This window comes from Plecotus auritus (assembly GCF_963455305.1).
Source record: "Plecotus auritus genome assembly, chromosome: 1".
NCBI classification, from domain to species: Eukaryota; Metazoa; Chordata; class Mammalia; order Chiroptera; family Vespertilionidae; genus Plecotus; species Plecotus auritus.
The window spans coordinates 54,715,883-54,842,444 of record NC_137770.1 but is presented as its reverse complement, the minus strand read 5'-3'; the positions used below and the strand labels follow the sequence as shown (position 1 = coordinate 54,842,444).

Sequence of the window (126,562 nt, the reverse complement as noted above, 5' to 3'; positions counted from 1 at the left end):
GGCAGCCAGCTCCCCGATACCGTCTACAAACATGTTAGCTTAACCTCTGGCCAGCAGTTCCTGGGAGGAGCGCGGGGAGGGCGATCCTTCGGCTCCCGCCCTGCCAAGACTCCGGGCACGCAGGGAGGCCAGAGCCGGGATTTGGGGGCGTGGGAGGGGGGGTGCAGAAGCCGGGAGCCAAGATCCCATGCCCCTCCACCCCCGGGAGGTGACTTTTCCCTAGGAGAGCTCTGCTCTGCTCTCCCAGCCTGTGGGGCCCCCGACTCAGCCCCCCGCGCATCGGGCAGCTCCGCGTCCTCCTGGCAGGCCTTCCGGGCTGGGTGGGGCCAGGGCTTTGGACCTGGATTTCCAACAAAGAAGGTTCCTCCGCTCCTTTCACAATTGTCTTTTTTTCACAGCCACTAATGCAGCTCCCTCACTTGGTGTTGCTCAGTTTCCCTCACTTGTCTTCTCTGCTGCTTTGCTTCCACAGGCCACAGGGGCAACACGTAAGCAAACATGGTTTTGTGTGACTGCGCAAATACTGGAGTCGAACAAGCAGAAACGTCTTGCTAAGAATTCCTGCGTCTTTGGATTCCCTCCTTTCACACTCACTTCATGCAGCTTTCTCCTAGTCTTAATACTTTTGTGTTTTAATCTCCTACCTACCTTTTAAAAAATACTTCTATTGATATTAGAGAGAGGAAGGGAGAGGGGGAGATAGAAACATCAATGATAAAGAATCATGGATTGGCTGCCTCTTGCAGGCCCCCTATTGGGGATAGAGCCCACAACCCAGCACAAGCCCTAATTGGGAATCAAACAGCGACCTCCTAGTTCATGGGTCAATGCCCAGCCACTGAGCCACACCAGCCGGGCTCTCCCATCTATCTTAACATTCATTTTTACTTTCCAGTTGAGCATCATTTCACTCCTGGGAATCAAAAGTGATAGCAAGGCCAAAAGACATGTATTGCCATGCCACTTAGCTGCCAAGTCCAGACTGCAAATGGGGTCTCAGGACACTTAGCCCAGAGCTCATTGCAACCCTGTTCTTTCACTTGGAATGATCCATGATAAACCCTATCAGAAGGACAAATAGAAAGTAATTTTGATACAATTTCTGATTTACATTTATAGCTCTTCAATTTAGGCCAAAGCCTTCCAGGGCAGAAACTGCCTACTTCTATAAACATTCTGGGACAGACAGTCATGGTTGGACAGGATTCCACCACCTTTCTCTACTCCTCAAGGCAGATTCCACAGCCTCTTACTCCAAATTTTGCCATGTGTGATAGGTCCTCTACAGAAGATAAGATCTAAGTCAAATCATGTAGAATACATGAAAGCCACCAAGTACACACAAAAATGTTTCTGTTTATCTTAGGCACCCAGCAAATCCAAACAGATCTTTGCAGTAGCCAGACTTTGCTTCATGCTACAGAACATACACTGATGTTATTATAAAAATGAAGCAATTAGAAGTCATGGTTTAGAAATAACTGAGGCATGTGGGGCCAATTATGCTAATGTAAAAGAATTGGCCTGGCCAGTTTGGCTAAGTAGATAGAGCACAGGCCCCTGGACTGAAGGGTCACAGGGTTTGATTCTGGTCAAGGGCATGTACCTTGGTTGCAGGATCCATCCCCAACCTGAGGGTGCATGTGGGAGGCAATCAGTCCAGTGGATGTGATGTGTCTCTCACATCCAGGTTTCTCTCTCTGTCTCTCCCCCTCCCTTCCTCTCTCTCTAAAATTCAGTAGAAAAAATATCCTTGGGTGAGGATTAACAAAAAAAAAAAAAAAAAAAAAAAAAAAAAAAAACTTACAAATTTCTTAGTGCAAAGTCTCTTTTCTTTCTTTCTTCCTTTCTTTTCCTTCCTTCCTTCTTTCCTTCCTTCCTTCCTTCCTTCCTTCCTTCCTTCCTTCCTTCCTTCCTTCTTTCCTTCCTTCCTTCCTTCCTTCCTTCCTTTTCCCCTATGGTGTGGGAGAGTGTTTACTACAACAGATGTCAGAGTACATCTGCTGTCATGCATGCATGCTGTCCTCAAAGGCCAGAGTTGTTCTGTTCACACTTCCATCCCCTGCACCTCAGCTCCTCTAATAGTGCCTCGCTAGCACTGACAGGCACTCTCTAAAGTTATAGGCTATAATTATTCACCCAGTAATAGAATGTCAGAGCAGAATGGGCTTTAAGAGATTAATTTGCCCAATTCAAATTTTTATAGATGAAGAAACTGGAGCCCAAAAAAGGTCTCCTGCCCAGTCCAGAGATTAAATAATGCACAAGTTACTTGTGGCAATGTAACAAATTGCCACCAAAACTTAGTGGTTAAAACATAACCATACATTTGCTCTTGATTTTACAGTTTGAACAGGACTGGGTGGGGATCCTTGGCTCTGTGCCTCATGATGCTGCGCGGGGCAGCTCAACTGGGTCTGGAGGATGGAAAGTAGCTTCGCTCATTTGTCTGGTGCCTCAGCTGGGGTTCTTAGAATGTCTGAGAGCCAGCTGGATCTTTTTCTTCCCTGACCTCTCATCCTCTAGGTCCTCATCTCTCTCTGTACCAGGGTAGTTAGTAATGGCAGCTGGCTTTCCAGAAGCAAAAGCTATCAGTGCTCTTCGCTTGGAGATCATATAAGTATAGCCAACAGGCTGGTTGGCGTTGTGGGCTCCAGTTTGCTGATCTTTGCTTTAATTCATTGTCTGATCAGTTTCTGGCTTTGCCCTCTGGAGTCTTGGCTCCACTCTCTGAGATAGTCTTTCCTTTTCCTTACAACTGGCCCAGATTTGTAGCTGGGTAGCTCTCTGCTTCATGCCAGTAGAAACTCAAAGATCCAGAAACCTTTTTAAATTTTGAACTTCTGTGTCCAAGATAGCAGATCCTTAATACAATTTTCTTTAAAACGAGGTGGACTTTCTATAAATCTTATTAAGCTTCACTCCATGCTCTAAAATTCATATCCAATACAATTTTCTGAAAAAATAATGGATCTTCCGTAAATCTTATTGAGGTTTACTCTATGCTCAAAAGTCCACATTCCTTAATCTTTCTGAAAGCAGACCTCTCTACTTTGTACGTATTAGGCTGTAGTTGAACAATGCATGTAAGATTCATAGAAGCCCTGAAATCATCTTCAAAGTAATATTAAATCTTTCTTAAATCTCAATAAAAAAAGTTTTGTGGCCACACAGGATCTGATCTTTACCCTGAGGCTATATGTACTTTGTAAATTTCCACTTATTTTGTAAATCTTCCTCTGGGTAGAATTCTGCTTGAAAACCAAGCATATCTTTGGTGCCTTTTTTTCTTGTTGTATTTTATCATAAGCAGCTAAAAGAAGACCATTGGCACTTTCAACTTTCTGAAAATCCCCTTGGCTAGCAGTTCATTGGGCATATTTTCTATTATTCATGTTACCATAGGCAGCAATATTGTTAAACACTCTGCCAATACATAACCTAGGTTGCCTTTTACCCAACCTCCCATAGCAATTTCCTCATCACTCTTCCAACCTCCACCAACAGTCTTCTCTCTGTTATGACTGCCTGGCAGTAAAGTCAATGTCACATATTTTGGGTTTTTGTTACAGCAACACTCACTCCACATACTAATTTCTATTTCAGTTAGCTATTCCCATAAACAAACCAGCTCCAAATCTTAAAGGCTTAGAATAGTGGTCGGCAAACTCATTAGTCAACAGAGCCAAATATCAACAGTACGATTGAAATTTCTTTTGAGAGCCAAATTTTTTAAACTTAAACTTCTTCTAACGCCACTTCTTCAAAATAGATTTGCCCAGGCCATGGTATTTTGTGGAAGAGCCACACTCAAGGGGCCAAAGAGCTGCATGTGGCTTGTGAGCCGCAGTTTGCCGACCACGGGCTTGGAACAACCATCAATTATTTGTTCATGACTTTACAAGAAGCAGAGTTCACTGGGTCAGCTCTTCTCTGGTCTAGTTAGTGTTGGCCAGGAAGACCCATATGAGGCTGGAAGACCCCAAAGGGCCTCTCTCCAGCTGCCAGTTGCTGGTTTTCAAGAGTGAAAGTAGAAGCTGCAGACACAGAACTGGAACAGTGTCACTTCCACTGAAATTCATTGGTCACAGCAAGTCATATAACCCAGACTCCAGGGAAGGGGAAATAGATCCCACCTCTTCATACAGGGAGTGACATGTGTGCATACTAGTAGATGGAAGGTATTGTCGGCAACCACCTTTGTAGATAATCTACCACAATCCTTAAACTAGTATAGTAAGTGGTAGAGCTAAGGCTGGAGTATATTTTTCTGCCTTTCAATACACTGCTTTTTCCATTATACCATATTTCTCACATGTCACCATTGCTTCAGTGAGTCACAGTTGCCTCCAAGTCTTCTACCTTCTGTGCTTTAGATTCTCACTAACCACCAAGCTGTTATTTCCTTGAGCCTTGTTATATGCAATCAGTATATAATAATGTCTGGTACTTGAAATTGTGGCCAGAAGAGGAACAAAAAAAAATCTATCTGGATAATCCAACAGCCAAATAATAAGCATTCTAGGAAAAAATAGGCAAAATGGAGGGGGAGAAAATCATCATGAAATAATTAAAGATAATTTTCTAGAACTCAAGGCCATGAGTTTTTAGATTGAAAAAAGCCACAATAAATGGAAAACAGACAGTCCCAAGGCAGATTATCATGAAAGTTTAGAATACTGGGTGAGGGCAGGGGCAAGGTCCTGAAAGATTCCAGAGAGATGAAAAAATGGTCTTATGTGAAGGGTAAGAAATAGGAATGATATTATACTCAATATTCAGATCCTGGTTTCTAAATACTATTCCCCAGTAAATGAGTCAGTTCTCTTTAGAGAAGCAGCTGGCTTCAGAGATCAGACAGAGAAAAGACATGGCGAGCTTTGTGCTAAACAACTGATGGGAACATGTGGAAAAGGCACAAAAGCCAATTTGAAGGGGCTCTCACTGGTTAAAATTTGGAATAATTTAGCATTGTATTGGATAATAATAGGAATTGATTATATCATACTGACTAGTCTAAACTGACAGTAAAAAAATACACAAAAAGATGAGATAGGGAAAGCTCGTATTCACAAAATAATGCTAACGTATACCTGTATCTGAAAAGATAATCATCACTTTGCAAGTAGATTCCATACCCAGCCAAACTATAAACCAAGAATGCATACATAAGAAACATGTCTCAAAGATGCTGTTTATGCCAGGGTGCCCTGTATTCATTTCCTGGAGCTGCCATAACAAATGACAAAAAAACAGGTGATTATAAACGACAGAAATTCATTTTCTCAGAGTCTGGAGGCTAGAAGTCTGAAATCAAGGTATCAACAGTGCCACACCCCTCTGGAGGCTCTAAGGGAGATTCATTCCTTGTCTCTTCCAGCTTCTCATGGCTGCTCCTTCACATCACTCCAGTCTCTGCCTCCATCTTCACATGGCCTTCTTCTCAGCTTCGGTGTCTTCCCACTTCTGTCTCTTATAAGAATACTTGTCACTGGATTTAGGAACAAACTGGATAATCAAGGATGATCTCATCTTGAGACCTGTAACTTCATTATATGTGCAAAGACCCTTTTTCCAAATACGGATATAGTCACAGATTCTGAAGTTTAGGATGTGGTCACATGTTTGGGGGCCACCATTCATTCTAGTACACAACTTTTCCAAGAAGCACTGGATCCAGAAAATTGGATTACTGCAAAAATAAGTGAGTAGGGGGGAAGGGGAGGCCGGGGGAAGGTCAATGGGGAAGGAAAAAAAAAAAAAGGAGACATATGTACTACTATTTGTAATACTTCAAACAATTAAAAAAATAAAAAAATAAAAATAAAAAAATAAAAGAGATACATCTCTGGGAAAAAAAATAAATAAATAAGTGAGTAGAGCCAGGCCAGTGTGGCTCAGTGGCTGAGCATCAACCTATGAACCAGGAGCTCACAGTTCGATTTCCAGCCAGGGCACATGTCCAGGTTGCAGGCTTGATCCCCAGTAGGGGGCATGCAGGAAGCAGTCCAGTAATGATTCTCTCTCTCTCCCTTCTATCTCTCTCCCTTCCTTTCTGCAATCAATAACAATGTATTTTATAAAAAAATAAATTAGAATTCCCAGAATGATGGGGAGGAGAGAACTTGGACCCACAGCTGTTCAGGAGGTACACAGAGTGACCAGTCTAGATTGGAGAAGAGAACTGAGGCTCTAACAAGGATACCCAAAGAAGAGTAGGAGGAAGCAATTACTCAATGAGTTTGAAGGTACTGAGAAAAAATAAACAGCTTTATTGGATGATTTTGGAATGAATAAGTAAGAGTGACAAGAAAAGTATCATATGAAAAGCTCAAGGAAAACAAAAAATTATTGCAGAGTGCTCCACATTGAATGTGTGTGTCCTCCCAAAATTCATACATGGAAACCTACTCCTAATGGGAGGATATTTGAAAGTGGGGCCTTTGGGAGGTGATTAGGCCTCCCGTGGGATTAGTACCCTTAGAAGAGGCCCCAGAGTATGCCCTCACCCCAGTCCATGTGAAGTTACAGAGAGAAAACGGCTGTCCATGGACCAGGAAGTGGGTCTTCATCAGACCTTGATCTTGAAATTTCCATGAACTGTGAGAAATAAATGTATGTTGTTTAGAAGCCATGCAATCTATGGAGGTTTATTGTAGCAGCCTGAACAGATTTAGACACAACGTATTACAGTCTCCAAAGATGACCATGATAATATTTTCCATCTTGTATGCTCTTCTAGAATTTCCTCACTTCCCAGCAGAAGGAGTGTATGCCCACTCCCCTTGAACTTCATGACCCGTTGTGAATTATTTGACCAACAGAATACAGCAGAAGTGACGCTGTGACTTCTGAGGCTAGATCATGGATGCATTTCTATCTTGTTTACTTGGGAGATGTGCCTTGGAATCCAGCCACCATGCCATGAGGAAGCCCAAGCAGCCTGTGGAGAGGAACCAAGGTCCTCAGCTGACAGCCAGGACCAACTTGCCAGCTATGTGAGCCACCTTGAAAGTGGATCGTCCAGCCTCCTCTTGAGCTGCCCCAGCCAAAGCTGCATGGAGCAGAGAAAAGCATCCCCCCACTAAGCTCTAGCCAAACTGCACACTAGGAAGCAAAACACATTCTTATTGTTATAAGAAACTGAATTCGGAGTTGGTTAGTTATGCAGCAATATATAACTGAAACAGTTACTATGAGAGGGAAATATAAACATAGTACATTAAAAGGCTCAGGTTATGTTTCTACAATCAAAATTCTGCAAAAATATTTAGACAAAAATGATGCAACTATTTTTAGAGTATGTGGGTCTGTACATAAAAATATGTATTTTTCATAGTAGACAATAGATACTATTTAAAACTGAAAAATCGGAAAACACTGGCATGTTATTTAGAAATATATTGGTGAATCTCCATAAGAAATAGCTACAAGTGTTGAAAATGTTTGGCTTTGGAGAGGAGAAATTGTGGGTATTGTGGATCAAGGTGACTGCTATCTGGGAGTGTGTGTGTGTGTGTGTGTGTGTGTGTGTGTGTGTAAGCTATGAAAGAAAGTATGAATTCCCCACTCAATATATATTTTTATTTTTTTTCCTTAGCAACAAACACAATGTTGTTTTCCCCCCAGTAGCCAGCATGTACTAAGCTAAAGATTACAGTCTTCAGCTTCTTTTGGAATTAGATGTGTTGATTTAACTAAATTCTGGCCAAGAAGAAGCCAATGAAATTTATAAGGTACGGTTTCAATAAAACCACTTTAAAGAGAAAACAGTTGACATGGCTTCCCCGCCCCCACCCCCCGTTATTTCCTCCTATTTCCTTGCCTACTACTTGATGTGATGGCTGGAGCTCTCTCCATTACCGTGGACCTTGAGAAAAACTGGAAGATGAGAAGTAGGCACAAAGGATGAAAAACCAAAAACTTGAGGATAAAAACAAAAGCACAGGAGGAAAGTTAGGAGGAGACCATTTCCCTGATGACTGTGAAATCATCAATTCAACCCTGGACTGCTCTCCTCCAGATATCCTATATAATAAAAGCGTAATATGCAAATCGACCGAACAGCGGAACGACTGGTCGCTATGATGCACACTGACCACCAGGGGGCAAACACTCAACGCAGGAGCTGCCCCCTGGTGGTCAGTGCACTCCTACAGGGGGAGCACTGCTCAGCCATAAGTCTCTCCTGCCTCCGCTGCAAGCAGGTGGTAAGGAGCAAGGGTCCTGGACTGCGAGAGCCCTGGACTGCAAGAGGGATGTCTGACTGCTGGCTTAGGTGGACATCCCCTGAGGGGTCCTGGACTGCGAGAGGGCACAGGATGGGCTGAGGGACAACCCCTGCCCTGCCCAGTGCACGAATCCTGTGCACCAGGCCTCTAGTATTTTATATAAAAGAAAAACACATTTCTACCTCATTTAAATTACTTATTTCCAGTCTCTGTTACTAACAAATTTAACTCTAACTGATATACAACTATATAGACTTCTTGGGTAAATATGTGGCTTTTAGAAATATTCACACATATAACTTGGCTAAAGATAAAAATTAGAAGAGGAAGGAAAGAAAGAAGAAAAGGAGGTGGGGCGGGGGAAAGATAATCAGAGACTGAGTGAACACACATGGGATTTGGACTGAGCTGGTCCCAGGTTCTCATTGTTTCTGCTTCTTCCTGGCCAGGTGGAGTTTTGAAAACCTGTTTTCTAATTTGTGGTATGGCAGGACCATTGTAAAGATTAGACAACGTATAAAAAGTGCCTGGCAGGTGTTGAAGAAACAGTAGTTATTTCACTAGTTTTTGGGTGTTTTCAGCATCTAGCCCTGCTGAACTCATGGTAAACTATTCAATAAATTATTGTTGAATTAAGGTATCATGACCCAAATCACACAAGGTGCTCTTGGTGTGGACAAACCACAATGTCTATTTTCATGGAAACAAGTACAGCAGCTCCAACCTCTCTTTCCCAGCAGTAACTGATACTTTTGTTTCAATTCTAGATCTACAAGGCATCCAGAGTTATCTTTCTTAAAAAATAGTTCTGATTATATGACTCCTCCCTGAAATCCTTTCTATGGGGTCTGACCTACCTGGTGGTCTTATTTCCCACATATTTCCCCCTCACTCCCATCATGCACCACTGCCAAGCACATTCACACTTCATGCCTTTCTCCATGCTGTTCCCTTGTCTGGAATGCCTTTCCCGTTTTCCTAAATGGTGAACCTTGCCTCATCTTCAGCTTTAGAGCAAATATTATTTTCTCATGAAGGAAAGCCATTCCCAACCTCTTCAGGCAGATGTGGCTCTAATCTGCTTCTCTTTGCAATTTTCATAAACCTCTCCTCTCTCAGTGGTCAGCTTGCATCGTTGTATTTTATTTATTGGTCTCTGTAACCAGGCAGGAGCTCCCTAAGGAGAGGCACTTGCTTGTTTCCTATTGTGCTGACATTGTCTTACCAGTACCTGTTACTATTGGACTTCTCGCCACAAATGCACTACATTGCTCTCATTCCTCCTTACGCTCACCTGCCCAAAATTAAAAAGTTGATAGTATCCAGTGCCATTGGAAATGGGTGAGTTGGGAATTCTCATATGCTATGGTGGGAAGGCAATGCAGTAGTATCTATCAATGTTTAAGATGTCCATGTCCTTGAAATCAGTGATTTTGCTTCTAGAAAGCTATCCTGAAGAGGTCAGACATGACCACAACAGTATGTGTATAAGGATTTTTACTGTAGCATTTTAAAGTTTAAAGACCCTTAGCACTCATGAGTGAGGCCAAATTAAAATTAAGCTGCTGAAGAGAATGTAATAGATCAATATGTTCCGACATGGACGGATTTAAAAAATACAGTGTTAAGTGGAAGGACAAGCAGAATGTGGGCTAGACGGTGTCTTGCTGGCATCGTGCATGACAATGCTGATATAAAAACATTACGAAAATAAATTTGGCTAAAAATGCCCACTGCATCATGATCATTCTCATATTCACTCGCTGGGATACTGGGATGCTTCCTGAGCCTTCAGCATCCGAGTTCTTACCTCAGCACATTGGATGCATTTTTGTGGTTTGGCAAGGCACAGGATGAACATTTCAAACTCTACCAGCCTCTCTCATGTCTTTAAGCAGCATTTTCTACATAATGTTGCACACAAAAATGTACAAATACTTAAGTGCTCAGTGTCTGCTATCAGTGGAAAAATCCGAATTCTGTAATAAAAGATACATCTCCTAGTTATAAGCATTTTCTCAAAAGAGGACAGTATTTTTCATAAAATAAAATATGTAGCATGAGTATGAAAATGCCCACACAAAGGTAGCTACACTTTGAATGTTTTCATCTTTATTAAGTAACCACTAGATATACATGTGGAGCATTTTGGATATTTTAAAACTCTGAAGGCCTTTTGTTGGCTGAGTTAATAAAAAATCAATTAGACTAATAGGACTATTTTGACTCTATATTAATATTTATGTTATGTACATTTATATGTGTGTTGGTGTATACATGTATATACACATATATGTAAATATTTGGAAGGATATACACCAAACTGATATTGGTTACTTTGGGGAAAGAAGAAAATGATATATTTGTGTAAAGGAGAATTTTCACCTTTTATTATATACACTTTTAGACATATTATTTGAGCTTTGTTAACAATGAATACATATTAACTTATATAATTTTAAACAGTTGAAAAAAGATATATAGCTAGTAAAAGAAAGACTTCCTTCTTACAAATTAAGATTTGACAGTCCATGCCAGGCTTTAGGGAAAACTTTAATTTTCTTGATGACATTTTTCATATATATCCTATAATACACAGTTTAAAAACTATAGAGGACAAGTTGTATATCATAGCACCCTCTGCCAACAAAGAAAACACTAAATATAGGAACATTTCATTTGGTTTTGACTCCTCTAACAATAATCTATGACAGTGCAACCTAAGTGGGGCCAAATCTTACATAGTTCACATAATGCTTGAAAGGAAAGGTTTGATAAGCAAATTAATAAATATGATGAGTTGTTGCATGAGGTGTATGGGAAGGGTAGAAGAGGCTTCTTTGTTATTCATATAACTTTGTCTTACCTGTAGTTCATGGCACTATGACTGTGACTGTCAGGCTGCACCCTCAGATTGGGAGCTCCTGTTCATCTGGGCAACCCCAGCTCCTCACTCAGTATGAAGCCATAACAGGCTCTTCATCTTTAGAGACCTGACTGTTGGGTTGTGCTCTATTCCTGAGTCCTGTGCTAATCATCACAGATCTCAGGAGGCAGGGCTTCTGGTCCTATCCTAATTGGGTGTACTTGGACCTATCACCTAGGCCAGTGGTTGGCAAACTCATTAGTCAACAGAGCCAAATATCAACAGTACGATTGAAATTTCTTTTGAGAGCCAAATTTTTTAAACTTAAACTTCTTCTAACGCCACTTCTTCAAAATAGACTCACCCAGGCTGTGGTATTTTGTGGAAGAGCCACACTCAAGGGGCCAAAGAGCCGCATGTGGCTCGCGAGCCGCAGTTTGCCGACCACAGACCTAGGCCAAGCATGTCAAACTCAAAGGCTAACACAGGCCAAATAAACAAGGTTTAAGTTTATGTGGGCCACAAAAAGACAAAAGCTTCAATTTTCATAGAAATGTAGGTTTATTTTGATAGAGACATTCTGAATACAAAGGGATGAAATAAATGAGTAATTGTTAACATAAAATAGAACATTTTAATAAAAAATAATATTTTTCTTGAACATTAACTTACCAGATACTGAATAACTGCACAAATTAATAAGCGTAACGCAAATAAACCTATTTTTCTTGTTCTCGAAAGCGAAATATTTACTGTTTCGCACACCAAACAAGTCAGTCTAAGACTAATGATGTGGCAATCGGCTGCTAAAATAGTCACTGCTAGTATTAGTGAAGAGAAATGGTGCACCTGTGTGTAAGGTGCGTAAGGGAAATGAATGCAACAGGATTATAGTAATCAGTCATTAGCGAACATTGTAGTTCATTATTAATAATTATGTATAACAGGATATTGTAAAAATTAGGTTACAAAATTTTTATTAAAACATTTTTTACATACCGTTATATTGGCTGGGCTGCAAAAATATTGGTTGTGGGCTGCATACAGCCTGTGGGCCGTGAGTTTGACATGCTTGACCTAGGGCCTAGGCTCTCTGGTTAGGCTTCTTACCTGGAAAATGAGGGTGATATATATATTTTATTGATTTTGGAGAGGAGGAGAGACGGAGAGAGAGATGGAAACATCAATGATGAGAGAGAATCATTGATTGGTTGCCTCCTGCACACCCCCTAGTGGGGATCGAGCCCACAACCTTGGCATGTGCCCAGACTGGGAATGGAGCTGTGACCTCCTGGTTTATAGGTCGATACTCAACTACTGAGCCACACGGGTGGGGCAAAAATGAGGGGTTTTGACTAGAAAATCTTAAGTTCCATTTTAGCTGTAATACTCAGTCCTTAATATGCAAATGTAGGTACATTAATGTAGGTACATTTAGGTACATTAATCATATACATGCACATGGATGTTACCAAACATAAACATGTTTTATCTATTCATTAGAAAAGGCCCAATAGAATTTCTAAATGGAAGTACTTTGAATTACTAAATTATATCTCTATACAAGTAGATCAAGAAATAATTTTTATCAAATATGATTGACCTTATGTCTCTGTGTTCCATTTTTTTTTTTTTGTCCAAAATGGGATGAATAGCCCTTGTAAAACTGAAAATATCCACATAAAATTGTTACTTTAATTTAGACTCTTTGGATCATGGGACCTTAGTATGGTTTTAGTTCCTACATTATTCAGATATAGAGCTGCGATCAAGAAATAACACTTTAAAGTAAAATGAGGCTGTCCTGAATATTATACAAATAAACCACAGGCAACTATTAAATATCTCTAATGTTGCAAAGGAACTTAGACTTCTAATAATGTGAACCTGTGATAACACTCAGGTAACTAGATACGAGGATTGCTCTGGGGACACAAGAATATAGATGCTATCACCATCCATGTAGCACAAACATCCCTCCTCACTGTAAGGGGGCACTGGCAAAAAGCAGGCAGCATGGTGCCGGTTTGACAACCTGAGAGGCTGGAGTTGGGGCAGGGATGCTATGAGGGGACACTGGAAGCTGGGGTAGAGCTAAGCTAAGTACCAAGGGAGGAGCTAAGGACACTGTGATTTGTTAAAAAGTCCAAAAAACAGGAGCAGAGTTTGAACAGGAGATGAAGCCATGGTTCTGCAGCAGGAACAACACAGAAGCAAGGAAAATGGTGGAGGGCTGCAAGTGGGGCTAAAGTGTCCTTATCTCTGTGGCTCAAGGACAAGTGATGCCTGGGGGTCAGGCTTGATTGACATGAAGGGAATATGGATGCTAAATCAGCTTTGCTATTTCTTGAAAGAACAACGTAATAGAGAACATGGAGGAGGAGGATACAGTAAACCCTCCATTTTGTGGACCTCGATTTAATGGACTTCAGATTTAACAGAAAAAATTTCCGATCCATATGTCATATGTGAAAATTAACACCCTGTTAACTTTAAAATGCTTTCAATCAAGATTTGCTTATAATTAAATTAATAGGTCATTTTTTGTTATTAATTCAATGTTATTTTTAACAAATTTTAGTGAATAGGCTATTATTTTGGAAAAATACTGCAGTAATTTTGCTGACATAAATAAATATTACATATCTACAACTATAGTCTACATATCTAAGAGTCACCACTCTTAAACAATGTTGGGCGAATAATTAGCTCGTGATCACACTGCATTGGACACAGTAACTGGTTCCGTTTTCACATGGCGTGACTTTTGGTAGCAGTTTGAATGCCTACAAGCAGATGTCCCCACATGTGCTAAGCCACACCCAGCCGTGTGCTTTTGTTTACTCTCAGTGACTGGTGAATGTATGCATTTATTAGATCTATTCAGGATAAATTTAAAATTAAAGTAATAAATGTAGAAAAACTTTCTGTGAAATTAAAGTTTTCATACATAATTTTAATTACACAAACATGTCTACACAAGTAAAAACAGGTAAACTAACTAATTTGTCAATTTTTTTAACATACGCATTCAGAAACCAACTTGATCATATAATGGCTGTTCGCCGGAATTAGTCCGTTATATCGAAGTTTTACTGTACTGTGTGCTTGTAACAGAGAGAGACGGATCGACAGGTGCTCCTGGCCTAGGCACACCTATAATCTCTTGACATCTCTCTCCTAGTTTCTGCATCTGGGAACGGGACAGTTTAGCCCAGGTCATCTGTAAAGTCCTTGCTAGCTCTTAAATGTGTAATCTTCCTAAAACAGTCTCAGATTCTATAAGACTTGGTTAACACAACCACTAAAAGGTTCATAATTCAACTTCATTACTCAGGGAGTAGACATTGAGCTCTACTTCTTTAACATTTTGGTTTTCCTGGGGCCCTTGATCGGAATTCCTGATTACTTTCAATAGGGTAGTTCTCAGGGTTATTCTAGAAGCAAAAGACAAACAGATGGGTGAGCTGCTCTAATCAGCTCTGGCTGCAGTTTTTTTTTTTTTTTTTTTTTTTTCTTTTCTCTTTTTAAATGAGAGGTTAGTCTTCTCCAAATCCCATGGTACACTCCCTAATTTGGCGATAAGCCAAATGATTTCACTGGTCTTTCCGTCTCTGGTTACTATGATTCATCAGCTATAGCAACTAGGGTGGGGTGGAAAAAACACACAACTCTAGTATGCAGGTTATGTTGGAGCTCAAAAGAAGAAATTTAAGGAAAACTGTTAAGATTGTAAAAAAATGTAACTCAGAATATGCCTAACTTGGAAATATTTTCTGAAAGGTCTCTCTGTATCCAGCACCTCCTATTTTTTCTCTTCAGTTATCAATTATGGGAACTTTTGTATTTAGCAAGTGCTTTACAAATATTTTTCTATGAAATTGGTAAAATGCTTATTCTAGTACAGATGGAAGCCTCGGTGGTTTTGATCACCCCTGTTCCTGAAAAAGCTGCCAGTGTCTGACCATTAAAATCAAGGAATTCTGAAGACAACTTTTGATTTAACAAACATTGAGCACCCACTATTTGCTAGGCCCCTAGGGCAGGACTGTATAGCAGAAGCAAACTAGCAAGAAGCAAGGTAACTCCAACCTTACGGTCTAGTGGAGGTAAGTAAGTAATCATAATTTGACAAATACATCAGAAATGAAATCAAAGGGCTAGAGGAGCCCAACCGATGAATGACAAATCTGTAAGGAGCAGTTCCCCAACCAGCGAAAGGAAGTCACACATTCCATCTGGGCCAGTGCATTCAGTTACTCATAGCTGTATAAGTCATTGTTTAAGCATAAAAGAGGAAATGTCACATATACCAGTGTATTCAATATCCAAAGGGAGTGTCAATGCGGAGAGGTGAGGCTGTTAATTTTTAAACGAACATTCCAGTATAAAAACAGGCAGAGAGAATAAGCCTCTAGAGAAGGCATGTATTACTTAATGCCACCATTGTGTAGTATTTTTGGAACTTCTCTACTAAAGTATTACCCTAGAGCCTAAGGCAAATTCTGGTCACTTGAGAGGAGTTTGGGGGAACATTTAAAGGACATTCTTGAGCCGGGGCTCATGACTCAGAGGACAAAGGACAGTAGGAGGAAAGGATATTGCTCACTGGGGTTAAAAATACATGAAGCCATGATCAGACCCTTATATGATTACATTGCTCCATGGACTCAGCAGTATCTATTCTCTAGTTTTAAGAAAATGTGATCATTCTGACAGGCCTGAAGTGGCTATCCATCAGTCCAATATTAATTCCAGAGTTCCTAAGATACCAAATATTCAAAATCACGTAATACTATTTAAAAGTATTTGTTGGTTTTGTGTGTGACAATATCCAAAAATAGTGTGGGTTGAAATGAAATCTTTAGTAATAACATATCTCTGGGTGAGGTACTTACATACCAAAAAGAGCCTCAAAAGCCAACACTCCCATGGCCAAGCTGGTTGAAGTTTCCAATGAATGACATCAGTCTCCTGTAGATCACCATCAAGATGGATTCAGTTACCACCAACAGCCCCTCCCTTTTCCAGAGCCAGTGGCATTCTTGTGGGCAGTCTAGAGAGCTAGAACAAACTTAGACACGGCCCCAGACAGCTGCAGAGGAAAGGAGCTCAGAGTTAGTGGACGCAGAGTCGGCCAAAGACCCTGCCAGTCAGTCCCTTTCCTGGATCTGCAGTGTTACTCTTCCTTCAAAATCTGAAATCATTCTCAGAGTTACTAACTACCATTGCTTCTATTAGTCTTTTCACAAATGTGTCTGCTAATACATTATGCACTTAATAACATGATCTGCCTTGTATTGTTAAAAAGTGTTCAGACATATGACACCAAACTGAAGAGCAATGGCTGAGACCCACAGGGCTGGCAGGGCTGGTAGTGCTGGTCTCATATTACTACGTAGTCTCAACCAAGCAAATTTTCTCTTTTAAGGCTGTAATACTCATTTGAAACATTAACATATATATCACACAAATATCCAAGCATTCTTGGGAGGAGCTCATGGCATGACTTACTTTGACCCTCAAGCTCCTCAATGAAGGGGAACTTGGGTTTCAGTTTGGGCATCTGGGCTCAGCTGCTAGGCTCACTTCCTTTTTATTGTACACTTCAGAGTCCAAGTTTTAAAAGGTTAGGAGAGAGACCAACTAGGTAAAAGTAATATTTATAGTAACTTTTTTAAAAAATTTATTTTTAGAGCCCAGCCGGGTGTAGCTTAGCGGTTGAGCGTAGACCCAGGAACTAAGAGGTTACCGGTTCGATTCCCAGTCAGGGCATATGCCCAGGTTGCAGGCTCGATCCCCAGTTGGGGGCGTGCAGGAGGCAGCCAATGATTCTCTTTCATCATTGATATTTCTATCTCTCTCTCCCTCTCCCTTCCTCTCTGAAATCAATAAAAATATATTTTAAAAAATTGATTTTAGAGAGAGGAAGGGAAGTGGAGGGAGGGAGGAAAAGAGGGAAGGAAGGAGAGAGAGAAACATCGATTTATTGTTCCATTTATTTATGCATCCATTGGTTTATTCTTGTATGTGTCCTGGCCAGGGATCAAACCCACAATCTTGGGGTATTGGGACGATGCTCTAACCAAAAGAGCTACCTGGCCAGGGCTAAAGAGAGTGAAGGAATTGTGAAATCACAGTGCATTAGGCTTGAATGTCTCTGTATATGTGTGCATGTTGGGAGCTAACAAAGTGGTAGGGTCAGTCCCTAATTCAGTTTGGCTTTTTATTTTGTTATTTTTAAAATATATTTTTATTTATTTCAGAGAGGAAGGGAGAAGGAGAGAGCGATAGGAACATCAATGATGAGAGAGAATTATTGATGGGCTGCTTCCTACACACCCCACACTGGGGATTGAGCCTGCAACCCAGGCACATGCCCTTGATCTGAATTGAACCCTGGACCTTTCAGTCAGAAGGCCAACGCTCTATCTACTGAGCCAAGTCAGCTAGGACTGTTTGGCTTTTTTTTTAATCCTTCCTCTTAGAAGGATACCAACCTTCCCCCACCCCGAGATTTAGAGTCCACTTCAAAATAATATAAATGGAGGTTAATCCCCCAAATAATTATTTTTGCAAAGATAATCTTACCCTCTAGCTTTGGGCTGTAGATGGAAAGGCATCTAACCCAAGGGGTGTGAGAGTCTGCAGTACTTATCACCCTATATCTGACGTCCAACTCCAGTAGATTTAAGATCTCATTGTCTTGGGCACATTCTCACCCAATATGGCAGGTATATTTGATAATGAAGAAACAAAGATGACAGATTGCCAAGTAAGATTGATCTCTAGAGGCTTTTGTTTAGATTTAAAAAAAAAAAATAGCATCCCCTGATCTTCCTGCCTTCAGACTTCCCTAGTTTCCCTTGTGCCCCCAAATCTATCCTACATATTATAGCCACACTTCCCATTATGGAAGTTTAACCGTGCTGCCTGCCTCTATTGCCACCCCCATTAAAAGCCTTCTGATGACTCCCTATCTCAAGACAACACCTGCAGTCTCTAATAAGGCACCCAGGGCTTCATACTGAGAAGTTCTCCCCAGAACGCTTCTAGCAGTTCCTTTTGGTCCCTTCACCATGGGCACCTGGCCAGGTCTGAGCCACCCTGGAAGACCTGCTATTCCAACATGCTATGCATGTCTGTACCTCTGCAACATTGATCATACTTTGTCTCTCAGCTTGAAATTTCCCTTCCAGTCTGGCAAACTCCTTTCCAGTTTTAGCTCAAATGACATGGCTCATTGATTTGACAATACTTCACACTTAAACAGTGCGTTAGTGGCAGGTTAAAAAGAACTTTTATATCCATTATTTATTGAAGGCCACTAGAGCCTGTAGGATATGCTGGGAAGGCATAAATATCTGGATTTTACGGATGAAAAGACTTGACTCAAAGAGAGGAGAGGTACTGCCTGAGCAAATGATGGAGTGGAGACTCTAAGGAAGTGCTCACCTCCAAACCCCACCCCCGATGCCTCATCCAACAAATTCCAGCTCTGGGCTGGCTCCTTCTAAGGCCCGACCTCTCATACTTCTCTTCAAGTTGCAGCTGACAGTCTTAACATTCTGAGGACTTCCCCAAATGCTGGATATGAATTAACTCTAGCGTGGGCTCCTGGGAGGCAGAAGGCCTGGCTGACAGCAAACTCAGCACTTCCTTGTATGCAAAATGACATTTTGGCCTTAGGCTCTTACTAAGTTACACAGTCCTTCCTCCTTAGGAGTAAAAGTTTTCAGGCAATAGAGTGTAGCATTAAAAAAAAGCCAAACTGAATTAGGGACTGACCTACCACTTTATTAGCCTCCCAACATGCACACATATACAGAGACATTCAAGCCTAATGCACTGCGATTTCACCACCTTTCTGAACTCAAAGAAGTCATTGTGCAATTCCATGAGACTGCATGTTGGAATTGAACAGAGGCTATTTCCAGCTGCCCAGTGTGGCACTTGGGAAACTAAAATTTGCATCACTTTTGATGGGGCAGAGGGCAGACATTATACTTGCAAAATGTGTTCAATCCTTTATTTTTCACATTAGCCTATTGTTGGGACCCACAACCAAATAGATAAATAAAACACAAACTCCATAAAATACATACTATTTCTTAGTTGTATAGATATGTTAACTTTTTCATTCAATTAAACACAGATTGTAATCACTTGATTTTTTTTTTTTTTTGGACTCATTTCTCATTTTCAGTTGAAAACTTTAGGTGTAAATTTTAATACTGCCTCAGGGAGGTTTATGCCATCAGTAAGACTGCTCCTGGACACAATATCCTCATTTATTTGGAGTCCCATGTAACAGCTAAATCCAGAAGACCTCATAGTTGAGGAGCCTAAGTTGGGTAGAGGTTTGTTGAAAGCCCAGCTTGCTAAGCTGTGGAAGGCATGGGTGTACGTGGCCTTGGAGAACATCAGCTGTAGAGGTGTGTAAAACAACAGGCAGCTTTTCAGCATGCCAGTGATTGGACACCTGTCTCTCCCTTTGATAAGGAGTTTGTTTTGCTTGTTTCTGGTCCAGGTAAACTCACAGACTTGTCCAGACAAAGTTTTGGCTGCCAGGTAGAATGTTTTTAAGCGGTTTTGAAATATGGTATCTTCCAAATGGTTAAACCTAACCTGAATTTGTATTTTTTTGTTACTCTTAAATGACTTGGTATTGTAAAATGTATCCAAAATGTAGAGTTTTATTCTTTTTAGAGGGGTGACTGGTGTTGCCTTTAACAAACACAAGTTTTAAATATTTATTTTATTGTGCGGGGCTCATAGGTGTCCATAGACCTGCCCTTGTGGCAGGGAGATCTGAGACTGAGGTGGAGACAACCTAGCTACATGCTGGTCTATGGGGAGCTCTCGGTATCAGCTCAAGTTAGTACGTGTTGAAAGAACATCTGGAGGCTGCCTGGCCCTGGCACTGGTTTTGGGGTAAACATAGTCTGTATAAAGACACAACCATTGCCCATGAGAAGATTACCATCTGTTTGGGGGTGTATACAAAAATCCCCAAAGAAGAATATAGGATAACATCTGAGATTTAGAATTTGTGGTATTATAGTAACTACTGTAGGAATTTAGAGAAAAGCTTTTAGTGATTTGAGTTATAAGTTTCATGTCCTAGACCCCCAAAACAGGAATCCCTGATTTTCTCATTTCATCCTCATTTCAACACTTTTGTGTTTATGCCTGATTGATTTTTGAACCCAACAGTCTTTCCCCTCCCGCATCCCCCACCCCAATTATTATCCGTCCTCTGTGACCTCCAGGTAGTACCTGATACTGTGAATTATACCCTTCTTACACAGTTTTTAGTCTGAAACAATCTCAAACATATAAAAATTACGGGGATAGTACACATAGCTCGTGTGATCCTTTCAAGACTCCCTGTTAACATATCTCTGCCTGAGTCCTCCCATTTCAGAGTAAGTTGCAGACACCATTACTAATTTATACCTCAGTGTTTAAGTACAGGGCAGTCTGACATAACCACACCGAAATCAGGAAATTCATATCCATACCTTACTAGCACATAATCCACTCCATTCAAATTTTCCAAATGTTCCAATAATGTCCTTTATTGGACTAGGATCCAAACCAGGAGCCTGGGTCCATTCGGTTAATCTTTATGTGACACATTCCGTTTCTTATGACCCTGATATATAAAGATATTTTGATTTTTAGAGAGGGAGGGAGAGAAACATTGATGTGAAACACAGATCAGCTGCCCAAACTGGAATTGAATAGGTAATCTTTCGGTGCACAGGATGCCCAACCGAGCCACACCTGTCAGGGCGACCTTGCTATTTTGAAGATTGCTTACCAATTATTAGAGAGATTAATGCCTCAATTTCAATTTCCCTGGTGTTTCCTCGTGGCTTATGCATATTTGGCAGGAATACATCACAAAAGTGATGTTGTGCTCTTCCTGGACATACCTTTCCCATTATTCTCAATATATTTATTTGCTCAATTAATTGGGTATGTAACCAAACTCCCAGCTTCTTGGCCCAAACAGAGGGCCAGAGGAAGAACAGGGGGAAAAAAAAAAAGCCCCTCTTGGTCCCAGACATGCTCACCATAATTTTCTGGTATATGGGCTCCCAACCTTCCAATCTATTTCTCTCTCCTTTGTTCTAGACCTGCATTTTCAGTCTATAGGTTCTATAGGATCTCACCTTTATTGTACTGCTGATATTTGGTTGAACACATAACTGTTGTCTTTTCACCCCATCCATACTCTTCCTCTAATATTTTAAGTCTTTGAAACCTCTCACTTCATAATTCCACATAGTTTCATGTGCCATGACCTTCAATTCACCTTTGTATTCCCAACACCTATTGTCTGTTACTGAGTTGTGACTCAATGTTATTTGAGGTAGACATTCATTTTGGTGACAGGGCTAACTCTGACGGCTAACTTTCAAATGACTTTCCAATTTACATCTTTACTGTCTGCCTGCTATTTGTATAGTTAAACCTTGTCATAAGTCTTCCTTTCTAAATAATCCTTTAATATTTAAATTTCCTAAAATTGATGTCATCTTGCTCAAAAAGCCTTCAATGTCCCGATTACTTTCAAAATCTGGAATATAGTTAATACCTTCCACTATCAAGCTCTAACTTACCTCTCCATCTCCCATTTATTATCCTTTACTCCCATGCTTGTTACATGAACACATTTGCTATTTCCTAAACCTGCACTTTTCATACGATTTCCCCTCATGCTCTGCTTCCTTTTTGCCCATATTAATATTTTACTTGTTTTCAAACATATAGCTCAAAGGCCATTTTAACCACGAGTTTCTCTTATGCACAAGCATCCCATTTTCTTACTCCTATGCACTATTGTGCCATTTGACTATTCTGCCTCGTATTATAGCTAAGTGTGTGTGTGTGTGTGTGTGTGTGTGTGTGTGTGTGTGTGTATCCCTAACTAGATTAGGAAATACCCTTAAGTTAGAAATCAATCTTATTTATCTATAAATCCCAAGAGATTGGCATAATGTATTAGACCTTACTGATGCTCAAAAATGCATTATTAGTTCCAGAGAGGACAGGCACAGTTTTGATAGGTGGTAATAAATCCAACCAGATGTAGCTTTATGTGCCAAGGCATGCATGCAGGGACAAGAGTGGCTAATTCGTGTGATGGCAAAGTCTGGCTGGAGCAGACGTGCATTAATGTGATGCTTGGAAGAGACCCAAAATTCACGTCATCCGTGTGGCACTGCCTTACTGCAGTGAGCCTCAGGATTAAGATGCACATACTCTCCTGTTCTGTATATAGTTTTTGGTAAGCAAAACCCAGATAGGAAGTATAGAAAATATTTTTTTCCCCTTCAAGAAATGCATTTTCTCAAGAAAAGGGAAGGAGGAATTCAACCCGCTAACCACAGAATCTTTGTTTCTTGACTTTTAAAGCAGCATTTAATTTACACTGTTCCCCTCTCCCCGCCCATTCCTTAGAGAATTAACCAGATTATACCATGTGTGTACAGCTATAGAAAACAACCCTCTTGTAGCCCCTGGCTTGATCATTAATAGTAGCTCATATATTGAAAGAAAACACACATGCCAAGGTAAACTCTTGAGAGAGCCTTCCTATTTGATGAGGCAATCTAGAGACCCATCCTAGAAATATGCACCTGGGTCTCAACTCTTTCAGTAAACTTTGCTCAGCAGATCAGACCCAAACCCCAGATAGAGGCCTGTGAACCTGCCCTTACATACCTTGATAAGAAGTTTGGACATTAGCCAAAGGAACATGGCAAGACTGTAAGGTTCAATTAAATGTATCCCCTTTATTTCAACATCTCAAGGAGAAACTCAACAAATCTTGATATAAATATTCTAAAGCTTGCTTAAAAAGTACCATATACCTATAACACACATCAAGCCTCATAGTATCTTTATTTGTATGTCCATCAGAAACTTCAGATTTATCATGTTAATAAAATATTAGAAAGGAAAAGTGTTCTTTCTCCTCTACCCTAAACTCCTTTTACCTCTAAAATATTTGAGGTGTCCACACCCGGAATCTAAGTGGAACTGGAAATGAACAAACAGGTCAATTCCCTTTGCAACTGCAAAAGAAAATCCAAATAGTGAAATTATTTCCAAGTTTTGCTGACCCATTGGCAATGAAGACTTTCATTGTTTCCACATCACATTGTACTTATTTCCTAAGGTTTATCAATCTGACTTCCACACTTGCCATTTTAATAAACTTCTTTTACTGAAGTTTGTGATTTTCCTTGGGGCTCCATCATGGCTATTTCTTCATTCTATTAATTTCCATGTCATTTTATTATTTTTTTCTGATTTCAAATATCAAAGACACACTGATTCCCAAATCTGTATTGGTGTGATCAGTCTTGAGTTCAAAATTTAAATTACCAACTATGTTTGACATCGACTATCTCTAGCTCAGATTTAGCATGTTGATAATAAGATGTTTTGTGTTTCCCTTTCTCTTCTTTCCACCCTAAACCTAGTTCTTCTATATCCCTAAAATGTTCATGGCATTTGTGGCGGCTTAACTATATGCTCACAAATTCTTTTTATTTTCCTCCCTTCAAGAGGTGAAACTAAGTTATTTCTAACATGGAGAATGTGGCAGAAGACAGTGCTTTACTTCCAAGATTCAGATATAAGATATTGTGGCTTCCTCCTTGCTCACTCTAGGGTAAGCCAGCTGCTATGCCAAGACATTCAAGCAGACCTATGGAGAGGTGCATGTAGTGAGGAGAGGCTTCCTGGCAATACCCAGTGAGAGACTGACATCCCACCCCCACCAACAGTGAGCCTTCTTGGAAGCAGATGCTCCAGCCCCAGAAAACCCTTCAAGTGACTGCAGCCTCAGCCAACCACTTGACTGTAACTTTATTAGAGGCAGTGAGCCACAGGCACCCAGCTGAGTGGCATCCAGACTCCTGACACACACAAGCTCTGAGATAATACATGTTTGTTATTTTAACCAGTTACATTTTGGGGTAATTTATTATGTAGCAATACATAGCAAATATAATATTCAAACCTGAAACCCAAGGAATAGAAAGGGTGAAAGACAATGAACATTTTTATTGAATTTCTTCCCATTTTCTTACTTTCTCAGTGCATAAAACCATCACTTACCCAGCACTCCAAATGAGAAACATGAGGCCAAACTTGACTCTCCCTACCAACCATATCACTGAGTTACCATTTTTCTATTATCACTTAAGTCCATCCCTATACTTACAGCTTTAACTCGGGGCCTTTCCCATTTTTTAATTAAAGCACAGATTTCCAATTTTTCTTTCTTCCTACAGTCTTTCCCAGCTCCATTCCATTCCTTAGACTAATGGCAACAAGAGGTTTCCCAAGCACATATCTCATCATGTTATTTGTTTGTTTTTAAGTTTTATTGATTTTTAGAGAGAGGAGAAACACTGATTTGTTGTTTCACTTATTCATGCATTCATTGGTTGATTCTTGTATCTATCCAGACTGGGGACTGAACCCAAAACCTTGGCATATTGGGATGATGCTCTAACCAACTGAGCTACCCAGCCAGGGCCTAACTCCTACTCATTTTTAAAAGACTCACCTCAAGCTTTATCTCAGAAAATCTGCCTTAATTATCAGGTCTAGGTTAGATGACTTTCTCATATAACTTAACCAGAGCACTTACTTACATAGATCAGTATCATGTCCTTCATTGGAATGTGAGCTTCTGTGGAAAAGAATCTGTCCCTGACATCTACACATTCATTTATTCATACAGCCAACCTATATTTACTAAATAACTACAGGACAGATACTTATGTTAGGTGTGGTTACATAATGGTGAACAAAACAAATATGCCCCTGTCCTGGCAGAGCATGGAGTCTATTGAAGAAGAAAGACAGTAAGTCAAATAAACAAATAAATACTGTGATATATGTATACATACACACTATGAGAGTGGGGCTACTTTAGATCAAATTTTACTGAATTAAATATTTTCCAAGAGGTATGTATAAATAATACCTTCACCATGGATGTATAAGCGGGCTAGGTCCATCACATCCTTGCTAACACTGAGTGTTTTGTTCCTAGAAAAAAATATTTTTGCTCATACTGTAAATGTCATTTTGTTACTTACACATTCTCAGCACTAAGAATCACGAACAAGAACACAAGACTTGATCAAATATATGCTTTATAAAAGGCTTAATTAAGCACAAATAGAAAATTAAGGCTAGCTTTACATACATTATCACAGTTACTTAAATGTATGGCTAAGATAATTTCAAAATAATCACTTGCAAGATCATTTTACTAAGTAAAAAGTAAATTAAAAAAGAAAGAAAGCCAAGACTTTCTGGTATTCAGAAGTCTGAAGAAATCATTGTCTGGTTTTTTTAAAAGAGAAAATTCCAAGGAAATCCCTGACTTTCCCTAGGTTAATTGCCAAATGAGTCACAACTAAAGTATTTCTGGGACATGGGAGTCTGTGACAAAGCTAAAAAACAAACAAACAACAACAAAAAAGTCCATTAAAAAAGAGGCTCCATGTTTTAAAAAGGAAATGGAAGGAGGAGGAAATCATATGTTAAAATACATAAAACAATTTTACAGATAATTACTCATTAAATAAAAATATTTTATAACTGACCAAAAGTCTAAACAAAACAAAACTTGGTAATTGAAGATGAAAATGCTCAATTCTTATCACAGTTGGGAAGATTTCTAGGAATCTAGAAATTTCTAGATTTTTTATATTATTATAAATTTCTAATATTAATATAAAACACGTAAAAATTACAAAAACAAAGCTCATATTGCCTTGGATTACAAAACCTGCTTTATAAATGATGCATATATCTCTGAAAACTTTAGTGGACATTAAAGCACAAGAATACAAAAATTAAATAAGTCCATCCCTTCTTAAGACCAAATTAGCTACATTAATATCAGCTGATCATGTCTTTTTCCAAATTCACTGATATGGTTATAGAAAATTTAAATTAATCAGTATAGATAAGGGAAAAATAGCTTATGTTTTACCACACATTAGCCTTATCGGTTGAAATAATGAGATGTTTCTGGAAAACATGCTCATCTCTTTGTTTTCAGTATATTTCAACACTCAGCTGGGATTTGTGCCAAGAGATAGAGGTATTGATCATCAAACCTGTAACACAATAAAAGTTGTTTAACAAACTGATGGTTGCCCAACAAAAATTGTTAGCTTTTCAGAGGCAGGGAACTTTTTATTTTAAAATTTGGCTTCTGCAATGGAATTTTGCTAAGTTTTTAAAGGTATTCTCTTTATTAACCCGCAACAATCATCATTTCAAAATCGTATATAAAAACTGTCACAACTGGTCAGAAACAAGGTTTCATGTTGCTCAAAATTATCTCTGACAGTGGCAAGACTTAACCTTTTGAGCCACTCTCAGCAGGCTGGTGATATAGCTCAATTAATATAACACACAATGATAGGTATTGCTCTTGAAAAAAAGCAAATTATTTTCCTATTTACAATTTTTGAAAAAGGTCTATTACAAAAATAATTTTCTTTTCTGTATATTTCCCTGCCATGGTAATGTTAAAACATATCTAGGTTCTCCTCAAACATCAAGCGTTAAGAGTATAGCATTACATTTTAAAGCATTCCCACACAGACAACATATTTTTTCAAGGCACTCTAAGAACTCTCAAGGACACTAAAAGAAAAATGTTCATCTTGTCTACTGATCTTTTAGGCATGTGTCCCCTCAAACTTTTCTAAATTGAACTGTTATAACTGTTTTTTCTTCATTTTCCATGGTAGAGTCCTTATGTTATTTTTCTTTTATTTGGAGCCACTCCTTCATTTTCAACTTGCTGAGCAGGCAGGCTTTTGGTTTCCGTGGAAACTGGATTCCTGCGGCTGTGTGTAGGCATTCTTGTTCCACTAATCTAAGAGTTGAAGCAAAGAACAGAAAATAGTTTAACAGGTTTACAACATATTTATATACTAGTACAGTCTACTCTGTATTATTACCACATGTATTACTTTCTTTGTGAGTGGTCCTTTATATATTTTTTAATCCCTAACCACCTGGCTGCTTCTAAATAAGCTTTAATCTCACAAAGTTTTAAAGTACTAAATTTTCAAGATCAGAGTAGATGAAGAGAAGTGGAGGGGAAACCACGTTCTGTGTTAAATTTGGAAGAGGTTGAAATGTTAAATTAGAAAATGAGGGAATTACAGGCGTTTTTAGCAACATGTCTGCCATAACAAAGATGAAGGGCAGGCAAGAGAAATGAAAACTATGAAGGGAGGGGAAGGAAATACAAGGTTAGAGCTGGTAAAGGAGAAATTCCAAAATGTAAGGATATTACAGAGGACTGAAAAAGAGAAAGAAGGGAAGTGGGGGAAGAAACTTTTTGGGGTGCTAGTTCTGCCTTAATGTCTACTCTTCAGGGCAAGTTGCTGCTCATCCTCACTTTCTAGCAGTAATTCACTGTCTAGGGAAGAGAGAGATATATTCTTAAGATACAATCCCTTGCTAATTATAGTCATTCTGAAGATGAGATCTGGAAATGCTGTCATCTCCTTGGCCACTGAGAGAGCATAAAGTTTTAAAATAGGTTAATGGAGAGCCATGCCTCACAGAGAAGGACCAAAGCTGCAAAAGCTGAGACCTTTCCCCCAGAACCTGTCCATATCTGCCTCTATTTTTCTTTTTTAAAATATGTTTTTATTGATTTTCAGAGAGAGAGGGATAGAGAGATAGAAACATCAATGAGAGAGAAACATCATCGCCTGGCTTCCTTCTGCAGGCCATGTGTCCTGCAGGACATGTGTCCTGACCAGGAACCAAACCAAGGACCTCTGGGTTCCTGGGCTGATGCTCAACCACTGAACCACACTGGCTGGGCTCTGACTCTATTTTCCCTAACCACTTTGTACCCTTCACATCTTGTCCAGTGAAGTATAGACTTTGGAGTGATGGGTGATATTGGAACTCCCAACACTCTCTTATTCCTAATCCAACAGACATATTACTAGCATTGTTCCAAAGGGTTACTGGCTCACTAAGAATGAAGCAGACCCCAGCTTCTCTCACCGAATATCTTGTCCCTTTTGGGGCATTTTTGGGTTTATAATTAGATGACTAAAAGGATAAACTTGAGTTGGGATTTGAGTCTGCCAGTCTGTCTGTTTGAATCTGATGAACTTCTGTAACATACTGATTAGGAAAGTGCTATGGCTTTTAGGTTATCTAGACTACTCCCCACTGCATATCCTATATAATAAAAGCCCAGCGACCAAAATGGCAGAACAACCAGAGACCAGAAAATCCATGGCCCAATGCCCTGGCTGGCCCCGCCCCCCAGCCGGGAACCGCACCCTGTTCCGGAGCCCCCATCAGGGAAGGTTGGCTGGCACCAATGGAGGAAAACAAACGAATGGATATAGAATTCAAAACCACGGTTATAAGGCTTTACAAGAATATCCTAGAAAAGGCCGATAAATATAACGAGACCCTTGAAGATATGAAAAAGGACCAACTAGAAATTAAACATACACTGACTGAAATAAAAAATATTATACAGAGACCCAACAGCAGACTAGAGGAACACAAGAATCAAGTCAAAGATTTGAAATACAAAGAAGCAAAAAACACTCAACCGGAAAAGCAAAAAAAAGAAAAAAGAATCCCAAAAGTTGAAGATAGTGTAAGAAGCCTCTGGGACAACTTCAAGCGTACCAACATCAGAATTATGGGGGTGCCAGAAGAAGAGAGAAAGCAAGATACTGAAAACCTATTTGAAGAAATAATGACCGAAAACTTCCCCCACCTGGTGAAAGAAATAGACTTACAAGTCCAGGAAGCGCACAGAACCCCAAACAAAAGGAATCCAAAGAGGACCACACCAAGAAACATCATAATTGAAATGCCAACAGCAAAAGACAAAGAGAGAATATTAAAAGCAGCAAGAGAAAAACATTTAATTACCTACAAGGGGGCACCCATATGATTGTCAGCTGATTTCTCAACAGAAACTATGCAGGCCAGACGGGAGTGGCAAAAAATATTCAAAGTGATAAATAGCAAGAACCTACAACCAAGACTACTTTACCCAGCAAAGCTATTATTCAGAATGGAAGGTCAGATAAAGAGCTTCACAGATAAGAAAAAGCTAAAGGAGTTCATCAACACAAAACCAGTATTATATGAAATGCTGAAAGGTATTCTTTAAGAAGAGGAAGAAGAAAAAAGTAAAGATAAAAATTATGAACAACAAATACATATCTATCAAGAAGTGAACCTAAAAATCAAGTGAATTAAAAATCTGAGGAACAGAATAAACTGGTGAATATAATAGAATCAGGGGCATAGAAAGGGAGTGGACTGATAATTCTCAGGGGGAAAAGGGTATGGGGGGTGCAGGAAGAGACTGGACAAAAATCGTACACCTATGGATGAGGACAGTGTGGGGGGAGGTAAGCGCAAAGGGTGGGGTGGGAACCGGTGGAGGGGAGCTATGGGGGGAAAAAGGAGAAACAATTGTAATAATCTGAACAATAAAGATTTATTAAATTTAAAAAAAGGGTAATATATAAATTGACCCTAATGGCGAATGACCAGAATGACCTCTTGACCAGTCACTATGAGGCGTACTGACCACCTCTTGGTCTTTTTCCCCAGCCAGCAGGCTCCAATTGCCCGATGATGAACAGGGAACCAGGGGTGCATGGCAGGGGATGCAGGCAGCGCCAGGCCAAGGCCCCTACCCCACCGGTCACCCCATACACAGAGGGCAACCCGTGGCGGATGCAGGGCCGGCGAGTGGGCGGGAATGGCCGACACCTCAGTCCCTTCCCATGGCTGTCAGGCTTCGATCACTCGATGGTGAATGGGGAACCAGGGGTGGGTGGCAGTGGGAGGGCAGGGCTGCCTGCAAGCAGCTGGGGAAGATGGCCCTGATTGTAGGCCAGGCCTAGGGACCATATCTGTACACAAATTTTGTGCGCTGGGCCTCTAGTTTACTATAAAAGCATACTGACCATACTAACTGTTATCTACTATATCACTGAGGAAAGCAAGCATTCTGAAATTTCCATTGTAAGACTGCGTGTGTGTGTATAATGAACGTTTATGACAGGGATTGTTGAAGGGAAAAGGGAGAGGCATAGACCCATTGCAAAACGACTGGAAACAGAAGTCAGGAGTAGCACAAAAAGCAAATGGGAGCCTCCTATTAAGCTTTGCTCTGTGCAGAGGGAGGCTCTACTGGGGTACTCTGAGGGTTTTAGTGCCTAAGGCACTACATGAAGATGAGATCTCAATTCAAGTAGACTAGAGACTAGGGGATCACATCAGAGGCAGAAACATTTGTTATATGAGTTTTTACACCATGAAATAGATGATTTCTGTTTCATATAGTCTTATTTCCCCAAGTTTCCTGAAGCTTTGATCTTTTCCTATTGCTATTAAGGCTGGTATCCCTATCTGTGCCTACATTGGTTAGACTAGAATGTCCCATTTCTATGGCCTAATTAGCAGGAAGTAGGGAGGAAAGTGGGGTAACTCCCACCCAATGTAGGGCTAGATTAGGGAGGTGTGTCAGAGGTTACCAAAAACTTTCCATGGGCTTGGAGAAAAAAATCAAACCAAGCATTAGTTACCTAATTTCTAGTGTACCTAATGCTAGGCTATACAACTGGGGCCTGGATAACCTCATTAAGTATTTGTTCTTGGATTGAATGCATGAAGCAGCTTTTTTTTAAAAAAAAAATATATATATATATTTTTATTGATTTCAGAGAGGGAGAGAGAGAAAGAAACATAATGCTGAGAATCATTGATTGGCTGCTTCCTGCATGTCCCACACTAGGGACTGAGCCCACAACCCAGGCATATGCCCTGACTGGTTATCAAACCATGACTTCCTGGTTCATAGTTTGACACTCAACCACTGAACCACACCAGCCAGGCTGCATGAACCATCCTAAAAAATACAAATGAACAAAGTGTTCTGTAGTATATATATTACTGAATTGTTTAACTTGGTATTTATGTGGCCAAATCCTGGACATATAGAATTGTGTCAAGGTATTGAAAGGAATAAGCCACTCCACAGAGAATTGTTGAGAAACTAACATCAGACTTTCTAAATCAAAAGGAAATCATTATTCTAGAAATAACATAAATCCATCTAAAATAGTTTTCAATTACTATTGTTAAGAAAATTCTGCTTTAGGAGGTTATAAAAATCACTAGAGGCCCGGTGCACAAAATTTGTGCACAGGGGAGGGGGTGTCCCTCAGCCCAGCCTGCACCCTCTCCAATCTGGGACCGTGAGAGGGATGTCCGACTGCCCGTTTAGGCCCGATCCCGGGATCGGGCCTAAACGGGCAGTCGGACATCCCTCTCACAATCCAGGACTGCTGGCTCCCAACTGCTCGCCTGCTTGCCTTCCTGATTGCCCCTAACCGCTTCTACCTGCCAGCCTGATCACCCCCTAACCACTCCCCTGCCAGCCTGATTGATGCCTAACTGCTCCCCTGCCAGCCCGATTGCCCCTAACTGCCCTCCCCTGCAGGCCTGGTCACCCCTAACTGCCCTCCCCTGCAGGCCTGGTCACCCCTAACTGCCCTCCCCTGCAGCAGGCCTGGTTCCCCCAAACTGCTCTCCCCTGAAGGCCTGGGTCCCTCCCAACTGCCTTTCCCTGCAGACCTGGTCGCCCCCAACTTCCCTCCTCTGCCGGCTTGGTCACCCCTTCCTGCCCTCCCCTGCAGGCTTGATCGCCCCCAACTGCCCTCCCTTGCAGGCCTGGTCCCTCCCAACTACCCTCCCTTGCTGGCCATCTTGTGGCGGCCATCTTGTGTCCACATGGGGGCAGGATCTTTGACCACATGGGGGCAGCCATCTTGTGTGTTGGAGTGATGGTCAATTTGCATATTACTCTTTTATTAGATAGGATAGAGGCCTGGTGCACAGATGGTGGCCAGCTGGTTTGCCCTGAAGGGTGTCCCAGATCAAGGTGGGGGTTCCCTTGGGGCGTGGGGTGGCCTGGGCGAGGGGCCTGTGGTGGTTTGCAGGCCAGCCATGCCCCCTGGCGACCCAAGCAGAGGCCATGGTATCTGGGGTTTATTTATCTTCTACAATTGAAACTTTGTAGCCTGGAGCGGAGCCAAGCCTTCTGCTTGTTCCGATGCAGCCCCCATTTCTGTTGGGATTTATATATCTTCTATAATTGAAACTTTGTAGCCTTAAGCAGAGGCCTGGGCCGGCCAGGGCTGCAGAAGCTTGGCTTCCTCCATAGCCGCGGGCAACCCTAGCCTCCTCTCTTTCCAGCTCCGTGGCTGCCACCATTTCTGTTTGGGTTTATGTATCTCTCGTCATTGAAACTTTGTAGCCTTGAGTAGAGGCCTAGGCCAGCAAGGGCAGGCAGAAAGCTTGGCGTCCTCCATTGCCGGGGAAACCCAAGCCTCCCTCCTGCTCTCTGTGGCCGTAGCCATCTTGGTTGGGTTTATTTGCATATTCGCTGATTGGCTTGTGGGTGTGGCTTGGGGGCGTGGCTTGTGGGTGTAGCAGAGGTACAGTCAATTTGCACATTACTCTTTTATTAGATAGGATTACTTGTATTAAATGTAAACTAGAAATAGCCAACCAAAACTTTAGGTAAAATGATTTAAAATGCTAACAACTAACTTTCTCCATTCTTTCACTAGTAGCAACTAATTAACATTTATAAATCTTCCTGGACAAAGTTAACTAAAAATGTGTAAGGAGTCCTCATTTCTAAAAAGATGTTCTCAAACAGTAACATTAAAAAACTGAAAAACATATAAACACCCCACTCACTAACTTATGGAAAAAACTTCAGCATTTGCATTTCAGCTATTTTTCAAATGACTTGGGTATATTTACTCAAAAAGAAAGAAAAATACAAGAATGGAAAACATCTACAGGATAGACAAGTGATATATGTTCTGGGACACACATGCTAAAGAGATTGCAGAACTCAGACAATGATTTGGACTGAAAGATTTTTGGCAGCAGGGAAGGAAAATACACTGGGTTTTTGTTTTCTGAACATTCATATTTATATTTGTAGGGGACAAAACTTTTACTAAAACTAAACTCAAATTGGAATTTCTTCCATGATATAAAGAATGAGTGCCGTGGTAAAGAGTATTTCTAGCCATGGCTTTACAGAAGTTTCAGATAGAGAAAAATCATTCAACTGGTATTTCTGGGAAGGAATCTATAAAGAGAGTAACATTAATTATAATTCAATAAATACCGAGTTATACAATACTTAGCAAAACACAAAGTCTTTAACATTTTATTGTATTTTTTTTTGTGTGTGTGTGGTGGGGAGGAGGCTTAGAAAACATTTATTTCTCACAGTTCTAGAGGCAGAAAAGTATAAGATCAAGGTGCCGGCAAATTCTGTTCTGATGAGGATTTGTGTCCTGGTTTGTAGATGGCTGTCTTGTTGTATCCTCACATGGCAGGGCGTGTTTTATTGTACTTTTAATAAGGCACACTGCATTCTCTAATTACTAATACTTTTTTTATATGTTTCTATATCATGCTTATCAATTTTAATTGCATCATCATAATTTTATTGTATGTATTCTTCTGTAAATTGTCTCAAATATTTAATGAAGTGAAGCAGTATCATAAACAAAAACTACCAAAAACTTAACTTTGCTTTTCATAGGAACACAGGGATTTAACTATGTGGATGCCTTACTTATGCCATCCCCCCAACCCCCGACCCGGGCAAGCTAGTGTAATTTCCTTTAGTTGACTTATAAAGCTTACAAAAAAAGAGAAAGTTTCCTGACATAACAATTGAACTCAGTAGAGCATACAACTTTATCTATCCTTCCTATGGATGAAGTTTTTACAATGGTATTATGATTAATATGGCAAATGTGGACATCACTATATAGTCAGTGAAATAGATTTTTTTTTTTTTCTTTTTTTGAATCAAGAGGTCCCTGGTTCAAAAACGCCTTTGGCATCATCTATTATACCAAAATAAATGATGCATTGCATTGTCTACTTGGGAAAAAGTGTAAGCATTGACCACCAAGTTAGTTGAAAAAAAAAATTAATCATATTTGTATATCTAAAGCAGGGATGGGTAGCATCAGGCCTACAGGCTGTATAAGGCCTGCGAAGTGAAATAGATTAATAATAAACAACCAATGGGACATTTATTTTTTTTTAAAAAGATCTTACCTTTTGTTGTGTTGTGGGACCCAGTGACTTAGGTGGAAAAGTACAAGGTATTCTTCCATGATGGATATGATATGGTAACAACAGACTGGGATCTAATGGAACCCAGGGAACTGAGAGACTGGAAGGTACAGCAGGAAGGCTGCAATGTGTTTTATGCAAATTGTATGCTGTCCTAGTAAGCTTTCCGTCAGAGGTCTTATAGATCAGGAGTGAAGAATCTTCTGCTGCATGGGACAACAAGTAGGAACCCTCCTGCAAGCTAAATGCACACAATGAAACTCAACTCAGTGTGTCAATTTCAACAGCATTTTCTTAATCATGGTCTATGAGTAAATAAAAAATATGGGAATGGAATACCACCTCTAAAAATACTTTTATGACCAAATAAGATTTAAGAAGTCTTTTAAACTATTTTCACATCTTTTAGGCAACTAATTTTAATTCTTATTCCAAAGTTCAGGATATATAATTATTTTCATTTTACTGTCCTATCAGCCACTTTGTAAGTTTTCAATAATTTAATGGGAAACAAATAGTTTGCCTAATTCTCTAATCCATGGACAACACATTTATATAGAAAAACATTTCATGAATGTACATTTTTATAATTCTTATACAGAACATTTTAATTCATTCAACCAACATTGCACCTACTTTGTATCTAGTAATAGGTGAAGAGAGATACAAAAGTGAATATGACACATTCACCACACTGAGCAGCTTAAAAGAAAGTAGCAGAAACAGTCAACATAACAATCGCAATACAATATGAGGTGCTACGAAAATAAAAGTAACGATAACAGTTGATACATATTGAATGTTTACCATGAGTTAACTCTTGTACTGCTTATATCCATTTTATTATTAAATACTCCACAACAAACCTTCAAGGCATAATATTAATTATTAACCCTATCCTATGTAATAAAGAGGGAATATGCTAATTGACCCTCACGCCATCCGGCTTGCTACGTGCGCCTGCCTCCGGAGTCCCCCAGTTCCCTCAGCCCCCCAGCCGCCCAGGGCTGCCCGAGGCTCAGGTAACCAAGGCCGGCCGAGGCTTGCGCTGTCGGCAGTGGCAGCAGCAGAGGTGTGTTGGGGCATTGCCTTCCCCTGATCGCCAGGTCACCTCCTGCCCCTGCAGGCTCCCGGACTGTGAGAGGGGCCAGGCAGGGCTGAGGGACCCCCCCCCCCCCCCTCCAGTGCATGAATTTTCATGCAACAGGCCTCTAGTCTATGTATATAAAAGCCATATATGCATATTGTCCCTTTGGGAGTTTGACTGGGAGTTAGATCGCTCACTATGATGTGTGCTGACCACCAGGGGGCAGCGTGGAACAAAGGAAGGCCCTGGCCGGCAGTCAGGGAAGGGAGGCCTGGGCTGGCAGCCGAAAGGCCCTGATTGGTCCTGATCACCGGCCAGGCCTAGGTACCCTACCCATGCATGAATTTCATGCACTGAGCCTCTAGTACTAGACATAAACAGGAATTAGAGATGGTAAGAAATATCTCCAATGTTCTGAGTACAAGGCTTGGATAAAAATCAGACAGTCGAACTCCACAGGCCATAACCTTAGTCATAATTCCCACTGTCATGGTAATCAGTTCCGTTAAATATCTATACTAATAAAAGGGTAATATGCTAATTAGACTGGACGTCTTCCAGACATCCTTCCTGACAAAGGTGGGGCCTGGGCAAAGCCGCCCACAGTCCTGGGCGCCTGTAGCCAGCCTGGGCGAAGCTGTTGGGGCTCTTGTGGGCCTGCGGCCAGCCCTGGCGAAGCTTACTGTTCCTGTTTCTATTACTATTTACCCTTTAGGAATGTTTCCAGGGCTCGGTGGCGTTGGCCTTGGCGGCGGCAGTGGCAGCAGCACAGTGAGGGGCATGTTTCGCTTCAAGGAAATTCCTAAATTGCCCTGTATTCACTCGCAGATGAAATATCAAAGTTTAACTGACAGCGGGTGGCTGGCCTGGGGGTTCTGGGGGCCTGTGGCTGGCCAGAGGGAGGGAAGTCTGGGTCCTGGGTGCAGGGGCCGAGGCAGAGGAGGTTAGGGGTGATCAGGCAGGCAGGCAGGTGAGCAGTTAGGAGCCAGAGGTGATCGGGCCTAAACCGGCAGTCAGACATCCCCCGAGGGGTCCCAAATTGGAGAGGGTGCAGGCCGGGCTGAGGGACCATCCCCCCCAGGCACAAATTTCATGCACTGGGCCTCTAGTCAAATATATATTTTCCCTTAGAAAGCTTTAAGGAATTCAGTGTATCAACATAAAGAGCTAAAAGAATACGATTAATACACTGTGCTTTCTTAGGATTTTACACTCTTCTAGCTCAAAAGTGCTAAGGAGAACATCAGTTTTCCCCCATAATATGTCATTAAAAATAAGAATTAATCATACTTTAGTGTTAAGGATCTGCCTACAAACCTGATAAGTTATGTTTTCATTAAATCTTTAAACAGAAAAGTAATAGATATAGATCAAGGCAGCACAGAAAATTATTCTTACCCTCTGGAGAATTTCTTTCCCAAACCATCACTTTCATTTTTCCATATAAGGAAATGAATAATAATTGATTTGGTAATAGGAATAAATGACATTTTAAAGATTGACATTTCATCAATGAAAATCATAGTTTAACTAACTTCACTAAAAATAAGGGTGCCTTTTGGTTTACAGAAAGAATTTATAAAAATAAGATAGGTGCTCCATAGAAGAGTATCTTAAAAGTGCCACAAAAGTACAATGTACACAATGAATAAATGGCCTCCCAAAAATGCCTATGTCCTAAACCCTAGAATCTGTGAATATGTTACATTACATGGCAAAGGGGAATTAAGATGGAATTCAGGTTCCTAATCAGTTGATTTTTAAACAGTAAGATTTTCCTGGTTTATCTTAGTGGGCCCATCCTAATATATAAAAAGCCAGGGGCCGTCACGACCGAAATAACCGGACAGATGACCGAACAGCAGGCTGTGTGGGGCAACAAGGCTGGCAGGGGTGTTAATGAGGGATGACCAAACAACTGTACAACAGGCTGCATGGGGCGATCAGGTCGGCAGAGGGGGCAGTTGGGGGCGACCAAGCTGGAGGGGGGAGCAGTTGGGGGCAACCAGGCTGGCAGGGGAGGGCAGTTGGGGGCAACCAGGGGGGCAGTTGGGGCAACCAGGCCTGCAGGGGGGGCAGTTAGGGGTGACCAGGCCAGCAGAGGGGGGCAACTGGGGGCAACCAGGCCAGCAGGGGTGTTAGTGAGGGATGACCAAATGACTAAACAGCAAGCTGCATGGGGCGACCAGGCCGGCAGAGGGGTTAGTGAGGAATGACCAGACAACTGAACAGCAAGCTGTGTGGGGCGACCAGGCCGGCAGGGGGGTGAGTGACGACCAGACGACTGAACAGCAGGCTGCCTGGGGCAACTAGGCCAGCAGCGGGGGGGGGGGGGGGGGGGCACATGGGAGTGACCAGGCTGGCAGGGGGAGTAGTTGGTGGCAATCAGGCTGGCAAGGGGGGGGGGGCAGTTGGTGGCAACCAGGCCGGCAGGGGGCATCAGTGAGGGATGACCAAATGACTGAAGAGCAGGCTGCGTAGGGCGACCAGGCCAGCAGCGGCGGGGGCGGGGTGGGGGGGGCAGTAAAGGGCGACCAGGCTGGCAGGGGGAGGCAGTTAGGTGCGACCAGGTCAGCAGGCAGAGGCAGTTAGGGGTGACCAGGCTTGCAGGAGGGGCAGTTAGGGGCGATCAAGCAGTCAGGCAGGTGGGCAGTTAGGAGCCAGCAGTCCCGGATTGTGAGAGGGATGCCCGAGTGCCAGTTTAGGCCCGATCCCGGGGAATGGGCCTAAACCGACAGTCGAACATTCCCTGAGGGGTCCCAGATTGGAGAGGGTGCAGACTGGGCTGAGGGGTGCAGACTGGGCTGATGAATTTCATGCATTGGGCCTCTAGTTATAATCGTAAGAGTCTTTATATGTAGAAAAGGGAGGCAGAAGACACTCAGAGGGAGATGTGACTGTGGAAGAGGTCAGAGTGATGTGATGTGAGAAGGACTCAATTTGGCTTTGAAATTTTGAAGATGAAGGAAAAGGGGCATGAGCCAAGGAAGCAGGTGGCCTCTAGAATACACAAACATCAAGGAAACAGAACACACCAGAGCCTTACAGAAAAGAAGCTGCCCTGTAATGCCTTGATTTTAGCCTAGGAAGACCTGTTATACTTCTGACTTATAGAACTGCAAGATAATAACTTTGTGTTGTTCTATAACACTAATTTTGTGGTAATTTTTTTTTCATCTGCAGTAGAACACTAATACACAAACTAAGATAGTGATAATAAAATGTCATAAAGACTCTACCAAAAAACTACTAGATTTAACAAGTGAATTAAAGAAAGTAGCAGGATACAAAATTAACATCCAGAAATTGATGGCATTTTTGTTTTGTTAATCTCACTTGAGTATATTTTTTTCAATTGATTTTAAATAGAGTGGGAGGGAGGGAGAGGGAGAGAGGGAGAGAGGGAGAGGGAGAGAGGGGGAGAGAGAGAGAGAGAGAGAGAGAGAGAGAGAGAGAGAGAGAGAGACAGAGACAGACAGACAGACAGACATTGATGTGAGAGAGACATCTACTAGGTGCCTCCCACATGTGCCCTGAAAACTACAGGACATTGAAAAAAGAAATAGAGGAAGATACAAACAAGTATATGGAAGCATATACTGTGTTCATGGATTGAAAGAATAACATCATTAAAATGTCCCTACTACCCAAAGCAATCAGCAGACACAACGCAATTCCTATTAAAATACCAATGGCATATTTCAAAGATCTAGAACAAATATTCCAAAAATTTATATGGAATCAAAAAAACCTCAAATAGCCTCAGCAACCTTGAGAAAGAAGAACAAAGTTGGAGGGATCAGTAGGGTCCTCAGGTTACGTCAGAGATCCGTTCCTATGGTGCAATGTAAGGCTATTTTCACTGTAAGCTGGAACCCACCTACATAAGCACCTATGTCACTCACATGGAGCACATACACAGCAGTAATGAAGTGAAACAGTAAAAAAAATTTAAAAGGAAGATAACAATTCCTGACCTTTACTTGTGGTAAATAAATAATAAAAAACATAATGCACATATGTACATGTCGAAATGAGGCAACTTTTTTTTTTAATAAGTAAATGGGAGATGGCGACATAACCACAAAACGAGTCCCACGTAATCCTAACCCGAGGACTGTCTGTACCAGATATCAAACTATACAACCAAAGCCACTGTAATCAAAACAGCCTGGTACTAACACAAGAACAGGCATATAGAACAATGGAATAAAGTATAGACCCCAGAAATCAACACACACCATATGGTCAAGTAATATTTGACAAAGGAGACAAGAGCATACAATGGAGTAAAGACAGTCTTTTCAATAAATGGTGTTGAGAAAATTGGACAGGTACATGCAAAAAAACCCCAACAAAAAAACAAAAAAGGAACTAAACCACCAACTTACACTATACACAAGAATAAACTCAAAATAGATAAAAGACTTAAATGTAAGCCATGAAGCCATAAAAATCCTAGGAGAAAACAGAGGAAGTAAAGCCTCAGACATGTCATGTAGCAGTATTTTTGCAAATACATCTCCTAGGGCAAGAGAAACAAAGGAAAAAATAAACAAAATGGGACAACACCAAACTAAAAGCTTCTGTACAGCAAAAGAAACCATCAACGAAATGAAAATGGAACCCACTGTATGGGAGAATATATTTGCGAATGACATATCTGATAAGGGGTTATTTTCCAAAACATATAAAGAACTCATACAACTCAACACCAGGAAGACTAACAATCCAATTTAAAAATGAGAAAAGTGAACAGACATTTCTCCAAAGAGGACAAACATATGGCCAAGAGACATATGAAAAAAATTCTCAAGGTCATTAATAATTAGAGAGATGAAAATAAAAACTATAATGAGATATCACTACACACCTATCAGAATGCTACCATCAATAAATCAACAAATAACAGAGCTGGAGAGAATGTGGAGAAAAAAGAACCCTAGTACACTGCTGGTGGGAATGCAGACACTGTGGAAAACAGTATGGAGTTTCCTCAAAAAATTGAAAATGGAACTGCCCTTTGATCCAGCGATCCGACTTCTGGGAATTTATCCTAAGAGTCCCGATACACCAATCAGAAAGAATATATGCTCCTCTATATTTATTTACAATAGCTAAGATCTGGAAACAGCCTAAGTGCCCATCAGTAGATGAGTTATTCGCTCATCTGTGGTACATTTACACCATGGAATGTAGCTAAACCTTGCTATAAGGAACTAATTCAGGTGAGGAGGTGTCTGTTAAAGCCAAAGTCTGTTATATTATAAAGTAAGTTTTCCAAATACGTATGTTAAAAAATTGACTAATTAGTTTACCTGTTTTTACTTCTGTAGACATGATTGTATAATTAAAATCAAATATGTATGAAAAGTTTAGTTTCACTAAAAAGTTGTCTATATGTATTACTGTAATTTTAAATTTATATTGAATAGGTCTAGTAAATGTGTGCATTCACCAGTCACCTCTAGTAACAAAACAAATGCATACAGCGAGGGCATGGCATAGCGCATATGGGAACATCTGCTGGCAGGCATTCAATTGCTGCAGAAAGTCACGCCATGCCACAACAGAATCAATTACCTCCCGTGCTAATTGATCACATGCTAATCATTTGCTGAACATTGTTCTTGCAGAAGATAGCTGTCAATATGTAATATGTATTTACATTGGTGAAATTAATACAGTATTTTTCCCAATATATGGCTTATATGCAAAAATTTATTAAAAATAACAATGAGAGCTTATCGGAAGCCTGAGAATCCACAACTGCGGCACCCAAGGAACGACTGCGAGCCCCAGAACAACGCTCCCCAATTGGCGCAAACACATGGGTTCAGAGGAGCTCTACACTCCACCACGGAAAGGTCAGATTTCGCCTGGGATAAGGTGAGGTCTCTGGTCCCGGCGGGAGAGAGGAACGCGCGTTTTGCGGGAGCTGGAGGACCAGGGAAGTCTGTGCCTAGAAAAATCCGTGGCTGTAGGGGCTGGTGTGATCTGTGATTGTGGAAAGGGGTCCTCAGAGCTGCTAAGAGAAAGGCACTCTAAAAAGCAACCCATTTTGATCTGACGTGCAGGGACACCCTAAGAATTTCAGGCAGTCCAGACTTACGCGCAGCCCCTGCGTTCCCTGGGTGCCTGGGCTTACGCGCAGTCCCGGAGTTCGCACAACTGGGCTTTTTCCTCTTGAAATTCTTGCTTCTGATTACTAAGCCCAATACATAGGATCACCCAGTTGGGGACACCCTGGGAGACTGCAGGGGAAAGTTGTTTTTCTGGAACCTGGGGATCGGAGCAGGGAGTGACCATCGGAGAGTCAGCTCTGAGGCAGCCCACTCCCACAAACTGGTAGTGAGTGCCACAGGGAAAGAAGGCTCTAACACTCCCTAGAGAGGCCATAGATAGACCCGGAAGTCAATCCAGAAACACTGCCACCCAGGGGATGAATCACAAATTGACTCTTGTGTAATCAAAAATAAAGGAATACGAGAAATTAAGACACACCGCCTGCTTAAAATCAGGACTGGCTTACAACACTGAAGAGCAGTGGATCACAGGGAACTGCAATACTGTCTGGACTGAGAAACAGGCGTGCCAAACAGAAAAACAGAGGAAGTGAATGACCTTCACTACTTCACATCTTATTTTTACCTTTTATTTTTTTATTTTTTTTTATTTTCATTTTTTGCATCTTTTAATCAAGAAACTTTTTTTCCTTTTTTCATCACTTGATTTTACCTTTTTAATTATTACATTTTTATTTTCAATCCGTATTATTACTACTGCTATTTTATCTTTTTTTTTTTTTTAAAGTGTCATTTTATTTTCTCTTCATTTTATTTTGGGATTAGGGTTCTACATTCTATTTTTATCTTTCCTTTAGCATCGTTTTACTCTATCTCAACTCTACCTTTAGGCCATCACTCTCTTCCTAACCTCCCCCTTTTCAGTGTCCTGTTTATCTTACCCTTTTACAGCTTTAGATTTTCCCTATTCTTTCTGTTTACCCCTTGTTAAAATTTCACCCTACTTACATATCTAATCTCCAATCCCCTGCTCCAAGTCCACATACACCTCTCCCTTCGCTGTCTGAGCTATCCATAAACTTGTCCTTCTCTCTGTCCTTTTGTTGTTGTTTGCTTGAATGTAGATTATATCGAATTTTTATGCTTTTTTGTGAGATTGTTCTGCTTATTCTTCTTTTGTTTATTTTTTTCTTTGTTTTGTGCTTTAGCTTTCCCTTGCCTCACTCCATATTAGTTGGTGTTGTAGTTTGTACTAATCCCCAGGCACTTGTTGCTGGCATTTGCTGGGATTAGTGATTGTTCTATTGGAGTTTTATCCCCAATATATATAGTCTGTTCCCCTTTCTCTCTTAGTCACTTTCTTGTCTCTCTTATTTTTTTTTCTTTACTTTCCCTTTTCCCAATTTCATTTTCACTCTCTCTTTCTTTCTCTCTTTCTTTCTTTCTTTCTTTCTTTCTTTCTTTCTTTCTTTCTTTCTTTCTTTCTTTCTTTCTTTCTTTCTTTCTTTCTTTCTTTCTTTTTTCCTCTTCTTCTTTCTCTCCTATCACCTAATTTGCCTTTCTCTGGTGGTCACCTATATTGGAGGTTATTAATATCGTGAATACATTTCTGTTCAGTGCCTTGTGAGTTGTACCTGGTAGTGCTGTAGTTTGTGCCTTTAAATCAACCCAGGAGAGAGAGAACTACATAACCAGACACCCAGAGAAGAGAGACCATGGGGAGACAAAGAAGCAGCCCGCATATGAAAGAAAAGCAGGCATCACCAGAAAAGGAAGTAAACGAAATGGAGGCAAGCAACCTTCCAGAAAAAGAATTCAGAGAAATGGTCATAAGGTGGCTGAAAAGAATGGAAGACAAATTCGACAATATGAGCAAGAACCAAGAGGAAATGAAGAAGAACCAAGAAGAAATGAAAAATGACATTGCTGCTGTAAAGAACTCAATAGAAAGCATCAAGAGTAGACTAGAAGAAGCAGAGGACCGCATCAGTGAGCTAGAAGACAAGATGGAAAAAAATACCCAAGTAGAGCAACTTCTAGAAAAAAAAATTAAAAGGCAGGAGGAGAGTCTAAGGAAACTTTGGGACAACACGAAACAAAACAACATCCGCATAACAGGGGTTCCAGAAGGAAAGGAAGCTGAGCAAGGAATAGAAAACCTCTTTGAAGAAATAATGACAGAAAATTTCCCTGATATAGGGAAGAAAAAACCCACACAAATCCAAGAAGCTCACAGAGTCCCAAGCAAAATGAACCCCAAAAGACCGACGCCAAGGCACATTATAATTAAATTGGCAAACACCAACGACAAAGTAAGAATCTTAAAAGCAGCAAGAGAGAGACAGAAAGTTACATACAAAAAAACCCCCATCAGACTAGCAACTGATTTCTCAACAGAAACTCATCAGGCCAGAAGGGAATGGAATGAAATATACAAAGTCATGCAAAGGAAGGGTCTGAATCCAAGAATACTGTACCCAGCAAGGCTGTCAATCAAAATTGAAGGTGAAATCAGGAGCTTCACAGACAAAAAAGGACTAAGGGAATTTATTACCACCAAACCAGCAATGCAAGAAATGCTAAAGGGTCTGCTGTAAAAAAAAAAAAAAAGAAAGAAAGAAACAGGAAGCGAAGAAGTAACACAGGGGTAAAGAATAGGAATGGCGACAAATAAGTACCTATCAATAATAACTTTAAATGTAAATGGATTAAATGCCCCAATCAAAAGACATAGGGTAACGGATTGGATAAGAAAACACGACCCATATATCTGCTGTCTACAAGAAACCCACCTCAGAAAAAAAGACGCACACAGACTGAGGGTGAAGGGATGGAAAAAGGTTTTCCAGGCAAATGGAACTGAAAAAAAAGCTGGGGTAGCAATACTTATTTCTGACAAATTAGATCTCAAACTGAAGGACATAACAAGAGATAAGGAAGGCCATTTCATAATACTAAAGGGAGCAATCCAACAAGAAGAAATAACTCTGGTAAACATATATGCACCCAATACAGGAGCACCCAAATACATAAAAAAACTCCTGGAGGATATCAAGGGAGAGATTGACAGCAATACAATCATAGTAGGAGACTTTAATACCCCACTATCACCATTGGACAAATCCTCTAAACAAAACATCAGCAAAGAAACATCAATCCTAAATGACTCACTAGACCAGATGGAATTAATTGACATCTTCAGAACATTTCACCCCAAAGCCACAGAATATACATTCTTCTCAAGTGCACATGGGTCATTTTCAAAGATAGACCATATGTTGGGACATAGGCAAAGTCTCTTCAAATTCAAGAAGATAGAAATCATATCAAGCATCTTCTCAGACCACAGTGGCATAAGACTGGAAATCAACTACAATAAAAACAACCCAAAGAAATCAAACACATGGAGACTAAACAGCATGCTATTAAACCATGACTGGGTTACCAGAGAGATCAAAGAAGAAATAAAAAACATCATGACAACAAATGACAATGAAAACACTACAATCCAAAATCTATGGGACACAGTGAAAGCAGTCTTGAGAGGGAAGTTCATAGCTCTACAAGCCTACTGCAAAAAACAAGAAACAGGGGTAATAAATTACCTAACCCAACAACTCAAAGAGTTAGAAAAAGAGCAACAAGAAAAGCCCAGTGTAAGCAGAAGGAAGGAAATAATAAAGATCAGAGCACAGATAAACGACATAGAGACCAAAGAAACAATACAAAAGATCAACAAAACCAAGAGCTGGTTCTTTGAAAGGATAAACAAGATTGATGAACCTCTAGCCAGGCTCACCAAGAAGCAAAGAGAGAGGACCCAAATAAACAAGATCAGAAATGAAAGAGGTGAAATAACAACAGATCCCGCCGAAATACAAAGGATTGTTAAAAAATACTACGAACAATTCTATTCCAACAAACTGGACAACCTGGAGGAAATGGACATATTCCTAGAAAAATATAACCTTCCAAAACTCAATCAGGAAGAATCTAAACAGCTCAACATGCCAGTAACTATGGAAGAAATTGAAGCAGTCATCAAAGAGCTTCCAGCAAACAAAAGCCCGGGGCCAGACGGCTTCACAGGAGAGTTCTACCAAACATTCAAGGAAGAACTAAAACCTATCCTCCTCAGACTATTCCAAAAAATTCAAGAAGAAGGAACACTTCCAAGCTCCTTCTATGAAGCCAGCATCACCCTAATACCAAAACCAGATAAAGACAACACAATGAAGGAGAATTACAGGCCAATATCCCTCATGAATGTAGATGCCAAAATCCTCAATAAAATTCTAGCAAATAGGATCCAGCAGTACATCAGAAAGATCATACACCATGACCAAGTAGGATTTATCCCAGGAATGCAAGGATGGTTCAATATCCGCAAATCAATAAATGTGATACATCACATAAACAAATTGAGAGATAAAAATCACATAGTCATATCAATTGATGCAGAAAAAGCATTTGACAAAATCCAACACCCTTTCTTGATAAAAACTCTCAACAAGGTGGGAATAGAAGGATCATACCTCAACATAATAAAAGCTATATATGATAAACCCACAGCTAACATCATACTCAATGGGCAAAAACTAAAACCATTTCCCCTAAGAACAGGAACAAGACAGGGATGCCCACTCTCACCACTCCTGTTTGACATAGTACTGGAAGTATTAGCCACTGCAATTAGACAAGAAGAAGAAATAAAAGGCATCCAAATTGGAAAAGAAGAAGTAAAGCTGTCCTTATTTGCAGATGACATGATATTGTACATAAAAAACCCGAAAGACTCCATCAAAAAACTAACAGACTTAATAAATGAATTCGGCAATGTAGCAGGATACAAAATTAACACCAAGAAATCTATGGCATTTCTATACACCAACAGTGAACTTACAGAAAAAGAGACTAAAAAAGCAATCCCATTTTCCATTGCACCAAAAAAATTAAGATACTTAGGAATAAACCTAACCAAGGAGGTAAAAGACCTATATGCGGAAAACTACAGGACACTGAAAAAAGAGATAGAGGAAGATGTAAACAGATGGAAGAACATACCATGTTCATGGATTGGTAGAATCAACATCAGTAAAATGTCCATACTACCCAAAGCAATCTATAGATTCAATGCACTCCCCATTAAAATACCAACGGCGTATTTCACAGACCTAGAAAGATCTCTCCAAAAATTCATCTGGAATAAAAAAAAGACCCCGAATAGCCACAGCAATCCTGAGAAAGAAGAATAAAGTAGGAGGGATCTCAATACCAGATTTCAAGCTGTATTACAAAGCCACTGTCCTCAAAACAGCCTGGTACTGGCACAAGAACAGACATATAGATCAATGGAACAGAATAGAGAATCCAGATATCGACCCAAACCAATATGCTCATTTAATATTTGACAAAGGAGGCATGAGCATACAATGGAGTCAAGACAGTCTCTTTAATAAATGGTGTTGGGAAAATTGGACAGATACATGCAAAAAAATGAAACTAGATCACCAACTTACACCATACACAAAAATAAACTCAAAATGGGTACAGGACTTAAATATAAGACGGGAAACCATAAAAATACTGGAGGAATCCACAGGCAGCAAAATCTCAGACATATGCCAAAAGAACTTTTTCACTGATACTGCCCCTAGGGCAATGGAAGCTAAAGAGAAAATAAACAAATGGGACTACATCAAAATAAAAAGCTTTTTCACAGCAAAAGAAACCATCAACAAAACAACAAGAAACCCCACTGTATGGGAGAACATATTTGCAAATGTTATCACTGATAAAGGTTTAATCTCCAACATCTACAGGCAGCTTATACAACTTAATAAAAGGAAGATAAATGATCCAATAAAAAAATGGGCAACAGACCTAAATAGAATCTTTTCGAAAGAAGACAGAAGGAGGGCCAAGAGACACATGAAAACATGCTCAAAGTCACTAATTATCCGAGAGATGCAAATCAAAACGACAATGTGATACCATCTCACACCTGTCAGAATGGCTATCATCAACAAATCAACAAACGACAAGTGTTGGCGAGGATGCGGAGAAAAAGGAACCCTCGTGCACTGCTGGTGGGAATGCAGACTGGTGCAGCCACTGTGGAGAACAGTATGGAGTTTCCTCAAAAAACTGAAAATGGAACTCCCATTTGACCCAGTAATCCCACTCCTGGGAATATATCCTAAGAAACTAGAAACACCAATCAGAAAGGATATATGCACCCCTATGTTCATAGCAGCACAATTTACCATAGCTAAGATTTGGAAACAGCCTAAGTGCCCGTCAGCAGATGACTGGATCAGAAAACTATGGTACATCTACACAATGGAATACTATGCTGCCATAAAAAAGAAGGAATTACTACCATTTGTAGGCACCTGGATGGAATTAGAGAACATTATGCTAAGTGAAATAAGCCAGTCAATGAAAGAAAAATACCACATGATCTCACTCATTTGGGGATAATGAAAAACATTATAAACTGATGAACAAAAAGATAGATACAGAGGCAGTAAAGCAGCAGTAAGGTTAGGGAGAGGTGGGGGAAATAAGAGATCAACTGAAGGACTTATATGCATGTATATAAGAGTAACCAACGGATGCAAAACATTGGGGGGTGAGGCATGTATGGGAGTGGGGTGGGGGGGGGCAATGGTAAGATATGTACACATATAATACCTTAATAATAAAAAAAATAACAATGAATTAGTAACAATAACAAAAAACCTTTTAATTTAATTATAAGCAAATCTTGTAAAAGCATTTTAATATCATTAGGGTGTTAATTTTCACATATGACATATGGACAGGAAATTTTGTCTGTTAAATCTGAAGTCCACAAAATCAAGGGTTTATGGTACTATGGGGCTGTAAAAAAGAAGGAACTCTTACACTGTGTGACAGCATAGACCTGGGGAGTATAATGTTAAGCAAATAAGCCAATCAGAGAAAGACAAATATCACATGATCTCACTTATAGATGGAATCAAATGAACAAAAATAAAATGACAAACAAAATGGGTCAAAAGGCATGGATACATGGGATAGACTGACATATATCAGTAGGGAGGAGGGTGAGAGGGATGAGAAGAGATTAACCAAAGGACATATATGCATATATGCATAGCCCGTGGACACAGACAATAGTGTGGTGAAAGCTTGGGGTGGGGTGGGGGCTGGGTGGAGAGGGGCAAAGAGGGAGAAAATGGGGGACACCTGTAATACTCTCAACAATAAAGAAATAAATTTTTTAAAAATTTCATGTATAAAGCATTGTGTTTTATATGAATAACAGAATATATAAATTAAAATCCTGCTACAGAATCACAGAATCTGAGAACTGAAAAGTACCTAGAAAATAACTGAACTCAACACCATCATTTCATAAGTAGGAGAGTTAGAACTTTGAGATTTTTGACCAGACTCTTGAATTGTTTTTTAGGCATAACAGAAAAACACAAAAGTTCATGTAACAAGTTCACTTATTTAGTTTGATAAATGATCGGGTGGAGAATCCATATTCTAATATTTGACATGGACCTAATGACTTTTGATCACTAGTCTATGTTGCTTCCTTACCCTGAAAATGTGAACAATATAGCTATGGTAGACTAAATAATGGTCACCAGGATGGCCACATTCTAATCTCCAGAACTGTTAATGTTACGCTTAATGGCTTTGCAATTGTGACAAGGAAAGCAGAAATTTGAGTGATTTGCTTTGAAGATGGAGAAAGGAGGCAAAGTCAAGGGATATAGGTAGCCACTAGAAGCTGAAAATGAAGGCAAGGAAATGATTGTCCCCTCAGAGCCTCCAGAAGGAACCAGCCCTGCTGACATGAGTTTAGTCTAGTGAAAAATGATTTCAGATTTCTGACCTGCAGAACTGTAAGAGAATGCATTGTGTTGTTCTAAGCCTGTGGTCAGCAAATTGTGGCTCGCGAGCCACATGCGGCTCTTTGGCCCCTTGAGTGTGGCTCTTCCACAAAATACCACGGCCTGGGCGAGTCTATTTTGAAGAAGTGGCGTTAAAAGAAGTTTAAGTTTAAAAAATTTGGCTCTCAAAATAAATTTCAATCGTTGTACTGTTGATATTTGGCTCTGTTGACTAATGAGTTTGCCGACCACTGTTCTAAGCCACTAAGTTTGTGGTAGTTTGTTACAGTAGCAATAGGAAACCAATAAAATAAGCCTTATAGAAAAATGTAAATGATATTATTTTTTTAGTTATACTTTCACAACTTCAACTTTGACACACAAAAAAGTAAATCTTCTGGGTTATATTTATTCCTAACAGCATATATTCAAAGTTTGTATTCTTGAATTTTCATCCAAGAAAATCAGACATATCAATGAAACTGTCCAAAAAATACTTACCTAGTTAATTTCTTTAGAATGTGTTGAAGGATATTAAATAAACTTGAAATCCTAGAAAATGGAATAAATTAATGTATAATTAAACAACAAAAAAACCCTTACTCTTAACAATTATAGCTCTTCAGGAAGAGAAATGCCCTCAGTAACAAAGAAAATAGCTAAGATAGTGTAAAACACAGAATACCAAAATTTATTTCTAATTTGAGTAAATTATAACATTACTTATTTTTTTTTGCCATTTCCTGAGTTTTCTTCAAAATCACCAAGGACTGGCTTTTGTTAGAGCAGTTGTAAGGAGATCACTACTTTATGTTCAAATTATAAACAGCATTGGCTTCCCTTTTAAAAATGTTCAGATGTCTTTAGCAGAACCAATCTGCATAAGTGTTTGTCTTTTAGAGAAGGTCCTGAATTATCTTCCAAAGAAATTGAGAGATACTTTAAATTGAGAGTAACTGAGTGATGCCAGAGAAGCCACTGACAGGGGACAGGATAAAGACAATGAAATATAAGGTATTTCTTTAGTATCTTTTCTAGACCTAAACTCATTGCCTTTCTTATTTATTTAAAAATGGTTTTCACTGGGTGATGTGGGACAGGTGTTGAATAATGTACACAAAAACTTTACATATGTAAATGTATGTAAATGTGATGTATGAAAAAGCTTTACATAGGTTACCCCTGGAAAGAAGCAATTCTTATAATTGAAGTGGACATTTATAAGTTCAAGCAGAGAAATAAAGTTTGAAAAACTGTGTCAAGCCTCAAGGCTGGAACTATGCAACTAGTGTAAATCAGGACAATTTCTCATCCTAAGTGGTAAATCAAATATATTATCTACCAAGGCTGTCACTAGCTTAGCTGTGTGCTCCAGGGCAAGTCAGAGTCCCAGTTTCCTCACATATAAAATGGAGATAATACTACCACCAGTCCTTCCTAGAAATTTGGGAGATGCAAATTACACAATGCTCATGAGTTATTTCCTTTGCATTTATTGTTCTGAGTACAGTAAATTCATTTCACTCTGATGCACAGAAACGCTAGGTAGAGGGATAAACTTTTAGAAATTAGGATGTCTAAATGAGTATATACAATCCTGAGAGCTAAGAGTCTGTGACTGTCCTTTTGTTCCCCATCCCTGAAAAGGGGTGCAATGTTTGGTTCTGTGTACCTCCAAGATGATGGGCTACTCTTTTGCTACAGCCTCCTCTGTCTTAAGTAGAAAGACTGGTGCCACTGGCATTATGTTTAATTTGGAGATTGAGATTAATATGGATAGATCACAAATTGGGTCAGGAGAAGCTTCAATGTATAAAAGGCTTAAACGTTTTGAAAATGAAAGGATTTAAACTTGACCAGTATTTAGAAATAAAGAAAATCTGTGATATTAACAAGTTTAAAAATTACTACTGCAAAATAAACTTTCTTACTTGAGTGCTGAAATTTTTTCTTTTAATTCTTCTGAGGTAATTTCTTCTAGCAGGAAAAGCTTTGAAGTAAAAGCATCAATATGACCTAAAATAAAATGTAAAACTTAAAAACAATTGCAGCATTTGAAAAACTAAAAACCAGGTTATCCAGTGTCTTCAAAGATCTATAATAATCTATAATAATAAAAGCATAATATGCTAATTAGACCACACGTCCTTCCGGATGTCCTTCTGGATGAAGCTGGGCCTGCGAGGGAAGCCTGGGTCATGGGTGCCTGCTGGCAGCCAGAGGGAAGCCTGGGTCCCAGGTGCTGATGGCCAGAGGGAAGCCCGGGTCCCGGGTGCCAGAGGGAAGCCAATGCTGGCAGCCGGGGGAAGGAAGGTCTACTCTTGCATGAATTTTGTGCATTGGGCCTCTAGTGTTTTTATAAAACTGTAATAACTGTAAAGAAACTTTACATTCGCAAAGAGTTGTTTTAAAAATGTACTGAATGGAGAAAAGGTAACATGTGTCAACACCAAAAAAAAGAGAGGAATAATCTCTAAGCCCACAATCCATATATATAAAATCCTAATATTCAAATAGACCAAACAGTGGAACAACCGAACAACTGGTCACTATGACGTGCGCTGACCACCAGGGGCGTGCACAGAACATGGAGGGCACTGGCCGCGACTGGATGGTGAAGCAGGTGAGCAGGGGCTGTCATCGGGGCAAGCCTCTGGTGGTTACTGAAAATTCTTTGCTCTTGCGCACCATAATCCCCTGCCTGGTGCTCACACCTGCTGCCGGCACCAGCCCTAATCACCCCTCAGGGCTTATCCACCTCTCCCTGCTCATAGGGGCGATTAGAGCCAGCAGCCGCCTCTCACACCTGCTGCCAGCGCCCGGCGCCGGTCCCAATTGCTTGGCGCTGTCAGCAGGTGTGAGCAGCAGCTGCCAGCCCCGATAACCTCTAAGGGCTTCTCCACCTCTCCCTACTTCTGAGGGGCGATCGGGGCAGCAGCAGCAGCTGCCACTCGCACCCGCTGCTGGTCCCAACTGCTCTGCACCATCAGTGGATGCGAGTGGGGCCAATGCCATCAGCCGCACTGGCTGCTGACAGAGGGGACCGGGGCCACAGTGGGAGGGGGCAGGGTGGCGCAGAGGATGGGCCAAGACCCTCCTCCCCAGTGTGCCCACCGCAGCCTCGTGGCCCACAGTTCCTTTGAAGGTGCACAAATTCGTGCACTGGGCCCCTAGTTTAAGAATAACAAGTTAAAATATTGGTGCTTCTAATTACTATGAAAGTTGAATTTTTATGGAGATACAATTTTTAGAGAAATATTGTATTTATTATCAAAGAAAACAAATAAAATTTGTTTTGGACACTCTCTACACATCTCTAAGACATACTTGGTTCTTAAGATAAAAATCCTATATAATAAAAGCCTAGGTGGCTTTGCGCGATGTCATCACAAGATGGCCGTTGCAATGTCATCACAAGATGGCAGCCACAAGATGGCCGGCAGGGGAGGGCAGTTGTGGGACATCAGGCCAGCAGGGGAGGGCAGTTGGGGGCAAGATTAGGCCAGCAGGGGAGGGCAGGTGGAGGTGACCAGGCCTACAAGGCAGTTGAGGGCGATCGGGCCGGCAGGGGAGAGTAGTTAGGGGCAATTGGGTCGGCAGGGGAGCAGTTAGGCATCAATCAGGCCGGCAGGGGAGCGGTTAGGGGGTTATCAGGCAGGTAGGCAGGCGAATGGTTAGGAGCCAGCAGTTCCGGATTGTGAGTGGGATATCTGACTGCTGGCAGTCGGACGTCCCCCAAGGGGTCCCAGATTGGAGAGGGTGCAGGCCAAGCCTAGGGAAAGGCCCTCTCCCGCCACTCCCCCATCGCCCCCCGCCAATGCATGAATTCCATGCACCAGGCCTCTAGTTAAGATTATAAAAAGCCGGCTTAATTATTCACAATAACCAATATATGAAAACAACTTAAGTGTCCATCAACAGAAGAATAGATAAAGAAGATGTGATATACTGTATATACATATATATCAAGAAGAAGAAGGAAATTCTGCTGTTAATGACAACAAAGATAGATCCTGAGGACATTAAGCTAAATGAAATGAGTTAGACAAAGATAAATGCTGCATGGTTATCACTTATACAGAAAATCTAAAAAAAAAAAAAAAAAAAAAAAAAAAAGAAAAGAAAAGAAAAGAAAGAAATAAGTCAAACTTTTAGAAACAGAGAGTAGAAAAGTCAGTGATTCCCAGGGATGGGGAATCAGAGAAATAGGAAGAGGTTGGTGAAAGGGTACAACATTCAGCTATAAGATAAATAAGATCTAAGGATCTAATGTATAAATGGTGATTATAGTCGATAACACTATTTTATAATTAAAATTTGACAAAGTAGAACATAAATGTTCTCATTAAAAATATAAATATGTGAGGTGATATGTTAATTAACTATATGGGAGAAATCCTTTCACAATGTATAGGTATATCAAATCATCAACATGTACAGTTTAAATATCTTACTATTTTGTCAATTATACCTCAGTAAAGCTGAAAAAAAATCTGGCTTATTTTTAATTAAAGCACACATAAGATTTCGTATGGTTAAAAATAAAATCAAAACAGTATATTCAAAGTTTTACTTTCTTCCGAACATGGCATAATTCTATAATTCTAAAAAACAAAATGGCAAATTTTCAAGAAGACACTTCTATTTTAAAAAGTAATTCATAGTTTCTGCAACAAAACAGGTGGGCAAAAAACCCTGAAACCCTGAAATGTACCAAGGAAGAGTGGTATAAAAGCCCTGAGTTAAATGTTAGATAATCAGGCCAATATAAAATCCATGTTACAGCCTGGCCAGCGTGGCTCAGTGGTTGAATGTCGACCTATGAACCAGAAGGTCACTGTTCAATTCCTGGTCAGGGCATATGCCCAGGTTGCGGGCTGGATCCCCAGTGGGGAGCATGCAGGAGGCAGCCAATCGATGATTCTCTCTCATCATTCATGTTTCTATCTCTCTCTCCCTCTTCCTTCCTCTATGAAATAAAAAAATATATTTAAAAAAATAACAAAAACAACAACAACAAAAATACACGAAAAGACAACCTACTGAATGGGAGAACATATTTGCCAATGATACATCTGATAAGGAGTTAATATCCATAATTTATAAAGAACTCAGACAACTTAATATCAGAAAAACAAAAAACCATATTTAAAAAGTGGGCAAAAGTAAAAAGAAAGAAAATTTTACTCTTTGTGACAGTATAGATGGACCTGGAGAACATTATGCTAAATGAAATAAGCCAGTCAGAGAAAGACAAGTATCATATAATTTCACTCATATGCGAAATTTAATGAATAAACTAAAATACCATGTAGGTAGAGAGCATGAGGGGTGAGGGAAAGGAAGTGCAGCAGGGAGGGGGGTAGAAGGACTGAGCAAAAGAAAACAAAAAAAGAGAGAACTCATGGACATGGATAACAGTTTGGTGATTGGGGAGGGGGATGGGTAGAGGTGAAAGAGGGCATAAAGGGGATAAATGGTGATGAAATAAGTAAGTAAGTAAATAAATAAATAAAATGTGGGCAAAAGCCCTGAATAGATATTTCTCTGAGGAAGACATACAGATGACCAAAGGACAAAGGAAAAGTTGCTCAACATCACTAATCAAAAGAGAAATGTAATTCAAAACCAAAGTTTCATCAGATTCTTAAACTGCTTATTGTTTAATGAAAAGGTAGATTAAAAAACACTAAAGTAGAAAGCAACAAGTCATAAGCACAGTAAAAAAAAAAAAGACAATGTATTGAGAGATCACAGGAAGAAAATGACTTAATAGAGGGGCAACTAGAGTTGGCTGGGACGGATTGAGATGTGTGAGATTAGGCATTCCACTGGGAGGGAACAATATCAATGATTCTTCCTGTGAAGTATGTTAACTATACATGAACCCAGCCAACACAAATTAAATCCCTGCCTAACTACCTGCCCCCAAAAGATGCAAAACAAAAACAAACGTAAAGAAAAACTATTTCATCAGTGTTTGAGATTTTAGCCTGGCTGGCGTGGCTCAGTGGTTGAGCATCGACCTATGAACCTGGAGATCATAGTTCGATTCCTGGCCAGGGTACATGCCCAGGTTGTGGGCTCGATCCCAGTGTGGGATGTGCAGGAGGGAGCCAATCATGATTTCTCTCTCATTGATGTTTCTATCTCTCTCTCCCTCTCCCTTCCTCTCATCAATAAAAATACATTTAAAAAAATATTAGAGATTTTAAAAACAATCCTATATAATAAAAGCCTAATATGCTAAGTGTCTGGTCATCTGGCTGGCCATTCAACCAATCAAAGCGTAATATGCTAATGATATGCTAAGGCTGCTCAACTGTTCACTATGATGTGCACTGACCACCAGGGGGCAGACGCTCTGACCGGTAGGTTAGCTTGCTGCTGGGGTCTGGCCAATTAGGACTGAGCGAGAGGGCCGGACATGCCCTGGAGCCCTCCTGTGATCCCTTCTCGGCTGGCCAACCTCCCGCATCCTTCCCTGGCCCCAATCGTGCACTGGGGGGGGGGGGGGGGTCCCTCGGCCTGGCCTGCACCCTCTCGCAATCCGGGAACTCTTGGGAAATGTTGGAGAGCTGGTTTCGACCCAATCCCACAGGCCAGGCTGAGGGACCCCACTGGTGCACAAATTCATGCACCAGGCCTCTAGTGTCATTATAATTTTAAAAACATTTCAAAATATATGCTTAAACCAATTAAAAAGTACTTTTAAAGAAGCTCATTAGAAAACACATTTATATTTTCAGTCACTTACATTATTAAATAAAGTATTTTAAAAATAAAATAAGTTGGTTGACATTCATGTACAACTAAATAGATATGGGATAAGAGGGAAATTAAAACATTTGAGATCATCAGTCCAACACTGCCATGTAACTCTAGAGTAGGGAATAGTGTTTTAATAGTAATGTTAACACAATCAGAAAACTAAAAACAAAAAGTATAGAATAGACATTTATAATTGAATAAAAGAAGTATGTACTTACAAGAGAATAAAAAAGGAGAATAAAGACTCTTATATAACTTACCAACATAAAAGGAGCTGTTGGAATGCAATAAACTTTCAGTCCATAGGCGACACAGTTCGCTTTCAGTCAGCGCTTCAGCTCCATAACAGGCTTGATACTCCACTTTTGGAAGAACATAAACTGGAACTTGCTGCAATGTAAGGTTATACTCTTTCACAAAGTTCCATTAATTTATTATTAACAGCAAATACATTTGCCTATACAGTTTTGCCACTTTCAAAATGCTTTCAAGTAATTTTATTTGATCCTTTCAAATACAGTGGGGTTCAGACAGAAAGATAGAATCCTTGTGGGTGAGAGGTGGATGAATAAGAGACCCTAACCACCCCCTTCCCCAGATGGCCTCATCCCAGGCAGTATTCCTCTTCACATGTGCCCCTTGATTTAATTTTATTGCTAAAAGCATTTTATTGTATAATTCTTCAGCAAAAGGCAATCTGCACTTACTTCTACCAGAGAATGTGACTGACAGCAGAAACCTTGAGACAGAGGCTCTGATACACAATTGCCCAAAGATTAAAAACCAGATTCTGGAAGCAATGACTAAAAAATATACTAGTAATTCTCAAGAGGATAAAAAAAGTTACTAATTTTTGCCCCTTTAAAGCATTAGTCACATTATCTAAGGCTCCAGTAGTCTGAGCAGCTTGTTTTCATTCTATGAATGTAAGAACATTAACATATGTGAATGTCATTAGCTTCGTTAATATAAAAGCTTTATTCTAGACACTAACCACCTGAAAAGTTATAGATTTAGAGTTTATTGGTCAGGACACTAAATAGATTAGGTAAATGACTGTACCCATTACTGGTCTAAAGGAGGATATGCAAGGAAATACATGCTTGTGAAATATCATGTTAGTCATGTTCACTGTGCTCATGTTATCTCATTTCTGTCAAAGAAAATTCTACTGTTAAAAGCAGCATCTTCATTTCCAACTGCAGGAAAGACACATGATTTATGGAGCTTACTCAGAGTGATATTGCTACATAGTACTTTGAAATTATACTAAGCTGTCACTATTTATATACTTGAAAATATTTCATAAATGTTTCAGAATTCCTGATTTTCACAAAGTGGGCATTTTAATGAGCTTGCACAACAGTGGTGGTAAGAACAATTCAAATCCAGTAAAATTTCTGTTAACATCAAGTTTGGAGGTTTGATTTATATGACTATATGATAACATGAATGTTATAAAACTCTAAAGTAGTATTTCCTAAATTTCAATGTGCATAGGAATAACCTGGTGATCTTATTAAATTGTAGAATCTGAGGTGAAGATTAAGGTTTTGCATTTTTAAAAAGCTGTTATTTCAGGGACCAAACTTTGAGTAATAAGGCCCCTCGATTTAATTTTATTGTTAACAGCATTTTAATGTATAACTAGAGGTTCAGTGCATGAAATTCGTGCACTGGTGGAGTCCCTAGGGGCTGCCAGATGCCGGCTGGGTACTGTCTCCCTTCCCTCGGCCGCCTGCCACTGCCGCTGGCCAGCTGGGGCCTCTCTCCCCTCCCCTGGCCATCTGCCACTGCATTGGCCAGGGACTCCCTCCCTTCCCCCAGCCACCTGCTGCCACTGCTGGCCTGCCGGGGCCTCCCGCCCTCCCCCTGGCCAGCCTCGCCCCCCTGGTCGAACTTCCGAAAGAACTCCAGTCAAGGGGATAATTTGCACACTACACTTTTATTATATAGGACTAGAGGCCCAGTGCATGAAAATTCTTGCACTGGGTGGTGGGTCCCTCAGCCTGGCCTGCGCCCTCCCGCAGTCTGGGAGCCTTCAGGGGATGTCTGACTGACGGCTTAGGCCCGCTCCCTCCGGGAGGTGACCGGTGGGCCGGCCAAGCCCCCCCGATCACCCCTCTGCCGCCACTGATCGCCGCCGCCCCCTGATCGCCGTCTGCTCCCTCTGCTTGCTGGCACCCACCTTGGCTGGCCTGGCGCCGCCCGCTCACCAGTCCCACCACCCCACCCATCAGTCGTTCCGCCGTTTGGTCAATTTGTATATTAGGCTTTTATTATACAGGATAATTCTTTAGCAATGGGCAATCTGCATTTAAAATTATTTATGGTTGCAAATAGTAGCTAGAGATAAAGAAATGAAGATCCAGGTGGCTCAGTTGATTGGAGCACCTACTTATATACCAAAATGTTGTGGGTTTGATTCCCAGTCAGAGCACACATCTAGGTTGTGAGTTTGATCCCTGGTCAGGGCATGTATGAGAGGCAATCGATCGATGTTTCTCTCTCACGTCGATGTTTCTCTCTGTATCTCAAATCAACAAACATATCCTCAGGTGAGGATTTTAAAAAAAAGAAGTCCCAAAGGGCTAAGGCATTTGCTCAAGGACACATAGCCAGTTTACAGCAGGGTTAGGAAAAGAGCAACTGATTAAGAAGACCCCTTTCTGAATCATGACTAGATAACAGAGTTAAGATTTTTTTAAAATAAGAAAATATTACTGTTTCTGAAAAGAAAGTACTTGGATACTTCGGAGGATTTTCTTTGTTAATAACTGCCATATCTGATTCTGGTTTTAAATTCTATATGTATTCTACTGCCATCTCCAGGAAGCCACAGGAAAGAAAGTCTGAATATTTTATTAGTATTCCAAAATTAAAGTGAAAGTTTAAGTGCAAAGTTTACTAACTATAAAAATTAAATCTAGTATTTCCTTTCTCCCTTGATAAGTAGTTCCTATTTTCCCCAAGTGAAAGCTTTTCTTGGTTCTCTGTCTTCCAATTTTTCACATAAACCTTTTGAACTTTCACATACATTTCTAAATAGATACTTCAAAGCTATTTCTTCACACTGATCCCACTGGATTCATTCTATTCAAGCACCTTCAATATCTTTTTTCCTCACCCTAGAATACTAATATAAATTACAAAATAATTGGATCTAAGTTTTTGAATTATTTTAGAATATATCTCTTAGGAAATTTGGTCAACTGAGACAGATAATATCAAATCATTCAAAGTTACTTGGTGTGGATTTCATGACTATGGGTATAACTCAGTAAGTTCTTGCTTCATCTTGTGGTCCAAATTAGCTCTCTTTATTTCATTCCATCATTTAAGACTGGCTGCTGTTTTAAGTTCTCTAATGTGCAGTTCTTATTAAGCAGCATTTTGACGAGAAAGGACAAATGATATTGGAAATTAAAATCTCAACTATTATAACAGAACATTGAAAACCCAAAGGAAAATAAAAGAGAAATGAGGTTTTTGGACATCAGAGTTTGTAGAAACTTCTATAACATATTTTAAAGCTTTATCTAAACAAGTTGATTTTTAAATAGTGACTATTAATGAGGAAGATTCTAACCTAGTTGTAAACAGTACCACTCTAAAATGTCTCAAACTAAAGCCTCAACTTCCCTAAATTACCTTTCTTATCAACACCTCCCTCCTTTTTCACCCCTCAAGTTTTCTCATTTACTCAGTACCTATTTATTGAGTTTCTATGGTATACAACATTTGGGAGAAACAGAGAGACATGATTCCAAGGGGAACACATTTTGCTAAGGATTTAAACAATATGTACTAAACTATTACATACAATGACTGGTACCATAAGATAACTATTCACTGAAAATTTTTAACTTTTACTCTGGGTTTGATACAATCAGAAATATAAGGCTATCCAGATATTCTTTGGATATATTTTGATATATTTTTATGAAGGGTGGAATCTCTCATATAAAGTTTTGTTTTTACATTTACAAAAATGAATGACAATGTCTTCAGAAATTAAATAAATATCCAAAACATCCCTAGGCTATTCTTACTTAAGAGACACTGGCCATCAATGTTTGCGTGCTGTAAGCTGTCAGATCACTACAAAGTAGTATGTATGGGTTCATAGGGTAGAAAGTGAAAGAAAAGAGGTTATCTCCCAAATAAATCAAAGACAGTAAGTAAGAATGAAAGATATAAAACCTTGAAAATTTAATCCATAGCACTGACACTATATATATTTAAGATGTTCATGCTCTGGCCATTAAATTGATCATAGTAAAATACATATAAAACAGGAAAATTAGCAAATAAAGTAAAATTTTTTAATACAGAGAATATCAGTGTTCAATGTATAGTCCTTTGCCATTCCTGACTTTCTCTTATTAAAAAAACATACAAAACTGCCTCATGCAATTAATTAAAAAATCATTTGCTTTCAATTTCAAGTCTGAAATAGTGATGAAAACTCAATTATGAGAATTAGGAATTTAATAATTTATTTGTGACCTTTCTTAAGTTTAACAAAGGATAAAATATCATCAAGCAAAAGATCCACCAAGTCCATTGGATTCCGGTGGACAAAGTATACACCCAAATCCCGCAGTTAGCTTTAGAGTGTTTTCATGATAGACCCTGTTGCTATTAGCTTAAAAAGGTTGACACTTTAATTTTCTTTCTTTCAGTTATTTCTTAATATGACTGATCTATAAGGATCAATGCTGGAACATGACAATTCTTAATTCATCTTAATCCCTAGCTCCAAAGCACACTGACATTATAGAGTGATCATTGAAGATTGTTATTGGGTGGTAGGTTAGACAGCATGAGACAGACATTAAAACTTTTAAGATGTAAACTATGACAAATGTACACAAAAGAAAAAATTATCTTAAAAAAATTAGAGACTTCATTATTTCTTAATCAATTATAACATAGAAGCTCCTCTTTATTTACCAGAATTCTGTGGTCACACACACAAATCAAACTAATCTGGAAGATAATTTCAAATATCAAATACAGAAAACTGTTGAAAGAGCCAATTACTCAAATTGTACTAAAAAGTTTTTTAATTAAGGAAAATATTGATATCAAACCTGAAAGAAACAAGAGGGGAAAAAGAAAGGAAGACATATGGCCTTCTAACAATCCTGACAAGACTTTTCAAATGTGTGTGAAAGCCCACCTTTCACAATTTGGACAAAGTGAGAGAGAGAGAGAAAGAGAGAGAGAGAGAGGGAGAGAGAGAGAGAGAATCTATATATATAAAAGCCTAATATGCAAATTATCCCCACAGGAGTTTGAGCAGGAGACCACCAAGAGTTCGATCGCTCACTATGACATGTCCTGACCACCAGGGGGTGGTGTGGAACGAAGGAAGGCCCCGCCTGCCTGGCAGCTGGAAGGAAGGCCCCAGCCGGCAACCAGAAGGCCCCAATCGGCCCTGATCACTGGTCAGGCCTACGGACCCTACCTGTGCATGAATTTCATGCACTGGGCCTCTAGTATGTCATAATGGAAATCCAAATTCACAGAGAAAGCAGGAAAATATGTGCCAGTCTCAGTTAAATCTATGATGGGGCCATTATTCACAAAGTTTATACATTTAATGCAAGAACATTATCAGCATTCATGACTAATTATATTTAATTAAGCACTTTCACTTATTAAAAATGTTTTCAGTATTTTACTAAAAATTCAACCTGGAAAAACTACTATAAGAGTGATCAACAACTTAAAATTAAACTTCACAACAATGCCATGTTAGATATTTGAAGATTATTTACTTGGGCTACTACATCCCAACTCCACAAGTAACAACTTACTCTTCTGATTTTCTTCCGTTTTTTAGAACGTGGTCTGGTCTCTATCCTCTGGACACTGCATCGTACAAGTAACAACAGGTCTTGCAGGCTAAATAACTTGTAAACAAAATTTCCTTCCTGAGGAGCTACATATTCTGATGTATCTTCAACATAGTCCTGAAGTTCATATGGCAATCCTTTAAAAATAATTATATCTCATTTTTATTTTAAAAGACATTAGTCGGTTATTCATCATAATCCAAGATAAAACAATTCAATGATCTACTTTTAAATTTCTATCAACTTTAACTTTCTATTTCCTCTGAGTACACCTTAACACTAGTACCATTTCTGTTTATGTTTATTGGGACTGCAGCAAAACCTGAAATCGAAGCTTTACAGTTCTCTTTCTTTTAACTACTATCTTAACTATTCCTAGGCAAAGTATAAATTAGTGAGACAATATATGAAATGAGAAGAAGTTTAAAAAAAGTCTTATTCCTAACCTAGGCAGAGCTGAAGTGCAGCTTTATATCTATTTCACAAAATGTCAAAGTACAAAACTGCAATCCAATACCAAGAAGAAATACATTTTGGATTAATAGATGTTTATGATTTTTATGCAGTTTCCCTTCAGTTTGGCAAACTACATTGCCTATAGCTTAGTAGCCACTGCACATGTTGGATAAACATAGGGTACAAAATCTATACAACTTTGGGTACATATTTAGAGAGAAGGTTTGGAAGTTAAAATACTGGTAAGTAGATTAAAAATGAAGTGAAATATCAATGACTATATAAAGATTTTAAATAAGTTAATACAAAGAGAAAGTGAAGGAATGAAGGAAAAGAACTGAAGGATAAGGTACAGGCAAGAGTAAATACAAAGTTTTTTGTAAATATTTACTTACGTCCTTTTGGCTTCTGAAATGCAGAGGTCCATGCAGTTTTTGGCCAAGTAGTGGCATCTGAAGGAGCAGAGGGTTGCTCGGAAACAGGAGGTTGTTTAGAATTTTCTGTATTCATTAAAGGCAATTCAGGTATTTTTCTGGAAACTGGCTTTAAGAGTTCATCTTGCATTTTTAAAATTTCCCCAACTGGGTCAAATTTTTTATATACCCGTTTGATAGGTTTTTTTAAAACACAGGACTCTTCAGGACTACAAGTAGTATTAGTCTGGTTTCCTACAGAAGCCTGTCCTGAGGAAGAATTCGGGCTGGCTGGTTTAGAATTTAAGTTAGAACCCACATCAGCTGTCTTTCCCATACTATTCTTTTGACACTCTGTATCAATGATTAAACAGTCTTCATCTGTATCACTATGGCAAAGGATTACATCCTCAGTTTTCTCTGCTTCTGATGTAACAGTCTTTTCCTTTGAATTGTCAGTACTCTCTAGAATATTTAGTCTTTCATCAGCACACACTGTATCAGCAGCCATATCATTTTTATTAGAGGTTTCCATTTCCACAGAACTTCCTAACTGTAGCGCATCAGATGTTTGCAAGTCACCATCTTGCACCAGAGGTTTGTCAGAATTATCTGATACCTTCTCAGCACATGGTACAACTCCCTCATCACCTTTATTTTTACACTCTTCAGGACCACCGTCCATACCAGTCACCAGCTGTTTCTCCTTTTGCAACTGTTCCATTAGAATCTGAGCTAAACTTCTAGAATGAGCAGAAATGTCTACTGGTGCAGCTGGTGCCACAGGTGTGGTTGCTGCACTGGGGGCTCTGGGAGCCTCTGGCATGTTGGGTACTGTGGAAGTGCTTGCTGGACTTGGGGACTTTGATGGTTTGGTGGTGGTTACTCCAAAAGTTTCAAGTTCTGTGACATCATCATCAAAATCCAGATCCAAATTTTCAAGGGTTTCAATTTTTCGGCAGTCATTAACTTCATGAGACATCTTAAGAAAATATATTGGTAAACTATTAGCAAAAGTTCCAGGCCACACCTCATCTATCTCTTAATGCCCCTACTCCTCACATACATAGTTCATGCTCTTTAAAAGCAGAAAGTCTAATGGCTTTGAAGGGTTCTTGCTTAAGAATGACAATAAATGACTATCAACTAATTTATTTAACCTTACATTCCCATTGAAATGTTGATGAAACACAAATTTGTGAAGCTGTTATCAACACAGGAAATGGGAAATATTTGTGAACTACCACATCCCAAGAGGAATTTCCACTAATCAAAAAGTAGACAGGACCACAAAGAAGACATGGAGCCAAATAGGAAGGAAGCAGATTTTCATTCACACCCGTTCCACACACGCTTGTAGAGACAGACACCTGGACTTAGCTGACAGGAGAAAAGCCTCTTTGTCACTGTGAGGAAGCTGCTCTCTAATGCAGCTGGTGAAGGGTTGCCAGCCTCTGAGTCGGGTGCATCAATCAGTGACTTTCTTCCTACATGTACTCAGGGAAAATGAATCTCAGTAACAGGAGGAGGGAGAAATGGACAGGACATGATTTTTTTTGTATTCTGGGACATGAAGCCACTGAAACTATAGTTTTTCATGTACTATTTTGGTAATGGAAGCATTACAGATTTAATTTATTCAGGAATAAATGGTCCTCTTCCCCAAGCAGCAGCAGATCTCTCCTTAATCTAGCATAGCATGTTAAAGAAAGACCATGGGTATTTGGTTACAGGCTGGGCTATGTACACCCATTAGCCTTACAGCTTAGGTTTTGAGAAAGAAAGTCTGACAGCAATCAGATAGTGAGTAAATCAACCTGTGTAAGTTCTTTTAACCTTTCTGGGCCTTAATTTCTTCATCATTAAAATAGTGGTAACAGGGTCATCTTCTTGGATTTGTTCTAAGGAGTAAATGAAAAATTGTATATAGAAAGTTACTTCACATAGTCCCTGGCACATAGTAAATAGCTTCTCAGTAAAGGTAGATCTTAATAAAATTAAAAAAAAACTACTAGATCTAGTAAAAAAATAAACTGTTATTTATATAAAGCATTCTTTCACAGAGGTAAAAAAAAAAACAACAAACCCACAGGGCATAATATCAAGAAATAAAGAGAGAAGGAATAGCAATATTAAGTGTTAGACAACACAGAATTCAATGCAAAGCATTAGACAGAAAAAGAAATCCTATATTAAAAAAAGAGGAAATTGATGACGAATAGATAATGGTCTGGTCATAAATTGTGACATGCCTAACCTATCAAAATATGTAGTCCAAACTTAAAAATAAAAGGAAAATTTGACAGAAACATAATTGTATATGTCACTAAGTATGTAACAATAGAAAGTATAAATAATATTAAAGGATTGAAACAAATATAGATGAATGACTGAAAACATACGTATAGACTACAGAGATATACCTTTTCCCTCCCAAGATTCCAAGGGGCATTTCCAAAGATGGACTATAAGTTAATACACAAAGAAAACATCAATATAGCACAAAGCACAATTTGCTAAGGTCTTACTCTCTGTTTAGAGGAAAACAAAATCATTAAGAAAAATATAAACAAATAAACCCAAGCACTTGGAAATGAACAAACACTCCAGATATTAACTAATGATAATTATAAAATACTTTAAAAGCAACAAAAATTAGAACACTAAATTAGACATTAAAAATCAGAAGTATCATTCATAGCCTTTGCAATACATAATATAATAATAAAATAAAAAATTTAATATAAAATAAAAAATTAATGAATTGAAAAACAATTCTCACCCCAACAGGATTTAGATAAAATTAAAAATCTTATTTATCTGTAAATACTTTAGCATGTAGCTATAAAAGGATTCTTCCTTAAAGTCATAAAATATTTAATCAAGTGTTAAAATTTCCCAGTGTGATGTTTTTTTACAATTATTTATTGAAATCAGTATCCAACCAAAATCTCTATATTGCATTTGGTTGACACATCTCTCAATTTTCTTTGTCAAATGCCTCTCCCCATACTCTGCCAACTCCCACATCTGCCAGATACTTAGAGAAGAAACCAGATTAGTCTGTAAAAATTTCCATTTTTTAAATTGATTAGAGAGAGAAACGCTGATTTGTTGTTCCACTTATTTGTGCATTCACTGGTTGATTCTTGTATGTGCCCTGACCAAGAATTGAACCCACAACCTTGGTGTGTTGGAACAAAGCTCTAACAAAATAACCTACCTAGCCATGGACAAAATTCCCATTTTAGATTTTAACTTTTGCATCCCTCTGGTATCATTCATATAGTTTTAGAATTTCCTATTAAAATGATCTAATAGTTTGATCGGATTCAGGTATAATTTTTTAAGCTGAATATTTATGGTACTGTATATTTCTGCTTCAATCAGGAAGCTTAACGATGTCTGGTTATCTTTCTTCTTGTGGCATTACAATTGATTTGTTGGTTCATCAAGTTTCATCAAGTTAATCTATCCATTATAAAATTCCTCATTGATCTTCTAATGATTTTAGCAGTCACTAATGAGGATCACTGCCTAGATTCACTATTTCATTAAGAGCTACAAAATAATGACAGTAATATTCTTTCATTACCCTGATATATAGTTTGTACTGGAAAGGCAAAACAAATACTTTATTTTTAAAAATCAGTTTTCAGAATAACGACTTTATGCATTAGCATTCTCCAAAGATGACTAGCACTTTTTGTAAAGTATCATTATGAATTTATAGATTTTAACATATTTCATGTTTCAATCCATTGCAGTCATCCTTTGTCATAGTTAAACTGACACATCTCTGTCCAATAGAAAACCCTTCAAGTTGGCATCTTTTTGATACAATTCCTATATTATTATAGAGTTTTACCTAACTTCATTGCTTGGCATTATATTAGGAATTCTTGATTTCTAATATAAATATAATTACTACTTATTTGTTTTATTGTATTATCTGATGTGTTCAAAATAAAAACAGCAATATCATTCTTAACAATATGACTACTAAATGCAGTTTAAGATTTTTTGGCAGTTCTTTCTGAATTTAGGATATGAATCTTTAGGGCTGTAACAATCAATTTACTAAGTTTCAATCACTTAAAATAATTCTTCTCTGACTGGTTAAAGCACTAACTTGGTATACAGTGGGTTGGTTCATTTGTTTCACTTCAGCTTTGATTGGCTTTTATAACATTTTAAAATTTGTTTTATAGACATGTAAAACATTTATATGGCTCAGTTAAAAGTATAAAACAAAGAACATTCAGAGAAATCTAGTTGATAATCCTACCTCCTCTGCTTTGTTCCATCCCTCCTCCAATTAACCATTTTCATTAGTTTAACTGTATTCTTCATTGTGTGGATTTTCTTTACTCTGATTTTGTGTACTCACAACTGTAAACCTACGTTTGGCCAATCATGGATTTTATATTTCCTTCTTACTTAAATAAAAAGTAGCCTATTACAAAAAATGTTCTCTTCCTTGCCTGTCTCACTTAACAATATTTCTTGAATGTCACTATAGCGGCATATTTAAGGCTTCTTTCATTCTTTTTAATAGCTGCTTAGTATGCTATTGAAAATGTACCATTTATTTAATACCTGTACACATGTGCATTGCTTCCAATCTTTTGCTACTAGAAATAGTACTGCAATGAATAGATTGCACATACATTTTGTTCTTTTCAGGGTACTTCTGAGCTACATTTCTAGAAGTGAGTTTTTTAGGAAGAATACAGTGTTCAGCTTTTGTGGATACATCTTCACTGTAGAAATGTTATAACAATATGTTTTTCCCCCTCTAATGCTTTGTAAGAGCTTCCATCAACAAGCTTCTTCTGTTCTTCATGTTTCAATGTGATGGTTTTTCTTGCTGCTATGGAAGAACAATCCTGTACGCCAGGACAGCTTTCTTAGCTTCATGGCTCTAAGCTCATGCTTCTCTGTTACCACAAAGTCTGCATATATGTAGGTTCGTGTGTATGTGTGTGAATCTTGAGCACAGTCTGAGATCTGGTTCCTCTATTTCCTTCACCTACAATTAGTTATCTGAAAACTTCTTTTCTTTATCTTTAATGCCCTTGTTCTGCTTAATATGGACTCTACTACCTGTAATTTCTCCTGAACAAAGGCTTTTGCCTTGGAAGGGACTTTGGCTGGTCAGTATCTAAAGTTCTTAGGGCCCCGGTCATCTCAGAAATCTCTTACTAATAACTTCTTGAGTGCCCATGCAATCACCTACAAATTAGAGTCTATACATATTATTTTCACTTTTGTTATTCTTCATTCCTCCTTCCACCTGGATTATTTTTCTTGTGCCTAAAGAACATCCATTAGAGGGGGTCTGCTGGTAGCAAACTCAATAATTAATGTAAAATATCTGTTTAATTTGGTTAGAGAATTTTAGTAAATGGGTTATATTCTTTTAGCACAGTATTATTCCAATGGCTTCTGGTTCCATTGTTGCTGTTGAGAGTTATTTGCCAGTTTAACTCTCAGTGCTGTATAGGTAATGTGCCTTTTGTTTCTCTGAGATCTTTTAAGAGTTTTTTCTTTGTCTCCAAGTATTGATTTGGTCCCAATGTCTCTTTTACACCATCCTTCTGGGTGTAACTACACATATTAGACATTCTCATTATATCTTCTCTATCTCTTGCCTTATTTTCTATAGTTTTTTATCTTTTTGTTGTCTGTGTTACAATATGGATAGTCTTCTCAGACTCATCTTCCAGTTTATTGATTCTCTTTTCAGCTTTATCTAATGTGCTTATAACTCATTTATAGAATTCTTAACTGTAATTACTGTATTTTTCAGTTTTAAAATTTTTATTTAGTTCTTTTTCAAATCTGTTATAGCCCAAAATTCAGACCTCCTCCAATGAATGTTCTTTAGGCACAAGGAAAATAATCTGTTATATAGTGTTTTTTTATTGACTTCAGAGAGGAAAGGAGAGAGAGACTTAGAAACATGGATGAGAGATAATCAGTGATTGGCTGCCTCCTGCACTCCCTCTCCTGGGGATTGAGCCCCAAATTCTGGCATGTGCTCTGACTGGGAATCAAACCATGACCTTCTGGTTCATAGGTCACTGCTCAACCACTGAGCCACACCAGCTAGGCTGTTATAGCTTTTAAAAGTTTCCAGTTCCTCACTAAAATTTTCAAGTATTACTTTCTTTGTTGTAAAATTAAACAGAATTGACTAACAGTTTTTGATGGATAATTCTAAGACCCACTTATGTGAATCCGTTTGTTTGGTCATTGTTTCTCCTCCTGTTTCTAGTTATCTATATTTTTAAAAGTTACTCACAGAAACTATTTGAGGCTCAAAATGATATTATGTTCCTCTAAGAATTATTTTCATTTGCTTTTGCGAAGTGTCTAGAGACACCAGTAATCCAAAACCATCTGAATCCAAGTTCAAGGCCTGAAAACTCAGGCTACAACCTCTGAGAAAGCCAATTTATTTCTGGTTCACCCTTACTTTTGGGGTATAGCCCTGCAGGGTCTAAGGCCTTTGATGAAAAACTGAACTGTGACTTGATGCTGCCAAAACCACAGTTCATTTTCCGTTGCCTCTTCAGAGCTGGTCAATACCATCCAGGGCAAAAATAACCCTAAGTGACAGCCTCACCTCCCTGGATTCTGGTCTTCTCTGATATCTCAGCCCTTACTATCTTGTTAGCTCTTTGATGATTTTAAGAAAGGGTTTTTATATTTTTTCCAGCTTTTTTTGTTGTTGTCAGCAGTAATAATCACTTCTTGGCTTTTTGGCTAAGATCAAGTGTAGTTGTCAGCAATAATGAGAAAGATCCAAATAACCTGGTCTGCTGTTAACGAAAAGAGTTACTCCGTCAGTTTTCATCCCTTTTAACCTATTTCATGTTTCTTCATAATACTTGTTACTTCCTGACATTCACTTCACACTAATATAAGTTTTAGGTAGATTTTAAAATGCAAAAATTAAATAAATAAATAATAACTTAAGAAAAGTTGGAAATGCTCTATGACCTTATATTATAAAAATATTAAAAGACAAATGGCAAACAGAGAAAAACATAAACAAATATAAAAGACAAAAAGCCAATATCCTTGAAATAGTATGAACTCTTAGTAATAAGAAAAATATTTTTCTTTTTTACTTTCTAATTGTGTTTGTTCTCTCACTTTATTCAAGTCTCTGTTCATATTTCCTGTTCTGGGAAAACCTTCTTGACTATGAATCTAAAATAGTCGCCAATTTCTATCTCTTTCCCTTAACCAACTCTCCTTTTCTGGATAGCATTTACCACTACCTGCTTTTTTTGCTATTATTTTGTTAATTATCTGTGCCTCTCACCACTGATATAAGCTCTAAGAGAAAAAAGACTTTTTATTCACTGCTGTATCCTCAGTGCACATAAAAGTATCTACTCAATTAATATTTGTGGAACAAATGAAGAAAGTCTAGTATAAACAGAATGTCTTACTTTAATAATCATGTATATTTTAAAATACACAAAATAACAAAAGCTATTGTTTCTGGAATGCAAGTGCTTTACTGTTCTAAATGCTTTACATATATTAACTCATTTAATTCCAAATAATACTATGAGTTAGGTAATATCATGATACCCATTTTACAGATAAGCAAATTAGACACAGAGAGATTATGTAGCTTCCTTAAGGTCACACAACTACTAAGTATACTGAAAAGGATTAAAAATCTGGCCAAATACTTTCTGTACCAATTCATCTGTTACTTTTCATACTTAAAAATTTTTAAATATAAAGGAGAACAATTAAAACTACCACCATAATTATCAGCATTATTAACTGAATTTTTAGTACATACACACTAATGACTGTGCTCAGCATTTTACATTGTTATAGCAAATCTAATGCTTACAACAATCTTGTGAAACAGGTACTGCCTTTCTTTTAAAAAAAGAAGAAAAACCAGAGGCTGAGGGAAATTAAATTAGTTGCCCAAAGGCTATCATGACTTGGGGTTCAATTTTAAGTTTCAATCTAAAGCCTAGATTTGTAACTACCAGATTTAGAGACTTGTAATAAAACTTTAAGCTTCAACAGAATAAACAAATACATTCCCTTAAGGAAAAAAAACATTACATACATCCATTTCAGGCATACAATCTTCTGGTTTGTCCATAAATACTGCAGAGATTGGAAAAGATGTATTTTTGGACATCATGAATTTTAATGGAACTTCATGGAAGATTTGATTTCTCTCTCTCATTGTCATTTTCTTTTGGGGAAGTGGTGAATTAACATAAATTACTTTAACCGGTTTTGAACCTTAAAACAGAAACAGAAGGGGGTTATTAGTTTCTAGTAGTGATATTTAAGAAAAAAACCCAGAATGTATGACCGAAAGATCACTAAACAAAGAGACATGGGATAAGAAAGTGGAAGCAAAAAACCAAACATCTGCCACCCCTGAACCAGAATATCTTTAAAATCCCTTAGAGATCTAAGGATCAGAGAATCTGACTGGCAAGAAAAGTATATTTTCTTTCTAATAATTTTTAAAAAGAATTTATTTTATTATCATACTTTTCCTGTCATCAATACCCAGTTCTTATAGGGTTATGGTTTCAACATGTAATGACATTTTTACAACAGAGAATATATTACATTTGCAGTTTTGTTTCATTAGACATAGTCCTTCATTTATTATAACTATGTTGTCACATATAATAATATTAATTCTGGAATATAAGAAAAAGCTACTAAATATGAACCAAAACTGAAGGGGAATAATCCCTTGTACAGAGGAATTTATATGCAAATATAATTTTACTGTCAATAGACAGATTATCCTATGCTCATAAGTATAGACCTATTTTAATTCTTAATTCCAATAACAGACAAGTAAGTAAGTCCTGGAACCTCACCCATTTGAGATTGTCTACTAAGTATTGCATTCCTTTCATTTCATTAAAAGATAGAAGAATCTCACCATTTCATGTGTTTTCAGTCACCCTAAACCATAATTATTTCTCTAATACCTCTCACCCCTCAACATGAGTACAGGGTCTATAGATCTAATAACTTATTTACTAGAGGCCCCGTGCACAAATTTGTGCATGGGTGGGGTCCCTCGACCTGGCCAGCGATCAGGGCTGTCTTGCCCAGTCTGAGGGGAGGGACCATGGGAGGTTGGCTGCCCTCAGCAGGTTGGCTGGGGAGCGCACTAACCACCAGGGGCAGCTCCTGTGTTGAGTATCTGCCCCCTGGTGGTCAGTGAGTGTCAGAGTGGCCAGTCTTTTGGTCACCCGGTCGTAACAGTCACTTAGGCTTTTATATATATAGATAAGACTAGTGGCCTGTTGCACGAAATTCGTGCATGGGAGGGGGTTCCCTCAGCCCAGCCTGCACCCTCTCCAATCGGGGACCTCTTGGGGGATGTCCGACAGCTGGCCTAAACCAGCAGTTGGACATCCCTCTTGCAATCCAGGGCTGCTGGCTCCTAACCACTCACCTGCCTGCTTGCCTGATCGCCAATAACTGCCTCTGCCTGCCTGCCTGATTGCCCCTAACCCCTCTGTCTGCCTGACTGATCGCCCCTAACTGCCCTCCCCTGCCAGACTGATCTTGCCCACAACTGCCCTCCCCTGCCGGCCTGGTTGCCCCCAACTGCCCTCCCCTGCCGGCCTGATCTCACCCCCAACTGCCACCCCCTGCTGGCCTGATCTTGCCCCAACTACCCTCCCCTGCCGGCCTGATCTCGCCCCCAACGGCCCTCCCCTGCCGGACTGGTTGCCCAAACTGCCCTCCCCTGCTGGCCTGACCTCACCCCCAACTGCCCTCCCCTGCCAGCCTGATCACCCCAAAAGGCCTCTCCTTGGCCCCCACCACCATGGCTTTGTCCGGAAGGAAGTTAGTCGTCTGGAAGATGGCCAGTCGACCCAGTCTAATTAGCATATTACCCTTTTAGTAGTATGGATTATATAGGATAGGATTGCTTAAATGGGGGGAGGGAGAAGCCTTTTTCATCAGGAAGATATGCCCTTGGCAGACAAAAATAAATAATTCCTATATCTGGACTGATAGCCAGTCATATGCACTATACTGCCAAACCGGTCATTAAAAAATTGAACCGCTTTCTTACACCTTATACCAAACAGCTGTTGCCCTTAAAACCCCTTCTCAGCCCCCACCTTAAGTTCTGCCTTCACACTTCACCCAGATTTGGTGCTGATTGGTTGGTTTCTATGCCAGTCAGCGTCAAAAGCTCCACTTCCTAGGTAGCCAATGGCTCCTTACACTTCACCCAGATTAAGTTCTAATTGGCTGGCTTCTATGCCAGTCAGCATCAAAAGCTCCACCTCCTAGGCAGCCATTGGCTCCTCGCAGTTCACCCAGATTTGGTTATGATTGGTCAGTTTCTATGCCAGTCAGCGTCTCCAAGCCTATCTCTGGGCCTGATCAGAGAGGTGGGGCTGATCAGCAGCTCCCGCAGCTGCTGGCAAGGCCCGGAGAGAAAGAGAGGCAAGGGCTGATCAACAGCTGCCATGGAGGCTGTGGATCAGACCCTGCTTCTCTCTCTGGGCCTCTCTCCGGACCTAATCTGCAGCCCCCTTGGCAGTCAGACTGCAGGACTGACTTCCGGTGTTCAGTCGTCCATTCAGTTGTTTTGGATGTTACAGATCCTGGCTCTTTATATATATATTTAGACTAGAGGCCCGGTGCATGAATTCATGCACAGGCGGGAGGGGGGGTGTCGGGAGAGGGGAAGGGACCGCGGGGTGGTTGGCCGGCTGGGTGAGGGACCGCAGGAGGTTGGCTGCCGGCCCCAAGGAGAGAGCTGGCCCTCAGACCCCTGGTAAAGGGGCCGCATCCGCTGCCACCCACGCCCAGTTCCCCGTCCCAGCCCAGGGCCCAAAGGCCCCAATGAGGTTGGGAGAGGAGGCGATGGTCGCCGAGCCAGGTGCAGAAGGAACAAATGCCGGACGCCAGTGCCCCGCAACCATACAGTTCCCCACCTCCCTCTCTCCTCCTTCCCTCACTGCCGCGCCGCCACCACAGCAGGCAGGCAGCCCCCAGGGAAGGGAGAGGTCAAGAGTGAGATAAACCCTTGTGTCAAGGACTGACTTTCAATAGATTGCAGCAAGGGAGCTGCTCTGCTACTTATGAAGCCCCTACTCAGAAGCAGGTCCTACAAATGGTTTAGCACCAGGGGCTAATGGGGGCCAGCTGGCCAGGGGGAGGGGCCACAGGGGGTTGACTGTGGGAGTGCAGTGACCACCAGGGGGCAGCTCCTGCATCAAACATCTGCCCCCTGCAGGTCAGTGCATGTCATAGCGACTGGTCGACTGGTCATTCCGTCATAAAGGTCACTTAGACTTTTATATATATATAGATGAGTGTCAATTATGTGGCAGCTCTATCTATTTAAAAAGTTCTATTGAATGTAAGTATCAAACTTATATCCTCCTTAAATCAAAACTTAGATATTTGTATTTGATAAATGACTACCTGTGTTTAGACAGTTGAAATAGAACCATTCCAACTCCTCTGTTAAGAGCATAACCTGATATGGCAAATCACAAACCTGCAACAGGTATTACTTGAATACAGACTGGAATTTCCCACTGTTCCTTGTAGTCTGGTCCATGATTATTTAATAAGGCAAACAATGATTGACTAGTTAGAACTATCTGTGGGTGATATCTTGAAACAAGCTTCTCTGCATTTGGATCTTTACTAATATCCTGAAAAACAAAATATACCCTGTTACTTCATTATACTTATTGGAAATTTCTTTACTAAAATAACAAAAAGGAAATTGAAGAAGACTTTAAAAGAATCAGATTACCTGTACTTTATGAAGTACAGAAGATTACTTATAGAGATCCCATCCCAAACCACTTTTGTACTTACGTAATGCATAGCTGCAGCTGTTTGTTCTGGTGTTTCATTGGTAGATATGTTATCTTTTGAGAGTTGCAATTTTGCAGGCATTGAGGGGAATACTGTTTTCACAAACTTCACACTACCCTAAATAAGAATGAAATCATTACTTATTATAAAAATCTTGATGTATTTTTCTACCAAGTATCTTTTCATCTTATGAAATTTTAAAGTTAAAATTCTTCATTCTACTAAATGCAAATGTCAAATTTAGAGCCTTCTTTAAGTCTTTTTTTGTTGTTGTTGTTGTTAATCCTCACCTGAGGACATTTTTTCATTAATATTTAATCAAAGTGGAAAGGAGGGGGAGAGACAGAGACAGAGAAACACCCATGTGAGAGAGACACATCGATTGGTTGACCTTCACCGGAATTGAACTTAAGACCCTTCAGTAGCAGGTCATCGATGCTCTAATCAATGAGCATACTAGCCAAATCAAGACTTTCATGTTGTTGCTTGACACCCACCATATATATATTTTTAAAAAAGGATCGAAGAGACGGGTGCCATGGAATCTTCCCTGCCACTTTAACCTCTCATTGTATGAAGTACAAATCATCACAGGGTATAGGAGAAAATCTAAAATATCCTCTTCACACACACTTACTTCCAATATGATTGTGTGTAAAATCCCTTAAAAAAAAAAAAAAAAAAAAGGAGGCTTCCTGCTTATATTCAGTAAGATGAGAACTCTAAGAAAATCAAGAAATAAAGTGGGTAGTGACATTTTTAAAAACATAAAGTATTGATATCCATAAAGCTGTATCTCATTATTATTCAAAATTCAAACACATATGTTGTCTATGTGAAATACAGATTATGTTTCAAACAAAAATAATCACATACTTTCATATGGCAAACCTTACCAGTGCAAGAAGAGTCTTTTCTAACTTTAATCCCATCTCTGTTCTGAATGGGAAGAATCCCATTAAGCTGGTGACTTCATGGAGAGTATAGAATTCTGGATACTTTTTCACTTGGTCGATACAAGCTTTTAAAATTTGCTAGAAAATAAAAACCAAAATAAATTCATTTGTATTATACTTCTCTAATAATCCAACAAAAATAAGTTAGTTACATATGATTATATCATTGTTCATTGGCAATCTAGCCTCATTTCATTACTCAAACTTCTAACAATCCAAGCATATTGTATTCCTTGTTTAATGTAATCTCATTTTTCATAACAATTCTTTTAAGCCTAATATCTTAAAATGCTGATATTTGATAATATTAAAATGAGCAATTGTATTAAAATTTAAAATGAAATAGAGATGATATATTTTCTATACTATTTAAGAAACTGTCAAGGAAATAAAGCCACATGAAAATGTCAATACACTTTACAATAGAAGCAGTTTTATGAATAATTAGAAATAAGTTTAATATTCTTAAAAGATTCCCAAGCACAGGAATTAATGAAGTAGTTGTCTTATATGTCATTCTAATCTGCACTCTAAAAAGTAAATGAGATATGTTGTAACTAATTCAAATATGGAATATTTTTTTCTCTCCAAACTGTTTTCAAAATATTAATAACTTACCAGGAAATATAATCAGGAAGGAAATAAAACTCACAGCTTTACCCAAGCAGAATATATGCCACTTGTAATAACATGCAGATAACTCAAAGGAGCAGAGCAGTTTTGGGTGGTGGGGAGGAGTTATAATTTTATAAATACAAAGACATTATCTTCCACGTATTTTTTCCTCTTATCAATTAACCTAATCTGAGACTTACATAATATACTTTACATCACAAAAGCTCTTAGCAATAAGCATTTCCTTATACTACATGTGTATCTCCTTTCCCTTCATTCATAAAATATGTGAAGCTACAAAATCAATAACTTTGCTATAGTATATCTTTTCATCTATAGTTTCATATACCCTTCTTCCCCTCCTAATCTTCTCTCCCAGCTATCTTTCACATTCCCCTCCCCCGCATTCCTGCTTTTCAGTACTGGCCTTAATATTTAATTCAGAATATTACTTGCAACTAAGGCTGATACAGGTTAACATGGAAAAGTTCTATTTTTAAAAACCTTAGTCAACTGCAAACTCAGATCAGCATAAGATTTTGTTCTTCATTTATAATATTAGTTAACTTTCACTAGTTACCCGCCCCCCTTCTCCCTAACGTTCCCATCCTAGGGCAGTATTTGCAAGAATTTGAACATGCAAAGGAAAGCAATATATACTCACTACGTGAGATAGAGACTATTCTGGCTAGATGTTTATTAGCACTTTTTCATGGTAAAACTGCTGGATGCCACAGTGCTTTTACCTGAGTTGCCCTAAATTCAGTAATTATGGTAAGAGAAAGAGTCAAAGGAAAATCTAAGACAGTTTTCTTCCTATACTCCATACATTATATATTATTAAAGGCATTTCACAACTGGTAGGCATTAAGCAACTAAAGAAACATTATTTAACTAAAAAGGTTTTTTAACTACTAATTTGTCTTTGAAAAACAGCTAAGAGTGAATGAAGAAGGTTAAGAGACTCAGGTTGTTTCCCATAATTCATCTACTGAATGTTATTATTATTTTTTAATATATTTTTATTGATTTGAGAGGAAGGGAAAGGGAGAGAGACAGAAACATCAATGATGAGAGAGAATCATTGATCAGGGCTGCTTCCTACATGCCCCACACTGGGGATTGAGCCTACAACAAGTCATGTGCCCTGACCAGGAATCGAACCATAACCTCCTGGTTCATAGGTTGACAGTCAACACACTTTACTGAAATAGAAGCAGTTATATGAATAATTAGAAATAAATAAGTTGAAAGTTAAATACATCAAAAACACATCCATGCACACAATACAGATTTACCATTACCAAGAAAGGTGAAAATGACCATCTCTCTAAATTTTATTTTGGGCCAAAAAATAATGGTATCAATACATTTTTTTTTAATTAAATTCATTGGGGTAACACTGGTTAATAATGTAAGTTTCAGGTATACAATTCTATAAATACAATGTCTGTATATTGCACTGTGTGCTCATCACCCAGAGTCTAGTCTACTTCTATTACCATATACTTAATCCCTTTATTTCTTCTCCCCCCTGCCCTTCCCCTCTAGTAACCACTAGAATGTTGCATCTGTGTGTATGCATTTGTTTGTTGCTTTCTGTTCTATATTCCACATGTGAGTGGAATCATATGGGTCTCATCCTTTTCCATCTAGCTTATTTCACTTAGCCTGATACTGTCAAGATCCATCCACGTTGTTACAAAGACTATTTCATCACTTTTTATGGCTGAGTAGTATCCAATCTATCTGGGTATCCTATATATTTGAAACTTAAAATTTAATAGATACTACTTTTGGCAGTATGGTTGAATAGATACCTTGAAGAGCACTCCTATCTAAATAATACTGGGTCCTGGATAAATTACAACAAAAAATTTGTATGCATTGCTGGTATTGATAAAAAAGCAAGGAGAATCTCCAAGGACCATAAATAAATAAAACCCAAACACCTAGAGCGAAGATATACAGGAGCAGTGAGAAGTTAGGAAACTCATGAAAGGTGAGGTTGCTTGAGGGCAATTGTGTCAACAAGTTCTAAGATTAGGTAGGGAGCTGAACATGAGCATAGTATATTTAATCCTTGAAAAACAGATACATCCACGTTCACATTAGCATTATTTACAAGACACAAAAGGTAGAAACGACCAAAGTGTCCATCAATGGGTTAATGGATAAATAAGTTGCTCATACACATACAATGGAATATTTATTCAGTCTTAAGAATGAAGAAAATTCAGATACATGTTACAACACATATGATTCTTACAGACATTATGCTAATTAAAATAAGCCAGTAACAAAAAGAAATGCTATATGATTCCATTCATATGGGAGCACCTGAAGTAGACAAATTCAGAGACTAAAAGTAGGAGCTGGGGGGGTGGGGCGCGGGGAGATAATGACTTTATTTTATGAGTACAGAGTTTCAGTTTGGGAAGAAAGAAAGTTCTGGAGATAGGCCATGGTTGGCAAACTGCGGCTTGCAAGCCACATGTAGCTCTTTGGCCCCTTGAGTGTGGCTCTTCCACAAAATACCACGGCCTGGGCGAGTCTATTTTGAAGAAGTGGCGTTAGAAGAAGTTTAAGTTTAAAAAATTGGGCTGTCAAAAGAAATTTCAATCATTGTACTGTTGATACTTGGCTCTGTTGACTAATGAGTTTGCTAACCACTGAGATAGAGGATAGAAATATACTCACAACAGTGTAAATATATTTAATGCCATTTAACTGTCCTTAAAAATGGACAAAATGGTAAATTTGTTATGTATATTTTATCACAACAGAAAAAAAGAGAAACTGAAGACAGACTGAGGTCTAGCTTACAATTGGGAATCCCAGAAAGACAGAGTTGAGAAAATGAAGGAGAAGCAATAATTGAAAATGGCTGGGAATTTTCCAAAACTAAAGAAGGATATAAGTTTCCATATAAAATAAAAACAATGAACCAAGTAGGATTTTGGAAAAAGCACATTGCATTATAGATAGAGAGCAAGCACAGTTCTAGTGGGAGGGAGGAGGGCATGTGGAGGGATTGAGCAAAAAAGCAAAACACACACACACACAGAGAAAGAACTCACGAACATGGACAAGTTGGCAACTGGCGGGGGGGAACAGGAGGGAGGTGGAGATGGAAGAGGGTATGGGGGCCATAATGGTGATGGGAAATAAAATAAAGAAGACAAAATAAAAAAAAATTGCAATGAAACTGTAAAACACCAAATATAAAGAATGGCCAGGGAGAAAAGACATATTCCTTAAAAGAAATGACTTCAAACAGATAACACTTTTCAACAGCAATAAAATAAACCAAAAAAAGTAAAATTTTATTTTCAAATGTTGAGTAACAAAGCAAACTGTCAACTTACAATTATGCATAGAATAAAACTATCTTACTAGAATGAGAGCAAAATAAAAATACTTCCAGATTAAAATAAGGATTAGCATCAAGAGACCTTCCTCAAGAAACAAGTAGAACATACAGTATTTCAGGAATAATGAAGAGGATCTCAGATTGTAGATTAGAAAAATAATAAATGAAAATACAAAAAAGTAAATATTTTTAGATAAATAAAACAATGTGTAAAATAGTAATATAGTTAGGTTTTAAAAAAAGAGAGCATTGGAAGATGGCTGCCCACCGGAAGGCAAACTTCAAGATAGTGTGTGAGTGAGAGAATGAAAGGAGAGGGTGTGGTCGCACTGGAAGTGTATATTTGTGGGTGAGAGACAGCTATACTCCAAGGGACTGTGGGGGATTGCCGGACCAGGTTCCCCTGACCTGGCAGCCTCCACTGCTGCTGAAATCTCTTCCAGAGCAACCAGCTCTGACGCAGAGACTGCGCCATCTTGAAGGGGAGAGTGGTTGTTATCGGAAGCCTATACATCCCGGGAATCTACACCACCACCACCCAGGGAACAGCTGCGAACCCAGGAACATCAGATCTCAAGCAGGGCGAATACGCAGACTCAGTGGAGCTCTGCACCTTCTCACAGAAAGGTCAGAATACGCCTAGGAAAAGATGAGGTCTGCGATCCAGGCTGGAGAGAGAAATGCACACAACAGGAGCTAGAGGTTCCGAAGAAGTCAGCGCCCCACAAAATCCGCAGCCTTGGGGCTAGCGTGATCTGTGAATGTGGAAGGGGATCCGCAGGGCTGCTAGCAGAAGGGAACTCTAAAAAGCAACCCATAGCTAGACTGGGCGCAAAAAGGCAGCCTGAAATTTTAACAGTGTGCCGGCTGCTTAGTGCCAGAGACATTCACAGAATTGTGCGCAGTGCCAGAGGGTAAAAGTCGCGAGTTCACACACTTACTCTGGATCCTTTTTTCTCTTCAAATCCCTGCTTTTGATTACTAAGCCCAGTACATAAGATCACCCAATTGGGGACACTCTCAGAGACTGCAGGGGAAAGTTGTTTTTTTGGAACCTGGGGATCAGAGCAGGGAGTAATGATCAGAGGACCAGCTTTGGGGCAGTCCATTCTCCCAAACCAGTATTAAGTGCGACAGGGAAAACAAAATCTAAATACTAGCGAGAGGACTTATAGCCCTGGAGGTCAATCCAGAAACACTGCCACCCAGGGGTTGAATCACAAATTGACTCTTGTGTAAATAAAAATAAAGGAGTCTAAGAAACAAAGAAATACTGCCTGCTGGAAAATCAGGACTGTGGTTTACAACACAGAGGAGCAGTGGAATGCAGGGAACTTCAATACTGTCCTGCCTACCAGAAAGGAAACAGGCATGCCAAACAGAACAGTAGAGGAAGTGAATGACCTTCACCACTGCACATTTTTTATTTTTTCATCTTTTACTTGAGAAACTAATTTTTTTCTTTTTTCCTCATTTGATTTTACCTTATTATGTTTTAATTTTTAATCAGTATTATTACAAGTATTATTTTACTTTTTTTTAAAGTGTCATTTTATTTTCTCTTTATTTTCTTTTCTTTTGGGATTAGTGTTCTACATTTTATTTTCATTTATCCTTTAGCATCATTTTTTAAAAATATATTTTTATTGATTTTAGAGGAGGAAGGAAGAGGAAGAGAGAGACGGAAACATCAATGATGAGAGAAAATCACGGATTGGCTGCCTTCTGCACGCTCCCCACTGGGGACTGAGCCCACAACCTGGGCATGTGCCCCCGACCAGAACCGAACCTGGGACCCCTCAGTTCCCAGGCCAACGCTCCATCCACTGAGCCAAACCGGCCAGGGCTGCATCATTTTACTCTATCTCAACTTTACTCTATCTCAACTTTACCTTTATGCCAACACTCACTTTCTCACTTTTGCCCTTTTGTTGTCCTGTCTCTCTTACCCTATTCCTGCTTTAGATTTTCCCCATTCCTTTTTTTACCGTTAAAAATTCACCCTATTTATATATCTAATTTCTAATCCCCTGCTCTAAGTTCATACACACCTCTCCCTTATCTTTCTTCACTATCCAAATTTCTCTCTGCCCTTTTTTTTTGTTGTTATTGTTTTTTTGTTTGTTCTGTTTTGGCTTTTTGTTTTAGGTTGTTTTGTTTTGTTGTTGTTTTTGTCTTGCTTTCTCTCTGTCCTATTGTTGTTATTTGCTCGATTATTGAGTGGATTGGTTACTATGCTTGTTCGTGAGATTGTTACTTTTTTATTTTTGTTTTTTTGCCTCTGTTGTTCCTCTACTCGCTTGTTATTAGTTATTGTTTGTAGTTTGCATTCATCTCTGGGTGTTTGTTGTTTGCATCTTTTGGGATTAGTGGTTGTTCTATTGGAGCTTTCTCCCCATATAGTTCCCCCCCTTCTTTTATTCTCTTTCTTTCCACTCTTACCTTTTTTCCTTTTCTCAATATCATTTTTGCAGTCCTATTTCTTTTCTCTTATCCCCTAATTCTCTTTTTTCTGGTGGTCACCTTTATTTGGGGTTATTAGTATGGTGAATACATTGGTGTTCAGTGCCTTATGCGTTGTGCCTTGTTGTGCTGTATTTTGTGCCTTTAAATCAATGCAGGAGAGAGAGAGCTACATAACCAGATACCCAGAGAAGAGAGAACATGGGGAGACAAAGATAGAGCCCGCATATGAAAGAAAAGCAGGCATCACCAAAAAAGGAAGTAAACGAAATGGAGGCAAGCAACCTGTCAGAGAAAGAATTCAGAGAAATGGTCATAAGGTCGCTGAAAAGAATGGCAGACAAATTCAACAATATGTGTAAGAACCTAGAAGAAATGAAGAACAAAGAAGAAATGAAAAATGACATCGCTGCTATAAAGAACTTAATAGAAAGCATCAACAGTAGACTAGAGGAAGCAGAGGACCGCATCAGTGAGCTAGAAGACAAGGCTGGAAAATATACCCAAGCAGAGCAGCATCTAGAAAAAAAACCTTAAAAACAATAGGGGTAACAGAAGAAGAGGAAACTGAGCAAGAAATAGAAAACCTGTTTGAAGAAAAAATGACAGAAAAATTCCCTGATATCGGGAAGAAAAAACTCACATAAATCCAAGAAGCTCACAGAGTCCCAAGCAAAATGAACCACAAAAGACCGACGCCAAGGCACATTATAATTAAATTGGCAAACACCAACGACAAAGTAAAAATATTAAAAGCGGCCAGAGAGAGAGAGAAAGTTACCTACAAAGGATTCCCATCAGACTAGCGACTGATTTATCAACAGAAACACATCAGGCCAGAAGGGAATGGAATGAAATATACAAAGCCATGCAAAGGAAGGGTCTGAATCCAAGAATACTGTACCCAGCAAGGCTATCAATCAAAATTGAAGGTGAAATCAGGAGCTTCGCAGACAAAAAAGGACTAAGGGAGTTTATTACCACCAAACCAGCAATGCAAGAAATGCTAAAGGGTCTGCTATAAAAAAAGAAATAGGAGGCAAAGAAGGAACACAGGGGTAAAGAATAAAAATGGCGACAAACAAGTACCTGTCAATAACAACTTTAATGTAAATGGATTAAATGCCCCAATCAAAAGACATTGGGTAGCTGAGTTGATAAGAAAACATGATCCATATATCTGCCATATACAGGAAACCCACCTCAGAATAATGGACTCACACAAACTGATGGTAAAGGGATGGAAAAAGGTTTTTCAGGTGAATGGAAATGAAAAAAAAAAAAAAAAGCTGGGGTAGCAATACTTATATCTGACAAATTAGATCTCAAAATGAAGGACATAACAAGAGATAAGGAAGGCCACTTCATAATACTAAAGGGAGAAATCCAACAAGAAGAAATAACTCTGCTAAACATATATGCACCCAACACAGAAGCACCAAAATATATAAAAAAAAACTTCTGGAGGCTATCAAGGGAGAGATTGACAGCAATACAGTCATACTAGGGGACTTTAATATCCCACTATCACCATTGGACAAATCCTCTAAACAAAAAATCAGCAAAGAAACATCAATCCTAAATGACTGACTAGATCAGATGGAATTAATTGACATCTTCAGAACATTTGACCCTAAAGCCACAGAATATACATTCTTCGCAAGTGCACATGGGTCATTTTCAAAGATAGACCATATATTGGGTCACAGGCAACGTCTCTTCAAATTCAAGAAGAAAGAAATCATATCAAGCGTATTCTCAGAACACAGTGGCATAAAACTACAAATCAACTACAATAAAAAAAAAAAAAATCAAGCACCTGGAGACTAAATAGCATGCTATTAAATAATGATGAGAGAAAGTAGATGGCTGATGACACGAAGGCAGACTGCAAGATAGTGTGTGAGTGAGAAAACAAAGGGAGAGTGTGTGGTCACACGGGGAATGTTTGTTGGTGAGTTGAGGGACAGCTATACTCCAGGAGATGGTGGGGGACTGCTGGACGGGGCTCCCCTGACCAGGCAGCCCCTACTGCTGCTGGGGTCCCTCCCGGAGCGATCGGCTTGGACGCGGAGACCTCACCATCTTGAAGGAGTAAGTGGATGTTATCGGAAGCCTGAAAAGCCCGGGGAATCTACAACTATGCCACCCACCAAACAGCTGTGAACCCAAGAACACCGGTCCCCAAATGGCGCAAGCACGCAGATTCAGAGGAGCTCTACACTCCTTCACGGAAAGGTCAGATTTCGCCTGGGATAAGGTGAGGTATGTGGTCCCGGCAGGAGAGAGAAACACGCATGGCAGGAGCTGGAGGAACTGGGGAAGTCCGCGCGTAGAAAAATCTGTGGCTGTTGGGGCTGGCATGATCCGTGAATGTGGAAGGGGGTCTGCAGAGCTGCTAACAGAAGGGAACTCTAAAAAGCAACCAATTGTGATCTGGGCACAAAAGGACAGCCTAAAAATTTTAAAAGTGTGCTGGCTGCTTAGACTTAAGAGGAAAAAAGACTGCACAGATTTGCGCGCAGCCCCGGAGTTCGCACAATTACACTGGCACCCCCCTTTTTTTTTTTTTTCCTCTTTGAATCCTTGCTTCTGATTACTAAGCCCAATACATAGGAAAACCCAATCAGGGACACTCTAAGAGACTGCAGGGAAAAGTTGTTTTTGTGGAACCTGGGGATCAGAGTGGGGAATAACAATCAGAGAACCAGCTCTGCGGTAACCCACTCCCCCAAACCGGTATTAAGTGCCACAGGAAAAACAAATCTAAACACTACCTAGAGAGGACCTATAGACCCGGAGGTTAATCCAGAAACACTGCCACCCAGGGGTTGAATCACAAATTGACTCTTGTGTAAACACAAATAAGGGAATATAAGAAATAAAGACATACTGCCTGCTTAAAAATCAGGACTGGCTTACAACACTGAGGAGAAGTGGAACGCAGGGAACTTCAATACTGTCCTGAAAAGGAAACAGGCATGCCAAACAGAACAGTAAAGGAAGTGAATGACCTTCACTACTGCACATTTTTATTTTTTTTTCATCTTTTTCTTAAACTAAGTTTTTTTTCTCTCCTCACTTGATTTTACCTTTTTAATTATTATATTTTTATTTTCAATCAGTATTACTACTATTACTATTTTACCTTTTTTTTTTTTTTAAAAAAAGTGTCATTTTATTTTCTCTTTATTTTACTTTGGGATTAGCGTTCTACATTCTATTTTCATCTTTCCTTTAGCATCATTTTACTCTGTATCAACTTTACCTTTATGCCAACACTCTCTTCCTCACTTTCCCCCTTTTGTTGTCCTGTTTCTCTTACCCTATTCCTGCTTTAGATTTTCCCTATTCCTTCTTTTTATACCCTGTTAAAATTTCACCCTACTTATATATCTAATTTCCAATCCCTGCTCCAAGTGCATACACACCTCTCTCTTCTCTTTCTTCACTGTCCAAAAATTTGTTTTCTCTCTGTCCTTTTGTTGTTCTTTTCTTGATTGTTGATTATATCGATTTTTTTATGCTTGTTTTTGAGATTGTTTTGCTTTTTCTTTTTGTTTTGTTTTTGTTTGCTTTTTGCTTCTGTTCTCCCTTGCCCCGCTTGATATTAGTTGTTGTTTGTAGTTTGCATTCATCTCCAGGTGTTTGTTGTTGGCATTTGTTGGGATTAGTGGCTATTCTATTGGAGTTTTCTCCCCATAAATAGTTTTTTCCACTCTTCATTCTTATTCTCTTTCTTTTCTCAATACATTTTATTCCTTTTCCCAATTTAATTTTTGCACTTCTTTTGTTTTTTTTCTTCTTCTTTCTCTCCTATCCTCTAATTCGCCTTTCTCTGGTGGTCACCTTTATTTGGGGTTATTAGTATCGTGAATACATTGGTGTTCAGTGCCTTATGCGTGGTGCCTTGTTGTGCTGTATTTTGTGGCTTTAAATCAATGCAGGAGAGAAAGAACTACATAACCAGACACCTGGAGAAGAGAGATCATGGAGAGACAAAGAAAGAGCCCGCATATGAAAGAAAAGCAGGCATCACCAGAAAAGGAAGTAAATGAAATGGAGGCAAGCACCTGTCAAAGAAAGAATTCAGAGAAATGGTCATAAGGTGGATGGAAAGAATGGAAGACATATTCAACAATATGTCCAAGAACCAAGAGGAAATGAAGAAGAACCAAGAAGAAATGAAAAATGGCATTGGTGCTTTAAAGAACTCAATCGAAAGCATCAAGAGTAGACTAGGAGAAGCAGAGGACCGAATCAGTGAGCTAGAAGACAAGGTAGGAAAAAATACCCAAATAGAGCAGCTTCTAGAAAAAAAAATTAAGAGGCAGGAGGAGAACCTAAGGGAACTTTGGGGCAACATGAAACAAAACAACATCCACATAATAGGGGTACCAGAAGGAGAGGAAACTGAGCAAGAAATAGAAAACCTGTTTGAAGAAAAAATGACAGAAAAATTCCCTGATATCGGGAAGAAAAAAGCCACACAAATCCAAGAAGCTCACAGGGTCCCAAGCAAAATGAACCACAAAAGACCAACACCAAGGCACATTATAATTAAATTGGCAAACACCAATGACAAAGTAAGAATCTTTAATGCAGCCAGAGAAAGACAGAAAGGTACCTACAAAGGATCCCCCATTAGACTAGCGACTGATTTATTAACAGAAACACATCAGGCCAGAAGGGAATGGAATGAAATATACAAAGCCATGCAAAGGAAGGGTCTGAATCCAAGAATACTGTACCCAGCAAGGCTGTCAATCAAAATTGAAGGTGAAATCAGGAGCTTCACAGACAAAAATGGACTAAGGGAGTTTATTACCACCAAACCAGCAATGCAAGAAATGCTAAAGGGTCTGCTATAAAAAAAGAAATAGGAAGCGAAGAACGAACACAGGGGTAAAGAATAAAAATGGCGTCAAACAAGTACCTATCAATAATAACTTTAAATGTAAATGGATTAAGTGCCCCAATCAAAAGACATAGGGTTATGGATTGGATAAGAAAATATGATCCATATATCTGCTGTCTACAGGAAACCCACCTCAGAAAAAAAGACGCACACTGACTGAGGATGAAGGCATGGAAAAGGTTTTTCAGGAGAATGGAAATGAAAAAAAAGCTGGGGTAGCAATACTTATATCTGATAAATCAGAACTCAAAATGAAGGACATAACAAGATAAGGAAAGCCACTTCATAATACTAAAGGGAGAAATCCAACAAGAAGAAATAACTATGCTAAACATATACGCACCCAACACAGGAGCACTGAAATACATAAAAAAAACCCAAAAAACTCCTGGAGGATATCAAGGGAGAGATTGACAGCAATACAGTCATAGTAGGAGACTTTAATATCCCACTATCACCATTGGACAAATCCTCTAAACAAAACATCAGCAAAGAAACATCAATCCTAAATGACTCACTAGACCAGATGGAATTAATTGACATCTTCAGAACATTTCACCCCAAAGCCACAGAATATACATTCTTCTCAAGTGCACATGGGTCATTTTCAAAGTAGTCCATATATTGGGTCACAGGCAACGTCTCTTCAAATTCAAGAAGACAGAAATCATATCAAGCACCTTCTCAGAACATAGTGGCATAAAACTACAAATCAACTACAATGAAAACAATCCAAAAAATCAAACACATGGAGACTAAATAGCATGCTATTAAACAATGACTGGGTTATCAGAGCGATCAAAGAAGAAATAAAAAACATTATGGCAACAAATGACAATGAAAACACAACAATCCAAAATCTATGGGACACAGCGAAAGCAGTCTTGAGAGGGAAGTTCATAGCTCTACAAGCATACTGCAAAAAACAAGAAATAATGGTAATAAATTACCTAACCCTACAACTCAAAGAGTTAGAAAGAGAGCAACAAGAAAAGCCCAGTGTAAGCAGAAGGAAGGAAATAATAAACATCAGAGTGGAGATAAATGACATAGAGACCAAAAAGACAATACAAAAGATCTATGAAACCAAGAGCTGGTTCTTTGAAAGGATAAACAAGATTGATGAACCTCTAGCCAGGCTCACCAAGAAGCAAAGAGAGAGGACCCAAATAAATAAAATCAGAAATGAAAGAGGTGAAATAACAACAGATCCCACCGAAATACAAAGGACTGTTAAAAAAATACTATGAACAACTTTATTCCAACAAACTGGACAACCTGGAGGAAATGGACATATTCCTAGAAATATACAACCTTCCAAAACTCAATCAGGAAGAATCTAAACATCTCAATAGGCCAATAATTATGGAAGAAATGGAAGCAGTCATTAAAAACCTTCCAGCAAACAAAAGCCCGGGGCCAGACGGCTTCACAGGGGAGTTTTACCAAACATTCAAGGAAGAACTAAAACCTAGCATCCTCAGTCTATTCCAAAAAATTCAAGAAGAAGGAACACTTTCAAGCTCATTCTATGAAGCCAGCATCACCCTAATACCAAAACCAGATAAAGACAACACAATGAAAGAGAATTACAGAGAAATAGCCCTCATGAACATAGATGCCAAAATCCTCAACAAAATTCTAGCAAATCAGATCCAGCAGTATATCAGAAAGATCATACACCATGTCCAAGTAGGATTTATCCCAGGGATGCAGGGATGGTACAATATCTGCAAATCAATAAACGTGATACATCACATAAACAAATCTTACCTAATAATAGACAAACATGTAAATTGACCATACCTCCGCTATGCCCACAGCCAATAAGAGTGAGTATGCAAATTACAAGGCCGAAGATGGTGGCCGCCCAGCTGCTCCAGGCGTGGAGTGGCCGGGCAGGGCAGGACGCCTGCTATGAGAGGGAGGGCAGGGGGCGAAGGGATCTACAGGAGTGGAGTGCCGCAGCAAAGACAAGCCTGCAGACTCTAGAGCAGGGGTGGGCAAACTTTTTGACTCGAGGGCCACAATGGGTTCTTAAACTGGACCGGAGGGCCGGAACAAAAGCATGGATGGAGTGTTTGTGTGAACTAATATAAATTCAAAGTAAAGGAGCGGAGGGGAGAGCAAGAGAACACTCCGCTCTTTCGGCTCCGCGGGCCAGATAAAATAGCCGAACAGGCCGGATCCGGCCCGCGGGCCGTAGTTTGCCCACGGCTGCTCTAGACTCTGCAGCAAAGATGAAGATGGCAGACTCTGGCTGGAGCGAAGGCCTGAGTCCCAGGTGCCAGAGGAAAACCGGTGCTGGAAGCCAAGGGAAGGAAGGCCTATTGCACAAATCTCTTTGTGAGAGATCAAAATCACATAGTCACATTAACTGATGCAGAAAAAGCATTTGACAAAATCCAACACCCTTTCTTGATAAGAACTCTCAGCAAGGTGGGAATAGAAGGATCATACCTCAACATAATAAAAGCCGTATATGATAAACCCACAACCAACATCAAACTCAATGGGCAAAAACTAAAACCATTTCCCCTAACAGGAACAAGACAGGGATGCCCACTCTCACCCCTCCTGTTCGACACAGTACTGGAAGTATTAGCCATTGCAATTACACAAGAAGAAATGAAACACATCCAAATTGGAAAAGAAGAAGTAAAACTGTCCATATTTGCAGATGACATGATATTGTACATAAAGAACCTGAAAGACTCCACTGAAAAACTATTAGACTTAAATAAATGAATTCAGCAATGTAGCAGGATACAAAATTAATACCAAGAAATCTATGGCATTTCTATACACCAATAGTGAACTTACAGAAAGAGAGACTAAAAAAGCAATCCCATTTACCATCGCATCAAAACAATTAAGATACCTAGGAATAAAGTTAACTAAGGAGGTAAAAGACCTATACGTGGAAAACTATAGGACATTGAAAAAAGAGATAGAGGAAGACGTAAACAGATGGAAGAATATACAATGTTCATGGATTGGTAGAATCAACATTATTACAATGTCCATACTAACCAAAACAATCTATAGATTCAATACACTCCCCATTAAAATACCAATGGCATATTTCATAGACCTAGAAAGATCTCTCCAAAAATTCACCTTGAATAAAAAAAGACCCCAAATAGCTACAGCAATCCTGTGGAACAAGAACAAAGTAGTTGGGATCTCAATACCAGATTTCAAGCTGTACTACAAAGCCACTGTTCTCAAAACAGCCTGGTACTGGTACAAGAACAGACATATAGACCAATGGAATAGAATAGAGAACCCAGATATTGACCCAAACCACTATGCTCAATTAATATTTGACAAAGGATGCATGGACATACAATGGAGTTAAGACAGTCTCTTGAATAAGTGGTGCTGGGAAAATTGGACAGATACATGCAAAAAAATGAAACTAGAACACCAACTTACACCATACACAAAAATAAACTCAAAATGGATAAAGGACTTAAACATAAGATGGGAAACCATAAAAATACTTGAGGAATCCACAGGCAGAGAAATCTCAGACATATGCCGAAGCAATTTCTTCACCGATACTGCTCCTAGGGCAATGGAAACTAAAGAGAAAATAAACAAATGGGACTACATCAAAATAAAAAGCTTTTGCACAGCAAGAGAAACCATCAACAAAACAAGAAAGCCCACTGTATGGGAGAACATATTTGCAAAAGTTATCACTGATAAAGGTTTAATCTCCAACATCTACAGGGAACTTATACAACTTAATAAAAGGAAGATAAATGATCCAATAAAAAAATGGGCAATGGACCTAAATAGAAACTTTTCGAAAGAAGACAGAAGGAGGGCCAAGAGACATATGAAAACATGCTCAAAGTCACTAATTATCCGAGAGATGCAAATCAAAACGACAATGGGGTACCATCTCACACCTGTCAGAATGGCTATCATCAACAAATCAACGAATGACAAGTGCTGGCGAGGATGCGGAGAAAAAGGAACCCTCGTGCACTGCTAGTGGGAATGCAGACTGGTGCAGCCACTGTGGAAAACAGTATGGAGTTTCCTCAAAAAACTAAAAATGGAACTCCCATTTGTCCCAGTAATCCCACTTCTAGGAATATATCCCAAGAAACTAGAAACATCAATCAGAAAGGATATATGCATCCCTATGTTCATAGCAGCACAATTCACCATAGCTAAGATGTGGAAACAGCCCAAATGCCCATCAGCAGATGAGTGGATTAGAAAACTATGGTACATCTACACAATGGAATACTACGCTGCTATAAAAAAGAAGGAATTCTTACCATTTGCAGCAGCATGGATGGACCTGGAGAGCATTATGTTAAGTGAAATAAGCCAGGCAATGAAAGAAAAATACCACATGATCTCATTCATTTACGAAAAATAAAGAACATTATAACCTGATGAACAAAAAGATAGATACAGAGGCAGTAAAACATTGAACAGACTGTCAAATTACAGCGGGAAGGCTGGGGAGTGTTGGGGAGGAGGGGAAGAGATCAACCGAAGGACTTGTATGCATGCATATAAGCACAACCAATGGACACAAGACACTGGGGTGGGGGGTGGGATGAGGGCATGTGACAGGGGGTAGGGGAGGCTGGGGGAAGATCAATGGGGAAAAAAAAGGAGATGTATGTACTACTATATGTAATACTTTAAACAATAAAAAAAATTAAAAAAAGTAGAGGAAAGAAGATATAAAAGAATTTTTTTCAAACTGTTTTCAGTAATCCCATGAATTGGTAGTATTAGTATTGTTATTTTAAGGCTGCTGTGGGTGTATTCTGGGGTACAGCAAATGAGACACATGGTATTTTTTTCTTTAAATATATATCTCCTAGATCCATCTACCCAGGAGCAATGAGCATCTCCAGTGCCCAGACTGTAGTCCTGAAATACCATTCCCACTAAAAAACAAAACAAAATTAAAAACAAGAGCTCTGGAAAATGGCTGATTCTAGGGCTGGAGAGGAAATGTATGAAATAAACCTGAAAGACTATTAGAGTGACTCAAAAGGACTCAAGACAATATGCAGAACTTGTCAACTGGCCAAAATTGGTATTATTTGAACTTGCAAAAAAATCTAACTTGTAGGGACTAGAACCCACTAAATATGTTTAATTCTAATATTTTTAAAAGTGTGCTCAATGGTTAGAGTGTGTGCTGGTTCAGTTTCTGGTCAAGGGCATATACCTGGATTGCAGGTTTGATCCCTGGTCCTGGTCTGGGCTCATGTGGGAGGCAACCAATTGATGTGTCTCTCTCACATTGATGTTTCTTGACTTGAAACAGAATTACAGTATTCACTATATAATTCTTTGTTAGGCTGTATACATTTGTTCTATATACTTTTCCACATGTACATTACATTTCATAATATATTAAAATTTTAAAACAGTAAAACAATTTTTATAGGTATCAGTGAATCTTTGGGGTAGAGACATAAAATATAGAGAAAATGTGCTGCCAAGACAATCTGACTAAAAAAACAAGACATAATGCTTATTGTTAGCTACCAAATAGTATACTCTGTTAACAAACATTTTTATATTCACTTAATAATTACATTGAACGCTTGAGCACTTGTTGCATGCCAGGCATTATTCTGAACTCACCAGTGTACAAAAGAGTACTTACTTATAGGCATTGTGAAAAAGACAATAAACAAAAATAAAACCTGGGAAAGGAAATACTAAAGGTGATGCTATTTTTTGGAGGGTAATTAGGAACATCCTCATTGATAGTTGGTATCTGAACAGAGAGAGACTTAAAGGAATCAAGGAACTAATCCATGCAGATAGCTGGGGAACAGCTTGCCGGAAAGATGGGAACAGCCAAAGGCTTCAAGGACTATTTAAGAAACACAGAGGCCAGTAGGCTGATGTGGAACAACTGGGAGGAATGTATGTAGAAGATGAAGCAGGCTGGGGGTGGGAGTGTGCTCTTTGCAGACTGTCTCTTTCTGAGATAAGAAGACATTTTAAACCAGTGAAATGAAGGGATATTAATACAGTTGACCCTTGAACAACATTGTGCTGCACTGCACAGGTTCAATTATATGCAGATTTTTTCAATAAACACTGTAAATGTATTTTCTTACTTATGATTTCTTTAATAACATTGTTTTCTCTAGTTTACCTTATTATAAGAATACACTATAATACATAGTGTATTCTATGTAACATACAAAATATGTGTTAATCAGCTATTTATGTTATTGGTAAGGCTACTAGTCAATAGAGGCGATTAGTAGTTAAGTTTTTTGGGAGTTAAAAGTTGTACACAAATTTCCAACAGTGTGGGGTGTCAGCAACCCTACCCCCTGTGTTGTTCAAAGGTCAAGTGTATATATTAATAGTAACTATTTAAGTAGGTTACTCTAAATTTCCGCCAGGCTCACTGAATGAGGGTAGGGTGCAAGGCACATTGCTAATAAATCTGCATGGATGATTTATATATAATAAAATGAACTCAGAGTTGAAATTTATCATTTGGTGATTGGTTATCATGAAGACAATAAATGCAAATTTATGTGATTTAAGTTTTAAAGAACAGTTCAGATTTTTAATGACTCATTCAGATTTTTAATGACTAAGTTAACTCCTTGAACACCCATTCTCTCACAAGGGAAATCAGTGCATCAGATCAAACCATCCATGTGAGTAAAATATAACTCTCAAATACAGTACAGTATTGGCTCAGTAAAAGAAAAAAAGAATATAACTCAAATACAGTACAGTATTGGCTCAGTAAAAGAAAAAAGAATATATAGTACATGATTCTGAGGTGTAAGCACAGCATTTCTATTATTTAAATATGTGATTATACTAGTAAAAACCCTACCTATGATTTGGTCTCTAAATCGATAATACTGATATTTCAATATGCATTTGACAGGATCATCACACATTTAAAAATGCTGCTATTGACTATTACTTGGCAGTTTAAGTAATTTTTTTTTTTACCTCTGTGAAGAGACGTGCATCATCAGAAAGCATATTATAATCCTGTGCACATTTCTTTGCAGAATTCTGTAAAAACTTTAGGAATTCAGTAACTTCTTCGTTTACGTGGTTTTTCATATCCTAATTTTTTAAAAAGTAGACATGTTGTGGAATAAAAACAATCACTTCTCAATCATTGCTCTAATTATTTTGACTTAAAGAATAATTAAAAGTATTATATCCAAAGCAAAAATCACAAAGAAAAAGTTAATGAAAATTATATAATAATGATACACTTGTTATTAAAAACTCCTCAAAAACAGGAAATCAAATTAATAATACTATAATACATGTTTTGGAATTAGTAAGTTTATCTTATAAAATGTTCTTAATTAACAAAAATAGAACACACACCCAAATAGAAAAATGAGCAAACAAAATGAATTGTACAAAAGAAGAAACAGAAATGGCTTAATAACACATGGAAAATATTTATTTTTATCAGTAATCATTGTAATTTAATGTAAAATAAGGGATCACCATTTCTTCCATGTCAAATTGGAAGCTAATAGGGGAAAGCTAACGTTCAGTATCAGCAAAGATATTGAAAACAACAAAAAAAACCTTCCACACAATAGTGATATAAAAAAATTGGCTTAAAGTTTTTGTAAAACAATTTACCCATGGGTAATTGCAGATCAAAGCCTTAGAAACATGTATAGTTTTTGATATGGCAATTTTATTTTTTATTATTATTTTCATTGATTGATTGGTTTTAGAGAGAGAGGAAAGAAGGAAGGAAGGGAAAGAGAAAGAGAGACATTAGTTTGTTGTTCAATTTATTTATGCAGTCATTGGTTGCTTCTTGTATGTGTTCTGTCTGACTGGGGACAGAAGCCACACCTTGGCATATCAGGACAACACTCTAACCCAGCGGTCGCCAACCTTTCGGACCTCACAGACCACAGTGGTCCACGAACCACCAGTTGGTGATCGCTGCTCCAAAGGTTTCCTTAAACCAGCAGTCAGCAACCTTTTGGACATCAGGGACCACCAGTGATCTGCGGACCACTGGTTAGCGACCACTGCTCTAACCTACTGAGCTACCCAACCAGGACTGGCAGTTTTATTTTTAAAATATTATCTTAAGGAAACAATCATAGATATAAACAAAGAGTTTGCAACAATGATGATCAGTACAGCATCATTTATATGACTTTGGAAACTACTTAAATAAATGAAAATTTTAAATTGGATTCAATGACCTATGCAAGCTCTAATTCCAGTACTTAAGATGAATTGGAGTGAAATATGCTCAGAACTAGAGCAAAATGCCTGAACTATACCAGAACCAACAAAAGAATTAAAGCACCAATTTGTCCATCAATTATCTTCCTAAACTTTCCATTTTTTTTTAATATGGTTGCACCTAAAGCACAAAAGCAAATTTAAAGTATTTCCTAACTTTTAAATACTTTTTTTACTGAAGCTGAAGAATAGAATACATACCAAGTACTGCAAGTAGTCATTTTTATTTATTCCAACAGCTTTGGAATTAGCAGAAATTTTTGAATATTTAACCAACAAGTCCACATAACTCCTCTGCTCTCTCTGTGAGAAACGAGAGAAACGTGGATAAGGAACTCTTGGTTTTGGAAGAAGAACCATTCCAACTGTGGTTTTAACATTTTCCTTTGCTTGAGTTGCTGAACTAACAGCCGGCTCATTTTCTACAGAACTTGCTGAGGCATTCAAATTTTCTCCTATACGTCTGGAAAAAAAAAACCAAACAATTTACAAATATGTGCTTTTCACATCAAGATTACTATCATGAGACCTCATGATTCTTAATCACCAGGGAGAATATAGCGTGATTAACATAGTAAATTCTGAATTATTATCTAACTTTGCCACCTGCACTTTGATGTTTAGCTATTTGGTGTAAATTAAGTAGGATAGGATCGAATTATAAGCTTACCTTCAATTATCTGATGGAGAGGAAGAGGCATAATCCTTAGAAAAATTATTCAATTTGGAAGTTCTTCCCCTGATACTTGGTTGTTGTAATCTTCATTCTTAATAGGTTTTAAAGTACACACACACACACACACACACACACACACACTATATTTCCTTAGCCTCAACAACTCTAATTTCCAAGACAGTAACTATTCCCTATGAATTAGTTCCAAATTAAACAACGTTAATCTAAGAGGAAGGAAAAGTAATGAAAAAGATGGATGTCTGTTGATTCAGTCTTCATTCCTCCATTAATTAAAACTTACTGAGTGACTACCATGTGCCAGTCCTATGTCAGGTAGTGGAGATGCAACCAACATCGAACATGATACCATCTCTACTCCCTAGGATGTTACAATCAAGTATATCAGACAACTGAATGGGGAAAAAGGAAAAGTAAATATGTACATCAATACAATGTGACTATGGAGCTCTCAGGTTTCCAAACTGAACACACTGAATAGGTGACTGAAAAGAATCCTAAAGACATCCAGATCAGAGATTAAGAGGGAGAGGGACAAGAAATATCCAGAGCAGAGGTTCTCAATTGTGACAGTATTAATTCTCTGAGAACATTTTGGAAGCCTGTGGATGCACCTGGGTTGTAAAAAAAGAGGGGAAGAATTAAAGGCATTTAAAAGTGAGGAATACTACCTGCCTCTAACATATGGTGGTATCTTGCACAACTTTCAAAGGTTTCTTCAGGCTTTCTGTTATCATACACAAATAAGACTGGTCTGTTATTAACAATACATTTTATTCTGTTTGAATTTCTTATGATTCCTTTATGGCAATGATTTTCAACTTATTTCATCTCATGGCACCCAAACTAAGCACTAAAATTCTGTGGCACACCAAAAAAAATTTTGTTTGCTGATCTGAACCAAAAAAAAAAGGTATTACTTTGATTTAGTCACACCAGTGAGCCCTTGTTGACTGTTGTCATGTTTTTTATCTGACAATCTAAGGGAAAAAAGGTCAGTGTTCCTGACTAAACAGCCAGGTATTGAATGTTTCAAAAAATTCTTGTGGCACACCAATTGAAAATCACTGCTTTATGGTATAGTTTATCTTTCTTCTCTTAAATCCAATCTTATTCATTTTAGCTGGTGCATCTGACTACTTCATTATATCTTTTAGTGCAGTAGAAATGAGGCATTTACATATTTGAATACATATTAGAATATAAATTATTTTTCTTTTATTTCACATTTATATATCTAGTTCATTATTTCTAAATATTATGTCTGTGGCTATTATTATCTATGAATTTCAATTCAGGCTAGTCAAGAAGGTGTCTTATTTCTTATAAATATTTGTTATGAAAAATGGGAGGGTTTTGGTCTGATTAAGGTTGAGAATTACCAAACTGATCTGTATCTGGACAAAGGGAGAGTTAAGTTCCATCTAAAACTAACACTGACTTGTTTTAAATCAACTTTATAATTCTAGAATATATATGGTAAAAATTCCAGAATTTTTAGAAAATGACTTAGGGTTCCAAAATAAAGCAGAAATATTTAAGACCACTCTTTTAGAGATAAACAATAGATGGAAAACTAATCAAGAGAGGTTATTAATAGGTGGGAAAATAATTATGCAAATTAAAATAAGGATTATTAGATTGGCTCTGAAAATAATACAAGTTAAAAAGACATACTTAGCGACTAAAGTTTCTCCAATAACTGTAAAAAATAAGCACATTTTTGGTTAACAAAATGAATATTAACTGCTGATCTTGGGAGAAATGTATCACAGCAAATTGATTTCTCACTAGAAAATGTCTTGAGAGCTATTCAAACCTAACAGTATTGTGTCCGCAACTTTTAACAATACTGCTTCACAGCTGTCTCTCTGAATATGAGAACATGTCTGTCCTTGTGGCACAAACTGGCAAATTTAATTAAGCTGCTGCAGCAACAAGATGCTGACTCAGATATGCCAGAGTAGGAATGTCAAGAAATTCTAGCAGTTTAAATTGGCTACATTCAGCAAAGAATGAAATGGCAGCACATCAAGATCATTTCCATGTGCAGTGCTGTCAAAATCTTCATCAGGGTGCAAGCCAAAAGCATCTGACAGGGTTTCTCTAACCACATTTACAGCATTATATTTTATTTCAGTTGATGGTTTGAAGATTTCACACTTCATTTTGTCTAATACCCATCCTCCATTTTTACTTAAAGTTTCTATGGAAAAAAGGCAGAATTCAAAACTTCAAGTTTCTTAATTTTTAAATCTACTGACTTGGGCAGCTTCTTTCAGCAGCATTTGGAAATGGTGCTTGTAATCTCCATCTGAAGTCTACCTGTACCTCTTGACTTTGATTAACTTTTCTATATTAAGCATGTTGAAATTTGATAATTATTTTTCTATTTACAGCTACTTTCCCCCTTGTTGGAAACTCAGTTATAAATATCTACAACCAGACACTTTAATTTGGAAAAAAGGCAAATGTTTACCTTTCAATGAAGGCTTGAATGAAAACTTCACATTGTTAAAAGTAGTACAGTTAGAGTTATTAATATTTTCCCAAATGTTAGAAAACACAAAAGAAATACAAAATTAAGGCTAACCAAAATGTTATATTCTTCCTAGTTTTCCATGAAGAAAACAGTTGTACATTAATACAGTGTGAAAATCCATTCCCTACTGTAAAACTTAATAAAACTCAAGGTTAGCCAAAAAGACTAGAAACAAATGGAATCAATGCCTTTGTCTTTATTTTTTCTATATTAAAAGGTAAATTATAATAATAAATTATTTTGTGCTATATCGAAATCTAAAGAAAGACAAGCATACTCTAGGAAAAATAAATTTTAGGAGTTAGGTGAGCCCAACTGCCAGCAAAATGTCCTCTCCCTTACATAATCCAGACTATAATCCACACCTGGGATATGCTGAACGGAAGTGGACTTGCATAGAACCATTAAAATAATGAAGAAGCAGTGACAGATTAAAGAAGATTAATATTATAAATTTTTAGTCTGATGAAAAAAAAAAGAAAGGCTGAGATAAAAGTTCTTGAAATGGTTAGGTTTTTATTTTAAGATAAAGATATATATTTGGTGAATTCCAGAATACTAGAATTGGTAGGTATTCTTTTATTCAAATAAACAAAGACAATTCTTTATTTAATTAATAAGTTTTAAGAGTGGGGAGGAAGGGGGCAATGGGGGGAAAAGGAGAACATCTATAATACTTTCAACGATAAAGATAAATTTTAAAAAATTAGTTATCCCTAAGAAATGGTACAACTGAATAACAGAAATAGCTTTAAAAATATAGCCATAGATGCACATTCATAAAGGATCTATTGTCTTACCTGTCTATAGCTGATATTAGCAAATACATAATTATGCAGTTTGGAAAGAAGAATACTGCTTCTGAAGTTGCCTTTTAAAAATATTTATGTTTCAACTGTCTCTTTAATACAACTTTTGCTTGCTTTTAACGTGAACCTATGTATTAATTTGATGGAATAAAAAAGTACTTGTTTCTTTAATGCTTTTAATAGCAATCTGGCAAATATCTATCAAAATAAAAAACACATGCATACCCACATCTTACAGAAATTTATCCTAGTTCTTATACCAGCACATGTATAAAAAGGATGCTCACTGTTTGCTATAGTAAAGGAATGGAGATGACCTAAATGAATATCAACGGTGTTAATTAACTGATTCACAGACACATCCTCAAAGGTTCACATTCAAAATCAGTCTTTTTTAAAAGCTCCACAATCTGATGAGCCAGCATGGTAAGCCTGACAATGAAGATGGCAAAAGAGACTGAGAAATATCACAGTCACCAGAAATCTAAGAGTGAGATATCTCTGTAGTCAATAGCTCCTCCTAGATCTTGAGAGGAGCAGTCTTAGTAGACTAGAGAGGGTAAAAGCCAGATTAGAGTGGGATGTTCAGTGAAAGCAAGTCCAGTGAGTTGTGTAGTGGAGGAGTTTTTTTTTATACTGTTTTTTAAATCCATTCTCCCAATATGTCTTTTGATTGGAGAGTTTAATTCATTTAAAGTAATTATTGATAGGGAAGGACTTACTATTGCCTTGTCTGTTGTTTTCTGCACGTGTTATACAGTAGTATTTTTGTCCTCTCTTTCCTCCTTGTATATTGCAAGCATATACAAGTCTTTAAAGGAGTCTAAGTATAAATGCGCAAAGAAATAAAAAAAGTAACTAGAAGGGAATCTGGAGTCCAGGGATTAGAGACAGAAAAACTTGAGCACTTTGAAATATAGGAATACCTTGCAAATTATTGTGGGTTGCATTCCAGATCACAATAAAGCAAGTTTTGAAATAAAGTGAATTGTAACTTTTTTGCAGGTATTGGTCTTGCCTTCCATTTGTAAAAACACACACCTGTGAGGTTCAATAAATGAGGCAGGCCTGCACTGACAAGAGAGAACAAAGGCAGAAGTAAGAGGGGATGCTAATTGACAGAAAGGGTATTGAGAAGGCAGGGAAAGATGGGGTTCCATTGGATGAAGAGGCTGCAAAAGGCATGGTCAAAGGATGAAAGTACCTGGGGAGCTTCCTAATTTCTAATTTGGCGTATTTACTCCTTTCTAGTAAACCTGATTATTTGGTTTGAGGATCCACCCACAAACAGTGGAAACAACTGATCACAAAGGAAAGAAGAGTTGTTAGAGGCAGGTATGCAGTGAGAAGGGAAAATTATCACTTAATGGGCATTTCATATCAGAGAGTGAAAAAAAATCTGGCATTTTGGCAGTATCTATGAAAATATAAAATGTATATACCCTTTGGCCAAACAATGAAATTTATATGAATTTATCTCAGAAATAATTACAAAAAGTTCATCAATGCATCGTTTATAATTTCAAAAAAAAGAGGAACACAACATTTTGCAATATAAAACTAGCTAAATGAATTAAAAAGTACACTTACTAGTATATAATATATTAGAGGCCCGGTGCATGAAAATTCATGCACTGGAGGGTGGGGGTCCCCTCAGCCCAGCCTGCCCACCTCTCACAGTCTGGGAGCCCTCAGGGGCCGGAGGTGACCCAGCGATCAGGGGAAGGCGACGCCCCTATCACACCTCTGCTTTGCCACTGCCAGCAGCACAAGCCTTGGCTGGCCCTGGTTACCTGAGCCTCGGGTGGCCCTGGGCAGCTGGGCAGCCGCCATCCAAGGCTTGCCTGCACCTTGGGCTGGCCCTGGGTGGCTGAGGGCGGGTCTGCCCATACCATGCGCCTGCTGCCGGGCTGGGCTGAAAGGACTGGGTGCCACCATCTTTGTGATGGCATGATGGTCAATTTGCATATTCCCTCTTTATTAGATAGGATAATATAAAAACGTCAAGAAGATTGAGCTACATATGCAGGGGCATAGAAAGATACAGGAAATATTATTTTAAATGAAAAACAAAAACACCAAATGATAAAAACAGTTTTATAGTATTTATGGTATTACATAGTATTTATAATATGACCCTATTTTTGTTTTTATATATTATCTTTTCAGTCCTTTCCCCACCCATGAACAGATATATATATATATATATATATATATATATATATATATATATATATATACTAAAGAGTGGTCACTGGAACAGTTCTTCTGTTTTCTAATTTTTACATTTCTGCAATTTGAATGTTTAGTAGTGGATACAGACAGATATAAAACTTCAAATATCAGAAAAATAACAACCAAATATAGAAATAGGTAACCAAATAAACATATTACCTGTTAGATAAATTACATAGTTCTTTCAAACTTGGAGCCATGGAATGATCTTTATAATTTTCTCGAGAGAAAAATGTCTTAAGACCATTTTTTGAGGCGACATCCCTGTGAAGCAAAGTAATTGTATTTGACAATTCAAAATCTCAAGGTAGAGTAAGCAGCATAATGGTACAATTGTAATTTATAACTACATGCCCTCTACACCCCCTTTCCTAGACAGTCATCTCTTCATAATTTTAATTTCATGTACCAGATGTATGAGTTCAGATGTTTCCCTTCTTAGATAGCTTTTACCCTAGGCCTATTCTGAAATTCTCCAGTTCCAACAACAGGCCTTGCTTTTCCTTTAATATCCAATTAAATAAAAGTCAGAGATAACTAGAGAGTTAAAAATAGAACAGATTATAAGTACAATAAAAGGTCTGTCAGAGGCAGGAATCACCTCTGGCTCTGGGCATAGCATTTTGTTTGGTTACTGACAGAAAATGCTTCTCTATTTTTATTTTATGTACTATTATGTCAGGCCACAAGACACTAAAAAGACAGCATATCCTCACATTTTCATTAACCTGGCAAATGTGATAAATGGTGTGCTGTACTAAAACCACTTCTAAGGTCATATGTGATTTTCCATAACATAAATAATTTAGAGACTAATATATTACAGTCAATGCTTTCCATATAGTAAACATCCAATAAATGCTGACTGAATGAAGGAATTAAACTAAAAACACTGAGAGCCATTAACCTGGGAGGACAAAGATTAGTAGGATTCTGTGGTCAAGGATAGTTCAAGGGCTTCAATACTGTGCAAAGGCTCTAAATCACATTGGGTTTCACAATGTCAATGGTATAGTATAAAAGCATCCATGCTGCTTCTGAACATACTTTATGGCAAGGAGCATAAACATGTATACCAAGCATGTCAAACTCAAAGGCTAACACGGGCCAAATAAACAAGGTTTAAGTTTATGTGGGTGGCAAAAAAAAAAAAAAAGGCTTCAATTTTCATAGAAACATAGATTTCGATAGACACATGCTGAATACAAAGGGCTGAAATAAATGACTAATCATTAACATAAAATAATAGAACATTTTAATAAAAATTAATACTTTTTCTTGAACATTAACTTACCAGATACTGAATAACTGCACAAATTAATAAGCATAACACAAATAAACCTATTTTTCTTGTTCTCCATAAGCAAAATATTTCCTGTTGCACACACCAAACAAGTCAGTACAAGACTACTGACATGGCCATCAGCTGCTAAAATATTCACTGCTAGTATTAGTGGGGAGAAATGGTGCACCAGCGCGTAAGGGAAATGAATGCAACACAATTATAGTAATCAGTCACTAGTGAACGTTGTAGTTCATTATTAATTATTATGTATAACAGAATATTGTAAAAATTAAGTTACGAAATTTTTATTAAAATGTTTCTTACATACTATTATATTGGCTGGGCCACAAAAATATTTGTTGTGGGCCCCATGGGGCCCTCGGCCCATGGGCTGTGAGTTTGACATGCTTGATGTAAACCTCTAATTAAATGGCAACTTCTGGCTGGCCCATTCCCAAAATGAAAAATTCTAGCATATTTGCACCATACTCATTTCTTAATATTTTTAAAGGCATTTATAAAAAAAAAAAATACAATTGAAGTATAAATGGTAAAATTAAAATGTCTTACTTGCTATGCACCAATGTGGTTCTTATGACTTACTAGAGGCCCGGTGCACGAAATTCATGAACACAAGGGGGGGGGAACCCTGAGCCCAGCCTGCACCCTCTCCAATCTGGGACCCCTCGGGGGATGTCTGACTGACGGTTTAGGCCCGATCCCCAGGCCTAAACCGGCAGTCGGACATCCCTTTCACAATCCGAGACCGATGGCTCCTAACCGCTCGCCTGCCTGCCTGATCGCCCCTAACCACCTCTACTTGCTGGCCTGATGCCCCTAACTGCTCCCCTGCCAACCTGACCACCCCTAACCACTTCTGCCTGCTGGCTTGATTGCCTCTTACCGCCTCTGCCTGCTGGCTTGATCGCCCCTTAACTGCTCCCCTGCCAGCCTGATCACCCCCTAACTGATCCCCTGCCTGCCTGATCGCCCCCTAACTGCTCCCCTGCTGGCCTGATCGCCCCCTAACTGCCCCCCTGCTGGCCTGATCGCCCCCTAACTGCCCTCCACTGCCAGCCTGATCGCCCCTAACCGCCTCTGTCTCAGCCCCCGCCACCGTGGCTTTGTCCGGAAGGATGTCCAGAAGATGTGTGGTCTAATTAGCATATTATCCTTTTATTAGTATAGATTATGGTACTGTATATTTGCCATCTCATTACATTTTAAGGTTTTTGCATATCATACAAAACAAAGTCATGGGGCTCAGGGATTGACTGTGAGCTCTTTGGGGGAAGGGAGCATTGTTTGCATTAAATAAATACTTATTGAGTACATACTGAGTGCATCTTCTTTGAATCAGGTACTATTTTAATTATCTTTATAATCTCTCATAACTTTTATATTCTCCTTGGCTAGCAAACTATAGCTGCTCAGTAAATGTGTGCTAAATTAACCTAAAGCCACACGAGTATTAGTTAGATCTCTGCAAAGCCACTTATGTTACTTAACTGAGTCCTCAATTTGTGAAGTTCTCATACACTTCTAAAATAGTCCATGCATTTACATGAGCACTTGATACAGATTCCGACATACAAAAAGAAGTTTATCTATTCTTAAAGGGGAATCTTTTTACTACTTGTACAGCAGTGGGCAAGTTCCTTGGACACAAGAAAATTCCAGCATCTCTCCTTCACTAACAGAGCAACAATACGTACGTGATGGAATTACACTTGGTAGCGATCTGAGTGCTGAATTGTCACTTTAGGAGAGGAAGTGCAGTCAGCTATACCTCAAAAGTGCTCAGTATGTGCAGATGAGGATGGGATAAATTCTAAGCCACTGAACTTCTATTTTCTTTCTGTTTCCTCCAAAGCTTTGCAGGTCAAAAACCCTCCTTTCCTAATCTAACCCAGTCCCTCGTTCATTCTCTTTAGGTGATTACAAACAGATGTAACTCACCAATTCAGCCTCGGTTCACTCATGGCCATTATGGAGTTCTTATTCTTAGACTTCTGCGTCAGTGGAGCTCACAATTCTGCTGCCTGGTCGAGCAGGCTCCAGCAGAGGCAGGATTCTCCAGAATCACCTGAGGAAAAACAAAAGGTCAACATTGAAAACGGGTGACTGGGTAGACCAGGTGCTGTTAACCCATGCTCCTAACACCTATCCTAAAACTGACAGGACACCTGAAACAGAATGCAGCAGACAGACGAATGCTGACGATGTAGTCCTTCTCCATTTAACTTGTTCCAAGAATGGCACTCTCAGAGCCCAAACAGAATGGTGTTCTCATTGCTTACAGACCGCATCACTGTATGGCATGGAGCTGTATGCCTTAGCGCTCCCTCAGCCCCTAATTACCAAAAGAAATCTGGCTTCGAGTTTCCCAATCATGCCCTGCTATGGGTCAGATTCGGCAAGCAATGCAGAAAAAAAAAAAAAAAAAAAAAAAAAGCAAGAAAAAAAGCCTGGATATCAAAAATCATTCCAAGAGAACCTCATTTTTGAGGAGACTGAGGTCCAGGCAACTCAGGTGTCATTTCACAGGGTCACTTAGAGGAATCACCAGGACTGCACGTCGGGCTTGGCCACTCCATGTTCGGTGCCTCTCCCATCGCTCTGGGCGGACCGAGGGTGTGTATGAGAAACTGGCAAACTGAGGAGTCGGACCCTGGGCACCGGGCAGGCCTGACCGGCTCCCACTGAACCCACCTCTCACTCCTTGACCCAGCGTGAGGCAGGGAGAGAGAGCCGATGGGGACAAAAGGAATGGCTGCGGGAAAGGGGACTAAAGGGTTTCGAAGAGAAACAAGGTCTCAGGAGGGTGGGTCAGGGGGAGACTGAGCCGGGCCCGGGCCGCGCCAGAACTGGAGCCGAGCGGCCCGGCCGCGCGGGCCGCCATGTTCCCTCCGCCCGCCCTTCGAACGCGCGTCTCCCGGGCAGCGCCCTCCTCCCCGCGTCTCCCGGGAAGCAGCCTCTCCGCCCACCTCGCGGTCGCGACCGCTCAGGCCCCGGCCCTGTCCCAACTCCACACACAGCCTCGCACGCCCTGGGAAACCCTTATTTACAGAACGTAACCACGCCACCTCGGTCCAGCGTGGTGACGTCACGCGACGCAGAGGGCGGGGCCGTGCGCCAGGAGTAGTTCAGCTGGAAACTGCGGGAAGGGGCTGGCCATGTGGGAGGGGCTGACCAGGTGGGAGGGGCTGGCCAGGTGGGAGGGGCTGGCCAGGTGGGAGGGGCTGCGGTTGCAGGAGGTCCTAAAAGGTCCTCCACCTCCTGGAGGGTGACAGGTTAGGAGGGCCAGTGGCAAGTACTGCACTGAAGAGGTCCTAACAGACTCATCTTGTGATCTTAGCCCACTGTCTCAACTTCCTTAACCCTGACACGTCGTCAGTAAAATGGAGATACTTAGCGGGGTTTTTGAAAGGATTACGTAGAATAAGAGATTAACTGTGCTCAGCCACAGGACCTGGCACATAGTAGTGGCTCCTCCACTCCAGGCCAATCCCAGTTTAGATGTCAGTTTCCACCTAGTTTGTTGTGTTTTTGTGTTGTTTTTTTTCATGCATTAAGAAAAGATTTATTGAGCACTGATAATTTGTGCTTGGTGCTGGGTACATCTAGGACTAAGACCAAATACCAGTTTTTCTAAGAGCTTTTGATGGTTGAGAATCTAAGATATTCACATTATACAATTATAAAACAAAATAAAAAGGGATAAGCAATATAAGAAAGGTATGTAGAAAAGATGGTGTGAGTACAGAGAGGGAGAAAAGTTACTAGTGAGACAGAAGGCTGCTTCGAATAGCTAAAGACATGTATGAGTACTTATGTGTCAGTTACCACATTGGGCACTAGACATGTCAGCTCATTTGAAGATTTTGAAGTATGAAGATGATGGGAAAGGGCATTCTAGACAGAGACCAGCACAAGGAGTTACATAACCGTATTGCATGAACAGAGTCCAGTTTGTATGCTATCAGGAAACCGTGTTCTAAATCTTAGAATGATTTATGATGTTTAAAGTATATTAACACAAAAATTATACTTACATTAAAAATATCCCTTGAATGTAAGAACCCTGAGGTAGTTTATTTTGCCTGGAATGCAAGGTTTATGAAGAGTAGTAGAAAAGGACTTGGAAAAATAGGTTGAGATCAGACTATAGAAGCTTTTATAAGCCAAAGTACAAGTTTTTACTTTATTGTGTAAGAAATAGAATGCTGGGAGGAGAGAGGAGCTTATAAGCAGAGGAATGACTCAATCAGATGTAAGTTTCAGGAAAGTTTATCTGGCAAGGTATTGAATGAGTTGTAGGGAAGAGGCTGGTTAGGAGACAGTGCTTGTGAATACTTGCAGATCAACCGGTGCAATGATGCCTGGCACTTTTCAGGTAGGTAGCAGTTCTTATTAGTTGTGATATGAGTGGCCTGTGCTAGGATAGAGATGGACATCCAGGCAATGTAAAAGTTAATGTGTTGGGTACCATCTCATAAAGCATACAGGCAGAGAGAGTTGGGAGTCCTGTCCCAGTCTTTAGCAACTGCTCAAGGACTGCTCCATAAATCTTTAAGCACTCATGCTGCTGGGATGCACCAGCCCACAGTAGTATGCTATGGTAACATCACCAGATATGGCCTGTGTTGTGGTTCTAGATTATCATCAGACAGTCTGCTCTGGTTTCATGTATCTTGAGTTCCTGTGGTTGCAAGATACCATACAGAATCAGAATTTTTAGAGCCAGAAGGAACACTGGAGATTATCTAGTCCAACCCTCTTGCTTTCCTGATAAGGAAACTGAAGCTCAGATTGTCAAGTGACTTTTCCAACATTGCATGATCAGTGATAAAGCTGATACTAAAAATCAGGTCTCTTAACTTTTGCCATTACAATATATTAAATATATGCATCTCTTCCTTTATGGTCTGTATTGTAAACCAAAAGCAGTTTAGTGAAAAGAACATGAATTTTTGGAGTTCAGCATATATGGATTTGATCTCAATTTCCTGTTTATTGGCAGTGTGATCCTAAATATGTTGTGTCTCCTATTTGAGCCCAATTAGAGGAGACAGTAATAACTCACCTACAGGCTTGTAGTGAGGATTAGAAGTAATATGTAAATGAGTAAATATGCCAAAATAATATGTAAAGAGTAAATGTTAAACAAATAGTAGCTATTAGTATATACTTTTTCTGCCCCCCTCCCAACCCACAATGCAGTGAAGGTGGCATTGAAAACAAATGGTTATAATACAAATAAGAAATGATATACACAGACATTATAGAAGATTCTATGGGAACACAGTGAAGAAGAAACTCTTTTTGACTGGGACACTTTAGAGACCATTTCAGAGAAGTCTGATTTACATTGGATCTTGAAGGATGAGTAGGAGTGTCCTGGATAGAGAAGGGACTCTGCATTTTCAAGTGTGAGAAATCACAGAAGTGTGAAACAGCATGTTCTGAGGAAGGGGGAAAGCTACTGCCTTGTGTGTGTGTGGTGGTGGTTCGGGGCGGAGATGAAGATCATTGGAGGAGAGGGGCTAGAGAGGGTCTTCATGCCATGCTAGAGAATTTGTGCTTTTGGACTTCATTCCCTGGTAATAAGAAAACCAGTGTGTGTGTGTGTGTGTGTGTGTGTGTGTGTGTGTGTGTGTGTAAGAGAGAGAGAGAGAGAGAGAGAGAGAGAGAGAGAGAGAGAGAGAACGCTTTATTGAGGTGTAATCTACTACTATAAAATTCACTCATTTTAGTTGTGTTATTCAGTGATTTTTTAGTAAGTGTAGGGAGTTTTGCAATGATCAACATTACCAAGTTTGGAACATTTCCATTACATTAACCTGGAAAATCATTTGTGCCCATTTACAATTAATTATCCTTCCCACCCTCAACCCCAGACAAGCACTAATCTCCTTTCTATCTCTATAGATTCCTCTTTTTCTGGACATTTCATATAAATCAAATCATATGTAGTCTTTTGCATCTGGATTCTTTTCTTAGCAGAATATTTTTGAGGATCATCCATTTTGTAGCAGTATTACTAGTCATGTAGCTGAATTGTAGCCCATTTATGGATATGCCTCACTTTGTTTACCCATATGACAGTTGATAGACATTAGGTGGTTTGTACTTTTCGGCTGTTATGAGTAATGTTGCTGTGAACATTTGTATACAAGTCTTCGTGAACTTTGTGTTTTCATTTCTCTTGGGTAGATACCTAGGAGTGGAATTGTTGGGTTGTATGTAAATTTATGTTTAATTTTTTAAGACACTGCCAAACTGTTTTCCAAAGTGACTGTACTCTTTGATTCTTTGGAATTTTAAGCAGAAGAAAGATTTGGTTGTCCATATCTGCTAAACTGAGAAACCCCAGAAGTTGAATGAGAAGCCAGTTTCAGTTTGAAATAATTTATAAACAGTAGGTACTTATTTTGAGTTTGTAAACGTTTCATAGGACCAAAATTTAGAAAAGAATGCAAGCATCTAGCTAAGTAAGGTTACCATAATTGTTATTAGATGTGTATTTCTTCTTGTGGATGAAACCAAGACAGAGAAATGTGCAAGATCATTTGCAGCTCAGCACATCAGCCGTTAGCCTTCCCAGCACACGAGGATGGTTCTATTTTCTCACAGACCTGGCATGAGAAGCAGGCCTGCTTTGCACCAGTCCATTTGATCCAAATGCACATTAGAAGTAGAAGTCTACTAGTGATGTTAAGGGGCTAGACTGATCTTGCCCCATGAAACAAAGCTTAGTAGTAGTAGTAGCACTAAGACATGTGTAGTCTTACTGACTAGTCTATGATTATTTCTTTGGCTTTATCTCCAAGAGTTTAATAATGACCTGATTTGTTTTCTTTATCTAATTCTCCCATGAGATCAGTATAAACAGAACTATAATAAGTCCCTCTTATGCTCCTGTGTAAGTACCCTTTTGGAAGTGGAGCAAGCTAAACCATTGTGGAGAGATAAGTGTAAATCATTGTTTTATCAGAAGGAGCTTAGGCCTGAGTTTGGCCAAAGGCCTAGAGGTGACAGATTTCATATATTGAACTTCACTATTTCCATTTACTCTCAATTTTCCAAGACGCTGGAAGGTGGTGAATATTTATAATTATATGGAATTAATTTGACAGTCCACAAATAGTTCACATGCATAATGTCATTCTCCCCCTTCTCTGAGGCTGCTGGAAATAAAGGCAGGATTAGGAACTGTTTGTTACATGCGACAATTTGGGGGATCAACTCAAATATTTATTTTACTGAGTGTAAGAGACACTTAGGTATTGTAGTGTGTGTGTGTGTGTGTGTGTGTGCGTGTGTGTGTGTATAGGAAAATGCCGACTGAGTTGCCTTTATTCTGATTTCAGAATATTTTATAATTTAAATGTCCTTGATGTTACTTTAAAAATAATTTATAGTGAGGTTTTTGCATTGTTATAAAGTGTGATTCTTAGCTGATATTAAATTTATTGGTTCCCTCCTATATCATCTACTCAAGAGGAAGCATGGGGCTAGAGGAGGCAATGCTAGCCCAAGTAAAGTAATATTTTTAGTCTTCGGCATCATTAAAATCTTTGGCAGCATTTCTGATGTTACATTTTAAAGATTTCTGAAGCAAAGATGACAAAGTATTGTATGCATCCAGTTCTCCCCTCCTACTCTCAGAGCAGATGCCACTAATCAGTCAGGACTCCTCCTCTGAGACAGGAAGCAGCCTCAGAAGCCTCTATCAGTCAATAGACATTAGCTCACAAGTGAAAACTTCTTTGCCTTTTCTGATCAAAAAGGTAGTTTGATCCTTGTACATGTTTTCTCTCTGCAAAATGGAAATGAATTTTTTTTTTTAAATACTATACTATAGATTAGTGCATCTCAAACTTTAGTATGCAAAGCAATCACCTGGGGGTCTTGTAAAAATGCAGATTCTGATCTGGTAGTTCTGGGGTGGTGCTTGCGATTCTGCATTTCTAATAAGGTCAAGGTCACAGGTGATGCCAAGGTTACTGGTCTGTCAACACACTTTGAGTAGCAAGGTCTACTAGACCAGTGGTCAGCAAACTCATTAGTCAACAGAGCCAAATATCAACAGTACAACGACTGAAATTTCTTTTGAGAGCCCAATTTTTTAAACTTAAACTTCTAATGCCACTTCTTCAAAATAGACTCGCCCAGGCCGTGGTATTTTGTGGAAGAGCCACACTCAAGGGGCCAAAGAGCCACATGTGGCTTGCGAGCCGCAGTTTGCCCACCACTGTACTAGACTGTTCTCTGGAGACAAGCTGTAAGCTAGAAAACTATGTATAATGCAACTCAATAAGCAAAAAAAGAAGAAAAACAAGGCAAGTGTTCCATTAGAAGCTGAAGTTTTATTATAGGATAATAGTACATAAAGCACATCTAAAATTGATGTGTTCAATGCACTTTTAATAAAGGTAATGTAATATTAAAGGTAGAGTTTCTAAGTACAATATAACAACATTCATATTAGAATGAAAATCGGAGTATTTAAAAGACAACATTAAATCTCTCTTTTTTTTACAGCTTTGTATTTACAAAATGAATCAAAATATCTTTTTAAATTCAGGACACAATAAAATAACAAACAGCTGGAAATAAGCAGACTACTGTAAGAGTGAATTGAAAAGAAAACCCAATGTATGTGAAAAGTTGGATGATCTTCTAATAAAGATCATTAGCAAAGTTTTAGTACAATACTATTTTTAGGATACCCATAAATGGCTTGCATTTTTAGTGTGGCAGAAAAGGAATTTTTACATACTGTACACAAAACAGACAGATATATTTATAGGTACAGTATTACTGTTTCCAAACTTGCATGTATATTTACAGAAGGCTGAGTTTGTTACTCACAAGTTTTGTGAAATTTGTGTGCTTAATCCTCAGGACCTACACACAATTAGAATCAGCATTTCATGTGGTCTTTTTAAATGTGGGTCTAATACTTGGTTGTAGAAGAAAGTGTTAATTATAGGCTTGGCATACTTTATAAATTTACTGTAACAACCCAGAAAAAGAATTTGGATTGGGGCACACTCATTGTTAGTTAATAATTATCAAATGCTGGCATGTGCTGGCCGTTGTACAGACACAAAGAAATACAATCTCTATCTCCAGGAAGCTTAGGATACTGAATGGTGCTTTAAAAAAAGTTTCCATCTCTTTCTAAGTGAAGCAGTAAGGAATGACATGACTTGTAGTAAAAGAGATTTCTCCTTAAACTGTAGCCAATTCACTTTAAAAGGTTAACTATTAGCATCAGTTTTCATTAACCACATGATTGCATTTGTAATTAAGTTAACAGCAACTCTTCCATAAAAATGGAAAATGTCTAAATTGTGGGTAAATATGCAGTGCATGGAAGCCAATAACCATGGCTTGAGAATTTATCACCTTCAGTTACAAAAAGTGCAGTAAACAGAAACATTTGCTCTATATTTATAAATTGCTCAAAAATCTTTGCTAAAGATCTTACAAATTCAGTAATGTTACAGAACAATTCTAATCAATATTTAATAAGGTTAACTACATCCTTAGTTAGATATTTGATATACTTGGATTTTTAACAATGCCAATAGGTCTTGGGAGAATAGGTGAGTTTAAACTCATTATTAAATGATGACTTTTTAACATGAAGGCCCTTCACTCAGTTCATAGAACTGGTTGAGGTCATAATTAAAATAGAACATCCTTTGTTGAATTTGCTCTATTGGGCCATGCTCTGCCATGACAGTGGATGTCGTCAGATTTCTCATGGTTCAGGTAGGAGGGGAAAGGGTTATTCCTCCATCAAGCCACCAAGGATATTTTATATAAATGCCTATTATCTATAATAGGTGCAAAGTGCACAACCCTGTCAGGTGTCAATAATATAATTCCTTAGTAAGAAGAAAAAAAAGGATTACTCCATTAAACTAGAGTGTTTCTTTAGGATCTTGAAGGCCTGGCAAATTATTTTTCAGCTTAGGAGATATGGTATAAAGCCAAGTAGCAAACATAAAGTCAATGCTAATAAGTTTTCATATATCCATATTTATAAACAAATTCACCCTATTGATGTCAAATATCCATACTAAGGAAGTAATTTTATCCTAATTAAATACACTCTAGAATAATTTATATAATGATAGTATGTATTTAAAGAGAAAAGCATGTCCCAAATCCAGCACTCTGATACAGCTGCCAGTTGGGCATAGGTAGATATATATATATATATATATATATATATATGTATGTATATATGTATATATATACAAATATATAGTTATATTCAGTGAAATTAACAAGACCCAAAGGTGGTATTGTCTAGGAATAAAAGGTTGTTTTTTTTTTTGTTGTTCACAAAAGTAACTTATCTAGCACCACACATCAGAAAAACACAAAAATAGCACACTCTAGTTCTAAACAGCTATGTCTAAAATAGATTATATAGTAAAACCAGTATTATACAGCATATTGTGGATTTGATAAACAGATAAATATTTGCACTGAGTAGGCTGTTTATAATATAACATTTTCTTATCTATACAGAATGAAAGCCAAAAAGTTAACTGTATAGAGATGTGCAGAACAACATTAAATATTATGACTCAAAAGCAGGGATGAAGGTAAATTTGAAAGAAGAGTAAGAGAGAAAATGTTTACAGGCCATTACAAGTTCTTAAGTTAACAGTAAATAAGGAATCAATTGCTCGAGTTGAAGAAAGCAGTAAACAAGAGATTGCATTTACATGCAGATGTCTAAAATTTGTATTTTTTTACGTCTATGCACAAAAGTCATTTGTTTTATTGCTTGACATTCAGTTATGGCTAGATATTTAATCTATTTTTTTGTACTTTGGAAACAAGAATATTGTTAAAGGTGCCATAAAAATGGACAACATTGAAAACGGTTTGCAAATAAACCACCTAACACTGCAGTTCTTTATACATATTAAAAGCCTTGTCTGGGGTTTGTCATATGTTAAATATATTTAAACTGGGAAAATATGTTGTAGCTTGAAGCCTCCCATTGGCCCAAACATCCAATACAAAAACACATCTCCACAAAAGGAGCAGGCAGACAATACAGGAACATTTAAAGAAGCAGCCAGCTAATGTCCTAATGTATAAGAATTTACCACTGTTTTATGTGAGATTTCAAACAATTGTGGATAGAAGAAAATTTTGATTCAGGAAAGTGTGTACAGTACATATGAATTTTTTCATGTGTGTGAAATCATATTCACTATATGCTTAAGAACGATCTGCATTTACATATGTAATCTGTTCACTGATAACCAAGTTCCTAGAAATAGTATTCATCCACATTGAAGTGATAATGAATGAGAAAGGAATCACATATGAACACTGGAGAAATTTTAGTTGCTCTTAGAGAACAACATAATGGCATGTGCAGCATGTCAAAGCTGAGAGCAAGCTATCTTTCATTAGTTCTTAGAAGAAAAATAAGAAAAGAAGTGTGATACTGCTAGTGTGGTAAACATACTAAATGTAAACAGCAAACACGGATTCTCTAGGCATCCATTTAAAATATTCATATTCACTTTCTTAACACAAGACTCCATTTTATGTTTCACTGCTGAAAAAACATTTCTCTTAGAATTCACTATGCTGTCACTCATTTATAAATAAATAAATGACTGAATGTATTTATTGCTTGAAGTTCTGAGGGTTTGTTTAAACATGAAGATCTCCCCACCCCGTATGATATTTCCTTAGTATGAAACCAGGCTTTTAGAAACCAGGCTATTTTTAAAACTGTTCTGAGAGCCTTACAAAACTGATCTCATTTGCACTAACAAATAAGCAAACAGATTCAGAAGTGAAACCAATTGCTTTGTAAAGCCATTGCTGGTTAGCCTTCTCATCTCTTAAGGATAAACAATCATAGGAAGGTCTCTTTAATGAAATCTGGTGGAACTCTTTGCCAATACTAGTGTTTAGGGATAGTATGGTAGACTATTAGCAATAGATCAAGATTTAATGTTGCAGTTGCCTTTCTGGGCATATAATCTGATCTATTGTATAAAGTTGTTTTTATGGGGTTCTGTTGGGTCATCCCTTTATATGAAGTGGCAATCAAATGCTAGAATATGTAAAATTGTCAATAATGTGTGTGTATATGTATATATATTCATATATATGTATGAATATATGTATACATATATGAGAGATTTCTGCCCATTTCCATGGTATTTATTTTCAAAAACAAGGTAAAAGCTTTCTTTTCATCTAAATGACATAAAGAACATGTGCAAAAACCATGAAAAGTTTTCCCAAATTATACTCTTGTGGGGTCTTAAAAAAACATCTGAATGTGTATTCCAAGTGTGAAATGGAAGAATCAAAGGCAACAATTACCCTGAGGTTCACTGCCTTTATGGAAAGCAATATACTGAAATACGAGAACAAAACTGTATTTCAAAAATATAAAACGTGACCCTAAAAGCTGGCTCATGCTATTGTTACCAGGTGGGTTTTGTTTATCTTTAAACATTATCTCTTGTATTACTTCGACAGATTAAAAACTACAAATGTGGAAGTAGGGAGTTTTTTGGTTTGCTTCTAGAGATGAACACAGTGAAATTAGTAGTTGTTTGCTGCTATTAGAAAAAACGTATTTTACCTTTTACCTCTCTCACTCCACTGATAGGCAGGGCCCTTATCTCATTTGGTTTAAACATTTGTATCCATATTATGTGGAATTAGAAGTAGTTTTTAATATATTGTAGAAGGCTATAAATATTTTTATCATAAATATTTTAACTATTTGAGAAATGGTAAATGGAGTGTGCGGGATTGTACTCTGAATGATGCTCTCTGTTGATGGATGACCTGTTCATTTATCTTTTGAACATACTGGCATAACTTTCCACAGTTCTGGAAGTTATTCAGCATTTTTAAGTACACAAGACTGAAGAACACACGTTTTGAACTCAACAAAATGAGATGATAGTGACGTTTACACACATGCAGTTAGTTCTACACAGTTCACTGTGCCTTGGAGGGATAGCATTATCATTATTATTAATAATAAAAAACACAATTTGTCCCAGTAGTACTGGCCACCCTGTTTTAAGAGTTTTAGAAGATCCCTGAGCACATTGTTTCTGACTCTTAACCCCAACTCCAAAATGATAGGGCTTTCTATTGTTGATATCAAGATGGATTGTCATTCACAGTAAGTCAATCATAAGGTGCTTATTTACCCTTTTTTTTTTTCACCAATCAGCACAAAGAACTGTCAGAAAATAACTTTTTATTATTAGTATCTTAATAGCACTGGAAGGACACATGATTTAAACAATCAATGTTTGAAACAGTGGCTTTAGGATTATTATCTGGCTGCCCCTCAACAATAACAAGTGATTCAGTCGACATTCCTTAGCCAAAAACAAAAAGAAACAACAATAACAACTGTACAAATATGTATTTTTCCCTGAGGGATCAAGGTACACCCGCGAGTGCTCTATGTACATATTGCACTAGAGAGGAATGAAGAACATGTGCAAAAAAGCAACGATGAGAGAAGCTTACATCCTACTTAAACCTTTTCATTAAAGATTCTACTAGGTTGTTTTGCATTTTGGAATGTCGGAACACAAACAGCTATTCCTTAGTCTAAAACTAAAAACACATATTTCTACTATGGCACATTCAATGAAATAAAAAGTTTTCCAAAGACAGATAGACAAATTCCATCAAGAAAATAATACAAAGTTTGTTTGTTTGTATTTTTTTTTAGAAAATTACATTACTTTCTTTCTTTGTTTCACATTACAAAATCTTTTTTTTTTCTTTACACAAATCACATTTTATTGCAGGAATATTTCAAGTGCCATCAAATATTTATAGAAGGGTTAAAAAAATAGAAGTCTCTCTAAAGTGGTCCAGACAAGGCTTTGTATAGAATAAATCTTTTTATTCCCATCTTCTAGTTTTTTGATTTAAGTATTTTGAATACATTTTCTTTTCCATTGACACGTAGTAGCCTAGAAGCGGTCTGACACACGCACGTCATACACGAAAACCACACACACACACACACACACACACACACACACACACACTCACTCCCTCCTCACTTGACCCTCAGCCTACCCCTATACACTCACAGACATCTGGGTATCCACACTATAAAGAACAACCAAACTTAGAAGCAGTGTCTTAAGTCATGTTTTCCTTAAGTTAGGAAGGGTGAATTAGGATGCTGAATACTTAAAAAAAAATCCATAGCTTTAACGTAAATTAGGATGCTGAACACTTAAAAAAATCCATAGCTTTAACACAATTTGCAAACTGTCCCAAAAAAGCACTTTCATCTGCACTTGTGATTTCATTGTGACCAAGGCCAGTTTCTTCACAATAAAATGCAACCATTTGGACACCATTGTAGCCGATGATATTGGGACTTTGTACAAAAGCCTCATTTAACTGATGTAAAACATTGTATAAAAGGTCCTATAGCAGCTGGGATGACAATGACGTGATTCCAATAATCAAAGGACTATTTAAGTTTAGGGAGTTTTATAAGAACTATTACGAATAATTTTCTGTATCATCAAATATTTTGTATTATCACACAGGTGCTTCTATAATAAGGAAGAAAAGAAAAATGCAAAGTTTTTCACATCCTTTTCTATACGTCATATTTTTTCAGCTGAATTTATTGTTTAACTTCAGATCCCAACTTGGATCCAAATAATAGTCAGGTGTTCCCTCCCGTCACCGAGCATGCCTCTGCTATCCTGTTCCTACCCTATAGAAGTATTTTGCTCTTAAAGTCCACATCTGCTTTTCTTTCTCAAAGATCTAGTAGCAGCATCGTGTCAATGTATCTTGGTTTACTCTAAAAGCATTGTCACCATGGTGTGACTATTACTGTGATTAGAGCATCATTTTTTATTTTTTTATTTTTGCATTATGTACATGCAAAATCCTTTCTGGGAAAAAGAATTTCTTTTAAGTTCAACATTATGTTCTCTCTCACCCCTAGAGAAGTTCAATGAACTCTTTTCATTTCATAAATGGACACTGGAATTAGGTTTAGTTGCTCTTTAATGCACTAGCACCTGAGGCTGGTCATATTCAGAAAGCTTTGGTTAAAAAGAAGTTAATATACTTTAATAAAACCATCCCCAAATTTAGTGAATCAGAACGACAAAAAACAAAGAAAACAAAACCAAACCAAAATAAAAATATACCATTTCTCCCCAAAGGAGAAACAATAGAGAAACACAGACAAATAAATAGCTGAACTAAGCTTGATACTTTTTTCAGAGTATAAATACTATTGCTCTTTAAAGGAACTATGCTTATTTAAATTAAAAATTTGATTTAACCCCTCCTGCCCAAATATAAATACTATATGCTTATAGTTAACCTCTCTATATAAACACTCATAAAGTTTTATATGCTTGTAAGAAATTTAAGTAAATAATACTCTTGTCTTCTATTTATGGTTAAACCCTTACTATATTTTTTGGGGAAAAAAAGTTAGATGTCATTTAGGCTTCATACACACTTCTGTGTGAATAATTCCTTCTCCTTTTCCAAGTCCCTCAGGAAGCAAGTCAGGAAGTCAGCGGAGGTCTGAGCAGAGTGGAGGGCTCTGGGAAGCCTGCGCTGGGATCTAGCCTGACACCAAGAGCCACAGTCCCCACAGGAGAGTCAGGAGAGCCCTGGTGGTCCAGGAGACACTTTCTCCACTATAAAGGGCTTCTTGGAAACTCCTGCCTTTGCACGATGGGAGGGTGTTACCTTTACTGAACAAACATGGCCTTTGATGTCAGACCAGAAGTTTGACTCTTACCGGGAGTGGGACTGAAATCATCTCAATGCCTACAATCCCAAAGGTCACTTATTTTTAAAATATGTTCACTTGTGTGTCAGACAGTTCCTTCTCCCTTCCCCCACTGGGAATTATTTTTAAAAATCCATGAAATTAAAACAAAACAAAACACAACCCTCACTATTTCTCACCTGAACACCAAAGCCAAACAATCTTCTAAATATTTCATGAAATAAATTACAGTCCACAGTTTTCTAGCAACGATAAATACAAAAGTACATGTTTGCAGTTAGCACTGACTTCACTTTAAAGGCTTAAAATATTTAATATTTAAATAACAGAAGCTAATTCAACATGGTATGCCTCCCTCACCCTCTCATTCATTGTCTATGAACTATGGAGAGCAACGTTCTAGAATTGTAGCATCTAGAGGCAGCTAGTCTAGAAATAGTTCACTCAGAGATCAACCCTTACAGTTCCTAGATTATACCAAGAACATACACTTTCACAGAGTAAATGCTTTATGTCCTCATGTGGGGAGTGTGTGTTTGCTCCACATATAAATCTTTGGGTCCTTCTTATAATCAAAGCTAGATTTCAATAAACTATTCTGGTTATTGATTTGTTCTCAAAGCATACAAATTCCAAGCTGAGGCTGAGTCTATATAACTACTGAATTGTATAAAAAGAGCCTCCCCTCCCCTGCCTCCTTTAGGTGGCATTTAAAAAAGCTTTTTAAAAAATAATATGCATGATGGTATATGTCCACAGCACCAATCAATCATTCAACTTTGTATGAAGCATAAACACATCTATCCTTAAACTTACCCAAATGCAAGGGGTAATTTAGGGAGAGTTCAGTTTCTAATTCCAAATTCACATGTAAAAAAATAATAATCCAACATCGTGATTTCTAGATATGACCAGCCAGTCTTCTGAAAGTAATTTTGTAAACAGCAGCATAAATACCTCCCGACGTACCTTCCAAGCCTTCTCAGTTAAACTTGTGTTTCTGGTGCACATGCGACACGACAGTGAACACGCTAGCATTTAATTTAAAGAAAAAGGTGCAAAATGAAAGTGCCTTATCAATTCAACAGGAAAAGCTACACCAGTAACTACATTTTATATTAATTAAAACAATATATAAACAATATCTCTTTTAGCTATATATAGTCTTCATGCCCATTTACCCTGTAATATATTATAATGCTATTGTTGCTAGTGCTATGGACCCTTTACGTGCCATCCTGCTGACTGGCAATAATCGGTGAAAAAAAATAAAAACTTCCTTCATGAGACAAAGAGCAAGTTGTGCAAAGTAATGCTGCAACCTCCGCTATGCACACCGGTCACCGATTATTGCTGGACTCTCTTGTTACTAACAGATTGGTGACTCTGCAGAAAGTCTGTGGGCAGTGAGCTACAAGAAAAGGAAATCCTCCAATTTTAGTACCCTCCTTCTGTTGTAAACAGAGGTCAATGATCAAGAAGTCGAGACAGAAAAAGGGTCCATATCTGTAGGCATAATGGAAATCATATGCATGAGAAAAACAAGTTCAACTTTTATTTGTTTTCATTGTTTCCCCTCCTTTGCCTGACCCCGATCACCAAAAGATGTGCAGTGTGTTGGCGCTCCAGGTCTGTGCAGGGCCATATAAAGTGTCTTGGTTAATATTTTTTGTTTGTTTTTCATATTTGTACTTCAGACATTCTAGAAGTGCTTAGGTGATACATTTACCCATCAATTTGCATTGCTGGCTCAAATTCTGAAGTGAACAACTCCTTGTATAATGGAGGAAAATGAAGTCGCACAATGTCTGGATATATTGCTTTAAATGCCATTAGCTTTTCTGTATGTCGTCCACATAAGGCTCTTAATGTAGACACCTTGCATATTAACTGTAAGGTGGAAGAAAGAACAAGTTGTCAGGGGAGAACAGACGTGAGAATCAAAATTCAGGGAATCTGGATGATCTTTACAACACTGTTTATAATGGCGAAACACACTTAAAGCAACTTTAATGTCTAGTAATAGAGGATTGGTAAAAATAAATGAGGATATATAGTTTTATCATAGAATACCAGGCATACATTAAACTCTAATGACAATGAGTTTCTTCTCGAGAAAGAGTATCAAAAACAAAGCAACAATTAACCCCTAATTTTCGCTCCCTGACCTAACCTAGCTATCAGGAGAAAATAGAAAAAAACACACAAACAAACAGGAAAAAGAAACACTTTCAAACCATCCTCTGGAACAATAAAACACATAAAATAATCTAAGAAGAGACTGATTTTTCTAAGACCAAATACATACTCCTGGCTCTAGCAATGAAGAATATTAGCATATTTTAAATTGACATCCTAATTATGCTTTTATTGCAAAAAATAATAATTAGCAAAAATGAAACCTTATGCTTTGAATACAAGGTAGTAATGGCAAATTGATGAAGAAAATACAAAAGTCATTTATTGTTGATGACTGATGAATTTAATGGAAATTGAACTACTATCAGAATATAAGGTTATCCTGGTTAATTGTTTTAGTACTTCATAATTTTCTCTTCCAACATTCAAAAATTATCTAATTGCTATCAATGCAGAACATTAACTTTGCTTTGTGTTCAACTCTGATGGACTAGGAAGAGGATTTCCAGAATGTATTATTTGTTAAAAAATTCTACTACATTATTTCCCTATTACTGTAGGGCACTTTATAAGCAATGATAATAAATAGAATTTAACCTGAAGTTTGGCCCAACAGAACTTTTTTGAAATGGAGGTATTTATTCCTTTCAGTGGCCCGTTGCTTACTGATACATTTGGGGGCTGGTCAGATGACCTATAAGGGCGCTTAGTATGTGGCAAGGAGTAATTCAAGCTATGCCAACTGGAAACCACTGCTTCTCACCTTTGTTAGTATTCCGTCTTCTCGGTGATTCTTCTGTAGGACGTGTTGAAGAGCTAGCTGAATTTTCTGTTGCAGTTTCTCAATTTTTACTTTTTCCTGCAGCCATGAGCGATCTAAACATGAGAAATGATATCCCTTAGTGTTCCTCCAACACGGTGCCAGATACCCAATTCCTCCTGACTCTTAGACACAGAGTATCTATCATACCACAAAGCAGAGTTAGAGACTAGCAGGCCAGTTTCACTATTCTTTCAAAATATATTCCTAAGGGAGCAGAAAACTGATCTATGACAGGTAAAAAGGGTATTAAACATTTCCATTCTTACTGGTACTTAAAGGAAGGGAGGCTTCTCCCCTTCCAAAAAGGATAGCAATTTAAATCTAAGGTCATACACATACAAGTACAATGAAATCACTATGGCCCTTCAAGCTTTTCAAAGAATAACATTTCTGAATGAAATATTCATAGCAATTCTGCTAGCCTTTCTGGAAATTATGGAGACAACCTTACAATATAAGGCAACTAAAACTGTCAACAGAATTCCAGATGACTTAAAAGTTGGTAATTTAGGATGAATTTTTTATGTGTAAGAATTCCAAGAATTAGAAGACAGTAAACCAATGATCTCCAAGAGGCAGTTCTGGTGAAAACATCAATTAAATGCACATAAACTTGTAGATGACATCCAAGTGGATTTCAGGAAAAAGTTGGATATTATCTTAGAGACTGGTACTAAGAAGGGCAACCCGACTCCACCATACCATTTCTCTTGGTGTCAGGAGGTTAATTGTGGACTGGGTTTTACTCAGTTCTCGTTTCTTAAGATTTTATCAGAATGGCATGAGTCTTCTTAAAAGGCAGATGTATGTGTGTGGGGGGGAGGTTGTTATTTGAAAAAACTAAAAATAGACTTAATAAGTGAGGCAGCCTCTCTTGGCAGCCTCCTGAATATTCTAAAAGTTATGGACCTTGTAAAAAGTCTTTACCCGGGGAATTTTTAAACCATTTTATTTTTATTTGGTTATGTTACCTGCTGACATCAGTACAAATGCAGAAAATAATGCAATTTCATCTTCCGTCAGGTGCATAGAACATAAACTCTTTCCAAATTCAAATACAAAGCTAATAAAGTCTTCACAACCTGCCAACATTAAAATACAGAGAGTTTAGGATTTTCATTATCCTAGGAGAAAAATATGGAAGAAGGCAAAGAGGGATAGTGATAACATTTCTACAGTTTAAGAGTTTGAAATCTTAGAAGAAACATCTGTTTAGCCAACATCACCATCACTACCACCATCCCTACCATCACCATCATCATATCATCATTCAAACTAATGAGAGTACACTTGTGCTGAGTGATTCCTTTGTTAGGTACTGCTCTAAGAAATTTCTTTGGGTTTCCTACTATTTCACAGCACCCCTATTAAGGACGTATTATTTTTATTATCCCCATTTCAGAGGTGAAAAATCAAAGTTGGAGAGGAAAGTGATGTGCCTAAGGTTATACAGATAGGAAGTAACATCCTGAGATTCTAAGTCAGGGTGCTTGACTTCAGAGCTCACACTCTTAGCCCAGAGTTTAACAGCTACAATCTTACTGAAATGTGAAAACCTCCCATTTTGATGTTTGTCTCTATTTCCTCTAAATACTAACAAATGACATATTATAGTGGTAAAATCATTGTAACTGGTACAGAACTGAAAATATAGAATGTGAAAGTCCTATAAAAAATGATCCATTCCCCAAAGACTGGTTAAGTTTGGTGTCTATTTTTTTCAGATTTGCATATTATATTCACACACACACACACACACACACACACACATTATTGTATGGAAAATAATACAATAATTAATAATATTATAAGAATAAACTGTTTCATGTACTCACAAGTGTAAACCTACTTTTACCACCCTGTATTTTAAATGGAAACAGGCTATACACCCCTTCTGTCATTTTGGTGTTTTTAAATTCACTTAGGCTATCTTGGATACTGTCCCATTCTTAATAACTATAAGCCACTTTATTTAAATTATAAAAATCCAATATAAATTATTTATAAAGTGTATGTCAGTTTCACTTTATTTCAGTAATACTTTATTTCTCTGAGGTCTACATTTAATTCTCACTAATAATTACCTGAGGGCAGACTTTGAGCTCTTTGCTTGATTTGATGTATCAGATCACATCCTCTAATTTATCTAAATAATATGCCCCCCGCTTATCTGGATCTTAAAATCTGGAAGGACACTGAATGGATATGTAATAGAAATGTCTTCAGTTACCAAGCAGATAAAATGAAACATTAGATCTTTACAGGTACTATAGGCAAAAAGCATCGGAGGCATGTGAATTTTCTATAGTGTCTAGCTATAAAGTAAAATATGTATAAAATTCTTTAATTATTGTTTCCAAATAACCAGTTTCCATATTGTTCAAAAAGAGGTTTCACCCAGCTCCCACCTGTTCCTGTAACTCTGATTTAAAGACAAACAGCCAGAGATTTCCTTACCTAAGGATTTGAAGACATCAGGGCTAGCATATTTCCCATCAAAGTACACGGTGTTGTTCTGAGAGTCAAAGGCACGGCACATTCTGATGAACACCACCTCTAGAGAACCTAAGTAAAGGCAGGAGGGCTTGGTTATTCCACCTAGGTGAGTTTATTTCAAAGGCACTGATGTAGAGACCCGTTTCTGAGTCAGCGCCCTGGGGGTTGTGTAGCCAGTGGGCTCTCAGTCACATTCCCTCTCTGTCTCAAAGGGCGAAGTTCACTAGTGTAACTAAACACCTGTGTTGAAGCCAAGGCCTGCTTCACTGAAGAGAGGAGTAATTTACAAATTACTTCTTTGCTTTGTCACTCTTCTGTCTTGCAGTACGAAGTTTCAGAGTTGATAATCAAACATTTATTCATATTTATTAAAACAAACAAAAAGTCCTGGCCAGGTCGTTCAGTTGGTTAGAGCATTGTCCCCATCTGCCAAGGTTGCAGGTTCCATCCCGGTCTGGGCACATACAAGAATCAACCAATGAATGCATAAATAAGTGGAACAACAAAATCAATGGCGCTCTCTCTCTCTCTTCCCTCTTCCCCTTCTCTAAAATCAAATAAAAAATGTAAAAAACAAACAAGCAAAAAAAAAAAATATATATATATATCAGGGCTCTCTCTGAGGTTCCCACCTTTTTCCTAACAACTTATAGGAACCTCTGAGGACCTGATGTGTAAAACAAAACACAGGTGATGATAAAATTAGGGAATGCAGGAGTTCTTCAAATTAATCTTTCCACTCAGAGGAGAAGACTATGGAGGGAATGTTTCCTGCCACTAGCTCCAAAACCTTTCAGAAGAACTCAGTCTCTGCTAAGAGAAACCTAAGCTATTATCATCGGAGAAAAACTGTTCCCGACACCTTCCTTACCAAGCATTTCTTTAATAGGCAGGTGAGAGCAGGTTAGGAAGAGATCTCAAAATTCACTTGCAAAGCACATACCTGCTTTGAGAAGCACAATTTGATCGTTTTGACACAGTTCCATAAATCCATCGATGCGTTTGGCAAACTCCACCACGTACTGTATAGCTTCTGTGATTTTGATGGCACACAACTGCCACATCACCTCCCGCTGCTGTTAAAGAGGGAGACAGGTTAGCCTACACTGTTACCCACATCCTTGGCTCAATGAATTTAACTATTCCTCTTTTGTAAAATCCTTCTTTGGAAATGGATTAAAAAAGCCTAGAGGTTTAAAAGTAAACAGTTGGCCAGTTATTCGATATAACGATTGCTTCCAAGTCCCTTCTCATCTCCTTCAATACCTCTCTTACTTCCTTGGTGGCAAAGGGACTGGGAAAGATATTATGAGCATCTATGTAGCAGAAGATGAAAATACATGTCACTGCTTTAACCCCGAAGTGTGGAGAATAGCAAAGCAGGGTCTTCTTTTAAGCAATTCTTTTGCCTTGGGGAATTTAACACCATTTTACTGGGGGAAGGGGACAATGGGGGGAGTCAATTACACGTATTGTGTACATGTTATGAGCTAGATGCTTTATGACACCCTTGTCTTATTTCATTTTCACAAGAGCATCTTCCCATTTTCCATAAATGTGCACAGATACCCATTCTCCAATTTAGTGACAGGATAACCTGAATCAGTGGTGTTGTTTGGTTGTTCCCCCAACCTTAGTTTAAGACTGTTCCCACCAATATGATGGGGTGGAGGAAACACTGAATGAGGAGCTGGAGTCATGGTCTAGTCCTGGTGTTTGCACTCTCCAACCATATGCCAATGGAAATTAGTGTCCTCCTATGTAAAATGAAGGGCAGCATTATCAGGGGTGGGCAAACTTTTTGACTCGAGGGCCACAATGGGTTCTTAAACTGGACCGGAGGGCCGGAACAAAAGCATGGATGGAGTGTTTGTGTAAACTAATATAAATTCAAAGTAAAGGAGTGGAGGGGAGAGCAAGAGAACCCTCCGCTCTTTCCGCTCCGCGGGCCGGATAGAACAGCCAAACAGGCCGGATCCGGCCCGCGGGCCGTAGTTTGCCCACGGCTGGCTTAGATACTCTCTATAGTCCTTCCTAAGTCTGAATTTCTACATCAGGGGAAAACACAGCATTTTCTTTACCCAAAGGGAGAATAAATAATTAAAAGTTCCCTTCTCCAGCCCTGCCCTCCCATTTTGGTGGCTTGTTAATCACATTGTTTTATAGAAAAAAGTCAAGTAGCAACACTTGTCAGCCTCACACTGTCAGGTTCAGATTGGAGTGACAATCATGGACTCCAAACCTTTCTGTGTACATACTCTCTAAACTCCTTCTTCTTAGACTCTTGGAACATGAAGCTAAGATTACATATTTTACATGAACTTCATGATCTTGAATCAACATTCCATTATGATAGTGGGACAAATCCCAATTCATTT

At 38.6% G+C, this 126,562-nt stretch overlaps 2 protein-coding genes across 8 annotated transcripts in view; both read right to left on the bottom strand.

The window, feature by feature from the left end:
- Positions 1 to 26,316: 26,316 nt before the first annotated feature.
- Positions 26,317 to 106,021, bottom strand: ICE2 (interactor of little elongation complex ELL subunit 2). 2 transcript variants are annotated; one of them, XM_080687270.1, is made up of 16 exons: positions 105,885 to 106,021; positions 104,857 to 104,983; positions 101,772 to 101,876; positions 95,534 to 95,795; positions 94,046 to 94,165; positions 75,633 to 75,770; positions 74,737 to 74,853; positions 74,408 to 74,567; positions 70,967 to 71,148; positions 62,836 to 63,835; positions 61,946 to 62,121; positions 56,381 to 56,510; positions 51,281 to 51,365; positions 49,851 to 49,901; positions 34,327 to 34,585; positions 26,317 to 27,031 (listed from the first exon to the last, which is right to left on the bottom strand). In XM_080687270.1, exons 2-16 carry the CDS (start codon positions 104,883 to 104,885, stop codon positions 26,909 to 26,911), a joined length of 2,937 nt encoding a protein of 978 aa, XP_080543396.1. In that variant the 5' UTR covers positions 104,886 to 104,983; positions 105,885 to 106,021; the 3' UTR covers positions 26,317 to 26,908. The 2 variants fall into 2 exon arrangements, with proteins under 2 accessions (XP_080543396.1, XP_080543397.1); XM_080687271.1 differs by having other exon boundaries at positions 95,534 to 95,635; positions 105,885 to 105,943.
- Positions 106,022 to 120,255: 14,234 nt separating this feature from the next.
- RORA (RAR related orphan receptor A) overlaps positions 120,256 to 126,562 on the bottom strand; it is a 714,961-nt gene continuing 708,654 nt past the window's right edge. For all 6 annotated transcript variants that reach the window (XM_080669992.1, XM_080669991.1, XM_080669994.1 and 3 more), the window contains 5 exons: positions 125,128 to 125,260; positions 124,146 to 124,253; positions 122,660 to 122,770; positions 121,629 to 121,741; positions 120,256 to 120,616 (listed from right to left, as the gene is read on the bottom strand). In XM_080669992.1, the coding sequence (XP_080526118.1) occupies positions 120,452 to 120,616; positions 121,629 to 121,741; positions 122,660 to 122,770; positions 124,146 to 124,253; positions 125,128 to 125,260 (630 nt within the window). In that variant the 3' untranslated portion in view covers positions 120,256 to 120,451. The remainder of the gene's footprint in view (positions 120,617 to 121,628; positions 121,742 to 122,659; positions 122,771 to 124,145; positions 124,254 to 125,127; positions 125,261 to 126,562) is intronic.

Coding starts and splice junctions, on each gene's coding strand:
- ICE2 (XM_080687270.1), bottom strand. CDS start 104,885: ATGGCCATGAGTGAACCGAGGCTGAATTG. Junction 62,122..62,835: donor ATTTCAGAAGCCAAAAGGAC/GTAAGTAAATAT, acceptor TTATTTTTAAAG/GATTGCCATATGAACTTCAG. Junction 34,586..49,850: donor ATTCTAAAGAAATTAACTAG/GTAAGTATTTTT, acceptor GTGTGCATTTAG/CTTGCAGGAGGGTTCCTACT.